Consider the following 144,179-nt stretch of genomic DNA (forward strand, 5'->3'; position numbering starts at 1 on the left):
TTCTATAAAAATATAGCTATACACTAATAAGTAATAAGTATATCATGATTTATGATGTATATACAGCAGTGACGTAACACGTAATTTCTGTTTTTAATGGAAGGGGCAAAAGTTTTGACTAGCACAAATAAGTAGCTTAAAATAAATAACAAGCTGCGCACACAAGCACATGCTAAATATTTTATTCCTAATTTCTTTACCTTCATAAAACATACATACAGGTACCAAATTTCATGAAAATCCATGCATGTGTCTAAACTCTAATTATAAATATATTCCAACTATAAATTTATAATTTATATATTATAAATTGTATTAAATAATAGTTAACAATTTTTAGTTACAGAGTAGCAGATTAGCTAGTATAGAACCATTATGGTTCTATTCCGCGCTAAACAGTATTTGCAATGTTACGCACTTGTAAAATTGTAAGACTGAGAAAACATATGCGGGTATCACATCCTCTTAAGCACTAAACAAATTGCCGCCTTTTAATATAAATATTTTTCTAGTCTAAAAAATGTTATTTTTCAGTTCAACAATTACAGTCTACAGATAGTGATTACATAAACCAATTAAAAATTAAAATAACATAGAGGCAATAGAAATTGGTGATGATTAAACAACACGTATGCAAAAAGGTATGTGCAAAATAATGATTATGGTTTTGGATTCGAATAAGATATAATTAAGGAGAGGCGGTATTCTTAGATAGTTACGAGAGTGTAGATAAAAGTGAAATTAATGGAGTAATGAGGGAATTTAATTGTGTAACAAATTGAGATAAAATATTTGATATAGATTCATTATTAGAATTGTTTGAGTTGCTTGAAGTTGCTTCTGCATATGTCTTGGCCCTGGATTTTTCTTTGTATCGATTGTACGTGGACTGGAGCTCCACTGTGACTGGCAAGACCACCTTTGAGAGCACTAATGGTGGTACAGGTGGCATGGTGTTGAAGTGACCATTCTTATGATTCTTATGATAGGTGTTCAAACATTTCTTTAATGAAGGACAACCTTCATAGTCCGCGGTATATGTGCGCCAGAATATAGGTAATAACACACACTTCGCCGGCAGTTCCGAAGATTTGACACAGTCTATGATGTTATGGTTGTTGCCGTATTTGACACAACTTGGTGATTCACTACAGTAAGAGTGAGTGTGACCGTATCGCTGATATTGTCTGCATTGAGGAGGGTACCGGGATTAATGTAGTTTTTCGAAAACTATTTTGGAGTTAAGGAGGGAGGATAATTGAAAGATGCTTCGTTTAAAATCCATTGCTTATTCTTGGACAACGGTGAATAGTGGTAGAGCCTGTTTGTTAATTCGATGGCGGACGTTTAGCACACTTACGATTAAGAAGCCCAAATCCCAGAGGGCCTTCTCTATATCTTCAACAGGAATAGTATGGTGCAGATTGCGGATAAACACTTTGAAAGGGCGGATATGACGGGGTGCCCACGCGTATGGCGTTCTAAATCTGAGTCGTTGCAGTAATCGACAAGTTTATTGACTTATTGTAACCATCAAAATTACGATGTTTGATAATTAGAGAGGAACCCTTGACGGTAGCCACCAGAGATATAAAATCTGCTTTCAACGAGGAGTATAGTTAGTAACATTACTTATAACAATTGGCGGTGCTGGCATGCTCGTACCTCAACTTTTCCATCATCTGGATGTTTTGATGGTGACGTACTAGGTTCATGTTGAGCCGAAGGTGAGATTGTGACAGGAGGGGGACTAAAATCCTCGAGGAGATTGTCAACCACGGAGAGGGGAGCGAACTGATTTGACGTTACTACGTTACATAAGACTTGCTTTTCTTTAGACTTGTACCGATAGTTGTATCAAGATTTGACGAAGAGGAGGACGACAAAATTTGTTTGGTCGACTTCAGTGTAGTGGAGCAGCACATGACAGGCTGGTTTGCGTATTATCGTGCTAAACACATGAACAGGGGGGGGGGGGTTAAAGTGGAGGGGGACGCAGGAGGACTCAGTCCCCTTACCTCTGACGGCGGTTAAAAAGCGTCCCCTTTAACAAATTAGGATTTTATACATTAGACATTATACCTAAAATTATATATGGAACGCTTAAAACTTTATGGAGACATCAGTCCCCTCTGGAACTTTTCCCCACTTTAACCTCTGCGACATGAACATAATTAAATAATAAAACTGATACTTATTGCATACGCGACTTTTTATAGCAATTAATATGGAAATTGATTACACAAAAATACAATAATATAAAATAGTTTGGTAAAAAAAATTTATTTTTTAAAACAAAATGCATGATAAATTTATTATAAACAAAAAAAAAAAACGAATTGTACAATGATATAGTAATAGTATTATTAGTTTGTTACAAATAAACAATAATATTACGTTCTCTTTAAAATAATAACAACATGATTGATGGAAAATTAAAAATATAAATTAAATGTTTATTGATATTTGGCACCAATGCACCATCAATAATTTTCAACAGTAAAAAAATCATATTATGAAGAGTAAATTTTAAGAATATTTAAAATATTATTCATATAAAGAAATTATAAATAATAAGAATACATAAGTTATCAGCAAAAATGTAAATTAAGGACTACAACAATAATTTCAGGAAATGGTGCGTTTAAAATTATTTTATAGTTAATGATAATAATTGCCAGACACTTTCAGACACAATATATAAAAATGTAAAAATCAACTAAAACAGATGAATTGAAAATGTACTTGCACTGTGAAAACAATTTATTTTTCTATGTATATTGTATAATCAGAAATAACAACTATGTACCTACATTCTAAATCTAACAAGTCGAAGGTCATACAGTAAATACATAAAAATTAAAAGATTTTTGGATAAATTCGACATCAATATAGTACCCACTATATACAATATAATACACAAAACACAATAAATATAGGTAAATTTGTTATAATAATTGATAAAATGATGGTGGCCAAACATTTTATAATTGGTAGGCCAATTTCATATATTCTAAATTCTAATGTAGAATAAGCATAATGAGGCAGTTCAAACAAGGTAATATAAACTTCCATAGGATTGAAATACAATGTACTAAAACAAAAATAATTTGATATCGATTATATTTTTTTACACTTGGGTTTTACAAATTCACGCAGTGACACTTGTTGAAGGCCAATTCAATTCAAATTTTTCATGTTTTGCAATTTTCAGGTAGACATATTTAAGAATGGACTTCAAAATTATTTTAGATTGTTTAAGCCAATGTTAAGCTACATTTTTGAAGGAAAAAAACTGCTATAATGTTTGATTTAACTACTTAATTTAGGGGAAACAGTTTTTAAGTTATGAAAACTGTTTGATGTATTCTGTCATTCTGATGTAGAATAAGCATATTGAAGGCGTTCAAAAATGGTTTTACTTTTTATCTGATCGACGTACAATGTAGTAAAAAAAAATTTTAAATCAATAATATTTTTTTACACCAATATGTTACAACATCACACAGTGGCATTGTTGATGGCCATTTCAATTCTAATTTTTCACGTCTTGCAGTTTTTAGGTAGAATTATTTCCGAACGATCTTTAATACTATTTAATTTAGTATAAACTCCGGTTTAAACCAATGTTAAGCTACATTTTTGAACGAAAAATAGTTATTCCAACATCTTATTTATCAATTTTTATACTGGAATTATTATGATGGAATATGATGATTGATGTTTGTGTCTGTCGGGTTTTTAGAATATCACCATGATGTGACAGTGACCGTCAACTCTAGTGGACTTGACAAATAATTCTGTTGCCACTTCGCTTTTGCCGAACACTCAACCATTCGTCTTTTGCTAGATTTATATAAGTGGATAATGTGAACGCCTTATAACGTATATATGTCATACACGGACATTGACAAAACTGTAACGCAAAACTAAGAATAGAAATGTCAAACGGGCTATAGTGTTCAATCACAAGATCACCAGTAACGGCGACACACAACGACACAACACAGACATATTGTCATAATAAAATCTGATGATTATCTGATGACGGGTGTCCTCAATGTTGCACACACGAAATCAACGATAATATTATAGTAGGTACCCAGTCAAATGTCATGTAACATTTGCGCAAACTGAAGTGATCAATTATTATAGATGTACAAAAATAAAATGTAACTATAAAAATGTTTCATCAGGCTAGCGTACCGGTAATAATCAATAATCAAAAGAAAAAAAAATAACAAACACTGTGTATGCTACCGGTAAACACAAACAACGATCAGTATCTCCTGCTAGTACTGTAATGACAATATAATATTGTCTGCGGGGCATATTCCTGCGGTGATGTTGATAATCTCGGAGACGGCGCGATGGTCGTCAGATAGCGACGAAATGTTGCATCACTTACTATATAATATATATTATGTACCACTGTACCAGATAACAATGCTACATGGTACAGCAGGATTAGGTACACGGCGACCGACGATCATCACACCGGCGAACAGCGCGATTAGTATTTATATAAGTAGATACATCACGCGTATTCTTTGATGGACAGACGTGCACAAAATTCGCACTGAAATGTCGATGGCTAGAAGCTAGAACAGACGACAATACCTGCAGATGTACCTGCAGACACTATTCTTGATGACGTTAGCAACGAGCGTTTAAATCCGGTACTCGTCGCGTTACCGAAGTCACGATATCGACTTAAAAAAACTTAAAATTATACTGTAAATATTTTAAGACGTAAACTTTCGATATCATAAAATGATTTATCGTTCGTTTTTACCTATTTTTTTTTTTACATTATACATATATCGCTTATCGAAATTCTAAAACATTTAAAAATTGGAGAAACAAAATAAATTTGTTAAAAAAAAAATTAGGAGAATGAAAAAGGTTCATTTTGAATTGAAACAGTTAATTTCTTTTTAAAACAGATACCTAACAATGACAAGAATTTTTAACTGAACCTGTCAAATACAATTATACACTATCGGTATTTTTATTTAAATTTAAAAAGTGCTGAGGTATTTAAAACATTTTGATTTTAACTTTTGAATTGAAATTATATCAAGTACTAATTTTTTGTAATGTTTATGCGTAGTCACCGTATAGTACCTTATCATTAAGCAAACATTGAACTTTGACTATATAACATAAACAATTACTGAAAACTCATCATTACATAATTCATAAATACATTTATGGAGTACTTATATTTTATTATAATTTGTAATTATTAACTAAAAAATAATCATAAACACCTAACAATGGCCAAAATGAGAACCTTTTATCGTCAGATTTTTTTTTCAATTGTACACAATTATTATAATCCATAAAATGTTGCAAAAGTCTTACAGGGTGTGAAATTTCCTATATTTGACACTGCCGGTACTAGACCGTATGAACTGACCGTCATGAGTCGTGATGACAGTCACCGAGTCTCATAATGATTCAACTTATTAGATACAAAAAGCGCCGTAATATACGCATTCAGATATTACTCACGGGTTGCTCGTAAATAAAAAGAAACTAAGAAACAAAACGCACCGTGACTTATCGGAATACCTGGAGTACCTTTAGTGAGTACATGTTTGGATGAAAATAGGCTGACGACAGGGACAGCTATAACTGGCTCCAAAAGGCCTAATGTGCAATTTAATTAAGAAGACCCTCAAAGTTATATTGAATTTACCTATGCTTGCATTATTACTCAATAATATTTAGTCATTGACCATTACATACACATTTAATACCTGCAGTGTATTTAGCCATGAGTTTATAGTACATAATTATGTAGCGTCCCAGCATACAGGAGGACGAACGACTTGTGTTGAGGTAGATGGATTGAGTGAAATAAGTAGGTACAACAACTTGATTGGTGATTAATTATTAGATATTTATTTGATTACGATGTGAATAAAACACTATTATTGAACAAGAATGATTTAATTGAAAAATATTCTAAGTCCGAATAATTAATTTGGACTGGTGTCTGGCGTGAAGGTGCTTGCACTGGACTCTGGTGGCTCATCACATCTGAATTGGGTCTAATCGGGGCTATCCTATATAGTCCTACTCTCTGCGTTTCCTCTCATATCGATAAGATAAGTATGTGTCCATGGCCGAGTCGCGCAAAAGCGTATACGCGTGTAATTTTATGATATCGCTGCTTCCCACGCTCGCGCGACCGGTTGGTCCACATCCTGGTTATTCGCGATACGCAATCTCCATAACCAGATGACATATTAATCCTCTCTTTAGGTGTGCCCGTCTATAATACTACGATTTCATATATTACACAATTCATAATATTATGTGCAGTATAAGTATGAACGGTAGCGTCGATAATAGTAGTTGAGCGATGGCGACTAATCAGGAAACAATTACAAATTCTGTGGGAGGGGCGTGTGGTTTCGCCTCTGAATTAATGATGAACGACGCGGTACATTCTCATTTTAAAAAGAGTAAACTGTATAATATATACAAATATATTTACACATAAACGTCATAAACAGTTTGACATGTTGTTGCATAGTCGTCATACATATATATATATATTATATAGATATCAATATCCGTGGATTTGCCACCGCCGATATATGATCAAAATATTTAGCAATTGGTGACGACGCAGACAGGCACCCGCAGGATACATTGGCCATTGGCCATTGTTTGTGTTTAACCACGCATTCGAGCGTGTGGTCACATCACATTGTATTTGTAATATTTTGCATCAATGATTAATATTTATTAGCATTACTGTCACTCTGTCGGAAGCTGTCCGTCTTCGCCAACGACATTATACTTTTGTAGAGTTGCTCGTTGTTCGCGCAATCGTCAATAAAATACCATTTGAATATTTTGAACGTCGGATCGGGTAGTGCTATATTGTACACCGACTATATCACTCATTATTTGTGCGGGACTTCAAGATCCAGTTGACCAGATACCTATCGCGGACACCGGGACAACAAGACATTTTGATTTTGATGTTCTTGTGTTATGTGGCTGTATGTTTTTCGTTTTCCACTGATCTTCACAGGCTGTTCGGCCTGTTCGCCGTGCACTCGTGCGTTACCGAAATTCGACTCGTCTACTGTTGTCTCCGTTACCTTTGTACGTATATAATAGTTCGTTTGCGGTCTCATCTCTCATGCTCATGTAATTCAGTGTTGTGTGCCGTTGTGATGACATTATGCCGTTATTAACTTTATACACTGTCATAGTAAGAATACAAAATAAAATAAATAGAATATTGTGTAAATACATTAGAAAGGTAATAATAATACTATATTAATATTAAAACTATTATTAATATCATAATATTATTATACATTATTAATTATTATTACTATTTATTATTATAATATTATTATATAATAATAATACATAAAAATAAATACAATATACAAAAAAATATGTATCTTTATTTTGTTTATTATATATATATATATATATATATATAATATACATCATTATATATATATATATATATAATGATGATTTGATAAGACAAGAAAGCAAAAAGCAAAAAAAAAAAACAGAAATTATTAGTTTAATTAGGAAGTTGAAACCGTCAAACGATTTAATATGATTTAGTCTTTATATCAGTGTCAGAGCGTCATAGGAGACAATGAGACGACGGCGACGTTTCCCCATCTTAGAAATTAGAACACGTGATATAATTTTGTTCTGTAAAAAATTTATAAATTTGAACGTCATTTATATGATAAATTAATAATCGGGGTTTCGTCGTAGGTTAAATATTTTTCAAAAATAAGTGGGTGATGGCCTTAGACAATGAAAAGAACATAATATAGTGAAGGTATAGCAACGACAATTTCGTCCAAAACCAAAATTTTAAAATAACAACAACATTCTCATAATCCTGATTTTACCAAAGCTGAAGCATGTCGTGCCCTAAATGCGATGAAAAAATAATATTACGCCGTGTCCTACGTGAATCCGGCGAGTGCGAACGAATTCTATTCTGACTATGTTGTTCCGCCGCAGTGCGGTGCGTCCGATGTGGCGAAATACAAGCTGTTTTGTTTTTCGCCGCACTCGCCGGACTCGGGACACGGCGTTATAAACAATTTCGATATTCCTTCTATAAGTATAATATTATGTAAGTTGATATTATTATACTGAATATACTGTATTACATGTCATGTATTATGCATATTGCATTTACATTTGGTGTCAATTGTCCTAGATTTCACTAATACACATGAAATATTATTATCATAATAAAAAAATTCAAATATAATCATAATATTTTGATAACCACCAAAAACATTGTGGGTAGCTACAGGATATAATGATAGTTATTTTTGTTACGCTAACCGTACATTTATGGCGCGCTATTGTATTTCACTATTTAAGACATAATAATATATCAACGCTTAACGCTACGTCAAAGGTTGCTATAATTACTAATTAGCACGCTATTCCTGAGTCCTGACCATCAATGAGCAGTCCAAGAGTTACCAGATTCTCAAACCGGCATTCTCGACATTCTCGCAGTACGAGAGACTCGTACTGTGATTATCGAATTCTTGCATTTTCAATGAAATTCTCGTATCACTAAAAAAAGATTATCTGTGTGCATACTGTTTTCTATTCATCAATCTGATAATATCGTACCGATGTGGTTCAACTCGTATAACTATGACCTCGGTTTTATTGTTAGCATTCGTGTCAGTACTCAGTACCGTACCGTTTATCGCCGCAGTGCAGTGTGCAGACTTTAAAAACATAGTGCGCTCGTGTACCGTCTATGATATTATCATTATTATCTAACACTCAAACACTGAATTATGTATTATGTATTCTATTCGATAGACGATAGTTGTACGACTATAATAATTAATAATATTAGTGTTGTCAATAATTATTATGATTATCGATAACATAATTGATTATAAGATGGCACTATAGAGTATAGATAGCTCACTGCTATAGAAAATATGCTGATCCGTATAATAATTACTCCCGATGATGGAGAGCGCTAAGGAATGTTGCCTATAATAAAATAAAGTTATTATTTTTAATCGTCGGGTCGTAATTTTATTAATATTCGACAATCGTCCTTGAGGACAAACGCGTTGTCGGGCGTCGTCGTCAAACGTCATTGCGATTGTACAGTGATTGCATTCACAGACCAATCATAGACCCTGACGACGCTGACGATGACGGCCAGAGCCCAGAATACGAACGGACTAGCTCAGCACGCTCAAATTTGATCACATATACAATTTTACATTTTAGGCACTTAGGTGTTACGCAGTCACGTACCGAAACGTGTTGATGGCCATTTCAACTCAAATATTTTATGTTTTTCAATTTGTTGGTAGAAATGGTAGAATTATTCCCGAACGAATTTCAAAACTATTTTAGATAACTTAAAGAAGCGTAAAGCTACATTTTTGCGCAAAAGGAATTGCTAAAATGTTTGATTCAGCTACTTCATTTAGGAAGAACAGATTTTAATCCATAAAATATGTTTCATATATTATAATGTAGAATGAGCATATTTAGACCGTTCGAATAAGGTTTTACCTTTCATGATGAGGCTGACGTACAATGTACTAAAACAAAAAAAGTTTAGAGGCTGATGGAAAAATATGTGGTGAAAAATTTAGTCGATATGGAATAAGTGAATGACAAGTTCACTCTTCAATAAATTGTAAGCTCTCAAAGTTATTTTTTAACTACAATATAATAATAAGCATAAGCGTGCGTAGGTATTCTTGGCAGGGGAGGCAATACTTTAGCTAAGGAGGTCCAGACTCCAATCCCCCCACCCGATTTTCACCAATTGGTAGATATAATATAATATTTTGGTGTAGAGGAAAATCTCGCAGGGGAGGCAACCGCCTCCCCTGCCTCCCCCGTGCGCACGCTTATGATAATAAGCATCATATTACATGTGTCACTATATCAATTTTTTTATTAAATTATAATTATAATATAAGTTATAAACAATAAATATATTATATAATTATTGTATTATTTCATAAATCACTATTTAATAATATACTAGCAATGTCGGGTTTTTAAGTAAAAAATAAAAATAAGATTGTAAAATAATTATGTATATAAATTAATTAATCAACAAAAAAATATAAGATTTTTATTTTTTAAATAGAACATAAAAAAAGAATTATTAGGTATTGAAGTAGTGTCATTGGATGCCCTCTTCTTTCACGCCCTCAACCCCTGCTGTAAACATTTTTCTAAAATTTACTTATTATATTAATTGTATACAGGTTGTAAATATTTTCTAATAAAATAAAATAAAAAATAAATATTTGGCTTGCTTGGGTTGGGGTGGCGTGGTCGTACGCTGAACTCAGGAAACACTTTGAGTGTACGTACCTGCTGGTGTTTCTAGCACTCGGATGAGGGACATCCGGATTTTTAGCAACACATCCTTGCCACACATACATTTCGTGTTCCAAACCAACCGTTTCCCCTTACATTCCTTACAAACAGCCAATAGCCAATAGCCATAGCTGCTGGACTTATGATCAATAAAAAAAACAATACATAAATATAATGTAGTGATTTTAGTTATTATTATTATGCATGTATGTTTTTTTATATTTATGTTATCGCCGTACATCGTGAACAAAAAATTATTCAAACTTAAATTATGAAGAAAAAAAAGGGAAAGGGGGGTTTGGCGCCCGCAGGCAAATGTTTTTTGAGAAGCAAAATAAAAATTTAAATTAATGAAAGAAAAAGGTGTACACACTAAAGACTTCAGCATGTATTATAAATATAATTTTATGCATAAAATTATATAGAATATTTAATGTATTATAGTACGATTATGTGGAGAGTAAATGATTATTCAGATTAAAATTTGTGAACAAAAAAATTATTCATACTTAAATTATGAAAAAAAAAAATGGGAAAGGGGGGTTTGGCGCCCGCAGGCAAATGTTTTTTGAGAAGCAAAATAAAATTTTAAATGAATGAATGAAAAGGGTGCACACACTAAAGACTGCAGTATGTAATATAAATATAACTTCATGCATGCTATTATGAATAATAAATAAATAACGATGGAATGATTATTTATAAGGAACATAATTAATTAAGTTTAACATTTGTGAACACAAAAATTATTTGAAATTAAATTATGAAAAAAAAAGGGAAAGGGGGGGTTTTGCGCCCGCAGGCAAATGTTTTTTGAGAAGCAAAATAAAAATTTAAATGAATGAATGAAAAGGGTGCACACACTAAAGACTTCAGCATGTATTATAAATATAATTGTATGCATAAAATTATATAGAATATTTAAACTACTTGTATTATAGTACGATTATGTGGAGAGTAAATGATTATTCAGATTAAAATTTGTGAACAAAAAAATTATGCATACTTAAATATTATGAAAAAAAAAAAAATGGGAAAGGAGGGTTTGGCGCCCACAAGCAAATGTTTTTTGAGAAGCAAAATAAAAATTTAAATTAATGAATGAAAAAGGTGCACACACTAATGAACTGCAATATGTATTATAAATATAACTTCATGCATAAAATTATCCAGAATATTGAAAGTATTATAGTAAGATTATGTGGAGAGTAAATGATTATTCAGATTAAAATTTGTGAACAAAAAAATTATTCATACTTAAATTATGAAAAATAAATGGGAAAGGGGGTTTGGCGCCCGCAGGCAAATGATTTTCGAGAAGCAATATAAAAATTTAAATTGATGGAAGAAAAGAGTGCACACACTAAAGACTGCAGTATGTAATATAGATATAACTTCATGCATAAAATTATACAGAATATTGAAATTATTATAGTACGATTATTTAGAGAGTAAATGGTTAATAAGTTTAAAAATTGTGAACACAAAAACTATTTGAATTTAAATTATGAAAAGAAAATGGGAAAGGGGGGTTTGGCGCCCGCAGGCAATGTGTTTTTTGAGAAGCAAAATAAAAATTTAAATTAATTAATGAAAAGGGTGCACACACTAAAGACTTCAGCATGTATTATAAATATAATTTTATGCATAAAATTATATAGAATATTTAAACTACCTGTAGTATAGTACGATTATGTGGAGAGTAAATGATTATTCAGATTAAAATTTGTGAACAAAAAAATTATTCATACTTAAATTATGGAAAAAAAAATGGGAAAGGGGGGTTTGGCGCCCACAGGCAAATGTTTTTTGAGAAGCAAAATAAAAATTTAAATTAATGAATGAAAAGGGTGCACACACTAAAGACTGCAGTATGTAATATAAATATAATTTTATGCATAAAATTATATAGAATATTTAAACTACTTGTATTATACTACGATTATGTGGAGAGTAAATGATTATTCAGATTAAAATTTGTGAACAAAAAAATTATTCATACTTAAATTATGGAAAAAAAAATGGAAAAGGGGGGTTTGGCGCCCACAGGCAAATGTTTTTTGAGAAGCAAAATAAAAATTTACATTAATGAAAGAAAAAGGTGTACACACTAAAGACTTCAGCATGTATTATAAATATAATTGTATGCATAAAATTATATAGAATATTTAAACTACTTGTATTATAGTACGATTATGTGGAGAGTAAATGATTATTCAGATTAAAATTTGTGAACAAAAAAATTATTCAGATTTAAATTATGAAGAAAAAAAAGGGAAATGGGGGTTTGGCGCCCGCAGGCAAATGATTTTCGAGAAGCAAAATAAAAATTTAAATTAATGGAAGAAAAGAGTGCACACACTAAAGACTGCAGTATGTAATATGCATATAACTTCTTGCATGCTATTATGAATACCTAATAAATAAATAACGATGGAATGATTATTTATAAGGAACATAATTAATTAAGTTTAACATTTGTGAACAAAAAAATTATTTAGACTTAAATTTTGAAGAAAAAAAGGGAAAGGGGGGTTTGGCGCCCGCAGGCAATGTGTTTTTTGAGAAGCAAAATAAAAATTTAAATTAATGGAAGAAAAAAGTGTATACACTAAAGACTTCAGCATGTATTATAAATATAATTTTATGCATAAAATTATATAGAATATTTAATGTATTATAGTACGATTATGTGGAGAGTAAATGATTATTCAGATTAAAATTTGTGAACACAAAAGTTATTTGAAATTAAATTATGAAAAAAAGGTAAAGGGGGGTTTGGCGCCCGCAGGGCGCAGGCTAATGTTTTTTGAGAAGCAAAATAAAAATTTAAATTAAAGAATGAAAAGGGTGCACACACTAAAGACTGCAGTATGTAATATAAATTTAATTTTATGCATGAAATTATCCAGAATATTTAAATTATTATAGTTCGATTATGTGGAGATGTGGAGGGTAAATGGTTAATAAGTTTAAAAATTGTGAACACAAAAATTATTTGAACTTAAATTATGAAAAGAAATGGGAAAGGGGGGTTTGGCGCCCGCAGGCAATTTGTTTTTTGAGAAGCAAAATAAAAATTTAAATTAATGAATGAAAAGGGTGCACACACTAAAGACTGCAGTATGTAATATAAATATAACTTCATGCATAAAATTATACAGAATATTGAAATTATTATAGTACGATTATTTAGAGAGTAAATGGTGATTGATATTAAAATTTGTCAAAACAAAAATTATTTAGACTTAAATTATGAAAAAAAAAATGGGAAATGGGGGTTTGGCGCCCGCAGGCAAATTGTTTCTAGAAGCAAAATGTAATTAATTGATTAATAATGAATAAATGTTTTCACCAAATAGGTACTTCAGTTTGTAATCTAAAGAACCTAACTTTTCATGAAAATTAGCTATTAATTACACACTGAAGTCTGCAGTCTTTATTGTATGCATTAAAATTAAAGAACAAAACATAATCAGAGGATCCATTTTTTATTACGTTTGACAGTACATGGTTAGGTTTTCTTACTTACCGGTGTAATACTAAGATGGCTTAAACCGTGCTAAAAATTACGGTAATAGTTATTAATTTGGTTTTAATAATTAATTGTTTTAAATATTCAGTATTTAAGTATAAATATTTCCTCTCTAATTTTTAAATATTTTCATCGATGTTATGTTTACAATGTCGAGTACCTTGATAGTTAGTAGGAAAATATCATTGCAAATTTCACGACCAGTGATGATAGTCTCATATCATCACCGTAGCTTTAACTCACCATAGTCTATAGGTACCTAACCTAACCTTCTTATGACTTATTTAACCATCTGCTCGCCACGCGGGGAAAGCAGTGCCGTAGCCAGGGTTAGGATTTGGGGAGGAGAAAAGTGTATACAGTACTATACACCCAACATTCTTCCGAACAGGCTGACTACGCCACTGGGTTTTATAAGTATCAATCAAATCATCGTAGAAAAATAAATAGTATTTGGGTAACGCGTAGCAAACGGATGGTTAACTTGGACACTTTGAATAAAAAAATCCTTAGTTGGTTTCCGATTTAAGTGTTTTTTTATCAAATTGATCTCTAGACTGTTGACCTCTTAGGAGTACCTCTTATTATTAAGATATTGGGCCGCTTGGAATATTTTCGCCCATTTAGATTTTAAGGACTTCGATGCTACTTCTTCTAAGGTAATATATTATGTATAGAGCCCCATCTTTTTGGTGTATATAATATTAAGTATATATTTAAGCGATGAGTGTCTGACCGATATCTAAGATGAGGATACGATGAGGGAACTTTCTGTTTATGGGTACATACAAAAATTATGATTTTATATAGACAGATGTTGACCATACATTTTTTATGTTTTGCACATGTAAGAATAACTGAATACTTGGACAGGTAAGTGGCCTCTCCATTGAATCAAAACAACTTTTAAATATAAGTGGTATATAAATTGGCTATTATTTAAATTCTGCCCCATTTCAACACTAAAGTTATAGTTCGGACCCAAAAACTTCATGTGACATTTTGTTAATTTTATTTTATTTTTCCCTAAAAGAACGGCCCCTGACACCAGAAGTTGAATTTTTACATAATTTTTTTTTTAAGTGAAATATTCTAAAAAAATGTTGTACTGTTGTACACAATTTATTCTACGATAAAATATAATTATTTATCATCTCGACATAAGCTTTTGTTATGTGATAGGTAATCTTTACTTAGCTGCTCATTTTTTTATGTGATAAAGATTAAGTGTTCATAAGAAAATGTAATTATCTAAAAATATCTCAATTTACATACTCATCGTTAATTATTATAATTGAAAAGTTGTACTTTGAACTATTTTATCTTAAATGGGTAGACTTAAACAATGTACAATTGGATTTGTGTTATTTTTATAATTACAAAATACACTTTTTTTAACATTAGCATCGGCAACTTTGGCCGATTGCATTTTATAGGTAGTTTCGTGTTGTTTAGAAACACGTATGTATGCCGGGAAAGGATTCACCACTAAGAACCCAGGTGGTCACCCATCCGGGAGCTAGTGATGCCAAGCGATGATTGACAACGTGAACGACTACGGCCAACCACTGCGTCAAACCAGTCTCAAATTACAGTTTTTGTTAGGTGTTCTCTATTGTGTGCATACCAGGCTAGAGGCAATTTTTTTTCAATGCATCAACTGCATAGCCTGATTTTGCTGTTAGGTTTGAAACACATGTAAATATGACGAGGATTCGTCACTAAGAACCCAGGTGGTCACCCATCCGGGAGCTAGCGACGCCGGTCGATGCGTTGACCTCAGAACAAGTGACTTCGGCCAACCACCGTACCACACCGGGTTCCAAATTTACTTTTTGAACATATAGAAACCATAACATAATCTATGATATTACATAAATTGTACATGTACGTCTATTTTTCATTAAGTTCAATTAAATGGTTTTTAATTATTCAGATAATAATTACAATATGTATGTCTTTTAAAATATTTAATAGGTAATGAATACCTACACGACAAATATAATTTTTTTTTAATGTCTAAAATCTTAAAATTAAAAAGTGAATTAGACTAGTCAAAAAATAAAACGACTAAAACTCATATAGTTTCCAATATTCGACTAATATTAGATGTTTAAAAATTACAGCATTTCTCGAAAAAATCACCTATCACCAGAACTTATTTATTTCCAGTATTAGATATTTTGATTAATTTTATAGAATTAGTAGGTTATAGAAGTTGTTTTCAATTTTGTAATTAAAGTATTCAAATACATTTTAATTCGAAGTCCTCAAATGAATATTTTGAGAATGAGAATTTATATAATATATATTTTTTGTTTTGAATTATAATCAATGATTAGCCACTTGATATTGATTAGATAGATAGAATATTTTTATGAAAAGTATCTTTTACTAGACTGCAATAATATAAACAATCAACAGTCAAGAGCTATTTCAATTTGATAACACTTAAGAGTATATCAGTACTTCAAGCACTAACATCTTCTTATCCGGCCTAACCAACATTCTCTTTTTATTCTATCCAATAATAGTCGAAGGTTCCAAACCTATTAACTTGGTAGTTTAAGCTAAAGGGTCGAGTGACCTTTGCATTTCAAGATTCTTTCCTACGTATTCGAGATTGTTAACATAACTATTCTACCTAACTATACCCCCTTCTCCCAACCTACCTAACCCTCTCCCACACCCACTCACCCCTATTACTCTCTCTCCTCTTTCTATCACTCTCCCTCTTTCTCACCATGAACTCACCCTATCTATCTATCTCTCTCCCTATCCCTCTCACACCACTCTCCCGATCACTCTCACCCATATCTTTTTCACTCTATCACTCTCTCTCTCTCTCTCTCTCTCTCTCTCTCTCTCTCTCTCTCTCTCTCTCACTTCCTCTCCCTCTACCTATCCCTCCCCATCTCACACACTCCCAGTGTCAATCGTCCCTACAGGTCATCGTACCTGACAATCGGTGAAAATATTTAAATATCATTAAAGAAATTATTTTTAAAAATAAAATGAAAAAAATAATATACCTGATCAAATTCGTAATTTTTATCATGAATTTATTGATAACCAAAATAGTGTTAAACCATTGGCTACAAAAAAATTGATTGAAAAACAGCAGGCAATGTATCCCCTAATCAATTAACAATGTAAAAAGAAACCTATTGACAAATAGAAAATTACTTACCCATATAGGACTGCATCAATATTTGTTATAAAACTTCATCTTCGAATCATTGTTAACACTTATCACACAGGATATACGCTATATACAGCTTGGCAGTTGGCAAATTTCCATTGACGAATACCATCTCTGAAATTTCAATAAAATGTACAACAATATTTATGGCCTATACACTATTAGTCATTACAGACGATATAATATATAGCTAAAATAACTCGTTTAACGTTTAATTCTCATCTTGCCCAACTAGATATTATGCGTTAATTTATGTTTTAAATATTTTATTCAAGACTTTATTATTTTTATACGAATATAATATTTTTTCACTAGCCACGACAAATTAATTATCTACTAGAACACGAATACCTACTGGTTCATTTTTATTTTCATAATTGAAGGATTTATTATAATTGTTTATTAGTTGGTGAATTTATTTTATTTCACTATTAATTTATAAATATTATTTTAAATTATTATTTAATAATAATAAATAATTCCAATTTTTTTTTAGTTGTACAAATAGTTATACCATATAATTATTATATACCTTATTTAACAATAAAATAAATGTTGTAGGTACTAAATTAATAGTTTCCCATAACTTTTAATGTTGGTTTGGAAAAAATTACCAGTTTTAAAATTAAATTGTATTATATATGAAGAGTTATGACTTATCAGTTATGAAATGTATTAATTTTATTAATTGAACTGAAATGTCTATCCTAGCCTCTAGGTAATTAATTTATAATTAAACTATTTATATTGTAGGTGCGTGGGTGTGCTTGGCGTCTGGGAAAAAGACGGCGCGCGGCGTTTGAATTTCATACATTTCAAGAATAAAACATCCATCTACAACACTTGGGTAGCATATTTTTCATGGCATTAAATATTTATTTATGTTGTATTACATCAGCATGATAAATTTAAAGATATATATTATAATACAACTTTTATATCCAAGACATCTGTTTTTTCGTTGAAATAATGAAATCTGAATTTAATAATAACCAAATTAATTTATAACTTTCATTTTAAATTACATATAATATTATAAAGTTGGTATTCTTTTAATAATTATTTTAAATTTATTTATTTGATTTTTGATATTATGTGGTGTTTCAATATTAGAGTCACACGCATATCTTTTATAATTATCAAATAAACTTGTTAATTTAAGTAAATGTGTTTTCTGATCTTTAGAGTTAACACAAAGGTTTAATATACTACATAATAAATACATACAATTTACTGTAACGACTAGGTATACCAGGCGCCAACTAGTTTGTAAAATTCAAGATTATTGACATTTTAAATTTGATTAGCTTTTTACCGATAGATATTAATAAAAACAAATCTTGTAACTGTGTAATACAAGCTAGCTCAGTAGCTCATAATAATATTTCTTCATTATTAATTTCAATGCATAATACAATTTTCGAAATATTTCAACCATTTTTTAAATTTTATTGAACAGTGCTTTTGTTGCATCTTACTTTTCATTTAGAATACTTTTTTTTTAATGGCTTATATAAAAGAAGAAAAATAAATAAATATTGATTATAAAATTAAATTAAAATAGGAAAATTAAACGATGATCATAAATTATTTACCAATGCAAAAATCACTATTGTATAAATATACTTCTATTTTTTTTTATAAATTTAAGCCGAAAAAGGTAAAAGAATAGGTATGAAAACCAGTAAACCAACTTACCTTAAATATCGATTTTTTTTGGACTTCGGTGGAATCCGTTACATGCAGTATGCACTCCGACGCGATGATGACGTGAAAACGAATCAGATTATACTACTGAATTAAAGTGTGAAAATAAAATGATTTATGAAAAAAAAAATATATAGGAAAAGCAGTACTTTTTACATGTCTGCTTTGATAGCTAATTGAAATAAGCGAATCTTTAATCGACTGCGTCTTCTGCAACGACTTTGGCAATCACCATAGATTATGTTATATTAAATCAATATGATAAATCCATAGATATATGATTCAACTTTTATATTAAAGAGGTGCGTGTATTCAATTTGTTCTATGAAATAATGAAATGTGATAAAACAATTATATCGAAATAATTTATAATTAAAAATTATGAATATCCATATAATATCTATTTATAATGTAGTACCTAACCTAGGTATTGTTTTAAGTTTTGTTTTTTTACATTTATTTTTACTTGATTATTGATTAAAGTGGTGTTATATTAGAACTTAGAAATAGGCACATGCATATTTTTATTAAAATACATTTTTTATGAACTATTAAATAAGGATGTTGATTTAAATAAATGTGATTAAGTAGCTACTGCTTTTTAAAATAAAAAACATTCATCGTTCAATCATTGTAAATTCAATGCATTCATCGCTCCGCTCAGAATCTAAAAATAAATAAATGAATTAGATTATACTCGTATTACGTGAGACAGTAGTTTTAAAATGTGTTTATTTATTTATTCGTTTTTAGTTTTTACTATTACTACTAAAAAGCATTGCTGAGAAACCTATATCGGACCAAATGTCCAAATACTTATTACTTATTTTGAAATTATAAAGCATGTTTAAACCTTCGTCAAATATTTTTATGACCTCTTTATAACATTTTTAGAATTATTAAATGTGCACCAATATTCCACACGGACGAAACGAACATAATGGTTAAAATTTCATAATATAAATAACGTAACGACATAGATAATGTACTCAATTTAATTATATAATTTATTCTAATATTAAAAGTAACATTATAAGATTGGGTCTGCTGATAGTATATTTAGTTCCATAGGCGTGGTTCGAGGTTAGGTAATTTAAGCCTCAATTTAAGACGAAAACAAACTTACGTGTAAACACTAAATAATAAATATTGACTGTTCTGGTGAAACCTTTAATTTTATAGTTCGGACATTCAGTAGATACCTAGTACCTACTAAGAATATTGAACATAGCAGTTAATATGTACCTGTTTTGCCTATACAATACGCCGAGCATCATATTGATTTTCGGCGAAATATCTAAAACAATTTACAACATACTACATTATTATTACTAGCTGTATTTGTATTTTATTACCCAGGGTTGCCAAAAGAAATGTTAGATCTTGGTAAGCAACCCCCGTGTATCAAGTTATATGAATTGACTACCTAAACACTTCTTAAATTGTCCAAATCAGTTGAAAATTTTTAGTAAGTAAACCTCAGCCATAAATTAGATATGTAATATAATAGTTTAAATAGTTATTAGTTTGTTAGGTACTCAATTTTATATTTATTTTGAAAAGTATTTTTAGCCTTACTGACAAAATAAGTATATTACAAAAAAATTATATACAATAATAATAACTATTTTACAGACTGTAAGACTGTAAGCAATGACAATAATTTAAATATACATTATTAGCTAGTTAATATTAATGAACCGTTAATGAAGATTATAATGATTTACGTTTTAGATATAGACCATGTTACCTGTAACCGATGTTATTGTCAATCGATGGTTAATGGTTTATCTCATTCAGTCTTTTGTGGGCCACTATCTACTGTTGAATTTAAGTGTTCTTATATAAACAAGAAAGAGATTTTAGGTTAAGTTGAACAATTCCAAAATACTATAATATTGTGAAAAAAATAATATAATAATAGTATGAATTAGTATAATGTTAGTCTGTCTGTCCTTTATGCATTACTATACCTACGGCTGAGCTGATCATGGCGAAATCTGGTACAGAGATATTAGATATATTACACTTATGGACAGAAGATAGGGCTTAAATGCGCTTTACCACCCCCCTCAAAATTTTCGATTTTTTTTTTTTGGAACATACTTATATTAACTATTTAAGAACGATGGTGCAATCAGAATTTGTCGGTCGGACTTAGTTTCGAAGTTATGGGCTTTGGAAGTTAGCAATTTTATGTTTTTTATGCATGAGCGCAATGTTGCGTTTATCACGTCTTTTACGATTTTTTTGTTTTTTTTTTTCTTGAAACTTACGTATATTAATGAGTGAAAAACGATGTTGTAGTCGGTAGGGGAAGGGATTTACTAAAATATACTTATGTTTATGTTACTAAAGTCCCGGGGGGTTTGGGGGCCGAGCCCCCATCATCGAGATTTCCGGAGGACCTCGAGTTTGGCGACCGGAGCCGGTAGGCGAAGGGAGCCACTCATACTTATTTTACTTTATCTGGCCATCGAGTCCGGCGACCGGAGCCGGGGGTCCCTTGAGTTTAAAGACATGAGTCATTTGTGTTAAATCAGTTTCAAATTACTTGTTAGGTCACTCACCTCTTGAGGGTGCTCTTCCCCCCTCCCCCCAGGTTTGCTATTTTGGCCCCGGGGGGTTTGGGGGCCGGGCCCCCATCCAACGAGAGGCCCGTAGTAGGACCTCGAGTTTGGCGACCGGAGCCGGCAGGCGAAGGGAGCGACTATCTACTTGTAACAATTGTTAGACCCAAATACTTGATCCCTATACTTTAATTATAGCGTTATGAGTAAGCGTAAAAAACACAAAATCAAAATCTAGATAGTTGGAAAATTTATTTTGTTATTTCCGCCAACAGCATGGAAACAAATTAAATCCTACATTAATTGAGTTTTCTAGGTCATTAGCAAAATTTTTTGTGCTAATTATTTCAAACATTCCCCAGGTGCAAATTGCATTGAAGATTTAAATGAAATTTTAGGTTCAGATCTACCACAATCTGAAAATATTCTTATTTTGAAGGATCAGATAAAAATATTTTTAAAATTTAATATATTAGTATTGATACAGTTGTTTATAATTTATAGACAACATGACATTCCAGAACAGAATGCATTAACTTATATTTGTGGTTATTTAATGAAGAAATGTTTAGAAAAACTTACTTTCAGGCTTGTAGAGGTTACCTATGCATATTATCAAAAAAAGTTAAACCAGTCATTTCTTTTGAGTTTCACAAAGCATATCCTACTAGGGACCACTCAACTTTTGGAAATTAAATGATATTAATTAATTTATACGCTTTAGAATTTGTTAGCACTAAAATTTAACAGAGATTTAGTTTCAGCAAAAAAACCAAAAGACTGAAAATTGACCATTCTGACACATTTGTAATCGCACATACTATTTTAAATAAACACTTATTATTTCAAAAAGTTAAAACTTAAAAAAAATAATCTTACATAATTTGATAAAATTTTAAAATATTTTAAAATAAAAAAATAATTTTTTAAATATCTATTACTTTATTGTTATAATTTTTTTTAATGGGACCATATTTTAAATTCATATTCCTTGAGTATCTCGTTTAAATTAAATATCTGTCAAGTACCTAGTTAGTTATAACTTACAAGTATTGTTATGATGAGGGAAATAGTGAACTGATATTTTGAGGGGTACCCTTATTGCACTATCATTTCCCTAATCGAAACTGTAAAAACTTATCACTACTTAAAAGAAATTTGATTTAAAAAAAAAAAATGGAATAATCAGAGAATATAGATTTAAAAAGGTATAGTCTCATTCAAAAAGTAAAAGAAAAATCTTTAGGAACTTTTAAAGAATTTTCAGAAATAATGAGTATGAAAGTAGTATAATAATTGTTTCATTCTATTTTTATAGTAGTTTTTTCCAACAAAAAATTTATGATATTTTAGATGTGAAGAAGACAAACAATTGTATTTTTAAATTATATTATTTTCTTTATTGTATCCAATTTTGAAAAAAAAAAACTATCATTATTAAATTATTTAGTTACTCTTTATTGTATTACTTAGTTGTAAAATAAAATAACTTAATGATAAATTATGTTTCATTTGTATCCCAGAAGTGTTACTTATATTCTTTAATTCTATAAAAAAAAAATGATGATGAGGAAAATATATTTTTTTAATTCATTAAAATATATTATTGATTTATAATTGTTAAATTTTGGTTGGTTTATTCTATTATTATATGATAATTAAATTAAATATTTAAATATGATTAAGAAAAAAACAGTATTTTGCCAAATAAACTATTGAATATATTTGTATTATTATGTATTCACGAGTGACTGGTATATTTTAACATCTTATTGGATATTTATGTGTTAATCTAAATTTCAATAAAGTTACCAAATATGGTATATAAATAGTTATAGGTGTAACATGTAACTTTTTTTGGATATATTGTGAAAAATTAATTTTTAATTGTACCTACCTAAATAATTGAATTGCATTATTTTTTGAAATAAAATAAGAAATTTATTTTTACTATTTAAGTTGAAAGAAATGATTGATTGTTCTATTGATTTAAATGACTTTGCTAACAAAAAACTGCACTCATAAGAAGAATATTAAATAATCTGATATAAATAAATACTTATTAATTTATTATTATTTTTAGGATTAAAACCTTAAATTTACCTATATTCAAGTTGAAGTACCTCCAATGGGAGGCTTCTTCACTCGGTATTTTGAATCTTCTATAGAATTTATACTACATATAATGTCTATGGTATCTACTGTCTGTTATATTTATCTTTTATTACTTTAGCTTATTGTTTAATAATTGTAACAGATATCATAATATAAAATTTTGTTACAACAAAAAAATAAAATAAATAAATACAGATATGTTGAAATTAGAATCAAACATTATCAAAAGACCACGATTTGATGAATTTTTTTGATTCAACTATTTAAAACAAAACCTATATTAGTATATTGTAACTGTAATGTTTTATTCTGTGATACTGTTTAGTGCTAATTTTAAACAGTTATTTGTAATTTTGAAATAACTTTTTCTAAATACAAATATAAATATAAATAAATAAAATGTTAGCTGAGTAATTGCATTGTAAGAGGTAAATTTAAGATTTTATTTTAGAGCAACACTGATGCTTGCATTCAATAGGGACTGGTCTGGTCTACAAGGTATGCTATAGTCTGTGGTGCAACCATTCTATCTTAAGCCGTGGATGGAACTGCCGTAAGTACAATCTCCTTGGTTTTAATAACAGCTGCCTTGATTGATAAAAAAAAAAATGGCTGATTGGAGGGAAAAACTATTTTGCTTTTTGTTAACAGAATGTACTCTGTCTACAATAAAATGCACTAGCCACTAATGTCTAATACTGTAATGGCGTAATCGCGTAATATCTTATATTCTGATGAACATAAAGACATACACTGTTAGTTGTTACCTATTGGTGTAAAATCACTAATCGCTTTGTCGGTTATTACTTTTTGACTTAAGTGTGCTAGAGTAGCGTTTGACGCTTGTGTTTTCCGTTGAAACTTTAACATACGAGTTATGTGTTTTTCCATTATATAAATTTAAACGTTTTTTTATTAGTGTTGTGTATTATAATTTAATAGGTATTATATTAAAAACCTTGGTAGTTTTTTTTTTGAAAATCATTATTACCTTATTTTATTTGTACATTGTGTCGACGTTTACAGAAAAACTGCATTTGAGTGCCTGTTATTTTTAGTGTTTTAAGGGTAAGCAGAATATTATTTCAAATTTACTTTCCGTGAGTATATTAACCTAAACTACTAATTTGGTAAATGAATTAGTTTATTATTAGGTATTTATTTTATACTCAACATGTTATTAGTGGGTATTAATTGTCCATTTAGGTATAATCATTTTTGTATAATAAGTTACCACTTATAAACACTATTTTAAGCTTAGAGATTTGTTAATAATTTCAATGTTAACTCTTATTTTTTTTTTGTTGGTTATGTTCATACTTTTTTTGTTAATCTAATTATAAACAACTTCAAAACCCTCTTATGTATAATATTTTTAGTATTAATTCTTCTATTGTTGATTTTCATTTATTACTATATAAGTACTCTTCTTGAATATAATTTATTATTGAGTTTTTGTTACTTTACATTATATAAATATATCTACTTGTCTGTGGCGCAACTGGGGCTAAAATGTTAGGTAAGGGGTTGTAGCCCCTCCCTGATATTACCTGAAAAGTAACTCGCTAAGACGTGCTTGCACCCCTTATCTTATATATTCATTTGAAAATATACAAAATAAAAAACGATAGTTTTTTACTCAAGTTTCATTTTTATTTTTATTTATGATATTTTTAATATTTATCAACTTGGATCCCAATATATTTTTTTGCATGAGGTATTGACAAGTTTCTAAACTAATTTTATACAATTTTAGAGCATAAGTATGCGATTATCTTCATAGCTATAAACGTTCTGATGTTGCAAATATGATCAGCAAAGTAATAGCTATTTTTACTATTACATCTGTATAAATTTGGAAATATGTGACAATTTAAGTTCTTTTTATTATTATTTATTACCAATATTTTAGTTTTCAAGACATTTTCATTAATGCTTATACAAAAATACAAACACATTAAATGATATTTATCCTTGTATTTATCATACGCAATATAATATAAATATGAACTTGTAATCAAAATTAAATAATTTATTTGTGGGAAAGGTGACTTACATTCAAGATGTGATTATGCTACATGTATTTAGAATTTAGATATTTGTATAATTGGATATTGTCACATAATATGGTATATGCATAATATACATAATATTGCACATGTATTAATATAATATAGGTACTAAATTAAAATCTTACCTATGCATTTCAAACACTAAAAATAATCATACAAACATTAATAATATGTTTCTCTTGCATAATTTTTAAATTAAATTATTTGCACATTTTAATAATGGGGGAATCAAAAAAATCAAACCTTCCACAACATTGTATTAAGAGGGTAGACCCATATCCCATATTTGTTATCTCAGTCTTACTAACGCATAACGTAGAAAATTTAAATTCAGCAGTTCACGTTTTACCCCGCTTAAAAATTAGAGTGAATAGACCTATTATAAAACTTGATGGTAAGAACATTATCTGTGTTTTGTTGGAAGTATTTTTACGATAATTCAGTTTTTAAGTAAGTAATGTGCGCATAATGAATTGTAAAATAATAATGCTCATTTTAGTTCTCACTTAAAAACTATATTATCTTAAAAATACTCCCAACCAAACACAGATGATGTTCATACCATCATGTTTAATAATAGGTCTATTCACTCTAATTTTTAGCTAACAGAGTAAAAAATGAACTGTTGAGTATAAATTTGCTATGTTACGCGTTTGTAAGTCTGAGACAACTAGATTTTTATTTTTTCTATGTATGTATGTAACAATAAGTAATGAACTAAACTAATTTTAAATTCATTTATAAGTACCTAGGTATTTATAGTTTCAATAAGCAGTTATTATTTGGTGTAAGAAATAGTCCAAAATAAATTAATCTGCTCTGGCACTTATCTTTGCTTATTAACAATTAATTTATTGGATTAGTATTAGTTTTATTGAATGTGAATTGAATCTTGTACATCACAATATTCAGAATTTTATATTTGTTTTCTATTAAGCAGATATCAATATCATCATGGCTAAAGTACAGCTGTCAAATGTGGTTGTATTGGATAATCCATCCCCATTTTTAAATCCTTTTCAATTTGAACTTACGTTTGAGTGTATTGAAGATTTAAACGAAGGTACTTGCAAAGAATAAATACATCTATTTATTTCAAATAATTTTTTCATAAATTATGCTTTTTAGATTTGGAATGGAAAATGATTTATGTTGGATCTGCTGAAAGTGAAGAACACGATCAAATACTAGATACTATTTATGTTGGCCCTGTTCCCGAAGGAAGACATATGTTTGTTTTTGAAGTAATAATCACATATTAATATATTAAATACTTTATCATTAAACTTAAACTTATATTTTTTAGGCAAATCCTCCAGATGTTTCTAAAATTCCTGTAGAAGACGCTGTTGGTGTAACTGTTGTACTATTAACTTGTTGCTATCGTAATCAGGAATTTGTTAGAGTTGGATACTTCATTAACAATGAATATACAGATCCAGAGCTGCAAGAAAATCCTCCAGCCACTCCTCAATTTGATAAGGTATTATATTAACATATATATTAAACTGCCATTTAACAATACACGTGGAAAAAATAAATTAATCATTACAACATAAAAAAAACAATCATGCCTTGTAGATAAGTTGGATTAGTTTCAAATCCAATTATATCAAAAAAAAATTAAAAATTAATTATTTAGATGTTTTTACAATTTTTGAAAAAAGTCCAATACTACCTGTATAATATCATATTTAAAATTTAAAAAAAAAAATTTATTTAACTGTTTCGAAAAGTCTCTCTTCATTTTTTCTCCCATGAATCTAGTTTTAGTAGTGAAAACAATCAGAAACATTTAAATGTAATAATTGTTCTTTCAGTTAAACTACATTAGGTATATCTGTCACCTTTTAACTTTGTATTAATCTATTATATAATATCTTCCTCACTAAAGACTTATGTTATTTTTAATGCAGGGTAATTTATTTTGTATGCCCACTCCAATTTTTCCTTAAATTATTTATTTATTCTGAATTTTTAAGTATACATAAAACATAATGTTTTCAAGTACTTCAATTTTTACCATTTAAAATGAAACTAGTCTTTTATTGTTATCATCAAGCAAATAATTTTTTAGAATAATGTTTGCATCTGAATCAAAATTTGTAATTTTAAAGTCATTAAAATGAGATTTTTATGACTAGGGCTCGGAACTTAAAGCAATTGCTTATTTTTATGGATTGACTTAAAATGTAGTATAGTACTATGGAAGTGTATATCATGTTATAAAACGTTTAATTATGAAGTTTGAAAGTGCTTTTTTTCGCTTGTTTCAGCAATTTTTCAAAAAAATGCTTATTTCCAGTTTTTTAAATTGTTTTTGCTTATTTGATCAGTATTTCTATGTTTTTATAATTTTTCAAATATTATAAATATCGTTTACATTTCATTTTTCAGAAAACCTATCGATAATCTATAAAATCCTTAAAGCCTCGAAAGTGAAGTTCAATTTATTAAAGATATAGATTTATTTTAATTTTTTAGTTTTTAGTTTTTTGATAAATATTTTTGCAAAACTTTAAGTTTTTGAAATGCTTATTTGAGCGCTTATAATGTTTTTAAGAGCTTATTTTAACGATTTTAAGTGCTATAAGTCCCGAGCTCTGTTTATGACTATTACTATAGATGAAAGTCCTTTTAAATGATTTTACAAACAAAAACAGTATTAATATGAATAATATCTATAAGATCTATATACATTATCAGTATTAAACCTTACAAAATGCTGACAAAATCTATGAATTGAAAAATTTACCGAGTGAGAGAAATTTAGGATAGTCTACAAGGCCTGTTCAATTGGATATTGAAGGAGTTGCATTCTTTCAGAGACTGATCTATAATATTTGTTGTACTTGAAACAATTTTTTTAAATTTTTAAATATTACAGAAAAACGAAATTCTCATTTTATAAATCAACTATTGGTAAAATGAAAAACTAAGGATGTAATGCTTGATATTTTCATCAAAATAAAAGGTTGACAACCTCTGGTCCATTTATTACTGTTATCTGTTATTAGTATTATTAAAAAATATTTTTTTATATTTGCTAAATTAAGTGTTATGTACTGTGATGTATGTCATAAAATATATGTATTTTATAAAATCTTAATAAGTGATTTTATGTGTTTTAGATGACAAGAAATATATTGGGTACTGAACCTAGGGTAACAAGGTTTAAGATTAATTGGGATGACTCCGAACAACCTAGTACTAGTAATGGAATACAAACTACCTGTCACGAAAATGAAGATTCAAACCTACAAGAAATGGATGAAGAAGTGTCATCTTTGTTATCTTCTCATGCAGACAACAGCCTTAGTCAAAGTCCAATGGAAGTATTGTAAATCGACTGATCGGATATCTCATCTATTTTAATATCAATATTTTTTTTTAAGTAATACATTTTATAAGAAAATTAAAGTAAAAGAAGTGTTAATCATGTAATAAATTTAAAAATAATAAATTTAAAATTTAAATAAAATTAAGACGTTTTTTATTAAAGATTGTTTGGTTTTGTTAAATAACTTCAGCCCTTTATTTTATATCTTAAATAAATTATGGAACACAACACAAAACAAATATTGTATTAAAAAAGTTAGCAAATTTATACAATGCATGGAATAATAATTTGTATTATTTATAACTCTTCCTTGACGTAAGAGGGTTTTAATTCTTCAATTCTCTTGATATAATCTGTTTTTTCTAAACAACCATCACATATTTCTCCCCAGTTATCCAATATTTTCTTCAAATCTTTTACTTTCATCTTCTTTAAGTTGACTGTTTTCCAATCGATTTCTTTGTCTAAAATAAAATAAAGTTTGTATTTAAAGCAAATTGACTGAATATTTATGTGAACTTTTATAGTTGTTTTTTTTTTCATTTATGAATGTAAAAATAAAATTTTTCTAACTTACCAAATTTAATATCGCATATTTGAGCATCCATTTTCTTTAGGCGTTCGCAGATTTTAAGTGCTGGCATAGACCATGATAATGGTTTAGATACTTCATTTAATATACCAGTTGCAGAATCTTCTAATCCACCCAAATAGTAACACTAGAATTTTAAATAATGTAATGAAATATTACGTAAATGTAAATTAAGTATTATGAACAGTAAATAAAACAACACTTATTTTTCTATAATATAGGGGAATAAATTATAGAAAAAGAATATTTTTGAAAAGTTGAACATTTTTTAATTATTGGGTGGAGGAGACATTTATTAGATCACCTAGTATATTAATAATTGTAAAAATTATAAAAGCATTACATAGTATTATAATGGAGACAATAAGCTCATTGGAACTAGACTAGTGAAGTGATGTGTTATGATGATATTAAACACAAATGCCATCATCACAATTTAAAAAAAAAATCAATCCTAGAACTCAATAAAATGTCCACTTCCTATTTGTTTTATTTTTTGTTGTAGTTATGAGAAAAGGAGTCACTTATTACTGACGCTTAAATTTGAGAAATTTTACTATGATAAGTTACTCTATTACTATTTCCTTTTGAGGCTACTTTCTATCTTTTACCATTAGCATTTGAAGATTGGAAATAATAATATCACTTATGATTGAACAAATGTTTTGAAATTGTTAGAGTAATAAAAGATGTTTTAAATTTCTAATGATTGTTGGTAGATTGTCTTTTTAAGCACTGCTTATACCAGACATGTTCTCCCAGAAAACAAAAATAATTTTGTAGAGATAAATTTTGGAAAATACAATTTCCATAATTGAGAGAACCACACATCTAAAAATGTTGACTCATTCTATAAGATGAAATTATATTTTATTTAAATACTTACTAATCTTTTTTCCTTGTCAATCTTTGTAGATAAACAATAATTCTTGAATTTTTCTTCAATATTTTTTGGTTTCAATTCGCCTTCAAGTGATTTTGAAAACTTATCAATTGTTAGCACACAAACTATTAATAATAAACACAGTTTATTAAAAATTAGGTATTACTTCATATAAACATAATCGAAATAATATTGAGTTACTTACCAGGACAATCTTCTTCAGTAAATGTACGGGATTGTGCTTGAAATACATTAACAATGAAAAATACACATACGAACAATATGTGTTTATCCATTGTCATACAAAATTTTACAGAACAATGTTCAGAATTATGTCAAGTTACTAATTTTTAAAAATAAAAATATACTAGAGACAAAAATAGTGATTAAATTTCAAACTAGTTGCTAATTAAGTTTATTTTGATATTTTTAAAAATCCGCGAACGACGATTAATATCTTTTAATTTCATTGAAGCGGTAACATAATATTTTAAAGACACATCACGAATTTTGAACTTATCAAATACCTATATAACAATAATAGGATCCTACTGTTTTAGCATTATAATCCAAACACGACTTGGCGAAATCTCATTGGTCTGAACACTCCGGTCTGATTGAAGTATGGAACGTACCCCATATCATACATGATCATACCAACATCCATAGACATAATAATATGCCATCATGAATATCATACCCGTTGGTATATTATAATCACAAAGATAGTATATTTAGTGGTATCACAGAACGACAGAATTATATTTATTTATATGACTATGATAGTATTGTTAGGAAATGAAGACCGAGGTCGTGGCTTTCGATGTGAGTATGTGACGATGAAGGCCGTTTAAGGTTAGGACTTAGGGGTTTAGTGTATTAAGATTTTGTACATTTTTTTTCTAATTTTATTATTCTTTAAACTTAACAGTTTTTCCAGACATTCAATAATTGATTCCTTGATAAATCGATCCCTTTCATACCTGTTTTCGATTAAAGGTAATCTTAAAAAATAGATTCTTACTAAAGATCAAAGAATTTTTAAATAAAACTATCAAAGTGGAAATTTGAAATCCTAATACTTAATAGTTTTAAGTTTATCTATCATTTATTTTATAAAAATGTAATTTTATTACATTTTTCATTTATTTTTATTGACTAAAATATAAACTATGAAAAAGTAGAAGATTAATTAAAGAATTATATCTATAATTTTCATGAAAACTTAACGAGGTGTTAAACATGTCAAATCCGTAAGTATTCTGTACATCTATAGTAAATAAGATAAAAATTGTGAAAGTCATATGTTCGTCATGATATTTATGATACATATTATGACAAATATTAGGGTTTATACAATAATTTTGTTTATGCCTGTCCACATTTATTAATTAAATTGTGTGATGAACTTATTTTTAATATTTTATGGTTATCTTAATTTTATAGTTCTACCTAGAGCCTTAATATAATTATATATATTAAATAACTACTAACTAAGTAGTTAAGTTAGATCCTATTTATACTAATCTATGGTTAATTGGTCTGTAGCTCGTATTGTTTATACATTTATTGTTTGACATTATAAAAAAAACCCCATTTAGATCGGATACCTAAAACTACCCAAACCCCTTCACCTTATGTATGCATCACTAAATTTAAAATCATACATCTTGTCTGAAATATTTGAATAAATTAAATAATGTATTTTAGGATTGACAAAAAAGGAAAAAAAAATACTCGCAAGCAAGTAAATATCAAGCACATACAACATGCAGAATTTATTAAAAATTGTCATCTAAAATTAAGATTAAGCTCTATGAAAATAGGCGCTGATGAAGCATGGCGAAATCACTGCTCAGACGATTCACTTTTAAAAGTAAAACAATTGTTTTGCATACTTACAATTAATACTTAATTGATATTTACTTTTTTATGCACTAGATTTTTTGTTTTTCAATCAAAAAAAAGCTTTAAATACTTAAAATCTGTCTTTATTTAATACTGTGTATTTATTTTTTATATGTTTTAGAATTATTCAAATACTATGCACAAGCTTGCATCACAGTTTTGGGATACAAATAACAAAAATGAACCTTCTATTTGTAGAATCTCATGGATATCAACCAATATATTAAAATATTTTCAAGAAGATTATATTCATGAAATAATCCGAGAAAAATCTTTAGCTCAAAGATTTAATGTATTTTGGAGTATTGATGATATTACTTGTATGCCTAAAAATCCCTTTTATCTACTTGATGTAGGAAGTTGTTATAATCCTTTTCAAAAATATTTATCATATAAAGTATTGCCAATAGATATTGCACCAGCTATTAACAATGTTGTTAAATGTGATTTTCTTACAGTACCTCTGAGTACAAAGTTAAATATTATTGATAATGTTTGTCAAACATTACCATTGTCCAATTTTGATATAGTCGTATTTTCTTTATTTCTTGAATATTTTCCATTGCCACAACAAAGATATAAATGTTGTGAAAAAGCTTATAGGGTTCTTAAACCAGGTGGTTTATTAGTTATTGTGACCCCTGATTCTAGTCATGCATCATATAATTCCAAAATAATGAAAAATTGGAAAATATCATTAAGTAATTTAGGGTTTTGGCGTATCAAATATGAAAAACTTACTCATTTACATTGTATGGTGTTTAGAAAATGTTTATTTGAACAAATTCCCAGAAATTGGTTGCATTCTTTGAATATTATAAGTAACATTGAAGATTTAATAACTATCCCACAAGATTCTCGGAATTATGAAAAAATTATTGAAACATCAGAAACTATAATAAAACGTGAAGATGATGATGTGGTTGCTAACTTATTTTCTGAATTAGTTAATGTATAAATAAAGTTTAAATACAATACAATTTAAAATTTTTAAATTATAGTTTTATGCTTAATACTATTAACATGCAATAATCTGTTATTATTATATATTTGTTTTTTAAATTTTTTTTTCTATTTTATTAGAAATAAATTAGTAAATTACATATTTACTTTCTGAACTAATGAAAAACCATCTATTCTATCTTTAGGGGATGATAAACTTAAAGTAATAAAATCTAAAGTGAAATATATATTAGTATACAATAATAAAACACTTCAAAGATGGTGTTGCGCAATTGTACCTATATACAACAATAAATTATTGACAACAATATTACCATTCACCATCACAGTGTGTAATGTATATAATATATAATTAAACACCAGTTTATTAGTTGTATTATTAAAAGTTAAAAATCTCTGATCTGATATCTGAAACTTGAGATAAAGAACTGAGGGTTACTAAAGCACTTACTGGCCACTGTTATATAACCAAAAATAATATGATAAATCAGAAAAGAATGAATTCTTTATCTCAACTAGGAATTTTACTGAAAACCCCATTTAAAAATAAACTTTTCTTAACTTAATCGACATCTCAAATTGCAGTTACAATTCCAATAAGTTCTGTAGCATGAGGATGCAGTTCTTTAGTATATAACAGATAAAAAAATTGGTTGAAAACAAGTATGTTACTATAAGCAATGGTTTGAACTGATATGTCCATTTTAAATATTAAGTGGGATGTTGAGGTTACATAAAATCAGAAACTATGTTAGATAAGTACAGCACAATAACAAGAAAAATAGTTTTGTAATAAAACATTATATTTTTACTAAAAAATATCAAACATATGTTATTTACTTATTTGTGTAATAATATAATATAATAAGACAACTTTTTACTACATAAGTATAATATTATGATGTCCAGTTTTACACGGTTAAGTTTCAAATGTCAATCTTGATTTTCCAACATAAGCTCTTAAGACATTCACTGTCCATTATATTGTAAAATCCAACAAGAGAACACAAATAATATTGTAACATTAACTTTGATAATAGGTCAATTCACTCTAATATTGATTAAGCAAACAATACAAAATTGAACCCGCTTGTGTGTATGGTAATGGGTTAACTAGATATGGGGGCTTACATGAATTGAAAATAATAGTGATTACTAGGGAACGGATTTAAATGCTCTAAAAAACTAGAAAAATGCCTTAAAAAAATACTTCAACATCAAAAAATGCACTAAAAAATTTTAAAAATGGGTTTATATTCAATAAAAACAAAATTTTGTATTTAAAACTTTTAAAAAAAACACATTATTATGAAAAATCTAATAAAAAATATTTAAATACAATACAACCTTAATTAATTAACTTCAGATAAATAGTTTATCGTATCTAATCTCTTATCTTTACCTTAATGTGGGTAATAATCTGTTGTAACTTGTATGTATATATTTTGTGTCTACACGTGTCAACAATAATTTCGTAATTTCGTGACATAAGACATATGTATTTTATTTTTTTTTTTAGAATGAATGTTGAAAGAATGACTTAAAAACCACAAAATTCACTAAAAATTTTTAAAAAATGCATTTAAGTCTTAAAAATGCAAAATAAAAGTTACATTTTTTAATTCTTTGATGTATGAAATTAACTTTTTGCTTGTAAACCAATGTTTTCGGACATTCAGGAAAAAATGCAATTTGCATTCAAATCCGTTCCCTACTTCCCTAGTGATAACTAATCACTACTGATCTATCAATATAAATTTTTTAAATGATTCAAATATAAAAATACTAAATCTAATATTATATTTTAAGTTGATATTTTTGTAAATAATTTTTAAGGATTATTGCCCATTAATAAATTATATAAACGTTTTAAGACGACTGGGTACCGGCCGTAATTAAGGAGTGCAGGTAGGCAATTTCTAGTTATTTTCTCTATTACACGTTGTAAACGAACATTAATGTAAATGTGGTATTGTTTTTATTTTACATCCTTTCATCATCGTAATATCGTATCCGTATAATTCATTGATGTGAGTGACACTTGTACGCACAATTCGATTAAAACAATTACTATTCAAGATTTGTACAATTTTACTTCAATCATGTCCGATAGTTATATATTAATGCGACAACACTTCAGAAATTTAATTTGAGTTCAGCGTGAGTCTACTAGGTGCTTATGATTGGTCAGTTAGCCATTTTTTCAGTTTTTTTAATGATATTTTTTAAACACTACTACAAGGTTTATTATTTTTCAAAACATTTAGATCAAATTTGTGGAATATTGAGATCAAAACTAAAAATGTTATGTGGCCGATCTCAAGTAGACTTCAAGTTGAATTATAAATTTTCAAAAGTCTTAACGCTTCAATAATAATATACAATAATCGGACCAACTACAATTAAATGGGTAGATTTGACAGAAAAATTAGCTGGTATCTAAAAGCAATAAGCATTAATACCTAACTCAGGAACTATATATTGTAATTTTTATTTCAAAACATCAATATTTTCAAGAAAAATTAAACGCTGAATAATTCGTAGTAAAAAAGGGGGTCTTGAAAAACTGAAGTTTGTATCGCTGAAAAAACACATCTTAAGCAGTACCAACAATTGAAAAATATCACGCATTTCAAAATATGGCCTTTAAATACGTATATATCTACTAAAAAATTCTAAAAAATCAGAATTTAAATAAAATATGTAATATTAAAGGAAAAATGGGGGTGAGTATGCTTAAAAATTCATTATATATGTATATATTATATAAATGCATATTAATATTATTATATTTTTTACTATCATAATCAAAATTACTCGGATCATCTAATGTACTTTTAAAATAGCCAGCAATCAAATGTATTTAAAATTTAAATTTAAAAGCTCATAAGCAACTTAAGTCATCTATCACCACTATTTAGAGAAGAAAGGCATTTATTTAATAATTTATCAATGGAGTAGAATGATTAATACTACTATTAAGTTATAGAGGCACCGCATAATGCCGTCGCACAACCTTTTTCTCCAAATGACGTACCTATTTTAAAATATTAATATTTTAAATACACATATTACTCAAAATTCACTTAAAGTTTAAAACATCATAAGAAACCAACATGAGAACGCAGATAATGTTCTTACCTAAAGGCTAAAAATTTGATGACAAGTCAATTCACTGACTTCGCTCTAATTACTAAACTAACAGAGTAACAGTACACTATTTAAACTGGTGATGGACGAAAATGTCATACGTGTAGGTCGAAGACAATACATACCTATAGGTGTGGCATCCTCTTGTAAGTTGTAAGTATAGTCATAATGGATTATATTAAATAAATCTTTATTGACTTTAACTTTGTTTATTTCAGTATGTTGTAATATAATAGGTATTATTATGTAGGTATAATACAAAAGAAAAAATTTGATAATACATAATTTGATCATACAAAGAACAATCATCCATTTCTACAGGAACGTACATGTATTTTCTTGTTTGGTGCAAACTATACAATTAAAGATAATACATTTTAAATTCTTACTAATAGATGGTATTATTATACTTATCATATTAAATGTAAGGCTCGGGAGTTGAAACGTCGAGAGTTTAATTCTATCAATAGGTACAGCTGACATAGGTACCTACCGTTGTTGCGGGTTACAGGTTTATCTGCAATGTAGGTTATACATAATTATTATTGTGAAGCTATTTCTATAAATTATTATAATATATATATAGGTAGGTATATACTTTATGTTTTTATGATAGGTATTGTAAAAGTATACTGTGTATTATAACGTTTTTAGGTATTAATAACTAATAAGTTATAGTATATTACATTATAATTTAAAACTAAACTTGTTATAACTTAATTATAAAATAAACATAATACATTAGGTATCGATTTTAAAGCAATTTGTACAAATAATACTATATTTTGTAAATTTAGTTCTTTGTTATCACGACCACATGGCTATGCCCTGATAGTTAAATACTTTTTTTTTATGTTAAATCATTACATGGAGGCCGTACTGTTTTCACATTGCTTAGCCCCCATGCAGCATCGTTTATTTACAGAAAGATAAATATATTATACACATAGGAGTAGTAATAACAGTTTGGAGATATCCCTTCCCCAGCTCTCTGGTGTGTATGCGAATATCCCTATCCTGTTATGACTTTACAGATCTGGGCCAACCCCGCTTATACCTATCCAAAGATAGTTAAATACTTGGCTGAACAGAAATGCACTGCGATTGTTTGTGCGGTTGTTAGTTGTTAAATGTTAGTCGAAAAGTTGCTTGATGGCAATATTGAATGGTCTGCACTCATCTCGCTACCTATATAGGTACTTACTCTGTGTTAAGGAAGGTTCCACAATGTTCAACTTCAACCACTGCTCCTTTTTACGTCCTTCTGTGACACCATTAATTATTCAGTTTATGAGCCGCTAGTTTGTTTGACAATAATTAATATCTCACACCAATGTGGACCTAAATTTAAAATTTTTTAGTTATAGATACATCCACAATTCCAAAAGTCATTTTAATTTCAAAAAAATAGGACAAATCTATTAATTATGATGACTTATGAATAAAGTTATAGAATTGAATAATTAGGTTATTAATATAAGGAATACAATTATGTTCTTATACAGTCATATAAATATACGCAATAGGTACATTAAATACCTAGGACACCTAGGTGATTGATAAATTTAAATTAAGGTTTATTACTTTTTTATTTATATGTATACAAGTAGGGTGATAAATATTTCAAACTTGGCGATTAGCTGGTAATTGAAAATTTATAATTTGAATTACTATTTTTCATATAAATTGACATAAGATAAATAATAAAGGGTTTTGGGTGGAATAAAATATTGTATTAGTATTATACAAATCACATTTTATGTTACCCCATTTAATAATGGCTGTTTGGAAAAAACATTTCCCACATCCCATCATAACAACTGTCTCCTTAGAAAATCCCAACCATTATTGTTATTCGTTATTATTGAATAAATAATACAAATTTTAATTAAACTCAGGTATGTTTATTAATAGGTATAATATTATGATAGTAACTATATGTTATATTTTTAATATACAAATAAATAATTTTCTACGTATACATGAATTTAGAAAAAAAACTATAGAAAAATTTGTTTATAACTAATTGGTGAGCTGGGGTCGTGTATTATTTAATTTTTAGAAATAAGTATAATATTATAAAGACAAATGACAATGGCTAAATAACTATTTAGTCATGATATAGACTGTATTAGTAGGGTCTATTTATTTTTTTCATTAATGACGATGACAATGCTGCTAACTCATTAAAATCTTCTTTTAACATATTAATTGATAATTATTAATTACTGCAACTTGCAAGCACAGTTTTTGAAAAATATATATAAATTGAAAATGATCGTTGTGTGATATGAATAATTGATCCTAATAAACATTTGAATACTATAACTTTAGGTTTTGAAAACTTTTTAAAAATTCAAATTTTGTTTCATAATAATATTGGTACTATATTGTCTATTACAATTTACAACCCATAAACTACACTAAATGGACATTGGAACATTGAATTTATCATTTTATACAATTAATTGAATTAATTGGTATTAATTTATCCGGGGTTGTAAAAATAAGGTCTTTCCGACGTAGCATGGAGTACAGATCAATACATCGCATGGTGTCTACGTTAATTTAGAATTCTGGGCTACACGCTCTATAGGTACCTATGATGATTATTATTTAGTGAAAGGGTAAAGTCCGCTTACTTTAATCTTTGACATTCGATTCTATTAAATAACCGAGTACTAGTTTTTACTTTATTTTTCAAAAGTCTATTGTTGATAATTTATTTTACTTTGATAGGTAATACTTATTGCAATTTTTTTTATACTGTTCCTATGATAGCGTTAGTAGTTAATCCCGCCGTGTATACATATATATATATATATATATATGTATATATACAGGGTGTCCCGCAAGGATTTACCCATTGCGATATTTCACGAAATAATGGAGATATCAAAATTCTGGTTTTATAATAAGATTCACAGGGTTAAGAACTACAATTATTTCATTTTTAAATTTATTTTTATGTTTTTGTAAAAATTTAAAAAATATAATTTTTTATTTAATTATTTCCAACTAAAAAATATTAAAAATCAGGAAATTAATGAAAATAAAATTTTGAAACTTCAATATTTTCAGAAAAATAAACTCTACAAAATGTCTATCTATAATTTTTTTGGAAATAGTTAAATAAAAAATATATTTTTAAACTTTTTTACCAAAACATTAAAAAATGAAACAATAAAATTGTAGTTATTATCCCTGTGAGTTTTATTACAAAACCAAAATTTCGATATCACCATTATTTCGGGAGATATCACAATGGGTAAATCCTCGCGGGACACACTGTATTATTGCTATACAGCCGTCCAGGTTATAATTTTGAAAATAAGGATACAGCTATACAAAATACGAACGTATTCATAAAGTTTTCTTATTCTTTAATAATTCATGAATCATTTAATGGTTGATTGATATTATTTAAACATAATTGGTAACATTACTTTTAAATACAAAACATTTGCTTTAATAATTGTTAAAATGATTTATCCAGAAGTTTAAACTGCAACGAAAGACTCTTAATATCAAGCTGTGCTTCAACTATTGGGACTAAATTGTAGACTTATAGAATTAGAAATAATATATTAACTGTACCCATGTGGCATGTCGCATGTATGACAAACAATTAATAGCATGATATGTAGATAATTATTTAACAAGAAACAAGACACGTGTCAGTGGCACTGAATTTTTTTGTAGATATCTACTTTTGAATATTTAAATATAGGGACTAAAAAACAAAAATAAACGACGCATCTATACCTTCGCAATACAATAACTATTTTAAACGCCATATTTGGGACCTATTCGCTGAAGGAAGGTATTTAAGACGTGTGGGCATGAGGATAGATATCTGATATAAATATTTAAGATTCTACATTATTGTGACGAGTCACAAGTGATGACTGTAATAAATGATGAAGTGGTGGCTCAAAAAAAAAAATAATAATTAAATAAATAATTAATTTCCTATTAAAGATTTTTAGTAAAGCAACAAATACATTTGGTTTTGGTTTTACACTTTATATGATGTAGTGTAATTTTTAAGTTTCATCTGATATCATTTTTTCTAGTAGAAAGAGTGCTCCAATAGTTTCAATTGATTATATGACCCTATATTATATCAATTGGAAATGTTATCTAAAGACTAATTGTTACTTTAGGAAGGTCACATTGATTTTTGTTATATTATTTAAGAAGGCTCGAGTAACCTGTATTTTTCATGTATTTAAATTTTAGACAAGAAAAATTAATTAACTTCTATACGTTCGATTTGAATTTTAAAAACTAGTTTTAATTTTTATATTATGACTCTTATAGTTTTTCCAGGAAATTAATTTTAATTTTTTACTTTGTGACTTTTTTTAAAATATAAGCCAAGTTATAAATATTTTTAGAAAATTAGTAAGCTTTCTATACTATAGATACCTGCTATGTTAACTAAAAAAAAATTGAAAATCTATTTCCAAGCAATCATAAAAAACAAACTCAAATATATATTTCTAAATTAATTCATTGTATTAGTTAATTTAATCAAGGCAATGTTTACTTTCTTTTTTGGTACTTACTATTTTACTGTTGTGCGGAAGCAAATATAATATTTGTGTACACGTATTTCGATTTGCGCGTTCCCGTTGTGTGAAGGCAGACAATGGTGCATAGAGATACACACTAATATTGTTCATTTACTACTTTACTAGCAATAACAAATTATAACTGCTCTGCTAAAATTGAGAAACGGAAACTCCAAATTAACTACGAAATTACAAAAATAAAATGTCTTAAATTCGATTTAGAAGGTACTTTCGGGAATGGGTTGAAATAATTTTCATAAATATTCGTAAAAGACATATAGTTAGGTATCTAACCATTTAATAGACATAATTTACTTTTCAAAATATTTTAACTTTTATTTATTATTTTTTTCGATTTATTATGTATGCTAAAATTGTTGATTCTGAGTTAAAGAACTTTGAAAATAAAAAAATTTTAAATTTTAATACAAGATTAATTGTTCTTTCCGTAATTAAAAATACTGCAAAATATTATATAAATAACATTTTTTTACAATCGAGTAAAGTTCAAATTTTAATTAAATTCATCAAAATTATGAAAATGTGTAAATTATTTTGAAGTAAAAAATGCTTAACATTTTAAATAGCTTATTAGCAAATAGTTTTGTAAATATAGTTCAAGATTTCTCATACGTTCCCTCCATATTAGTTTATTTTTATGAGCAATTGAAACAGTAGCTATAGCCGAAAGGCTCAATTTTGACGCAGCTGTGTTAACTTTTCAAAGCGGATGGAGAATAATAAACCTGCGGATTTTTGAGGTTAGACGTTAGGAAGTGGTGGTGGTGTTAAATACTTAAATATGAAAATGTGTCATTTAAAATTTAAATTCAATCCACCACTGAATTGAAGTATTGAATATTTACAACATTGATAAAATTCAAATGAATATATTTTATCGAAGAAATTTGGAACATTCCACATTTACTTAAGTTATCATTTTTTATACGAAATTATATTTAAAAAGCGGGTAAGTCGTGGATGTCGCTCTGCTGTACAGTAGGTTACTGTAATGGATGGGATTAAATTTGAATGAAATGATAGGTATCATTATTCATTGTATACGAAAAACGATTCTGAACGGAGATGATTTGTCAGTCTAGGATATATTATATTTAAATATTGTCATATATTCTATTTTGAAACAAATATTTTATTTTTCAATTAAGACGCATTTTGCATAAAGCATGATTAATCAATTAGTGTAGTTATCATGTAGTTATCATAATTCATAATACCTTATATTATCAAAGATATACATATACCTGGTTTGAGGATAAATCGTTATCATTACGTGATTTCATAAAAATTTAAAACTCAAACGCTCAAAACATTTTTCCTATAAAATTCTCTCTATAGCTATTTGAAGCAAAACTCATGGAAAACTTATTGTTGAATTTTATAACCTTAGATAAAAATACAAACAATATTATGAATTTTGAACTACAAAATAATTCGCAAATATTCATGGTTTTGACGAATTTTTGTCAATATTTGAAATTCAAATGCTAATAAAAATTTAATTTTAATTTCCGGTGGACACTTTTTTTGTGATAAAGATTGAAAAACTTGTAAGGAATCTTATATTAAATTTTTAAATCTTAGTTTAAAAAAGAAATTTTTTTATTAATTTCTAGCTTAAAATAATTTGTGAATTTTTGTGATTTTTACGTATTTTGTCAAAATTCAAACTTTGAATGTTTATAAAAAAAAATTATAACTATGAATTTATTTATGGTGGGTAGAACATAGGTACTTATATAAACATTCGGTGAAAATTTCATGTATCAATGGTCCATCGTTTTAAAGTTACATAAAAAATCAAAATTGATTTTGTCAAAAACTGATTGTACGTAAAATTTCCTGTTTTTCCGTTAATTTTTAGTTTGTTTATCCCGATTATTTAGAAAAATATTAAGAATTTTTTACTTTTGATCCCCCAAAGTATCAACTAGATTCACTTTCTGATTTAACAAGGTACTGAAGTTAAAGTCAAAGCATTTTTACTGCCCCAAAACGTAATGACAAACACAAAAAAAAAAATATTCATGGTTTTGAAGAATTTTTGTCAATATTTGAACTTCAAATGCTAATAAAAAAAAATTGTGCCTATGTATTTTTCAACTTCAAAATTACTTGCAAATTTTCGCATTTTCGACAGATTTCGTAAAAATTTGAAATATAAACGCTTATAAAAAAAAATTGTGCCTATGTATTCTTATAATTTTTTAATCACTATAAGAATAACTTATAAGGAACTTTGTATTAAATTTTCAAGTATTTTGATAGGGCCAAAAAAATTTTATCGACACTTCAAAAAAAAATTTTCACTGGTGAAAACTCAACACCAAACTCAACAAAATAAAAAATAATATAAACCCATGGAAAACTCCTGAACTCAATAGAAAAGATGAAACCATAATAAACCGCCTCCGAATTGGTCACACACTCACACATCACACTTAACACAAAGCTACTTGATGAGTAAAGACGATCCTCCACTATGTGAGTCATGCAGCGTACTTTTAACCGTCAACCACATCATCATTGAATGTCAAAAATACAACCAGTATCGAAATCAATTTCACATCTCCGAACAAATCTGTCAAGCACTTGTACCAAACCCACAGGATGTAAAAAATTTAATATTTTATTCTTAAAATAAAAAAATTTCTTTTACTAATGGGCTAGTTGTCGATGTATTTTGATCAATAATAAAAAAAAAAATGTGAAATAAGTGTGTGTTTATTGCTTTGTTTTAAATCTTTAAGAGTTAAGACTCGTAATTTATTATACTTCTAAATCCTAACTACAAAGACTACATAAGATACAAATATATTACATGATTTACCATTTTAATTTCAATAATAACTTTTAAGTTTTAAAATCTTAAATCTTTGTTATTTATCTTTATTGGGTGCTGCTTTAAGAATTAAGATATAAGTTATATGTATAATTATTCTAATTCTAATTTATATATTTTTTTTTTGCTTTAGTGGCATATTCCTGTCATAATTTATAAATTATCATCCGTGAACATTTTTATTTCTTTTATTTAGTGTAATTAAAATTCTAAAATCTATGTCGTTAAAAATATATGTTCTCTCCAGTGAACTATTTCACAGTTTTTTTTTCTTTATGAATTTTTCGAATTATTTAAAATCTATACTAAAAACTTTGTAGTCAGACTTCTGTAAATTTATGTTTCTCTAATGATATTATATAATTTTGACTTACAATTCGACATTTGTTATTTGTAAGTACTTATAGTCTATAGAGTTTTTTACCACCTACGTTTGTACGGTAAAATAGAAAAATAATTGTTTACTTAGTCCTTACGAGTCACAGACTCTTATTACCTACCTTAGTTTATATATATATATATATATATAGTATTCTTTATACCCCATTGTTAATTTTGTATTATTTTTTCCCTATACTTTTAAAAATCATTATTGTATCCTAAGTATACTGATTTATAGTCTATACATTTTAAGCAACTAAATAATTCATTTACAGTCCAATATTGTATCCTTAATTATAATATTATATAGGTTTTCTACATGATTATACCAGGTATATTATAAAAATGGTATTTATAGTAACCCGTGTCCGTCTCGTGTTTGTTAAATATATTTATTTCAAAAATTATTATCTAATACAACATATATTATAGTTCTCGAAAATTACCGAGAAATACGAATGTCATATTAAATTGACAATATGTTTGACTTCCAATAACTGGGTGTTACGTAATGTTTTTTAACCCTCGAGTCGTAACCCAGTCAGGTGTTAAATTGTTAACTTCTTAAAAAATGAACTAACAATAATGAAAAATTAATAATTATTTTAAAAGTGGTAAATAATAAATAATATTTAATAATAAATAAATAATAATTAATTTGATCCGATTTTTTTGAAATAAAGAATTGACCAACACTTAATTATTGAAAAATAAATTAATCATTTGTAATCACTAATCAATAATAATTCAATAATACAATAACTTATTAATTAAGGCTTATATTATTATCATACTATAGGTAATTATAATTAAAAATATAAAAATAATGTAAACTAATGTTGTATTATATTACACGCTGTAAAACAATTAAAAAAAAAACAACTAATAACCTATTATTAGATACTGAAGTTATAGAGCAATAAAAAAATGATACAATAGTTATTTTAAATCCAAAATAAAATATATATTATTCTTTTGATTTCACATCAGACAATAGTTTGCCATTTTGGGCATCATATTAAAAACTAATCATATGCCATAACCCATAATACAGTATAGCTTTGTAGCTTTGTTGCTCGATCTGGCAACATAATATATTCGAAGTATCTATTGTTTAACTTGTACAGTTGTACCTAAATTATAACCATCAATATTTGTACTATACAGTAGTCGCTCGATAATTCGAAAAACTCCATAATTCGAACTAAACGCAAAGTCCCCTGAGAAAACCTCTATAATTAAAAGAAAATACATGTATTCCGGTCCCCTCGATAATTCGAAATGTCCTGTCGGTGGAACACACTCTACAATTCGAATTTTTATTTCACGAACCTCTATAATTCGAATCAAAATCTTGCGACCAGTAAGTTAGGCAACGCTATGGATCAGATTGTGTCCAGCAATTTATCACAAAAAAAAAAAAAAAAAACAGATTTCTTAAATATGTAAAATATAATAATAAATAAAACTAAATAAATGTCAATTAATAATTGTAAAATATAATAATATGTATTTATAATAAATAAATGTAATATGTATACATACATACAATTTTCACCTCTTTTTGATTTGAATTAATTTTTATCCTTCGATTATTCGAACACTTGTTAAATCAAAAACCTCTATAAGTCAAATTTTTAACTCAGTCCCTTGAATTTCGAATTATCGAATAACTTTAAGTACTGTAGTTTATTAGGAAAACACTTGTATAAAAGTAATAAAAGGCCAAAACGAATCAATATGACGTATCAGTGGCGTATAACCAGGGGTGGCAATGAAGGCTGTAGCGCCTCTGAAATTTTAAGAAAAATGTCCATGGTCTTTGGTATATTTTTGAAGTTATATAAATATACAATAATTGCTAATATCTGTAATATGTATAATGTGCTTAAATAATTAAACAGTTCAATGTTCATATTTATATTGTACATATTTAATCTTAATTCTATTTACCTAGTATTTTTTATTATCATTTTACTTATTTAATGAATTGTTTCATTTTAATTGGTAATAGGTAGGTATACTAGTAGTAATTAGTAGGTAAGTAAGCATCTCGTCATGGGTGATTCCTCTTTATATTAGTATGAATGACGATTGAATAACTTCCAAAATACCTATTTAAAAACGCTAATAATTATATTATTTGTTAACTACATTGATAATTTACTCTACAAGTCAGCAATGTTGACGGGTAAAATAAATATTAACTTTTTATGCTGTAACAATATTATTGTAATAAATTTAAAAATTAAAGGAGAATATTCTTGAAAACGTTTAAATACAGGAGCTATAAATAAACGTTTTATAAGTACCTACTACCAATTTACAATGATTGAATCATGATAGCATACAGTATCCAAATAGACGAACAGTAATTTTAATTTATGCATTATGTAGTTTATCATATTATTACAGTATTATATACTATTGGCTACTAGGTATAATAGGTATCAGATATTATTATTGTAATAAGTAATAAACTAATAACTGACAATTATATTATTCTAGAATTCTAGATAAAGTAATCTATATTTTAACTCATATATTAGAAGGATATAATACAGTATATGTTCAATAATACATTACAAAAAATACATCCATTTTTGTAACTTTCGAAGTATTATACATAGAGAACGCTCCACTATAGTGATATGCTAAAATAATTTTATAATGGACAAATGGTCTTTAACTCAGCCTCTGTTTTTACGTACCTATTAATTTTAACTGTATAATATTGATGTTTTACTTCGAATTTTTCATAAATCATAATTAATTAATGAAATGTTCAATGGATGAGAATTATTGGAAATATAGTATATAACTACTTATTACTTCTCAACAATAGTGTTATATTAGGGGCGGGCTAGTCTATGGATAAATTGAGAATCTTCCAGATGGGACAGTCCATGTGTGGGCTGCTTTATTATATTGGTAAAAAAAAAGAAAGTTTTTGTAAAATATTTATAGAAATATAATTAGAACAACAAATTTAAAGGTATTACTCGTGTAATCTTTTAAACGTACTTGATAACGATTTACGGTGTGTACGAAATTTAATATTATATGACTATGAATACAGCCAAATTTCTATAAAAATATAAACTCATTTTCTCATTGTATTGTTTGTGTATACAGATTTAATTTTTCTCTTTTCTTATATTTTTAATATTGAAAAAAAATATAATAAATAAATTAATAATAGTTAATAAAAATGGACACCCCATGCTATAAAAATATAGTTTAGATCAAATATGTTCCATAAAGTCAAATATAAACGCTATATAGTAAAAAATACTACGATCAATATTATGAAAACATTATAAATAGGTAATAGGTAACTTAATGACTAATGTAACCAAATGGCAAATACTATAATATTATTTTATAGGTAAATTTCATTTATATGCTAAATGGTACTAAGAAGTTCTTAACTCTTCAATTTCGAATGATCAAAGGAAACTACAGTCAATAGATACTTTTGGTCTTTAATTTTAAATGGCTGTTTGTAAAATATTATTATTTTTTAATTAAAATGAAGTATTGAACTAAGTTTAAACTTTAAAAAGAGTTAATGGATAACCTATTGATAAAATTTAATATTAAATATATCACACAGATACCACTATTAAATGATTTATGTCAAAATAAAATAATATTATATTATCAATAGTAATGAGTTATTAATTATTAGAGATCAACCAAGGTCAATTATAATTATAAAAATATAGACAAAGATAATACAGCATCAAACAAACATTTAATGAATTATAAATAATTATGTACATTTTTAATTTGTATAGTATTATTTTATATTTATATGAATCATGTTTAGTCATAGTTTTAACTGAATAATTGCAATACTATAATTGTTTAATAAATGATATAATATGTAACGTAATTAGACGCAAAATCATAAATCTATATGACTATATTTTAGATTATTAATTACTTAATTAATTAATTAATGAGATTTGATAAATTGTACTTGGTACAATATATCAATGAATCCATACACATGTATCAACAGGTAATATAAATAATAAATATGTTTCCATTTACATAATGAGTTTTAAAAAATAATTTTTTTTATTCCAGACCTAGTCGATTTGGCACACTAAATGAATGTAAGCATTTTTTTCTTCTTTTTTTGTTTAAGCACCAAACTTAATACATACAAATGCCTTGGAAATCAATCAAAATATTATCTATTTATAATGAAATAATCAATCAATTTGAAATCTATTTTTTTATATATATATAATTAATTAAAATAGTGCCATGCACCTGTTTATATTTATCTTATTCACATAAATATACTAAAAAGGTTTCTCTTACAAAAACTTATATATCACAGATGAAAATAAAATAAGGTTAAGTGCATAATGTTGATACAAAGAATAAAACAATCATATTATACTTCTCGAAAAATTCTTTAATTCTTTATATAACGAGTATTTTTTGAATTGACCTAAAGCATATTTTGCTATTATATCAATTAGATCTTGAATGTCAATAACTACATATTTTTCTATATGCATTTATTTCATTAATGATTTTAGGCAGTCTAATAATTTATAAAAGTAAGGATAAAGATATTTTAAAAGTTTTAATATATTACTTATCATATAACTTATATCACATATTTATTTACCTAAAAAATAAACTAAACCTATTTTTAGCATTTTCATAGTAATAGAATCGAAAAAAAAATAAACTAAAAATAAAACAATCTTGAATATTAGAAATTAATTTTAAATATGCATACTATTATGGATACAATTAGGAAGTGTTTAAAATTCTTTACCCGAGTATTTTATTCAAATGTATTTAAAATACGTATTTGATTAGGCACACTTAAAAAGTATTTGAATGCTCAAGTACTGTACGTCCTTACAAAACTAGTTTTAGATGACATTGTTGCTGTGTTGAACAAAATAGGGTAAATATTTGTTAGCATGTGGTTTGTGTTGATGAAAATAATAAATAATAATACAAACTTATAAAAAACAAATACATTTGATTGCTATAAATTAAAAATATACATACTTCAATTTTTATTTTAAATTTACGTGCTCACATAAGTAACTAATGTTCACAATATTATATTTTATTATTGTATTACAGTGTACAATATTCAACTAAACAGTAGTAAAATACTACCTATTTATGTTTAATCGATGACATAGGTAATAAGAAATACCTAAGAAGCACATAAGCCTTTTTAATATATTATGTTATAGTATAAATTAATTTAAGCCTGATCAATTTGATGATAATAATGTCAATCCTGTCTGATTTGTTGATACTTGTGTAAGATAAACATAAACTTATCAAATACCTACGTGCTTTATTGAAGAGGTTTTACTAGTATGACTATTGTTTACTATTGTCTATTACAATTTATTATACGTTTTGAGTACCTACCTGCAGCCTAATTACTGATACAGTTTATACAAATGTGATTATTTCAACTTTAATTGGTAGGTATATTATAAGAACCAGGTCATAGATTTAGCAAGAACATTTAAATTAATATTTTATTGACTTGAAGTTATGGTAGAATAAAATAAAACAAATATAATGATTATATATAAGTAAGTTGAATCGAAATATTATGGTATTGTTTGAATTATTTAATGATTTTAATTTAATGTAATATTTTATCTTTTATTCGTTCAATTAAATGCATACTATATACATATCCATCGCTATATTTTTGTGCACACAGTTTATCTGATCAAATATTACAACTTATTAATTGTCTTCTTTCTTTAAATTGGTCATATTTTATTGTTATAAAATAATACAATTTTCAAATACATTAACGGAACAAGTATAGGATATAGTATTATGTACCGCCCGTGAAGTACATATAATAGCTAATAATGTCGATTTAATATCCTGTTAAGGGTCCACGGGGGTTACTATCAGTTTACTAATTGAAATGTATACACTAAGATAATTAATATTGAATTTGTGTTTCCTGATCCGACGCTTGCGTCACGTAACAGCTGCGACTATCGTTTATAAAGCCTAGAGGGACCAATAGTCAGATCATTACGACTTGTTGCATCAAATCCAGTACACGGCGCACCGACTTTCGTAAAGACTACGTGAGTACCAGCACGTTATTGTAAGAACATTGATAGTTAAAATCGAGGTTTAATTTTAATTTAAACTAGCATGTGTAGATATTCTGTTTATATTTTAACCATTATTATAAAATATATACTATAGACAATCCGAGTTGAATCATAAAAACATAAATTAGTAACAAAAATAATTTATATTTCATTACCTATTTAATATAATTGAATGATGTCTTCGTAATATTATTAGCGTCAATTCTATTTTTAAATTTAAAAATGAGCCGTGATATTTCTATAATATTCATACATATTTTAGTGATTTATATTATTTTGATTATATTTTGTTTTTATTCTTAATATTAGTGAGTTTTTATAATTTTTAAAGTATTTATTAAATACATTTTTTGTAAATATATTATATGGCTGTAACATACTGGAAACTATCATTACTACGTTTATTAATTATTTTAATTTAAATTATTTAAGTATTCTTTATTTAAATTCAAATGAATCAATATAATAAAATATAATTCATACTAATTTAATTTTGATTGAAAATATAATGACAAAGATGATTATTTAAACTAGATTATAAATTTAAATGATTAAAACCCTTCAATTAAATAAGACCTTTTAATATATTTACTATTTAGCACAAATAAATGTCAATTTATGCATTGAAAATCGAATTATCTACTCAAATTTAAATTCAGTTAAAATCAAAAATTTTTAATTGCCTACCCCTTAAAGTTAAAAACGTATTCATTAAAAAAATTTAAATTTTGAAAAATATAAGAATTACAAACAGTTGTTCCTAAATAATAAGCATTGTTAAATTATATATAAGTACATTTTAATTTATTATAATATATCATATATGATCAATTATTATCAATAACCATGAGTATATTTTTATGTAAAAATAATATAGATAAAATGCTTAAAAAATGTTTTAAAACATTTCGTTTAAACATTAAATCGATATTAACGTAAAATATAAACATTTTAAAAAGGTGTGTTCCATGCGACGAAAAACATGTTTACAAATGATAAGAGTTTTATATTTTATAATATAATACCTATGTCTAGATATAATATGAAAAGTTTTAAAATGCTTAAATAAGTTGTAGCTATTATTTTTTTATAAACCCACCTTATTAATGATAAATTAAATCATGGTTTTTCATAACACATTTTTTTTAAATAATACAATATTTCCAATTTTAAATATTTGAGTATTATAGCATCATTTTTAGATAAAACACAAAAGTACTTCCAATAATTGCACATTTAGACATTTAGCCAGATTTTACAATAATATTGTGAGGTTATATTAATTAAAATGTTGAAAGTCATTTTGAAAATTAAAAAAAACCTATATATATTATATTACCTATATGGCTATATATATATTCTAAATCATGCATTCATAGTTTTATTTAATATAGGAAGGTACATATAATTATTATTATTTTCTTTGTAAATCATAAATTATTTTAGTACACTTAATTATTTTGTATTATGTATTTGAGAGATAGTAATTTTAATTGTTAAAAAAATATGAATTATATACTGTGTCCATGTTTCTGACTGGTGGAACGAAAATAGTACACGAAGATTTCTATTTAGGTATGTCTATGCAAATATATATTATTAAACTTCTAACTTGCCAACTAAAATTGATAGAGAGGGTATCAGCTATATAGTAACCACATTCTCTAAACATCGTCTCTCCGGCCTCTTTGTGTAAACGATTTTGCTTTATAACTTAATTGTTCAAGTCGACAATATTGTATTATAGGATTGTTTCCAAAGAAGTAAAACAGTATTAACATTGTTGAATATATTGTTCCCAATTTGTAATGCATTTAAGTATGAAATATGTTGCCATGTTGGTTAGAATTAATTAGGAAACACATGAATTTATCATCAGTAATTGTTTAATTCAATTATCATTAAAGCAATCGTGATTTAATACGCACCGACAATAAAATTCTTAGTAATCTATCATTTTATCTATGTAATGGTATTCCATAACTTAAGATTACTTACTTATAGTTGTAATAATTTAATTGCGTGTTCCCTTCTTTTTACGTGTATCTTATGTATATATTATGCATGATTGTATTATATGTATAAGATATGTTTATAGCAAACTAAATTATATTAGTCATAACTCATGTTATACTAATAAAATATAAACAAAGATAACTATTTAATGAGTAAACTCTATACATTTTATTCTTTAGTAGTATGAATTATGTGAGTGTATTAAATTTTAATCAAGATCAACACATTTATTTGAAAAATTGTACGCAAAAACTGTTAATTCGTTAAATATTTTAAATATCTAATATTATATCAGTTGATATTTATTTTTGACAATTGATCTATTTGAGGAGAAATCGTTTTTATACGTTTGAATACCTAATGTAGTCAACATTTAAACTGAAAAAACACCAATCTTTTAAGATTCTACCTTCATCTCTTTCCGCCAAAATCGATCTATTTGTTTATCGAATTTTAGTTTTTAGATTTTAATTAGTCCCTTATTGTAAGAATCGATAAATTAAATTATGAACCAATGGAATAATATTCTCACAAACTGCGCCTTTTTCCCATTACTTGGAATTAAAAAATTACGTAAGCAAAATATATGACACTATGACAGTTAATATAAAGTGTTGTTATGATTATATTATTTTGTGAAATTTTCGCTTGCATAAACGATTAAAATAAATTATTTATTTATATAGGTATACAATATTAATTATTCTTGTAATAATTGACCCATATCAAAGAATAACATTATAAAATACAATATATTTATTTAATTTGTAATTATTTTTGAATGTGTTCTTTTTAATAATTTTTATTAATAAATGTTTATCTTTAATTTTAGTTAGATTTAAAATTATTTTTTTTAACCTCAACATTGTCAATTATTATTTTTATAATAAGGCCAATAAGGGCCTATTCAAAGTATAAAAACTGAAATGTGATATGGTGGAAAATAGATATATACATATAAAATTATACAGGTGGGTAAACAGAAAAGCCAATTTTTGCATAAAACTAGAGCACCCCTAAAACATCTAAATATTGTACAATGTATACTGTCTATAAACAATAAACTATGCAATTTTAAATAAATATGTGAATCACAAATCAGAATAGTATTTAATTACCTGAAATAACAAAATATTGTAATATATGCATCGTACATAATATCACTTATATAAGAATAAGTTAATAATTCTCGCGAATGAGTATAATAAGTACCTATGTAGTCTATACTGAATACTGATAAATGGTAAAGGTCTTCAATTAACATTTAGGTTTTGCAATGTTGTACAACCTATCAGTAATCGATGTTACAGCATAATAGCCATAATATATTATTATTAATATATGATCTATAGATTATTATTATATAATATGATGTCATAGTTTTTATACTGAACCATAATAAATAGGATCACTAAACTCTAAAACTATATGATATATTGATATATAATTGAAATAAGAAAATTAAATATTTTATGTTCATTTTTATAGATGTATTACGAATATCTATATAAATTACCTGAGTGGCTAGTTAAAAAAAAATGTGCATTCAATATTTTTTACAGATTTATAAATCAAAAGTACCTATACTTTATTTAATATTATTCAATATAGTTATTATTATTTTAGTCTTTAAATATTCCTTGTTGATCATAAAACAATTTAAGTTAAAGGAATTTAAAGTCAGTCGTTATACCGTGTACCGATAATTGTATTATGCCATCGGTAATTTGGTAAAAATCATGAATAATAAATACTATTAAGTATTAATTCATGATTTTTACCAGCTATATATAGTATGATTCACCAAGCATGCTTACCACTTTTTTCTTCTTCAATAACATATTATTCAAAATTTGATTTTTGGAATATTTAAATGTATTTTAAGACAATATTTTCAAATAATTGGGATTTTTGTACTACTTAACTTAATGTTCTGTAGAAACACAAACTTCTGGTTTTTAAATGAGAACACCCCTTTCCAACTGTAAATTATACAGAGGACAATTTTTTTTTAAATATTAATGTATCAGAATCAACATTTGTACAAGTAGTTTTTGTGTTGTTTAACTTTGTGTTCTAAAGTATTAATAAGAGTCCATAGTAATAATGGGCTTATAAGCTGTGGGATCTATGATGATTTGAATATTTCAGTCATTAATATTAATAATTGTAAAAATGGCTCGAATATAATAATTGCTAGATATAATTTTACGTTTATTTTAAATTTTTATAAGCCCATTTTAAGGACTACTATCCTAACTAGTGCAAATATTTTAATAACTGCAGAGAAACTACTCATTCGAGTTTTAAATTAGATATTTCAGTTTTCAAAACAAAAATAACCACTAAATAATAATTGATAGTAAAGGAGGGGGTTCATTTGAAAAACAGAGTTTGTATCACTACAGTATATGCTCCTTATCCTTAAGTAATACAAAAAAAAAATATATCAAGAATTTAAAAATATGGGTTTTAAGTATATTTAAAAATTTCAAAAAATCAGAATTTGAATAAATTTATTATTAAAGTAAAAAGGGGGATGAGCATGCTTGGTGAATCACACTGTATATCAATTCTCTCTAGCTTCTTCCTTTGGTAAATTTAATCTATTTTTTTTTGTTACATAAGGTTTTTATTTAATCTGTTTTATAATAGAACAATAAGAACAATTAATGGAATAATTATTTTTGTGTAGTAATCATATTAATCATACTAAAAGTATCAACTCCAAACTCGTCTATTTTTCGGTACCTGCTGACGTCTGGAATACATTTTATACTTAGATCTTCCTAGTACATTAAATCATGAAATCTATTAAATATTGATATTCATATATTTTTAGAATTTTAACACTAGTCGCTTAGGCACAGTTATTAATAAATAGGTATCTAGATTTTTGATTCATTTAATTTCTAAAAACTTGGATTTATTTTAATTAATTTATCAAATTTTGGGTTAAATACATATTTACAACCTAAGTTATGTAAGTGTTAATGAAAGCGGTAGAATATATTATATTATGAGTATATGTTATAGAAAAACTTTAGGATTAGGAATGTTTGTATTACGACGAGACTATATAACACTACTATTAACTATACCTTCTATATTATACAGTGAAGACATATTTATTTTACAATTTGAAGGAGAAGATATAATATATTATACAGAATATTCAGAATTGGGTATATGCCAGTTATGATTTTAAATTACGGCTGACAGTTTTACAACATTAAATTAATTTAACTACCGAGTTAAATATATTTAAAATTCATAATCACTTCCTGTCCATGTCATGGTGCCATTGTATCACGCTAATCGCCATATTTCAGATAAAATACATTAATAGACTAATAAGGCCACCTTTAATAGTATTAACGTTGCACGTGAAATATTATCGATTTAAGTGTTTGGTACTTGGTAGGCACTATATAATATCTACCTAATCAATTAATTTACTGAATACAATACGTTGGATGTTGATAGTATATTATTTAGTTCAATGGTTTTATAGATTAGACTTAACATTTGTAGTAAAATCTCTACAGTGGCAGACATCATATTTTTACATGATGACACACCTACATATTACACGTTAAATCAAAGATTTTTTTTGTAAATGTATATAACCTATATGGCTTAATGAGTCAAATTATTATTTATTTTATTAAGTACGTTCTTATAATTTATTACTTTATTAGTAAGTAATATAAATTAGTATAATATTACATTGACGTACAACGTTTCATTGATAATAATGAAAAATAATATTAAACACAAACAAAAAAAAAGTTAAAAATGTAATAATTAAATGCATTGCTGTTTTGTACTGAATGGTTATCACTGCAACACGCAATTTTTATTGTGAAAAAAATACTTTAAGATTTAACTTTAAGTGTTTCTATTATCGTATTGGATCTAGTTAGTACTGACTAATGATAAAAATGGGATGTTTGAATGAAAATTAAATTTCTACTTTTTAGTTAATTTTTGATACGTATGATATATTTTTATCTGCGATTTAAAAAGCTTAAGTATTATATAAGGAATTCGTTGACCTTTTCAAAATATTTAGATTAATTTAAAACTGATTATACCAAGAACCTACTAGTATACTTTTACGGTAAATACGTCGGTATAGGTATTGAATTATAAGTCAATTATATTAAAATATATGTGATTTGTGTTAGGCAAAAATTTGTTCAATCTACCGTAATACTGATAGAAAATTAATATACTAATTGAAATATAGAATATATACAAATTATAAAATATCATCCGCTCAGAATCCTTTTCAATCGTGTAGGTACAATGTGATTTATCATTCAATTCAATTTGTAATATATCGATTACAGAGTTCTGTATACGGCAAAACGGCTTATCTGGTTTTTTTTCATTATATTTTAATTAATTAATACCTTTCAAATATATTTTAATTATATATTTAAAAAAAATGTAAAACACAATATATGGTATATATATTCAAAATACCAAAATTGTGTTAATATTTAATGTTCTGTTTTATTTAAATATAAAATATTAACTGATGCGATGACCGGTGATTCTTTGCAGAATTCATATATCTGCATCAACAATCAATTATATTGTCTATATATGACTAAATTACCTATACGGCTATACAAATATGCATATCATATCAATAAATATTAAAAACGGTCTTTCTTAGATAACTATTTGTATTATGTTTATATTAACATAATAATAATTTTTGTAACGTTACATCATATTATGCTATAATTTATGATAGTAAAGTGAGTAAACATGTAATAATGTTTGAGTGTACAAGTAGTACTACATACCAACTAAAATATAAAATAGTCGTTACTATTTAATATTTATGTACTTAGATAAGATTGAGGTCTGGTTGATTGTGAGTAAAATAGCTTACTAATTTAGTACACAAGATTTATTATAAGTTTTTTCCTGGAATTCAAATAAAAACTTTAGCATAAATTCACATACATTTTTTACTAAGTTCAAATGTTCATTACGTTGGATTTAATCACAAGAGTAAAATAACGATTTATATTCAAATGATTTAGTTTTATTCTTGTGTTGCAATTTAAAAACGTTTAAGGTAAAAATTTGACACATTATACTTTTATATTTTAAATCATCATTTTAAAAATACTTTAAATTATATTTTAAGCTATTTGTTGGTATTTAAAATTATGTACCATTATTAGATTTTGTTTATATAAATGTTGTTCATATTGTTTCACTCGATCAAAATGCTTGAAAATTTAAAGTGGATTCCTCATATTTGGTTTAACTCTAATCAAATTAAATAATTTATAAAATATAGAGGCAAACATTTTTTTATAAGCGTTTGAAATTCAAATATTGACGAAACACATCGAAAATGCAAAAATAAGCATAATATTATAATTTCTTAGTTATTTATTATTTTGTACAATTTGAAAATTTAATATATAAGACTTAAAATGAAATGTAAAATTCCTCCATATATAAGTTTTCAATTTTTTACACACATTTCAAGCTTAAATTTCGTAGAAATTGAATATTTACGTGAAATATTATGTGATTTAAGAAGTATTAATCATAGGGATTTGAAACCTACTTATTTTAATACGTAGAATTGTTTTTTTAATTTAATTTTTTACATTAATATACCTATAGCTTATTATTCATATTTTTTAAAAAACCATAATACTTGAAAATCAGTTAGATAATAATAATGGACATCTTAGTGGACTTTTATAATAAAATAGTGATACTATAATAGCTATTTATTATTATGAAGCATATTCTGTATCGATATTTAAATAATTTTAAAATTGTACAAAATACTACATTAAGTCAAGTAAAATATTGCTTTTTTTCAATTCGATAAACGTACATTAAAATTTTCGTTTATCTAAATTGGATTTAAGAAACTTGACCTTTGTTATAAATAAAAATTTCATCTGGTTACATTGGATGATGCAATATTTTAGAGTTCTTAGATAATATTCAGAGTATATAAAGCATGACTGGACGCCGCAGTATTCATTCCTTTCTAAGACACCATACTAAATATACACAACGATTTCCGCTTAACCAGCACAAACCAAATTCTTGAAACATGACGTCTTCAACTACATCGCAAATCCAATTCTCAAAACCATCCCAATACAAAGAATCCAAACCAAGGATCTATTCTTTTGTCCTTCTAATAACTTAAAAAAAATTACTTTTTTATTTAGTAATTTAATTAGTGTTCATTTATTTTTAAAAACATTTAATAGTTGTATATTGTAATAATTTCGTTTTACATTTAAACATTAAATTGTAACTTACAGTAAATTTCAAAAGTGCACAAACAGACGCCAATATGGGATATTCAGCAATGCTACTAGGATTTTCCTGGTTAGTCATGATCAATAGTATTGGATTCGCTGCAGTCTTACCGATGAACCATATTATAGAGGTAAATATTTTATTAATAGTTTTATATATCATATTTTATACATGTATTTAATACGCATAGTATTATTTAAAAAAGGGTATGAATTATAATTATTGTCGAACAAAATTATATACCAAAGTGCATGTTTGTTATTAAACAAATATTTATGTTTTTGTAGATGCCTACCTATTGTTAATTTGAAGTGGTGTTTCTGTTTATACGTTATTATATGTTTTTAAATCACATTTTTGTTATTATATTTATAGTATAATAGGTAGCTAGTCTATTAAACAGACGTATTAAATTAGTTAATTGGTATATTTAACAATGTTTATGGGTACCTATGTAAATAAAAAAACCTTGTTGAGCTTAATAGTATATTAATCCTAGTTGTATTTTACCTACTCGAGAATATTATACGTAAGAGTTATTTTTCGATTTTAAAATTTAAACTAAGCATATAATTTATATAGGTACAAATATATAAGTTATATACTATATAATATACGGCAGTATACTATTCTTTATTGCACTATTAATAACAACTAATAACTAATGTTTGATTAGGTGTCTTGGTAATAGATACAGAAGGGAGAAGGTAGTAGGTATAGATACATATATCGTAATTAAAAATGACAACACAATAACTAATTAATGCTCTTATACCTTATAATGTGCTGCTTTCTACTTTATCATAAAATTCTTACTTATTTAATATTTATCAAATGTAGATTAATATTATACGTGTATAATATAAATTACTTGATATTTGATTATAATACATTTTATTAGTTGATTTAAATTATTGTAAAACAGGTAAATATATAAAATAAAGTTGCAGTTAATAAATAATAATTACTTTTTAGTTGTTGATTGTCTGCATCATTCATAAGTAGATCAAAAATGTATAGAATGTAACATGTGCTATAAATATAGGTATATGGTTACTTATGTTTATTAATAAGACTTCTTGTTCTATACGTAAATACGCAATAGATCTTGATGAGAAAAATTAAATTAAATATTATAAAATAAAGCATTTTTATTGTATAGATTCATTAAAATAAATTGAACCATAAATTATTAGAAAATTTTCATTTTTAATTAAACATTAAATTAGGCCATACAAATATAATAATAATATGTATTAAATTGGTTATTTTAAATTTTGTTTTTCCAGAACTCACTTTCAGATGAATCGACATTTAGAGGTTAGTTGATACATTTTCTTAATATATTTTAGTACTTATATTAATTTTGACGCAATAATGCTATTTTACATATTAAGTAATACAATGGTTTCGTTTTTATTTTTACTTATTACATTTGTTTAATCAACAGGTAATGAAAAAAATGCAGCAAAATTTGAACTTAAAGATTGGGTAATGGTAAAAGCAACGCCCTCAGACCCTATTCGAGTTCCTCCTGGTGGCAGGGTTGAACTTGAATGTACGGTTTTCGGTAGCCCTGTGCCTCAAGCACAATGGAATCGTGGAATACAACTCAATCAGGTAAATAAGTTGTTAAAAATGTGTAAATCTATTATGAGTATTTGTATGCTATAAATACTTTTCAGATAATAATTAATTATACGTTATTATAATGAATGCGTAATATACGAATATATCCATGTTTATAGATTACATTAGGTCCAAATGAATTCGAAGATTCTGGTGAATTTCAAAGTGTCGGTAAAGTTACAGTAAGACATGTAATTGACTGTGTCCAACCACATCACCAAGGAGTTTATACGTGTAGTGGTCAAGCAAGGGATCAGACAATGGCCAGTGATCCAGTCGCAATCTCAATTGAAGGTAAATAATATTATGTTTTCAAAAAATAGAACAAAATAAGGTTACCTAATATATTAAATTATTATGTCATTCTACTGATTATACTTTTAGTATACTCACATTTTCTAACAACTGATTTATACAATTAAACATTTCACCAATTATTTACCTACTTAATATCTACGACCTACCTACATATTTTTTCAATTATTTACCTATTATTAATATTCAGGCAGGGCAGTTCAGTGTTCCAGTGGTAAAACTAGAATAGTCAAGTGGAGTCCAATCATAACGCAGATGATTGGTTCAACTGTAGTTATACCATGCGTGGTAACAGACACTGCACCATACAGGCAATATTGGAAAGACAACTTTGGTAACATAATAGACACTGACATCGATTCCAGACGCAAAGTAAATAATTCCCTTACATTGTTTATAGCACAGTAGATTAATTACGATATTTAAAAAAATATTTTACAGTTGGGTCCCGAAGGAGAGCTAATTTTAAACAACTTAAGCTGGTCAGACATGGGTGAATATACTTGTGTTGCGGAAAATTCTATAAGTCGAGACAACACATCTACGTTCCTGTATCCAATGTTACCTAATGTTTAAAATATCTTACACGTAGATACACACCATAGGAAATTATCTATAATCTCTTAACAAAATTTGCTCTTAATGTTCAAATATTAAAGCATTGTAATCTGAAATAATTTATTCAATTATATAACTTTATATAGTCGCTTATACGCTCATTAATAGCTGCAGTCCAATATTAAAATGACATTAAATTATATTGATTAGTTCTAGAATTTTACTGCTTTAATAGTCGAATGCTTATACTATATGTATCGTAATCGTAAACCATTGAGTATTTATCTTTTATTTTGTTATTTCTTAAGTAAAATATTGCTTGCCATCAAGTCTCGTATTGTTTTATTGGTTGTGCAATAAATTTAGAGTGTTAAAAACTCAAACTTAAGTATTTTATTATTATTATTATTTTTTTTTTTTTAATTTATTATTATTTATCTATGCGTATGAATACATTATATATTTATATATATCTAAGTTCAATAAAGCTCGAAAATATTAACTATAACTTAGTTTTCTGAAACGTATTTTATACCTATATATTATTTGTTATTTTTGGCTATGTTTGATATATAATATATATTTATATTAAAAGATCACTCATCAGTCATAACTTTTAAGTTGTTTTAGTTAATGCAACTTAAAAACATCGGTATTGGCAAATATTTGTTTATAGATATTTAAAGTTAGTTAAGAAGTAATATTATATTTATAATTATATAATCCACGTTATTTGCCAAAAATAGTTTTCAGTCCTACAGTTTTCCTGGAAAAATAAGAATTATTAATTTTAATATAGATAAATAAAATAGTATTGATAAAAATTATAAACTAAAACGGTGTGTCTGCGCGCTCAGTTTCGTTTTCGCGTGCAATCTGATTTATCATTGAAATAATTTAATAATTATCATGTATTTTTTCTAAAGGTAACGATTATTATCATTAAAAGTTTATACTTATCGGTGGATAAAGTGATATTGATCAAATCAATGAATACCTACAATATTTTAAAATCATTTATTTTACCAATGAATAGCTATGTATCATGTATGTACTATGTACAATTTAGATATAGGTAAACTGAAGGTGAAGGTGACAAGGCCATCATAGTATTAATGAATAAATTATTGTAGATAAAACAATTTTAGGGTGTGTAGGTGCACACCCTGACACCCTGCACCCTGCATCCTGTGCCTGATTGGCACAACTGGTTTAACTTATACACTAATATACGTATTTACGATTATATGACTATATACATCAATACAGTCAGTGGCGGCGCGAAATTGTGGAAGCTTTCAAGTATATTGTATATTTTAAATATTTTTTACCACCAACCCTAAAAAGCAGCAGTGGTCAAAGGGATTTCAGACATAAAGCATTAAGCAATTGCTTCAAATAACCTCATATCCCGCCGCCATTGAATACAGTTATAGGTACGATGTACCTATATCGGGTATTGATAATCGCTATACACTTAAATGTAGGTATGCGCTGAAATGGGTAAAATGGACAAATGGTATTCGTCAAAAATTGTAATCATAATAGGTATGTTTTAGTTGTATTTTTATAAAATGTGAGATTCATATTTTAAATTTGTGTATACATCCGGAAAATGTTAAAATTAAGTTCCTTTATTGACTCGTTTGTTTGATTAGGTATCGTTTGATTTGTAATGAACCTCGTATTGTAATTCATTTATTGTACAATCGATTTGATTTTGATCTATACGTATAACTCGTCCAAAGGACTGTTAAAAATACGCTACTACCTAGTCTTTTTTTTTTAATTTCTAGAACTTTTAATTTTTGGGTTTAACAGGTAAACTTTAAAGTAAATAACAAATTCAATTTCCATCTTCCGCATAGTACGATTATACCTAAAGGTCAGAATACAGAAGACGGAAAAAAAGGAAATATAAGTTGTAGTTTTGTTCAGTGTTTTAGGATCCCGATGAATTAAATATTTTTTTTTAAATAATATTTTTATTGGTTAACGTCACGATGTAGTGAAGATCATACATTTCCTTACCTAAAAATAATGTAAATAATACATACACCCTGTTATCGTAATTCGTATTATTTCTCCCATGTTTTATTGTGGTTCTATAATAGCGGTAAACGCAATTTGAAATTTGAAATAATTAAGTTTGAATCATAAGTGTTATACTTATAGAAGGAATATTCATATGACCATATTCTTCCCTGCGTTACTGTGCGATCAAGAAAAGTTGTGATAACCATTCAGAACAAAAATTTTTTTTTTAATTTCTACACAATAAAAATTGTGATAATATTGGAGCGCAAAAAATAGCTATTGCCGAAAATTAAACGACAAAAAATACTCAGTGCAAAAAATGAAATAACAACCGTCAGAACAATCAACACGTGTGTAAAGAATAATGATAACAGCAATCGTACAATACTTGTACAGTAGTTGTACAATATTATTGATATGGATTTTTATCGTGCGTTGCTATTTTTTTTTATAGTGCGGTGTGCTTCGGTGCTTTGTGGCACCGTGGTACGCAGCATATCGTCAACATGGGTGTCTACTTACGTCATGTTCCGTCTATTTTGTTGGTCTATGTTTGGATCGCAGAATAATATTCCATGGGTACACTGGTACACTGGTACACTGGTACACACCACGATTAAAGATATATATATATATATATCTTTAACCGTGGTACACACTTTCCACCGATTTCTGAATGTCTTGATAGCAGCTGTGATAACTGATAACAGTGACAACATACTGTAAACTGTTTGCGCTTAATCAGTACTTCAGTTATTTTATTTTACTTGATTTATGTAACACATTTACTGTTCAGCACGTGACTCAGTGTACGCCGTTTGGAAATTACACTTGCTATAACAAATATCTTTGATATACGATATTTTCAAGTTGTATTTACATAATAAGCCTTGGGTATTGGCGGTATTGCATACATACCTTCTGGTTTTGTTAAGACGTCTGTGCCCAGCTGAAACAGCTGCTCTGGTAGTCTGGTGCAGTCATAACTCAAAAATAAATATAATGGCATGAATGCCATGAATGCATGATACGACGTCCCGTATAGCTCGTAGTTGTATGGCTGCATTGATAATCGATTTTTGAACGATTGTATTTGTTAAACGTTCTCGTTATTAGTTATTCGTTAATTTTATTAATTTTGTTTTTAAATTCTGATCGATCGAAGACGTACCTATGAACATTGAACATTTGAACGTATCTGAAATATAAACTGAAACTGAAAACTACCCTTCTAAAGTTCCGAAATTCCTAAAATTCCTATGTCACGTGTTCTAGTCTAGAAATTTTAATCTAATTCAATGTTGTAAATTTTGTCACTTAATTGAACAAAGTATGTTTTTATGTACTATAAACTTTGTTCGATGATAATATAATTAGGTTGTATATTAAATTGTCATACATCTTATAATGGATTTGGCATCTCCGGTTGTCAACTCTGATAATGAGGTAAATGTACAGTGTGCAAGTGTGTGTAGATTTTTTGTCACAATTAACATAAACCACAGAACATATTATTCATTTTTATAGTTAAATATTCAAAATATTTCCTATTGTTTTAGTATTAAATAATTTTATTTTTTGTTTAGTCCATTTCAGATACATTGGAACTGGATACAGACTATGATTTCGACAATGTTGAAGAAGAGCCAACTACTGTTGTTAATCGAAAAGGGGGATCGGTGTGGAGAGATATTGTTGTTGGAGAACAAATGGAGGGATGTCTAACACGTCTTGAAGTAACCTCTAAAACGGCTGCTTATACTGATATGGATGATCCAAACTATGAGCCCAAGTATGATTATGTTCAGTTGTTTGATAATATTATTAAGTTATACTTGAGACAATTTCAAAATTTCGAAAGGGAATATAAATTGTATTTTATGGATTACCTATACAGAACTATTCATTTTATAGGTACTATTTTTAATTTAAGTTATGAATCCTACATTCACTGTAATGTTATACCATGTGTATGACATGCCTAAGTACTAATAACCAACACAGTTATTAATATAAAAATATAATACCTAAATGCAGTTTTTATTTTAATTTTTTCAACTTTTCAACTTTTCTACTAAAAAAAATTCAACATGAATTATAAATTTTTAGTATATAAAAAACATTTGTTAAATTTTTCTCTAATTAGATACTAATGTACATCATATTAGTTTCAATTTTCTCATTTCACTATTTGAGATATTATATAAATTAGAAATTAAAAATTACAAACTTGATTATTTTACCTACAAAATTACAAGTGAGTTAGAAATTTATTATACATTTTACCTTAATAAATAATAGTCTCAGATACTACAGTATTTATCTTACCTTTTATTTTAATAATAATTAATATTTTGTTATGATAAAAATTAATTCAATTCAGGGATCATATGTCAAAACGGAAACGTGTTTTTCCATCAACTAAGTCAAATAAAAAGAGAGAAAAGTAAGTAATTATTACTTATGAAATTATCATAAACAATTAAACAAATCATATAAAATTATTATTAATATATTGTTTTATTTCTCTAGAGAATGTGATCTGGAGTCTGATCATGTTGTAAAGAAAAGATATTCACATGGAAATGGAGATTTTAAGAAATTTAGTTACAAATATGGAAATACTAAAGGATTTGAGGAAAAAAGAGCTAATAATGACAATACATCAAAGAGTAGAATATTGCTTGATATTAGTGACTCTGAAGAAAAAACTATTGATCAGTTTTTGGATGAGTTGTGCACAAATCTTTATGAACATAATAAGATGTTAATGTGTAAGTTAAGTCAAAGGTTAAATATTTTTAGGTTTATTTTCTATCAAATTTGCTAAGTTTAGTTAAAACAAACGCACAGTATTTTTTACTAATTATTTTATCATGCGTTATATGGTTCTAAAACAATTTTAAAATTTACATACTTTGTGGTTAATTTAGAATTTTTACATTTTTAATCTTTTCTTTTAGGCTGACGGTTGCTAAATTTGCATTTTCCATCATAAACACCTATGCCCGTAATTAAATCCTATAGGGACCCATTAATATGTCTCAGTTCTGAGCTCAATCAATCAATTAATATAGTACTGTTTTATTTGAATATTTTCTATACAAGTGTACACTTAACTTCATAATATTAGTAACTGTTAAAAAATCACTATTGATTAATTAGCTAGTTAAATAGCTGTAGCTGAAGTCAAACATTAATATTGTGTTGAAAACCATATATGATAACACAAACTATATTTTATGATACTTTGGGTTTAATAATACAAAAAATAGTTATGATAATATAGTATTTTGTAATCAATACTAATGATTTAACAATATTTTATACTAAATGTATACTTTTAATATATATATGTATTACCATATGAAAAGTTTAAAATTGTTTTTTTGTTTTGTAGTATCTGTGATATCCAAGATAGATAGGAAAATCATTCTTGAAAAGTATAAGAAAACTTGTTTAATAGAAGCGAATGGTGGCCAAATGATTAAGGTTAGACAATTATTGAATTAATAGAATATTATTAAATTTGATGTTAAGAATTTTAGTTCAAATATTATAATTTTATTTTAGAATGGTAACCGTAGACGAACATCTGGAGGAATATTTTTTAATTTAATTAAAGAAGATAAATCAATTCCAAATTCAGCAAAAAAAGATTTATTTAGCTGCCCTCAAAATGAAGAGATAAAAAAGAAAAAGAAGCGTGAAAAAATGAAACGTAGAAAAGAAAAATTAAGAAAAATGATTGCTCAGGATAATAAAGAAGGTAATTGCTTTAAAATAATTAATCAATAATTTTTACTAAACATATTATATGTGGAGATAACACCTAAATATTCTTCCTCCTTAATATAAATGATATGCTTAATTATTTTGTTAAAGGAAAATTTTATCAAAAAGTAAAACATTTGTCAATGTATTTTTTTTTTATGTTTCTGTCAACTTAATTTTAGTGTATTTCTTAATTAATTATCATTGTGTATAAGTAATATTCAGAATTGTATACTACATTTTTTCTTTAAGTTATTTTAATTTAACTAACTTTATGAAACATTGCCATTTTTTGTTTGACTCACTGCTATTTGAACAATACCATACATGTACAATCCTGTACCACAGGATACATTAAATTTAAATTTAATCTTTTAGTGCCTGTACCATCTCATTAGTTATAGAAGAGTGAACATTGTAAATTACTCTTAAGCTAACATGGTTGTTTTTCAATATAACCTTGTTGACAATATTTTTTACATATTATATTAGCTATCGGGTTTCGGGTATGTATTTTTTTATTTTGTATACTATTTTAATTTTAATTTTCTATAACAATACTTATTACACAATGTAACAAAAATAGCGTTATTATCAGAGCTCACATGTTAGTGCGCCTGAACAGAAAAATATGTATTTGTTCATTACCATTTAAAAATATATTAGGATAAGAGATTTAGTTTTGTTTATAAATTAAAAAATAAACTGGTATAATTTTGTTTTCATTATGTTTTCAAGGGTTTTTAATACATGAACTTATAAGCACTGATAATAACTTTATTATTATTTATAATATGTATTGATATATAAAATAAAAATGAAAACGGTAGAACACTTAATACAAAATAGATTTATATACCTAATAGCTAATATAGTATGTAAAAATCATTGTCTGCAAATGATTTAAATTGAAAAAATACTAACAGTTTTAAGTACAATGTTCACTCTTATTAAATAATTATTTTCCTGTATAATGTATATTAAGGAGAAATAATACAGTAGTTTTATTAACTCATATCAATGACTTAACTTAAACTATTAAAAATTAAAAACATTTTAGTTATTAAATGCACAGTAAAAACAAAAAAAAAATCATGATAACTCATTACCAAATAGGACAAATATCTTGAAATATTCATTTATTTACAAAATTCTGTAACTATGATATTAGTTTCCATGTCGCCTAATATAACATTTTATGCACATAATTACTATTTACGAGAGCCATGATTATAAATATATAATGTATACAAAAGTTAAATGAATTTATAACGATCATAATACTTTGTTGATGACATTTGTACAGTTGTGCAACCGGTGGAGGGGTGGGGGTTGTGATTCTCCCAAAATGTTTTTCAAAGTCAAATATTTCAAAGTCTAGACCTTTTTTATATATAAATAACCTCTCATGAAAATAGATCCTAGTTGCGCCACTGCATTTTTTTATTACCTAATTTAACTAATATATAGTTTCTCATAAAAACTTAATTATTTTTTCAGTGGATATTTTGAAAACATTGAATGAAGAATTAGAAGTATCATCAAATTATACAATTGAAAATGAAGAGTTATCTGATTAATTAATTCCAATTAATTTTTAATAGTTTCATATGCTTACAAAAAAAATTGTTTTTTATAAACATAATAATAAAATGTGTACTGAACATTTCTTTAAAAATTAAATTAAAATTTGAAAAAAAATCTTTTTCTTGTACTAAATTGAATTTGTTTAATAAATAACATTTTATTATATTTATTAACTGTAATAGAATTGGTATGATTGATTACATTAGTACAAAATATAAATTTTTGTGGATTTCACATAGTGTGACCTAAAATATAAGTTTGATAATTTATTTCATTATAATTATTAAGATGGATAAGGTTATAAGAACACAGGAGCATGTACCGCTCCCTTTATCCGAAATGTTAAAAAAACATTAGTAATGTAGACCAACTGCAATAAAATATTCTACTTTTATGTTTATAATTTTATAAACCAATCTTTTTTTTCTATATTATTATATACATAATCTAAAAGCACTTATAAATTGAGGTTATACATTAATTTATATATATAAATATATGAATTTGTTTTTTTGTTTTTTATTTATATTATAATATTAAGTTAGCATTATAAACCAATCTAAAAAAGTAATCAAGGTCTTGCAGGTAAAACATTCAGTTTTATTTTCTATAAGTAATTTTTGAGAAATTCTAGAAATCTAATGGAATGGTTTTTTTTTTTTAATACTAATCTTATTTTTTATTTCTAATACAATATAATGTAATAGCTTATTTTTTGATCATCATATTTTATTTTGGTTATAAGTTTATAAGTAAATTATCATATAAAATGTAAATACATTTTATCGTACGTGATCTAAAAAAATAGAATATATAAACAATTTATACTATTACATTTTTATTGTTTTTGATATTTATAAAAAACACTCATATTAAACTATAAAAACTTAAATTTTATAAAAATACAATTCTTATTACAACAACCAGGAGGTAAGTATTTACTCAAATATAATAAATTATTCACCTTTATAAACAACAATATTTTTATCAGTTTCAAATAATTTAACTTTATACAACAAATTAGGATTATGCATAACATCTTTTAAACTTTGCCATATAAAAATTGCTACATTCTCAGTCGTACTAACACGATGTTTAAAGTAAGGTACATCCATATCCAGATTTTTATGATCCAATGGCTCCATTACAGCAATGTCAATATATTTTTTTAGGTCAGATACGTTCATAACCATGCCGGTGTTTTCATCGATTAGACCCTTAACTGTAACTTCGACTGAAAATTTAACCATGGGTAATAATTAATAATTTCATTACCAAAACTTATTATTTAATAATTAAATACAAAAAGGTTATATTTAATAAAATATATAGATTGGTATATATTATGATGGTAGGCACATAAACTACACTGCTAATGTACCTATACAAAATGTTATAATTTTTAAAATTTGTATTTTAATAGTCTCCTGTTTTAAAAATTCAGAAGATAATTTATATAGTAAAAATAACATTTTAAATACCTTTATAATTATGTCCGTGTCCATTTTTATTGTTACATTTCCCAAAAGTTTTTACATTTTCTTCATCACTTAAATTGTTGCTGTAATATATATTATAATAATTTGTTTATAATTTATTACTTCATAATATTTACTATTAGATATATTCACCAAAACAAAAAAATATATTTTTCTACATTATTTTGTTAAATAAAGAATTAGCTAGGTGCTTGATCCTAAAATATATGATACATCCCTATTGCCTATTTTAATTTAATTAAAAAAAAAGAAAGATCAAACATTTAAAATACGAATAATTTATTTTTAAATCTATTTTCAAGATTCATGAATTGTATATTATTGGATAACGAATAATACGAGTATGAGTACCTGTGGAGCCGATGACAAGAACTAAACTTTTCAACGCGAGTTATGTTGGCCAAAGGCATTGTCTTAAAATGTTCTGTTGACTGGGTACTACCTACTGCAGAGTGCAGGCTAATGAATAAGTCCGAGAAGTGATTACTGAGCGTCTGAGCAGCTACTGTGAGTATTGACTAATAACAACTAACAACTGAACAGTGGTTAGTGGGCTACGTCCAGACGTCCAGTTTACAGTTATCGCCACGCCTGACTTGACGAAATCGGTAATTTAATATTTGTCAAGAATCGATATAGAAAGAAAGCAACACTGCCATCTAGTTGACCAGCCCATGTCACAATGTACACGAATGGATGTAAAAGGGGATCTTACATCATAGTCCATAGACGTCTTAATTTTAGTTAAAATTTAGTTTATATTATCGTTTACACTTGCTTATAACAAGATTTTTTAAGAGGTCGTCATACCCACACGTATTGTCTCCGTCTTACAAGTGCGTAACATCGCAAATTTAACGCTCAGCAGATCACGTTTAGCTGCGCGAGTTTAAAATTTAGAGTGAATTGACCTCTTATAAAAATTAAAGTTAACATTATAAAGTTTGCTATGTTACGTAGTTGTAAGACGGAGACAATAACACATGCGGGCATAGCGTACTCTTAAAGGTAAATACAATAAATAAAAAAAAAATTAAAAAAATAGTTTAAGTAAAAAACCCTTTAGTTACCTATATAATAATATTATGATAATTAAACTAAAATAAATACATTATTTTTACAAGAATATACAAAATCTATATTCTATACAATTATGCACAAAATATATAAGTGAGATACTGAGATGTGAATTACAAAAACATTATGAGGTTACGTGACTAAGAAGCCACTAATCATTAGCAACAACTAACAGTTAGTATGGAATTTGCGTTATTATAGGATTAACTTAGATGATCTCTACACTATTTTTTTTTTAAAGTATGTGACAGATATTTCCAAGAAGTGACCGGGATATGTAAGCCTTTTATTAGAGCATTCTCATGGTTAAAATAAGTACTAGAGTTTAAATGTGTTATAAATACCATCTGTCCTATGTATACCTATACTAATTACTATAATACGAGTATGTCTGTACCATGACTACCACCAGCTACACTTTTTTTTCCTGTTCAAAAACCAGGAACGGGTGGTTACTGTTCATCACAATACTGCCACCCGTGACCCGTCCCTGTATCGTTTATTCGCCAACATAACAATTTATACAACATTGGGGGCCTCTAACCACCCAAAAAAGCTGGGCTTCGGTCCACAGAAAACAACATTTTTTATGCTACCCGCCCCCCTCTCGCCTGCCTGACGCGCTCTCCAGCCTCTTTCTGCCCAAGTATCGTCTCCACCATCCTGCCAAATGCAAACCTCTGCTTCTCCACCCCGACACCACAATCCACCGTCTCATTTATATACCATCTGGGACTTGGGAGGAGCTCTTGCTCCGGCCCTAGAATGATATCAGGAACGTCCTCGGGCCGTAGATGCCGACCGATGCACTGCTCCAATTCACGCAGCTGGAAGCATTCATGTCCCGACAGTGCTTGTGAAATGACACATTTACCATCCTTGACTGGTTCACCCAGTACCGGATCTACAAATTATGCAACCCGGGGCACAACATAATATTAGCGCCCCTAAAAGTCACTAAATCGTAAAAATTTGCGCCCCTCTATGATAAGCGCCCGGGGCATGGGCCCCGGATCGTCCCCCCTAGATCCGGTACTGGGTTCACCCATCTCCGAGATCAACTTCCGCATCAACGCTGCCTTTGACAGTTTGACGTGTGGTTCCAGAACTCCTGTCACTCGCGCAATGTAACCTCCCGTTCATGGCTGTGGATGAGTGCTACCGTCGTATTACTTCGTTCCTGCGCTCCTCGATTCTAAATCGCTCTTTGGCAAGAAGGTGAGCAGGGGGTATATTTTAGTCAGGACTAGAGCAGTGATATCGGACATATAGTCTTATATAACACCTCGCAACCAGAATAGCAGCACCTCTTTGGGTCTGGCTGAGGAACGTTTTATTCCGAGTCGTCTTTGTTACCGTCATCGCCCAGACCGGGGATGCGTACAGCAGTTTGTTGTGAGCTAGTCCCATGCGCAATAAGGGAGGTTGGTTTTGGCGGTTTGACCCCTCCCCCCACCATGGCAAAACAATTCGTGTTATTTACTTTCGATCTATTGCCTATACCTATGTAATATTATATAATCTTATTTGTAATAATGCATAGCTTTTAATATAAGTACCTACTTACAAAATTAATAATAAATATAAATATGTTAGGTATACTACTATTTGCCAATTATTGATGTATCTATTTTATACATTTTTTTCTTTCAAAACATCCCCCCCCCCATTATTCAATTTTGCGCACGGCCTGCTGTGAGCTTCCGACATAAACATACGCCTCCTATAAGCTGAGGGCCTCTGGACGTTGGACGTCAATATATTAAATTTATTACACCATTAATACCCTACTATCCAATAAATGATAAAAATAAGCGTTACAATAGTTATAAGTTGATGAAAAAGAGAAAGTGAGGATTTCCCTGCAAGGGTGTACATATGGTGATATACAATAATTATCAACATTTACCAAATTTTTAGAATTTACGGTAAATTTACGTAAATTGTACACTTCTAGTAACTAGTAAGTAGTATATCCATTGATTTTTTACTAGTAAATATCTACATTTTGTGTCTGATATCGTTATGTACTTAGTCAACATGACTATATGACACATGACATTAGTATTTTATATAGTATAGTATTTTGTATTTATTTATATATCACTACTTGTATATTAGATATGAGTATAATATGGCATATAATAAAATATTGAAATTCATTAGGGTTTTAAAATTGAAGAAACATTGAAAGTCTGTTTGGATTATTTTTAAATTACATAATAGCAGCCGAATAATGGTAATGTATACGCTAGTCATGTTCTAGAATATCACATTTTTATGGTTTCCAGAAAAATATGATATAGGCATGTATAAGAATTAAGAATGTAGAACGTTACATATAATACTGTATTATATATTAGTATTTTGCAGATAATACATATTATGTTTAAGTGAAAATAAAACGCTAACATTAGTGTTAAAGGACAAAATATGAAAGATTATTTTGTTATTGCGCCCTATTAGTCGATAGTTTGATTTTTAACAAGCAATGTATTTTTAAAAATTTTTATTAGTTATCCTAGAGTTATCTTACATTATTTGAATAGTTTATTTTTAAGTTTTGTAGGTAGCTAAATTCTAATCTGCAAATAGCTTATTATTTGCAACAACTCAATATCTTTTAAGTAAAAGTTTACTTATAGGTAGGAATACTAGGAATCCTTTATAATATCAGTGAGTCCGGGCCAATGGTGGATAGTATTTCTATATAATAACAACGTTATGTAACCTAACAAATGATTTGTGTATATATATATATATATATATTTAACTTTATTTAAAACAAACAATTTGTAATTTTAATTTACAATAAGCATGTGTGCTGATATACTGATATGCATAATATATCCTCAAAGTATTGGTGGTTTTTACTATTTTTCCAATAATTGTAAATACTAGAAGCTAGTGATAAATTAAATATCACTGAATCCAGTGGTACTATAGGTAATAAAATAAATAACAATTAATTAAAGATTATATACTATAGTACTTTTAAGCCTAATCATTTATTAACTTATCAACTAATTGGAATTATTTTGTTACCTTGGATCCAGTGATATCGAATTTATCACTAGCTTCTGGTCTTTACAATTATTGGAAAAATAGTAAAAACCACCAATACTTTGAGGAGTTCAGTTATATCTCACAAACTGATCAACGAAAAATAAAAATGTTAATACATAAATTCATGGGAAAAGTGGTTTTATTGACTTATGATATTTTAATTATATACTCGTAATCGGTACCATTTGAAAATTAAAAGTTGATAGTGGTTTCACCAATAAATGTAAGGGCGAAAAAAATTTAAATATTATACGGTTTTTAGAAAAAACATAAACTTAAAAGATAAAAAAAAAAAATTCAAAACAAGTTAATATTTTTCGAGATAATTAGTGTACTCAATTAAATAGATCACTTTGTATGTATTAATTTTGACATGAGACGCGTGAAAAAAAGCCACACAATAGCGTCATAGCGACACATCATAATAAAAATTTGTTTAATTTATAGAATTCAAATTATGTTTAAAATATTATTACTTGAAAAAATATCACAAGTTCTCAAGAGCGAAGACCATTAAGTATTAACCATATAAAATATAAATTAGCTTATAGTGGTATTTTTTTTAGTGCAAAACTCATTATTTTGAACTATTCATTATTTAATTGACTAAATATCCTTGAAGAATTATGTCATAAAATTGTATACTATTAGAATCGTAAGAAATATAAGTAAGTTTATTACAATTTGTAATACTGTACGACGTAATACTGCATGTACGTATATTATATTTATTATTGGTCATTAATGATGATCCGTCCATCATCTATACTCTATAGGTAGTTAGCGTAGATTCTATATTAATTTACCCTTCAGATCTCTCGTGGATGAGTAGTAGTGAATGTAGTATTAATACATAGTAATATGAATAATTGGCGAGTAGTGTTGATTTAAATTATATTTCAATAATGTCCACTTTTATAAGTAATTCGAAATTGCCCAGCATTTGACACACACCTATAATAAATTAAATTATAATCATCGTGTGTCTCTTTATTTTTAACTTCAAAATAGTTCTAGCTGCTTTTCGTCTTTTCGATCTCACCACTGTCTTCATAAAAATATATATCGAAATCGAAATTATTATTTGTATACCTATTGATTTAAATATAAAGTACCTGCAAACTACTTTTACTGAGACACTGAATTAGTATATAAATGCATTATAAATTTAAAATAAATTCTTAAAATATCTCTGCAATGTGCAGTACCTACCTCTTATTAGTACCTATTCATAAACCACCACCATATAGGCGCAAATAGTGTTTGAGATTAGGAGGAGGACTAAAACCTAATTTTAATATTTTAAAAATGAATAAGCTTTAAACAACATTAGTAAATTTTTGGGGGCTTAGCCTCTAAAGCTTCGCCCATTTGGACCTATGACCACCACTCCTATTCAATAGCTGTAAGGTAATTATTGTTTAATTGTCTCACAGTATTAGAATAATCTTATTGTGGTGCTTTAACTTTAATATACAATAATTATCTAGAGAAAAAAAAGTCGTACATAATCCGGCTATACATAGACACAATATATAGTTCGAATGAAGAATTATTTAATCGTACCTAATTGTTAATTTGTAAATTGTGTCACACTGACACTGCGACACTTAGCTATCAAAATGATAAAATAAATAAACCTCGACATACAATGCAATTACATTTTTATTTTAATATATTATACATAATTATAATATTTATTTAAATACGGTATGCACAGTACCATTTAATAAAACAACAACGAAAACAAAATATAAATAAATAATTTAAATAGAATGAATAGCAATAATAGTAACAAAAATTCGTGTTAGGATATTGTGTACAAACATAATATATCTTATCGTTATGTACCAAGGTTATTCAACATCAAAACTGAATAATTGTATTGGTTTTGGACTAGACTTATAATTAATTTTTTACATTTATGTCCATTTGCGGGTATTTACATTTATAAAAATATTCTTTATGTACATCATTATTTACACATTATTGGTATAAAAATATTTTATATGTGCGAGTTTATACTGCTGTAATATACATATTTATTTATATGAATGTCGACCGAACTATAACTAGACAAAATAGGTTTTATTTCATACATTAGCACTAAACGCATGCATACACTGCAAATATTTATAGGTATGTTATGTATATAACATAATATGTAGTTCGACTATTTCCAAGGTAAATATTTGTATAAGTACAGATGTACACTCTCAGGCGTTACAATAGATCTGGGTAATGCAAGTGTTGTATGACGTCGAATCGAAATGACGTATAACAACTGCCGTGCAGCCACCGCCCTCATCTACATCCGCATTCATCCACGGTCATTTCCGGGTAGTTCTTCACCACCAGCTTCCCGTCATCGTCCACGTAGAGAAGCGTCTGCGAACTGAGCTTGGTCGGTACGCAGCACGCCCGGGGAACTGACGCCGGGTTGTACGAGTTCATCAGCGTCTGCATGACCGCGTGGTTGGACGCGTTAATATGATTGGCCAACGGGAACGTGCACTCCCCGTGGCAGTAGAACGCGTCGTAACCTGGCGGCGCCTGAATCCAATCGCTGAACCCGACATCCTTGAAGTCCACGTACATCGAATACCGCTGGCAGATCTTCTTCTTTTTCGCTTTCTTCTGCGGCGCTCCCGACTCGTTGGCCGACCGTTTGCTCCGACGCATCATCCCTTCTAACGTACTCTTTTCACCTGCAGAACAACAATTTAACGCAATATTATTATTAGATGATTAAAATTCATAATAATTTACTGCCGTAAAACCATAAAATCGAAATTGTACAACGTAACAACTTTGTTATGTTTCGTGTTAATGTCTAAAATATTCTATTTGTTTCAGTCGGAATGATTCAGTATTATTATTATTATCATACAGGGACGTATTTAGAATTAATGTTTCTTTAATATCTATTAGTGGAGCGGTGAGACTTTCAAAAAATATCAATTACGTCGTCACAATTATTTAACGGCAAAATAGTTATCATTGTAAAATAAACAAAAATATAATTATTTTAACTGGGGCCTGGTATGGCTCGGTGGTTGGCTTCAGTAATTAACGTGTTATGAGGTCAAGCATGATCCGGCGTCACAATTTCACAAGTTCCTAGATGGATAACCACCTGGGCTTTTAGTAACGAATCCTTGCAACACGTACACGTGTTCCTCAACCAACCGTATTATCCCTACACAAAATCATAAATGGCCATAGTTGCAGATGCTTAAGATCATTTAAATAAAAAATTAAATAATGAATAAATTATAGATAAAATGGTCTCTAATATATATATCAACGATTTCCGAGAAACTATGAATATAAGGTAGTTACAAGTCATTTTGAATTTTGAATTGTTTTTAAATGCATTGAGTATTATGCCCTCACATTTCACCAGGTTAAACTATTGCTTATTTTACTTTTTTACTTATCGATGCATCAAATATCAGTATTAAATTAACCATATAGATAGAATGACTTTATTCTTACTTGTTCCGTCATCGGTGTAGACCAGTAGCAATGTCTTTTCAGGTGATAAAAAATCAAACACGCTGAGTAAATGTGTGTGACTACCAGACTCTGTGACGCATTGTACTAGCATACCATGGTTTTCTTTGAAATTGTTTGTCGACAGTCTTTCTATAGCTGGTGTAACGTCAAAACTGATAACTTCTGATTTTGAAACTTTTGACATATTAATTGATTTTGAATCGATAATTCTATTAATAAAAATATATAAATTTAATGATAATTAAAAATATAGTGGAAGGATTTGTATGATTATATATGTATATATACGCATATAGAAATAATAATCGTTTGCTTATAATCATACCTGAGAATAGGTTTTGATATACCCTTCACGCCAGGTTGGACTATATCATGTATAATCACATGTATAAATTCTTCATTTCGTAGTGTTGTATTGTTTATCATTGTAAAGCGAACTTCAGCAGCTTTAACCTGGTCCCGTTCAGGAATAGAATCTATATCGAATTGTAGCCTATATTTTTTAGATTTAGCATTCATTGGGGCTGATCCTATAAAAACAAAATTATCACAATTATTTTCACTACTCGTCAAATCTATTCTGATAAAATAAATTAGCTCAGGATAGACAGGATAATATTATATTCAATCTAATTATTAATTAGTATCAATCTATTTTATTTTAATTAAACGTTTCAAGGCATAAAACATTAGTTTTAAGTTTATAACTTGTTTGTAATAATATAAATAACAATCATTTATGTAGATGAAATAATATAATATGTACCTACTACCTATACATAAAAACACATTAATTACCTTTGTTGAAAAAGGTCCTAGCAGTATTAGCAGACGATGTGTGCAAGCCAGGAAGAGGAAAATGAGTTGTAATTACATTGTTTTCTTCTAACATTGATTTATACAGCTCCATTGTGGCAGATGGTATTTTCATATTTTTATCTACCACAGGTCTTCGGGTTAAGCCTTAATAATGAAACGATAATTAAATACATTTATTTTCATACAAGCATGCTTGAATTAGTTATCGCAATAATAAATTAATCGTATAAATTTTACCTAGTTTTGTAATTAAATGTTTTTCCAATTCTTCATATCCTGCGATGGCTGCCCAGCCGGTGTTTAGCGTAGCCAACAATATTAGTAAAATAATCATTGTACCTAAATTCAAAACAATCGATAGTAATTTTATTAATATTAACGCTTCACTATTAATACGCGTGTAACATATTATTTAAAATTTAAATATAACCACCATTAACCACTGTTTTTAAAATATAATATTTTATAAATTATATTTATTTACAATAGGATATTGTGTACATTTTCCACTAGTTGTAAGTTAATAATATTTTGATTAATTTAAAATTTTACATCAAATAAGAGATATTGGATGGATCAGTACTCAATTTTATATGTATAGTTCCGCTATTATTATTATTATTTATTAATTTTTTTTTTTAGATATCCAGGTATTCTTCATTCTATCGTTATATTTAAAATCTACTAAAATGGCTAAATATATATATATATATATATATATACATAAAAATGAAATGGGACATAAATTCATTATTTCTAAGATAAATTGTATGGCCCACTATACTAATATAATATAAAAGACGTAACAGATAGAACTGTCTTTTGGAATAAATTCTGTACAAATTAATATTATTTTTTTGTTCATTAAGTGACGCTATAACTATATATATATTTTATTTTATGTTTATTGTTAGTACAGAAAATAAAATTTTTTTGGATAAATTCAAAATGACCTATTTGTGAATCTAATCATAAAAACAATTTTGATGGTAAAAAGATTTATCTAAGTCAAGTAGTTTATTTTTTAGAATTTTCTGACATGCGTATATTTCTTAAATTATTTACTTATCATATAATATTATCAATTTTTGTCATACGTTAAATAAGCATATTTTTTTTTTTTTCAGGGGATTCTGTTATATACACTCTGGATACAAAAAAGGTCATGGCGATCCATGTCCCATATGGCAATATGGATCCATTGGATCCCTATATACGATCATTATCATTAATCACTGTCATCGATAGTAAGTTGTTATTTGAATTTTATTCTTTAATAGAAGTCTAAAAAAATAACCGAAGTTAAGAATACACATTATGTAAAAAATCAAAAATAATGAAATAGGAACACCTTATAACATTAACGTTATTTTTGTTAAACACTGAAAAACACATTTTGTATATGATATTGTCTACTGTGAGTCTGTGAATACTTTTTTTACCCTGTAAATATGTATATCTAATTTTTTATTGACATTATGCCACGGTAATACGGTTATAATCAGGAAGAATGTAAATAAACAATTTTTTTAATAATTATTATTTTAATATGACCTTAAAAATACAATAAAACAATTATTTAATATTATTTTTTTAAATATAATTAATATTGTAAAATCATTTTTAGTACATTTTTTCTAGGATATTTTTACATTGTTTCATATATATATGATGTAGACTATGTAGAATTAATCCACGTGAATTAATGTTATATAATATTCAGAAATTGTAATATTGTATCAATTTTTAATAAATTATATTACCTAATATGATTGACTGCTAAACACACATTATGTATCTATATCTACTGATAACGCTTATCTACCTATTATCCATTTCTATCATTTATCTATGTATATATATATTGAATAGGTCATAAAAATAACGTTTTTTATATAAGCAAGTTAACTGAAAAAAATATTCTTAAACCTAGTGAAAATAAAAAAAAGTTTGTGGTGTTTCAGACTTATATTTAATATGTAGGTACTTCTTATAGTTATAATACCATACATTATACGTTAAAATATCTAACAAATTTCGTAAATTGTTTCCATGCGCTAGGTAGGTACTCGTTGTCTATGCCACATGCCTATGTCGTTTTTAAACTAGTAAACTTAATACTATTTAGTATTAAGTGTACAGCTGGATGCTTATTTTCAAAGACATAAAACATTATTTTGGTCAAGCTATTTTGTTCTAACCATTATTCTACTAGGTACCAATTTATTAAATAATATAATGTCTGTACATACTGATGTGTTGTGTGTCACACCACATAACTATGCAATATCTTTTGTAGGTATAAACTATATACTATAAAAATAAGCCTACTATACAGCATAGCAGTGGCGGCTATAGGGTTTGGTATTAGGTGGGGAAAGGGTGCAAATGTGTCGAAAAAGCACGTACGTACTGGCGTATTACAAGAAAATATAAAATAATGATAATTTACAATTAAACGATATCAAGTACACTATTAACGTTATATTATATACCTATTGTAATATTAAAAGCGTATATTATATTCAAATTAATTGTATTATATAGTCGACTGAATATATATTTTTTTAAATTTTGTAAGATCATAGTTTCCTTGTCTCTCCTCTCCTAAAGCCACCCCATTAGCATATTGCAATTTGGTGTTGTATCATGCTATATAGGTATTATTATGATAAATAGATAAATAAATAACAATCGTGACTTACCTGATATAGCTGAGGATTATGTTATTTGGCCTGATGATGTCGTTTCAGAAACACCATGTGCGTGGATGCGAACGAATCGATTCGACAATAATATGTGTATTATGATAACCGAGTTAAAACATAATATTATTGTGAACGGATGTTGATTGACGCGCACATTGCCGTTCAGCGCACCAACTAGCTGTATATTATAATGTAAAGAGTGCAGACGTTTAACTAGTCCTGCACGCGTACAATGTTATTATAATATTATATTTTTAAACAGAAAAATCGCGATACGGAATAATTGTAATAATATGAAATGTACGTACTGTCTTGTACAGACGCGCGCAATGTTGCTGCAGTACAAATACACGACCGAATCGAACAGGAGATGATACTGAAATGATGACCGCAGGGTCTTCGGAGGGTATTGCCGGTCTATTGTGTACGTATATAAAATATAAACATAATAAAATATACCTATATATCTAAGGCATCACACGTGTGACCGACCGACCGACCGGCCGGCCGCCGCTGGAAATCGGCAGACAAACGGGCGTCCTCTATGGCATGACGTGACGAGCGGGGGGTCGTACGCGTGGTGTGTGAGTGCGTGTGTGTGTGTTAGTATGGTATGGGGGTGGGGGAGTCGGTGGACAATAGGGCGTGGTTTTCGTATTTCTGGAAACCAGGTTTCTCGGCGGCTGCAGTATAATATATAGGTACCTACCTAATAGTAATATATCTATACACATATGTACCTACGCGGCTACGCACATATACATACATACACAACAAAGACACACACACACACACACACACACACACACACACACACACACACACACACACACACATTATTACTTACATGCGGCGTGCCTATAACATGCGTCGTATATTTATCCACGAGTTTAAAAACATCCCTACGGTTTTGCTGCTGTTTCTACGCGATTGTTTTTAAATACGTAAATTTACTATATTATGCTATGTGTAACACAAATCCATATATCCACGATTGCACGATTGTGAGAAACTGGAATACGATTGTATATCTGTCGTATGATATTATTTGAGATTGAAAAAGAAAAGCGGTAAAGATGGACGTGAAAATGTGACCAACATTGCATTATACCTTTAGGTATTAGGTACCTATGTAATGTTATTTACTATTTAGATCTGTACGCATTCCCGTAGACTCGAAGACCAAAATGTCACTCCGTCTTTCAATTATTTCGTTGTAATATTTAACCCTTTCAGCAACATTGTCACATTAAGGGTAATTCGCCATAGATATTATAATAAAAATGTGAAACGAGATTGAAATGATCATATTATTGTATTATATTAACAAAAGTATCTATCAACTATCAATAACAATAAAATATATATACTGTACGTATACATTAATATACTAACTAACGAAATAGGTGTCTAATTACGACTTAAGAGTTTTAATTTATCTTAGTAATATCGTTTTGAATTTTTATATTGACTATTTATTCAATAGGTTCTAATTTTAATAGGACTGCTGGTCGGCATAAGTCTTAGAAAGTATATAATATTATATGATGGAAAGGTACTACGATGAATTGGAATTGGAAATATAATATAATCACTAGACAATTATCTAGATGAGTTTTAACTGACAATAATAATAATAATAATACTTAGACGAAATACTGGGTATTTTTATTAGAATATTTATACAGAACGTTATCGTGTAAATGTGTAATACACTATAAACACCGTTCCGTTCGGTTGTTTAGACACGAGACGGCTTGACGCCAATGTCCAGCTGCTTATTCTAATAGTAGGTAAAAGCAGATGTGTAAAGGACAGCGGGCGGTCATGGTTGTATTTTTTTTTGTTCCTTTTTAACATGAAGTACTACAAATGGCGGTAAAAGTCGATTGTGAGGCCGCTGATAACTGTTGGTGCCACGCAGTCTGTGGCTATATCCTATAGTTGCCGGCAAACATTTGACAACTCCGAACCTGACCCTAAAATAATATATACATATATATATATATATATATATATATATATATATATTATGTACATGTATGTATACTGTATAATTTATACCTATAATATCGTATTGTAAATATATATTATAATTTTAGATTATTATGCAGTATATATATATATAAACATAACCCTATAAAACACATTGTTTAATGAGTGATAAATGTCGGTAAAAAGATTAAAAAAAATACTATGATTTGGTAAATAACTATTAGTATTAATTGTAATTCCAAAAATATTATCAAGAAACCACGAAGTGGTTCAGCGTTATGTACATAATCGTTATGCTTTATGATGATTAAATACCTACCTCATACACGACTCGACGATTCGTGTACCTACTTGTTGAGCATAACGATTGACGAATATTCGTTGAGTATTCATTATATTAGTCGAGTGGGACCGGCTTTAGAAATAGATGCACTGCGTCTGTATTCCATAGCCATTCTTCATATTTTCAGTTTTGCAATCGTACAATATCGTATGTTTATTTATATTTTTTTCCTATAGGTATAAACTCCAAAATATACTATAATATGTACCTACTTGGTTAAATGGACATTCTGGTTTTCAAAAGAAGGGCTATTATTATATACATTTAATTCAAATTTACTCAAAATTGAGTTTTATCGAAATCCATTCAAGAGTTCTTATAAATTAATTAAACGTGTCAATGAGACTAGTTATGTGATTAGGTGTTCTGTTCGGGTCTCCTTTAAAGGAATTAAAGTGTCTATTTTACACCGTTTCATTTAATGTATAAGTCGGTTCATAGAAATGTTTTCCAATACGTGTCTGATATAATGCTTGTATGCCGGCAGTCGGTACCATACTGTCTGGCGGTACAGTTTTCTCTTATGGTACATGCATTTATATACGGAAGTATTATTTTTATCTTGTTGAAAGTAAATAGATTTCTGGCAGCAAATAAAAATGTCGGTTTTTTATTTTCACAATCGTTTTGGCCAAACAAATGATCCGCAGAAACCGCAAAATATTACAAATGATGAACAGCAGTGCAATTGAATAAATGGGCACATTGATATGTTTATTCATTAAAGATATTTTACTAGCAATTTTTCGAGTTGAAATATTTATTAAAAACCTGTTTATACTTAATTAATTTTATCAGACACGTGAGGTGTGCGTATTACGATATAATATGAATTAAACATTATTGAGCATAATATATAAAATATATACTGATATTCTATGCGTTGTAAAATTATAGTTTTTTATTTTTTATCATTTTGAAGATTTTATTGGAAATCGGTTTCAATAATTCTAAAGTTATGCATTTAAGCTACATTATCATTCAAGTCAAGGTAATCATAAACATCTACCTACCTTTTTTAGAAGGAATTTAAGAATTTTAGAAATACTAACTTCATCCGTGAGCAGTTTTGTCACGTAAAATATTTTTCCATACATTTTTTCCTGTTCTTGGATAATAGTTGTATATATAACCAGCGGTGTAAAAAATAATTATTTTTGTAATAATAATAAACTGTATAATATTTTTAAATTAAATTTTCTTACATAAGCTGAAGCTCCACACAAAATCGTTTTATTACCTTCCGACCTGGCTGTCGTGCCAGTGTACTCGCGAGTTCGCGACCCATTGTATATAAATAAAAACTACCATAAAAATAAATAGATGAAATGATTACCAGAAAATCAGTGTTGCTATTTCAAAATACGAAGCAGGCTTAAGAGTAACTGTTTCAATATCTTGGCGGCATATGAATATTTTTTCGATTGTTTTCCTTACACAAATTACAATATAATTACATCCACTTAAAAAAATAATAAATATTATCTTTTTAATTAGAATTAACTTTAAAAAATTTAAAAATACCCTTTTTTAAACCTTTTTTCAAAGGTCAATTAAAATAATAAAGTTAATGTCATTAAAATTGTAGTTTGGTTATTTGGTAGATATTTAGCGTAACAAGAGACAAATACTTCTGGAATAACCTCTATATCTATAATTGATTTATGGTCAATGCTAATATGCATAAACTAGCCCACGGAACTCTAAAAATAGCAGCATTATTGCCACTATTTGTTTATCTCTTCTAGAAAGTTCTAGATACTATCGCGGGCGGTTGTGGGAATATCCGAAATACCCCATAAAATTATATGTAAATATGGGAATTTATTAAAAAATTTGAACAAAACATAGCCAAAAACACTTTTGGAGTCATGAGGAATATTTTAAAAAAATTTATCAAAATCGTATATAGATAGATTTTGAGTTAAATCTGAACAAACATTGAACAAAGAATTTTTATATAATAATATAGATATAGAAATATAGAAATATAGATTAAGCTGTACTCACTTATCATACGTAAACGTAGTACCATCTAGTAATAATGTTTGGATAGTTATTACTGATTAATAAGTACCTACTGATTAGATACGTATATGGTATATATCATTTGTTGATCTTTATCCTGTGTCGATGAAGTATTGGTGAACGTAAATCATTATAATGTGGTAAATTGTAAATGTGCTTTTTAATTATTACGTTTTCCATTTCTTTATTCAAAATAATATTAAATACGCATTTCAATAACCTCCGTATATGTAGTATTTATGCGTACTTATACACGACGTATTGCACGCCCGCTTTTTCAGTTGTATGATGGTTGAATTCATACGCACTACCTACTCCGACAACAGTGCAGTATTTCTCTCGTCGGTATGGTGTGTAAATTGCGTAAATTGCAATAATTTTTATAATATGTATTCTTTTAAATCTAGATCATTATTCACTGTCTATAATAATTCAATATGGACTATTATTATGATGTAAGGACTAAGGGCATAAATCCTATATCACTAACTGCTCAATTTGATAAAATCGATCCCTTAATAATTGATTGATTAATACAAGTAAAACTTTTGGTTACAAACTTATACATACCTGTATCGCGTTCGATCATAGTTTTATAATTACTATTTTTCTTTCTTTTTTTTAAACCGTTAAACAGTACTTTAGCATATAACATAATAATATTATAATCAGATCTAGTTCAGGTTTACCTATAACTGAACTTTTTTATAAAAATATTTCTATACTTTCAAATCGAAGTAATATAAAGACGGTTGAAGAAAGAAGTTCTTTCGGCCAGTGGCGACAAATTCTAAAATTTTACTTATGACATAAGACACTTCCACATATAATTTTCACACCCACATATTTCTTATAATTATTTTACTATACACCAAGTATAGTTTTTATGTAATATTATTGACTTTTAGTTCACAATTATTATCTGTAATATCTAATACAATTATCATAATATATTTAGAATGACAAAGGTAATCCTCCTACCTACTAATATCACCTATGACAATTGTCATAAAATATATATTTTGGCATCACTGCTTTCGGTGATGGGGTGGGTACTGCACGTCTGCATATCTGTAATTTAGGCATGGCACAGCTAGGTTCCACCGGTAAAGTCAACAATAGTGTGTAAGTGTTGAACTAGCCATAGGTTTTTTTTGTTTAGTACCTTGACTGCTCGATTCTTAATATGATAATGAAATGTTAAATGTTCAGACTCTGAAAGAACTGAGTGTCTGAGTGAAAATCTTTCAAGCGTTGATATCCAAATCTGTTTCATTCCGAAGACAAGATTTAAGGCTTCTAATAAGTAATAACACATATACCATAAAAATGAAATTGACATAAGCATAGGCGGAGATTGGGGGGGGGGCTTAGTCACCCAAAATTATTAAACATTTTTCATTGTATAAAATATAGGTACTTATTTTACAACGATTGACAAAATCTTAGAACTCAACAAAATATTTTTTTTTCTTGAAATGCCAAAATAAATGTCAATATAATAATTATTATACCTAATCGTCATTGGTGCGCACCGGCTGACCGTCGCGACGGATTGTTATCACATTATCGATGCAATGACAAAAATTAGGATCAATATTATACATTGAAAAAGATATCAGTATCAGTATTGAGAACGTTATTGATATATTTGCTAATAAAAATAGGTTTATTGTACTAAAATAATAAAATATTTATTGCATTATAAATTAATGATTTTTAAAGTGCATAATATTATATAGTTAATAATTTGTATTTAGTAGTTTTGTAATTTAGTACTTTAGTAGTTTATGCGTACTGAAGAGTGAAGATATTATTGATATTAGAGTAGGGGTGTTCTTTTGCAAAGAACATTTAAGCCCCCCTAAAATTTGATCAAATCTCCGCCTATGGACATAAGTATATATTATGTAGTCCTAAAACAGAAACCATTAAAGACCAATTCAATTCAAAATGTAAAAAAACATTTATGAAACGATAGCCAACTATTTATTCATAGCGGGTTTAAATTCACATATAACGTTGATAGATTAAACCATCAACTTTATTATTCGAACGAACCATTTTAACTTTTATTAAGATGAAAAAACACCAAAACGTGCAAATCACCAAACTCGCGTGGAAACAATTTTGCAGTCTGATAGCATTTGACTTTGTGAAAATAATACTGGAATCACGAACTGCGATATATAAACATAGATATTAACATGTAAGACAGCTAGGCTGCACGGCTGTACGTTAACATATCTCACGGCATTATCAAAATTTACTTAGTCACGTGGATTTGTCAGTGTTTATATTATTATTAATTATTATTCAAGGCACATAAAATTGACTAACAGCTATTATTTTACATCATAACAACAACGTTTAAAGTTGAGGTTTAATTCCATCTAATCTACTACTGGCAGTTTCATTCATCTCGGGCAATGCCGGGTAACAATACTAGAAAAAAGTTATTTATAATTGTTTTAGTTTGTTTGAACCAACATATTATGTGTTGCCCGGCGAATTGAATAGGCAAAATAGGTACATTACAGAAGTGTTCTATATTTTCCATTGCAAGTACACACTATTCCACCACAGAAAGTGGTTGACAACAATCCGAAACGTATTGTACCTCGCTGCAACTGCTTGAATTCACACTTATCTGCTCCATTTGTATACGCACAATACGCACGTAATTACATTAATTCTTTCAATGAACAATATGATACCTAGTATGTGTGTATAGGTTTATTTATTCGATACTGTATACACAGACAAGTAAGAGAATACCTAAACGCAACGAACAACCGATAGCACAACGAAGGTTAAGTGTATAAAAAAAAATTAAATAAAACAAAACATTCAACAAAACAAACAAATTATCACATTCATTTCAAAATACAGCGGAATCTCAGTAACTCAAATCGGTTGGGGGGGGGGGGATTTGAGTTGTCGAAAATTCGACTTACGGAAGTTCAATCTATCGAGGTTTCGCATGACTGTAAATTATATGCTGTCCAATGTAGAGGAAAACTATGTAGGAATACAATAGTAAGAAAAGGGCTTAAAACCCGTCACAAAAAACTCGGTAAACAGCTTCAGAAGGAAATAAAAATTGTTGAAAACAGGTTAACATATAAATTTGAAATAATAGTATCTTTTTTTTCAATCCTTAGATTGGTTGAATGATGAAATATTCTTCCATTCATCTCTATTCAATGCAAATCTTGTTAGTTCTATATATGACTCTCTTCTTATATACAGCATAATTTATTTCCTATATGACTGTCTATTTTTTCCTCCTCCTAGTATTCCCTCAATTGGTCCTACAATAATAATCGTTATCAGTGTATTATTCCTTATGAGATGTCCTAACCACTTAAATAATGGTACCGGTAAACATTTAATTAAAGATATCTCAAACATTATGATAACCATTAACGTTAAAAAACCATTGATAAGTATATTTGGTAATTGAATACCAAAAAAATTGGAATATGGAAATAAAAGATTAAATATATTTGAATTATGAAAAAAAAAAATGAGAAACTGGGGTTTGGCACCTGCAGGCAAAAGATTTTCGAGAAGCAAAATAAAATATTTAAATAAATGGAAGAGAAGAAGTTTTCACTAGATAAGAATTAGAATTAATCATAAAACAAGAGTACACACTATATAGACAGTAGTAAGTAATCTAAAGATAATTAAATGCATATAATTATACTGAATTTTGAAATTATAACAGTATGATTATGTGGAGAGTAAATGGTTATTCAACATTAAAATTTGTGAACACAAAAATTAACTTGACTTATATTGTGAGAAAAAAAAATGGGAAACGTGGGTTTGGCGCCCGAAGGCAAATGTTTTTCGAGAAGCAAAATAAAAAATTTAAATTAATGGAAGCGAAGTAGTTTTCGCTACAAACTGTACTATGTAATCTAAATATAATTAATAGAAAACCTTCCCTGGATAACTAATATCGTAACAAGGTTCTCCGACCACGTTGCATATTTGGTGGAGGCGCCGAAGCTTTGGACAAAGTTATCAATAATCTTAGATTCGGTTTGGTTTATATATCAGTGTGTTATTAACGTAGTTATTAAATTAATCATTTTATATGTAAAAGAATAATACGGTTTTGTGGCCATAGAAAGCCGTGCATTTTATTTTTAAAAATAAAAATTTTCTTTTATACTTAATTTGCTTATATATAAAAAAAGAAAAAATAACTCGTTTATTAACATTTTATTATATAAGATAATTCATTAAAATATTAATAATGTTAGAGTTAAGAAGTGTAAAAATATCTATTAAATAAAAATTTAATGGTATTATATTTATGGAGAGAAAATTTTACATAAAGAGAAAAATAAACAATCAAATTGCAAAGGTTAATAAGGATAATATTTTATTTTTGGATCCAGAATTTAGGGATGGATTTGATGAAATTAATTTAAGTTCTGTTTTAAGGCGAGTTGAGGAAAAAGATTTCTTTCAAAACTCTAGATTCTCGAAATTGCCTATTTCAGCTACCTTAATTAAAACATTTACTCTTGCTACTTTATATGAGGTTCAAGATATCGCCGTTGTAGAGTTCTCAAAACTACCGTTAAACAAAAAATTTGAATTTATTATTTCACAAAAATTATTGATTTGGCTAAATTATTTAAATAAACAAGAATTATTTGATTTTTTAAATTATTGTAAAGTTAATGTTAATAATACAGCTTCGTTTATTGAGCACAAAAACTTGCGATAGCGCATATTAAACAGTTACAAAGATATAAAATTGATGAACTTTACGAATTAGAAGAAAATAATCGTGATCAAACATTAATTGAAACTGATACAAAAAACGTGTTAGAGCTTAAAGATAATAATACTTCAAAATCTAGCGACGAATTTACGCGTTTAAACAATATTTTAACGGACCTCAATACATCTACTCAATTAATTAATAATAAAATTGAAGTCATAGATAACAAATTTACAACAGAGCAAATTAATCTATTTGATCAAACAGAAATTAGTCCTCAACCGAAATTAAATATTTGTAAAACAAATAATAAATATAATATGGCAGGTAATCATCATTTTTCTCCCGGTATATTTAACGGCATACAGGACGAATGTGTACTTGAATTTTTTGAATTTTTTGAAAATTTTGAGTTGATGGCAAAGGCAAATGGATGGGAAGATGAAACTAAATTAGTATACTACTTACCAATTTATTTAAAAGGATCGGCATATAAACTACTTAAAATTATGGATTCTGAAACTAAATTCTTTTGAAAAAATAATTCTTAAATTTAAGGAAAACTTTGCCTCATACGGAATATCAAAAATTCAAAAATGCTAAAAAATAAATTAAAAAACGGAAAATTAAAATCTAGTGAACCTGTTAGAGAGTTTTGGATAGACATATACTTTTTAATAAATGAAACAAACAAAGCGATGCCCGAATCCGGAAAAACTGATTTGATTTTAGACGCATTATCACCTGCAGATTACTATAACGTGATTGGTATGTTAAAAAATAATAGCCTGACAGAGCTAGAAAATAATTTAAAGAAGTTAGAGTATACGAAATCAAGAGCCAATGAGTTAGAAGAAAAAACAGAATTAGAAAGTAATACTTATAATAATAATATTAATAATAATGATAACAATAATTATAATAGATTTAATAATTTTCATAACTTTGATAATCATAATGGTTACGCTGAAATAAATAATAGAGACCACAGATACGACAATAATAATTTCAATAATAATGTGCGTATGCAAAAATATGATGACCGAAAAATAGAACATAATACACAAAATAAAAATAAAAACTTTAATGAAAACCCTCCGAAGGTAGATATAGTTTGCTATGACTGCGGATTACCAGGTCACACGCGTTTTTCACGTACCATGTCAAAAAACTTCAAAAGAAACACTTAACTAGGTGTGTTTCTAAAATTGAAAAAAACCTAGGATACCAGTAGATTTAGTTGATATCAATGATAACAATTCAATTGGTTTAACAAAAGCAAACATTTTAAACAATAAAATTGAAATACCAGGAAAAATAAATAATCATGAAATTAATTTTTTAATTGACACAGGAGCAAGTATAACTATTATCAATCATAATAATATTTATTTAAATGAAATTGTACCATTAGAAACTGACATTAGTCTCGAGGCTGCAAATAATACTAGTTTGAATATAGTTGGAAAGTCATTGGTAGAAATCAAAATTGGAACAATAGAAATAAAACACGAATGTGTAGTTGTAGAAGGTATTTGCCCACCAATATTGTTAGGGATGGATGTATTAACAAAATTAAAAGTTATAGTTAATCTTGATAATATTAACATTGTTTTTAAATTAAAAAAACAAAGCGAAACATTTAAGTGGGACGTCAATAATAGTTTTAAAGTAACTCAATTATTAAATAATCAAAAATACAAAAATAATGAAAATAATCATAAATTAGAGGACTTAGATTTAATTCCACCAGACAGTTTTTCGAATTGTAAAAATTAAAATAATAATGAACGGTATATTCATGAGATTGTAAAACGGTTTACAAAAGGACCACAGGTACCAGGATATGACGATTGTGGGGCACACGCGTTAAGAATATGTTTAAAAGACTTAGGATTTTCTTTATTCAATCTAAATATTTTGAAATTAATAGGTATTGAAAAATGTAAAACAGGATATTATTTAACAGACGAAGATCTTGCTTTTATTTGTGACATATTAAATAAGAACTTAATAATAATCAATGAAAATTTCACTACTAACAATGAAATAATAAATTCAGCATTAGTATATTGGAAACCAAACAGACAAACAATTTGCATTTTTCATGATAAAAATCACTGGCGCCCAGGAATTTTAACCACTAATTGTAATTTGAGCGTCCACAATATCTGTATATGTTATGAATTTCCGAAAATTCCAAGCATAAAAAATAATATTACAAACGTAATGCTTAAGGAAATATGTAAATATTTTTGTTCAGATTGTAATGAATTTTTAGTTGATTTGGAAAGCCTAAAATTGCACAACTTGCAAAATCATAAATACGATACAAATTTTCCGGTAATTAATTTTAAAGATTGTAATATTGTCATGTTAGGATATACCTAATGCCAATATGGATTTGCATTGTAAAGGTGAAATTCATTTAAAAAATATCAAAGCAAAAAATACAGATATCAATAAAAATAATAAACCTAACATAATGGATAATACAACATTGCACATTAATAGCCAAATAATACAATCTCAAATAACATGGTTTCCTCACTTTTGTGACGAATGTGAGCACCTTTCAGTTACTTAGTCAGCACTAAAAAACCACGAACTGCAGCACCATCCGTTTTGGAGTAAAGGCGGTGACGTAATATTTTGTCAAATTTGTAAGTCATACATTAAAGAATATAAAAACACGTTTCAATCAAAAAGTAATTGTAATAATAATAATAGTTTAAAAGAGAGGCATTTATAATATCAAAATTCCATATTACAAATTTAAAATTAAAAAAAAATAAAGGTAATATTTCGCGACTAATGCACATTAATATTCGTGTAAATAACACAGTCAGCCCTTAGGAAGCAGACCAATTAAATATAAAAAAAGAACCGATAAAGAATTGTAATAAAAAAGCGGGTAAGTCGTGTATGTCGCTCTGCTGTACAGTAGGTTACAAGTGGGTTACTGTAATGGATGGAATTAAATTTGAATCCAATGATATTATATCATTGTATACGAAAAACGATTCTGAGCGAAGACGGTTTATCTGTCTAGGATATATTATAGATTATTAAAAATTTTCAAATCTTAGTTTTAAAAAGAAAAATTTTTATGAATTTCTAGTTTGAAATAATTTGTGAATTTTCGTGATTTTTACGTATTTAGTCAAAATTTGAACTTTAAATGCTTATAAAAAAAAATTGTGACTATATATTTCTTTTATTTTTCAATTGCTATTGTAAAAATTTATAATGAGCCTTGTATTAAATTTTCAAATCTTAGATATAAAAGGAAAATTTTTTATGAATTTCTAGCATAAAATAATTTACGAACTTTCGTGATTTTTACATAATATGTTGTAAAAATTCAAACTTTGAATGCTTATAAAAAAAAATTGTGACTATGTATTTCTTTTATTTTTCAACTTCTATTGTAAAAATATGTTAGAAGCCTTGTATTAAATTTTCAAATCTTAGAATTAAAAAGAAAAACTTTTATGAATTTCTATCTAAGATAATTTGAACATTGCCGTAATTTTTACGTATTTAGTCAAAATTTGAACTTTAAATGCTTATAAAAAAAAATTGTGACTATATATTTCTTTTATTTTTCAATTGCTATTGTAAAAATATATAATGAGCCTTGTATTAAATTTTTAAATCTTAGATATAAAAGGAAAATTTTTTATGAATTTCTAGCATAAAATAATTTACGAATTTTCGTGATTTTTACATAATATGTTGTAAAAATTCAAACTTTGAATGCTTATAAAAAAAAATTGTGACTATGTATTTCTTTTATTTTTCAACTTCTATTGTAATAATATGTTAGGAGCCTTGTATTAAATTTTCAAATCTTAGAATTAAAAAGAAAAACTTTTATGAATTTCTATCTAAGATAATTTGAACATTGCCGTAATTTTTACGTATTTATTCAAAATTTGAACTTTAAATGCTTATAAAAAAAAATTGTGCCAACGAATTTTTAATATTTTTTAACTTCCATTGTTACAATGTGTTAGAAGCCTTGTAATAAATTTTCAAGCTTTTCTACCGAACAAATAAATTTTTATCGATATTTATAGGAAAAAAAACTAATAAAGTTGAAAAATTAAAATGTCCATTAACAGCTCAAAACAAATCTAAATATTTTGAAAATTTTATCAAATACATAACACGCCTATATAAACATTCAGTCAAAATTTCAAGTATCTGTGGTAATTTGTTTTAGAGTTACACCAAAATAAGGAAATCGCTAAAAGTGAAAATCCAATGTTGTAAAAATTTAAATTTCAAATGCTCCTAAAAATTTAATTTGAATTTCAGGTGGAATTTTTATTTGTGATAAAGATTGAAAAACTTGTAAGGAATCTTGTATTAAATTTTTAAACCTTAGATTTAAAAAGAAAATTTTTTATGAATTTCTAGCTTAAAATAATTTGTGAATTTTTGTGATTTTTACGTATTTTGTCAAAATTCAAACTTTGAATGCTTATAACAAAAAATTGTGACTATGAATTTCTTTTATTTTTCATCTGCTATTGTAACAATATGTTAAGAGCCTTGTATTAAATTTTCAAGCTTTTCTACCCAACAAATACATTTTTATCGATATTAATTTAAAAAAACTAATAATGATCGAAAATTTGAAATACTTATGAATAGTTCAACTTAAGTCGAAATTTTTTGAAAATTGCATGGTGGATAGAATATACTTATCTAAACATTAGGTGAAAATTTCATGTATCTATGGTCATTTGTTTTAAAGTTACATCAAAAACCAAAATCGATTTTGTCGAAAAATGAGTGTGCGTAAAATTTCCCGTTTTTCCCTTAATTTTTAGTTTGTTTTTCTCAATTATTTAGAAAAGTATTAAGAATTTTTTACTTTTGACCCCCCAAAGTACCAACTAGATTCACTTTCTGATCGAACGAGGTACTGAAGTCAAAAATCCAAGCATTTTTACTGCCCCAAAACGTGATGACAGACACAAAAAAAAAAAAAAATAAAAAATAAAAACACACACATCATGGTAAAATCAATACATTCATCGCTCCGCTCTGAATCTAAAATTAAGACTGAAAACAGATACTAAGCAAAATAGTGATCCATTGACTAGTATTTCTCACGTGTTTGAAAATATAGTAACTAATAACGTGAACGACCCTGTGTTAAACAAATGTAACGAATGACGATAAAGCAAATTTTTTCACGGTGAACGAAAATGATGTAGACTCGTTTAAATAAAATAAAATAATTAGTAGACATATTCTTCATAATAAATCCACTGAGAAAAGAATTGCGCTGCATTTTGATATAAATAGTGAATTACCCGAAAATCAACAATTTCAGTTAAAAAATTTACTAGAAAGTTTTGATTGTTTTGCGCAAAGTCCTATGGACCTTGGTTCTATAGATATTGGAGATTCCAATTCCGACAATGTCCGATGATCCTATTAGCCTACCACCTTATAGATTGTCATTAAATGAACGAATTGAACTCCAGAGACAGGTAGATGAGTTATTACAAGTGGGGTTAATCATACCATCTAATTCTTCATATGCTAGCCCAGCCTTTTTAGTGAATAAGGCCGATGGAACAAAAAGATTGGTCATTGATTATAGACAGTTAAATAAAGTAGTACCTCATCACAATTTTCCTATTACTCATATGCAAACAATATTTGATTGCTTAGAAGGGGCAACATTTTTTAACATCACGGATATGCAATTGGGCTTTTTAAACATTTTATTAGGGAAAACAGATAAACACAAACTAGCATTTATTACACCGTGCGGTTTGTACGAATGGACACGTTTTCCTTTTGGCTATAAAAATTCACCGCGTCAATTTTCTAAAGCCGTTGCATAAGCGCTTTCAGGACTTCTATATTTGGGTACTATAAACTACGCTGATGATATAATTAATTATGCAGCCAATTTTAATGACCTATTAAGAGTATAAGAAAAATTATTAATAAGAATTAGAGAAACCGGATTTAAATTAAAAGCCTCGAAAAGCAAGTTTGGTTATTTTGAGCTTAAAATATTTGGACAAATAGTTAATAAAGAAGGTATTAAACCAAATCCATCGGGATTAGACGCAATTCGAAAATTTCCAATACCCAAAACCATAAAACAGGTTAGGAGCTTTCTGGGGTTAAGCAAATTTTTTAGAAAGTTTATTCCCCGTTTCGCAGAATTAAGTACACCATTAACAAATTTCACACGAGGTGATTATCCCAAAAAAAGTTCACCGGTAAAATGGTTAGAGGAACATCAAAAGGCATTTGAAGAAATAAAACATAAACTCACTAACCCTCCGTTACTGAAACATTTTAAACCTAGTTTAAAAATTGTAATTTGGACAGATGCTAGTAAAATAGGAATTGCCGGAACTCTTTTACAAAAAAGTTCAGATGATGAACATTTACATCCTGTTTCATACATTTCCCGACGACTTAATCAATGTGAGGAAAAATACAGTGCCATAGAACTTGAGCTGTTGGCAATAGTTTATGTTATGGAACAATTTCGTACTTATACATATGGAAAGTCAGTTGAAATTTGGACTGATCACGCGCCCCTTAAATATTTAGATAATATAAAAACTTTCTCAGTTAGAATACAAAGGCTAAAGAGTAAATTAGTCGACTTTGATTATGTAATAAAATATCGGAGAGGCCTATTAAACCAAGTTTGCGACGCCATGTCTCAAAACCCCGTATTCGACCCCCCCCCCCAATTCTAGAACAAGAGGTACAAAAAGATAACGATTTAGCAATTTCCCATGTTAAAAACAATTAATATGTAAGTTGAACAAAATAATAACCCGATGTTAAACAAAATTATACAAGCAATAGAAAATCCAGAAATTTCTGATCATATTTGGGTTAGGAAATCAAAAAAATATTTTTTAAGCCAAGATAAAATTGTAATGTATAAACACGAATCCAGTGAACAAATAAAAAATTTAATAGCGATCCCTGAAAAACGTATTAATGAAATATTATATAATTTCCATGACCGCCCCTTTGCAGGCCATTTAGGTATAGATAAAATGTATAAAAAAATAATGGAAAGATATTTTTGGCCTATAATTTATAAAGACGTTCGAAAATATGTTTCATCCTGTTTAAGTTGTCAAAAAAGAAAAGCAGACAAAACACCCACATATGGACTTATGCAAACGTCACCTAAAATTTCCGGACGACCATTTGAACGATTTACTATTGACTTCGTAGGACCAATTAGACCTAGTAGTAATGGTTGTTCATATTATTCTAGTAGGGGCATGCGCAATTGCAAAACCTTATAAGAAAGCTGATGGTAAAACAACGGTTAATTTGTTAATTGACGTTATTTCACAATATGGTGCGATCTCGGAAGTTCATTCGGACAGAGGCTTACATTTAACAAATAATTTAGACAAAGATTTACTAACTGCACTAAATATAAAAAATACATTTTCAATAGCAAATAGACCACAAAGTCAAGGACAAACAGAAAAGTTTAATGGAACATTAATAGATATGATCAGTCACTTTGTTCAAGAAAAACCTCAAACATGGTCCAAAATTATTAAGTATGTTTTATTTGGATATAAATCCTCAAAAAATGAAACAACAGGTTATTCACCATTTTTCTTACTTCATGCATATGATCCAAAATCTATTTTTGATTTCAATATTGTGGAAACTAATGTACAACCTGATATTTTGATAGAAATTGATAAAATCAATGACGTAAGAAATAAATTACCAACCATTTTAGAAAAACAGTTTTTAAAAAATAAAAAATATTTTGACAAAAATAAAAATGAAATACAATTTCAACCAAATGAAAAAGTACTAGTCAAAACATTTCAAAAAAATAATAAATTTTCTTTCCGATATGATGGACCCTATAAAATTTAAAAAAAAAATCTCCAATAATACATATTTAGTCGAAATTATAAGAAACGGACATTTGGAAAATGTTTATGAGCACGTGAGCCAAATTAAGAAGTTGAGAGAACGTATTACTTAACAAATCTATTCATTTTTTTTTTCTCTCATTTATAATATATAGTAATTATTAATGAGGTTTATCTATAGATACTAGTATAGCTATATAAACTATTGGATATTTGATTATGAATAGGTACATAACTAAAACTAAATAATTTAAAATAAACTAATTAATAATTTGTTGTTGTATGGAAAAGTATAGATAAAAACATCCATTATTAGGTCCAGGAATATAATATAAGACTGAGTGAGCACCTTCCGACTTTAAAACTTCAATCCTTTTCCTCACTTCTGAAATGTTTTTAATTATTATACCTATCTTTTTTACGATTATATATAATTTTATATCATCTGAAAATATGTGAGTATAATAATATATTTATCAAAATAAGTAGGTACCTAGTTAGGTATGTAATGTAATTATTATTGAAATCTATGTATATTGTACACGTGAGAAAATTAGATCTTTGAATTACCAAAGATGTTAGGAACCACTCCGCATTTGATAGTCATGTGGTTTTTTTTTTAATAGATAGAGTACCTTAGACAGCCTATATAGAGTAGGTACCTATATCGAGTTTAAAGATTTTATTTACTTTAGCTTATCGACTTTATTTTGATACCAAAATATATAACCGGTGAGGCCTCATGCGTATCTTATCATACCGACTATATCTTTATTTAGCCAATACCATAATTAGAAAACATAGACTTATAATTTATATTTTAAGTCTATGGTAGAAAAAGATGTTTTAGTATAAAAAAGTGCTACTGCCTACTGCTCTGACGAGTATAGTGGTGGCGAATCATATTATAAATTTATATCACATCAGTAAATCATCCAAGGATCATTAAAGATTTACCTAATTGACTGAACAGAGTATAATAGACAAATTTGATAAATGAAATAACTTTTGTGCTAATTAACATTTTTTTTTCTATAATTTGTTGATGCTGCACCTGCACTTATCATAGAACTTTTTTTAAATTTATAATTCTGAAAATATGTTATTAAACTATACCTATACTTGTAAAAAATTTAAAAATATTGATCAGAACATAAGTTATTTTGTTTGTCAGATCTTTCTGTTGCATTGTATGACGTATTGACGTTTATGCTGTTGAGACTATACAATCAGAACTTGTGGCGGTTACGCTCTTATAGTATAGTGAACCGATTTTTTTTATCATGGGCCCATGTGAATTATAAATACATGACAATTCAATTCACATAGTGTATTAAACCACGTGTGGTTATTTTAATAGTAATAATTCAGTAGTATAATTCATATACCATCAAATACATTACTATTTATATGTTTATACTTTATTACTTTATATTACACCTATATTTTTAAATAGGACCAGTGAACTCAATTAGAAATCACTTCGTTCAGAATCTAAAACAGTGACCAAATATTATTAGGTATATACCTATACAAAATAATACATTATAATATCAATTTCTATGATATTATAGATTGTTAAAAACAATAATTAAATAAGATGGATTTGTATTATAATAGTTTATAATATTATATTTTCTGATATAATGCAATGCATGTTACATTATTTCTAATTAAATACCTACATGGTAATAGTTGTGTAACTGTTGATATTAAAATTAAAATTGTGAACAATATATTAACATCATTAAAAACAGGTACCGAACAGATATAGTAGTAATTTAATACCTTTTATAGATTTTGGTATTAATCATTCATAATGTAATATGCAATACATATGTAAGTAAGTAGTTATATAGGTATATAATAGGTATGTTAAATATTCAAAATTACATTTATGTTACCTATACAATTTGTAAAACTCAAATCACAATTAGTAACACCCTGCCTACTTTTTTTACCTTTATTGTAGTATTACCTAATAAGTTTAATCTGACCTCCTTCAAAATATGTGATTTAAGGCTTTTTATAAATTTATAAACAGGTTAACAGAAGTACTTATTTATTATATTTTGTGGCATTTATTTCCATGGTTTTATGTCATTGTTTGAGTAGGTACCCACACTTATTTTTATATAAATTGCATATAATTTACTGTTATAACTTTGAATCATGTTTGCTGAAACATTAGAACATTGAAACATTTAGGGGTTGGTGAGTTCACTGGATGTCAAATTTGAGAGCAAAGAAAAATTAAAATGCTCCCAAGTGATTAAAATCTATTTATTATCAGTGATGGTTACTAGTTAAGTATTTTTTTGGTGTTGATAGCATATTAAACAATTATTTAAAAAATTATGTCAGCAACATGGACATACAATTTATAATATTTAGGTATATATACATTGTACATATATGATTTGCACTTTGCAGTTAGGCATAAAAGTTACAGCCAATAGAAATACTAACAGTATAGCTTTGCATTAATTATACATATTTAACCTTTTTATTCTTTATTATTATTGAAAATAATAATTTTGGGTGGCATATTTTATTCAACTGGCAGTTACATTTAAAATCTCCATTTGCATATATATATATATAGGTATAAATGCTCAAGTTAACAAAAACAAAAATTAAATTGCTGTTTCTTACCAGCTTATATTTGTGTTAATTTTTTTAAGAAAAAAACAATTTTTTTTAAATTAATTATCAATACAAATTATTTATACAATGTTTATGAGTATAAAAGCTCTTTTAAGCAAACTTGTGATAGAGATAGAGAGTAAAACAATATTGATTATTCTAAAATAAACGAATAAGAAAAACTATAGATAGATACATTCAAATAAAATACAAGGACAGATATTATTGATTAAAAATTGAAAACAATATATTTTTGTAAAAGTGAATTGTTGGATCCCTGCTTCATTAGCTATATATTATTGGCAGAGATTGATATAGCATATTACTATACTTATATAACTTACAGTTTAAATAAATGTAAGCCTAGAGGACCATGCACGCTCTGTAGCATTGTTAGTCTTAACTCTTAAGCTTTTAGAGCTGTCTAGTTTTAGCAACAATTATATATACCTACAAAATAAATCTTTTTTTGCTTTGTAATTTGTATTATAACTTATAAGTATTCCTTAATTTGTTCTTGATAGTTGATAAAAAAAATGTCAGTTTTCTGTGTGGTCATTATAATTGTTAGTACTTCCATCAAGTAGGTATAATTAATAACGCCAGTGCACCGTTTTTATTTTCAAAAAGGTTGTTGAAGTGTTGAACATAATATATTTATATCTTATTATTATATTATTATATAACTACTAATTAATATATTAATATATTATGTTTATTTTGTTCTAGGGTATAATGTATGTAAAATAATATACAATATCAACTATCGCAGTATCACTACCTATGTAATGAATTAAAAATAAATTATTATGATAACGCTTATCGGTATAAATTTGGCTTTAATAAGTTTCGGCTGAAATACTGTCGTCTGTAATATTGATTAATGTAACACAAAAAATAAAAATAAAAACACACATCATTGTAAAATCAATACATTCATCACTCCGTTCAGAATCTAAAAGAATTCACTACCATATTATATTTGGCAAGATTTCAGTAGTGAAACTGACTATTGCAACAGACATGTCTGACATAAAATTTTTATACATATAAAAAACCATGCAATAACTCATTTAGTCCACAATGCGTATTCCGGATTTTCTTATCACTTAAATTAAAATTTTTTTATTACTATAATAAACATAATATACAAATTCAACATCTAAATTAATAACTGAAAGAAACAAAAAAAAAAGCAAAAATAAATTGGTTTATTTGGAATAAGAATGGCGTGAGTCAAATTTATATATATAAAAATTAAATTTCTATCTCCTACCAGTCCTACCTATATGAAAAAAGAAGTATTTGCTTTAAATCTCTAGCCCTACTTATTATAATTGTCATGACCTTATGATTAACAATATTATTATGCTACGAAGATGTGTTTAATGAGATTGTGGTGGCACATGATTGGCATATTGGTGGCTTTTGCCGTAGATAATTAATTAATAACAAATAACAAATTTGTAATTAATTATTAGTTTCGTATTCGGAGAAACCATTTGACTTGGAAAATTACAAACTAGCTGTCGCCCGACATGGTCGGTACGGAAAATTAATGTGTACACTGTTTAACTTAATTTTAACTTTAAAAAGCAGTAATCACATTTATTTAATAGTTCATAAAGAAATATATTTAAGTAAAAATATGCATGTGCTTCTAACATTTAAACGCCATCTTAAATATTCTTAATCGATAATCAAATAAATAAATTTAAAAAAAATAATTAAAATAATACCAAGGTACTTTATTTTGTTATACATAATTTTAATTTAAAGTTATGCATTATTTCGGTATAGTTATCTCATTTAATTATTGCCCGATGCCCTGCAATGAACAGATTGTATACAAGGGCATCGTTGATACAAAAGTAGTATTATAATATATCTAGGTATCTATGGATTTCTCTTATTGATTTAGTACAATATAATCCATGGCGATTGTCAAAGTCGTTGCGGAGGACGCAGTCTATTAAAGATTTTAACATTTCAATTAGATAGCAAAGTAGACATGAACGAAAAACATCCTGTTTTCCGTTTAATCTTTTTTTTTTATAAATCACATTATTTTTAGACTTCAATTCAGCAGTATCTGATGCGTTTCCATTTCAGCGTCGGAGTGCATACACGTCGCGGACTCTAACAAAGCCCAAAATAATTGATATTTAAGGTAAGTTTGTTTTAATAACAATTCTTTTGCGACTCAATATTATAAAAGAATTGAGGTACACGTTCGTACACTTTTACAATGGTGATGTTTGCAAAGAGTTCTTCACCTATGCATTTGAAACCAAAAACTACAATGGGCACTTTAAACATACTTTATATTGTGACTTTTTCAAATATACTAAAATATTCGCTTGAACCCAAAAAGTCAGACTTATTATGGCATTTTACAATTTTTTAAGTAAATTCAAGACTGTCATATTTTGATATGTGGCTGTATTGCATATAGAAATTGATTTTCAGACATACCAAAATATGGTAGTATTGAATTTAAGCTATGTTTATTTTTGTGACATATATCCAATTATGGCAGTATTGAACTTTAAATTATTAATGAATAATAAAATATTATTAACTGTTAGTTTTTTTGAAATTTGATTAAAATTGTTGTGTTATAATTTATAATTGTACAGGTAATATAATATAAGGATGCAAATTAATCATTTAATAGTTTTAGGTATGAAATCAATATCTTTAAAAATAATTTACTATAAAACACTAAATAAAAAATAAAATACTACTTGTCTTTAAGTCAATAAGCTTATTTTTATGTATCAAAGTAACAAATAATAAGACAAATTAAAAAAAAAAATATTCTAAACTGATAATGACTATAAAATTATCAAATGCTTTTGAACAACAAGATCAAAAGACTATAACATTATGCACGAAATTGAATAATTTATTATTATTTTAATAATATAGGTAATACGTACTTGTTTGAAAAAAATTTAAAAATAGTTATTCATTATAATTATCATGGCCTTATTTTTAATAATATTATGCTACCTATGGCTTCGAAAATAAATAAATAATAAGTGTAATTTTATTATATAAATTAACCACCATCTTCATATAGTTTTTTATTATTATTATTTTATTAGTATTTGTTATAAGTATTATCAATTTCAGATATTTTTAAGTTTTTATAAAAATGATAATAAGTACCTATCTGGAATAACTTTTTCTTTGCGCAATAAAATTAAATATTTTTTATTTGTAAGATTCCAGGCTTTTCAATAAATGCAAATTTCATATGTAATATATGTTTGATAATTTTATTTTTGAATTTCTATTTTTCTTTAAAACTATAATTTCTTGATAATTTGCTTGCCCATAAGTTGTTTAAATTGTTGTAAAAACAATTTATCAGGGAATTCTTTTTTAACTTTAATTAATTTAATGTCTCTCTATAAAACCATTTGACCGATATTATTTTTATTAATGTTGTTACAAAAATCTTTACTATGACACCTTGTTCTAGTTAAAATGTCATCAAATTCTGATTTTAGACCTTTCTTATGATGTTCCTGAGCTTTTATTTTCCTTCCAGTCCTTGTCTTTAATACTATCATCAAAATCTTCATTATCTAAATCTGTAAACAGAATACAAACTGTATTGTAACATAAAGTTCATATAAACACGAGATCATTGAGATCAACATAAAATTATTATTTATTATTAGAGTCAGTTATTTAATCACACTAAGTTTCCATTGGCACCTACTAGCTCAATGCAATTTTGTGAACTTTCATTTGAATTGTTTGAATGTGTCATGTGTAGTTTTCAATAGTAAATCGTCTAAAAAAATATTATAATAATATAGCTTTTAAAAATTTGCAACTGTGTAGCTGCTAAGTACCTACTTACTGTTCTCGTATTCATTTACTTATCACTGAAGATATAGTATTTAACCATCCAATATTACTTTATTTGTAATATTAAATTCTGCATTTTTAATAGCTGTTAATATTTTCATAGAACAATAACACAATTAAATTAAAATTTATGGTTGATAAGGTTTTGTACATTAAAAATTATCAGAAAATGATTAATAGAATGAATTACATTCGATATTTATTAGGGTATATAATATTATACAAAATATATACAATAAGCCAACAACTGACATAGATTAATATATTATTACTTATTTATACATTATATTTATAATTCATATTGCTTGAAAGTTAAACCATTTAAAATTAAATTAAACTTTTACAGATTTATAGGTAAACAATTTTATATATATATACCTATATATATATTTTTTTTATTGAGCATAATATTCACATCGACAACAAAGGCCATTAGTTACACTTATTTACAATAATGATATATTATAATATGTAGGTACTGATACAATGGTAAGTTATTTAATTAGGATAAAAAATTTTTTTTTATATAAGATTGAACAATTTTATTTTTCTTAAAAAATTAATTATGTCTAGGTTTTTTCATGAATAGATTATTTTATATTTTACGTAGGTACCTAATTCAATAATTTATTAAAACTGCATTTATTATTTATTTTCTAAAAAACCACAATATATCAAAAATTAATAAATAATAAATTAGAATAACATTTTTAAAAATTATCGAAGTAAAATAAATAAACATTAATACAAGTAGGTAATTATAATTAATCTTTACGTTATTAAAATAAAAACGAACCGGTAGGTATCCGAGTTTTAGTGGATAGCTTGTTGTGGTTAGTGAACTAGTGAAGAAATAATAAGATCTTGAATGAAATATTCAAAAAAAATAAATTAACACATTATAACTAGGTAGGGAAGATAAAAATTAAACATTAATCGGATTATTTTAGATAATATATAATACCTGTAATGCATAAAAGAAGCATGATCGTAATCAATAATCAAACAAAAATTGGCTAAGAAAAATAATATATTATATTATAATTTAAATTTAAAATTACAAATATTTTTTAGTTATTGTTGTATCACATTTAATTATTTAAATGAACATTATTCATAAACGTGAACCTCCTTGGTAATATAAGTTTAATTGAGATATTACACATCTTTGGATTTATCCTATTAGCGTAACATAATAATATATAATCTGTGGCAATTGTCTTTTCAGAATCAGAAGTGGAAGTCGATTAAAGATTCTAAAATTATAATTTCAATGAGCACTAGAGCAAACATGAACTAAAAATATTCTGTATTCCGTATAATTTTAATTTCATAATTAATAATATTTTCAGACTTCAATTAAGTATCTGATTCGTTCTTACGTCGGTATCGGAGTGTACCCATACACGTTTCGGATTTAACCAAAACCCCGAATAAGAGTCGATGTTTGAGGTAAGTTTATTTTCATATTCTATTGCGGTTTGAATCTTATGTTAGGCTTTAAATAAATATTTAACGTCACGAAAAATATTTCCAAGTTCCAAGTATCGTTGACGCATATTTTATTTCTAAACGCGAAATTAAGAAATACGCGAGATCGAATAATATAAACGCGCTGCGTCGTTTTTCAGGCTGTCGAACGTATAATAATTATAATTTCATAATTATAACCTGGGTATGTGTTTGTAATCGACATTTTTCAATTTTTGTTTAGTTAGTTAATTGTAATTCCGTTTTAACTGATAACTTCAGTATCCAAAACTCATAGGGATCAATTTTAATTCGTAAATGGTAATTTGTTCGAAATCCAACGTTAGAAGTCAGGAATTTAGAATAAAATACATTTTATTTCGATAAATTATGTATATTATTGATATTTATAGTTATTTATAACCTTTATTCTTTATACGTATATGATACACTATATATCTACCTAATACATACACACAGGAGTTATTATTTTCTTCAAAATTGTACAGTCATTATTTATTATGAAGTTACGTAAGGTTAGGTAAATAACCAAACTCTAATTTATTGCAATCGAATTTTTATTCATTTAATAAAACTCAATCTTTCAAAAATTATTATAGAATAATAATTATAATATTCATGAATTCTTGAAATAAAATAAATAAACAAACTAAAATAAGCAATAATAATTAAAGTTTTTATAAAAAATTATTAAAATAAAAATGAATCGGTACTAGAGTTTTAGTAGCCATACAGTAGGTATAATGTTTTTATAGCCATATAAAATTAATAAGTTCTTGAATAAAATAATAAAAACACATAATAAAATTAAACGGTCTGTTTAGCTATATATTATCTGTAATGATTAAAAAAAAGTGCGTAAGTGGATGTCGCTCTGCTGTACAGGTTAGGAGGCTGGGTGGACCTCTGACAAGGGTAGGTTAAATTTGAATGCAATGATAGGTATCATTGTATACGAAAAACGATTCTGAATGGAGATGATTTGTCAGTTTAGAATATATTATATTTAAATATTATCATATATTCTATTTTGAAACAAATATTTTATTTTTCAATTAAGACGCATTTTGCATAATGCATGGTTAATCAATTTTTCCAAAAACATTGCATGTAGTTATAATAATTCATAATACCTTGTATTATCATAGACATACATATACTTGGTTTGAGGATAAATCGTTATCATTACGTGATTTCATAAAAATTTAAAACTCAAACGCTCAAAACATTTTTCATATAATGACGCATCAAATTTTCCCTATAGCTATTTGAAACAAAACTTATGCAAAACTTAGTATTAAATTTTATAACCTTAGATATAAATACAAACAATATTATGAATTTTGAACTACAAAATAATTTGCAAATATTCACGGTTTTGACAAATTTTTGTCAATATTTGAAATTCATATGCTAATTAAAATTTAATTTGAATTTCCGGAAGATATTTTTTTTGTGATAAAGATTAACAAATTTGTAAGGAATCTTGTATAAAATTTTCAAATCTTAGATTTAAATTTTTATGAATTTCTAGCTTAAAACAATTTGCGAATTTTTGTGATTATTACGTATTTTGTCAAAATTCAAAATTTGAATACTTTTAAAAAAAATTGTGACTATGAATTTATTTTATTTTTCAACTGTTATTGTAACAATATGTTAATAGCCTTGTATTAAATTTTCAAGATTTTCTACCCAAAAAATAAATTTTTATCGATATTAATTTAAAAAAAAACTAATAATGATCGAAAATTGCATATACCTATGAATAGTTCAACTTAAGTCAAATTTTTTTGAAAATTTCATGGTGGATAGAATATACTTATATAAACATTCGGCGAAGATTTCATGTATCAATGGTCATTTGTTTTAAAGTTACATCAAAAATCAAAATCGATTTTTTCGAAAACTGATTGTGCGTAAAATTTTCCGTTTTCCCCTTAATTTTTAGTTTGTTTATCCCGATTATTTACAAAAATATTATGAATACTTTTGACCACCAATGTACCAACTAGATTCACTTTCTGATCGAATAACGTACTGAAGTAAAAAATCGAAGCACTTTTTCTGCCCCAAAACGTGATGACAGACACACAAAAAAAAATATATTCATGGTTTTGACGAATTTTTGTCAATATTTGAACTTCAAATGCTAATAAAATAAAAAAATATGCCTAGGGATTCTTATAATTTTTTAATCACTATAAGAATAACCTATAAGAAACTTTGTATTCAATTTTCAAGTTTTTTTATAGGGCCAAAAAAATTTTATCGACACTTCCAAAATAAATTTCCAGAAAAATCTAAAATTTCAGTGGTCTATAAATAACTCTAAAATTAAACTGTATATAGATTACACTAACATAAACAACATTTGTTGAAAATTTCAAGTATTTACAGTGATTAGTTTTTGAATTACAATCATATAAAAAATCGATTTTTTTGAAAACTGTTGGGAAATGTTTACTTTTGACCTCTATAATAGGGCATAGCCGTTTTCAACCAAAAACGTACCCTTCCCTTTTCGGCCGATTAACTTTTCAACCAAATTTAAAAAATACTGATTCCCTTTACGACCAAAAACAAAATTTTTGTAAAATTATGGCAATTCTATTAATTTATATAATTATGTAATTTTGATAAATTATTAAAAAAATAAGTTGGTACTGAATAGTACCAAGACATTTGAATTCGATTTGAAAAACCTTCAAAATTTAAATAAATGAAATAATAAGGATAATTTTTAGTGTGTGTGTAAAATTAGTATCGTTTTGTAAATAATGTTGTCGTGAATTGTTTTTTTACGAGTATTGTTATTTTATGCAACTTATAAAAAACTATATTATGTAGCAGCAATATTATTTTATTTTTTTAACATATATTATATTATACATTTTAGTTTTGGCCGAAAAGGGAATCAGTTTTTTATAAATTTGGTCGAAAAGTGAATCGGCCGAAAAGGGAAGGGTACGATTTTGGTCGAAAAGGGAATCGACCTTTTTTAAATTTGGTCGAAAACGGTCTCTCCCCTATAATGCACCAAGGATATTCACTTCTACATCGGAAAATTATTTCGACTAGTTATGCTGTACAGACCCACAAAAAAAAAAAAAAACACACACATCATTCTAAAATCAATACATTCATCACATCGTTCAGAATCTAAAATGAATAGGTCAGAAAATATTGTTGAATATTTTATTGAAATTTCAGAGATGGTATTCGTCAGTGAAGATTTGCCAACTAAATATCATATTCGTTGCGAAGCCTGTGTGAAATGAATTAACAATGTTTCGAAGATGAAGTTTTATAGTAGATTCAGATATTGGGTAAGTGATTTTCTATATTTCAGTAGGTTTTTTTTTTACTTTATTAATTTATTAATTGATCAGGGGATAGATTACTAGCAATTTTTAAATTATTCGTTTTGTAACCACTGGTATAACACTATTCAAGTTATCAATAAAATCATGATAAAAATTAGGAAATTGATCAGGTATATAATATTTAAAAATTTTTTTTTTAATAATTTCCTCAATGATATTTAAATATTTTCACCAATTATCAGGTACGATGACCTGTAGGTACTATAGGGACTGGGAGTTTGAGAGTGGGGGGCAGAGAAGGATAAAGATATAGGGGGGAGTGAGAGAGAGAGAGAGAGAGAGAGAGAGAGAGAGAGAGAGAGAGAGAGTGAGAAGTAGTGTAGAGAGGTGGTAGAGAAGCAGAAGAAAAATCGAGAGAAAAAGGGTGAGAAAGAAAAGGAGGGATAGTAAGAGAGATAGATAGTGTGAGGTAAGGTTAGATTAGGTTAGGTTAGGTAAGGTAGGTACTATAGTGACTTGTAAAGAGAGGGCGAGAGAAGGATAGTGTGAGAGGGAGTGAGAGAGGTAGATAGGATGAAGGATAAGGAGATAAAGTGAATGAGAGGGTGCTAGTGTGTGGAAAACGGGTAGAGGGGGAATGTCAGACGAGTGAGTGTGAGAGAGATAGGTGAGGGGGTTGGTGTGAAAGTGATAGGGTGAGAGAGAGGTAGTGTCAAAGGGAGATGATAAGGTTAGTAGGGGAACAGAACAAAAAGCGAGAGAGAATTGTGAGAGGTTGTGAGAGACCGTGAGACAGGTGAAGGGGAGGGCGTGATAGGGATAGGAAGAAAGAGGGGTAGTGGCAGAGAGAGAGGATTATGTTAGGTGGGGGAAGGGGAATAGTTAGGTAGAATAGTTATGTTAACAATTCTGAATATGTAGGAAAGGATCATAAATTGCAAAGGTCACTCGACCCTTTGAGTGATACTACCAGGTTAGGTAAGGTTTACAACCTTCGACTTATGGGATAGAATAAAAAGAGAAGGTTGGTTAGGTCGATTAAGAGGATGTCAGTGGAATTTTTTTTCTCCGATTCATGCGCAATATACCAAATTATTTGTTCACAATAATCTTAATAATTTCAAAAATTAGAGAAAAATGAATGGTTAGATTTTTATCTAGGCATATCATAGGCTTATTATATTTTAATTATTAAGTGAGTTATGAGTATTTTAAAGTATTCATAACTCGCTTCAAATATAGCCTATAAGATGCTCTAGGTACTAATCATAAGTATCTTAAAATTTTAAAAGAAGCCATTTCACTCTAATTTTAGAAATTATTATGATTATAGTGAACGTAATATTTGCTATGTTGTGCCTGGGTCAGAGTGAAAAAAGAAATGCACTGACATCCTCTAAGTGTTATCAAGTCAAAAATCTCTTGATTGTTGATTGTTTACATTATTATAAGTCTTGTAAAAAGTATGACTTTGTCATTATCATTACATATTTTGTTAACATATCACATCAATCAAATGAATATTATCTTTAAAATAACAAATTTTATTTTTATATACAAATTTACAATTTCATTAAACATATTATAGTTAATAGTCTTATTATGAAAAGTATTGTAATGCTCAATAAAAAAAGGTATCAGAGTTGTGGCTTGATAAGTAAAAAAAATTTTAATATTATAAATTCTCATTCAAAAAATATTCATCTTAGGACTTCAATTTCAAAATATAATATTTGAATACTTTTGTTTAATATTAATTTACAAGATTGCACTATGATTGTGATTAAAAAAATAAAATTGAAAGTAGGCATGATTGGAAGTAAAAGTTATAATTAATAACTGTAGAGCTAGGACTTTTATGTACTTACTAATAATTCATCAAATATATGTAGTTAGATATGCCTTAAAAAAAATTACATTCTTTTATTACACTAAAAAAATTACTTAATTAAATATTTTATGCATTTTATCATATGTTTATATATATATATATATATATACCGTGAGTCCCACAAAACAGGGTAGATACACTTTGTCACTCATTAGTTTTTAATTTTGGTTTTATCAAGGCATTTTGTTGTTGCGGTTGAATGTTGAAATGTTACGTCTTCTTTAAATTTATTATCTTTAGGGTTTTTTTTTTTTTTAAATTCATTTTCATGCTGTATATGCGAGATAAATTGAGTAAGATTCGTGAAGATGCCTTTTAATATTTGTATATTATGTTATTATTGTTGTCTATATTTATGATGAAGTTAGCATTTAGCGTTTCCTGGCATAATTATTTATCGTAGAAATGTCTTCTCTCGATAACTTGTAGGTATGTAGGTAGTAGAATATCGAAATCGAACGTCTTTTTATGACGTACCTACGTAATATGTATGAGATTGGATATTAGAATCTCTAATGTGTTATTCTTATTTGATGTTTTGTTGTCTTTTTCTTTAGACTTTTGGAATATTTGCTTGATTGTGGCAATAGTGTTCAATGACAATATTCATTTGGTAAATTATTGAAAATTAGAATTTTGATTATTAGTATTATTTTTATAGGTACCTATAGTCTTGTAGAAATCTGTAAATAATGACATTTTAATTGGTTATTATGTTAAATTTGTATTTTTGTTGTATGGTTAACTTGTAATAATATGATTTTATTCTTCTAACATGAATGATGTTTTCAGTTAGTTTTTTTATCGAAGATTAATTTTACTTTATAATTTAATTCTGATATCTATTTATTATTTTTAAATTATTTTAAATTGGCCTCTGTATGTTTGTGCTAATTTAGGCGTTTTGCCTATTTGTGAAAATGGAAATTTTATTAATTCTTGGTCACCTGGATTAAAGATTGCTATTCCGTGACTTTTGTCTAAATAATTTTTTAGTTTGATTTGTGCCATTTTTTTTTACTATTTGTGGAATTTCATTCCTTATTTCATTTAGTTCCTTTAATAATTTTTATATGTTGTAAGGCATGCTTTTTCTGGTATTAGTATAATATCTACTGGAAAATAAGGTTCAAAATCATGCATTAGGAAAAAAAAAATGCTATAATTGGTATAATATGGTGTGCATCGTTGATAATATAATATGTTATTTACTATGACAAATTGTCGCGATTTCCTTAATATGTTTTTATTTATATTTTCTTTGGGTTCATTAATCGCTTTTGTTGTAAATGCAGAATTGATTTTTGGAATTCGATGGATTTATGTCGTACATTCGAAATCTAATTAAGTGATTTGTCGATTCCAATGTTTTTATCGTTTGTATTTATGTTATTGTATTATCAGACGGGCTAGATACTCTGTTTTATTTACCATTTTTATGTGATGTATCAAAGATGAAATCTTATAGTTCGATATTATTTTTGAAAAAGAAACATTTGTTTGATATTATTGAAAAATTAATTTTGTTCATAATTATGAACACTTATGTTAAGTAAACTTTGTTAATTATTAGTCGTCGTTTGGACTATAATTTTCATTTTATTTGATATTATATTAATATATTTATATTTTATTTGAATCTAAACATATCTGTGTTTAATTCATTTATAAAAATTTTTTTAATTTTCTTTGGATTATATTTTATTTATTATTTGTCATCATTTGGACTATAATATAGTTATGAAATATTTTTATTTTATTTGAATCTAAACATCTATGTGTGATTATTTATATTTTATTTATACTTCTTAGTTTTTTGGTTTTGTCTCCAGTAAATTTGGTTTTTTTTATAGTGTACAATGGCATTATTTATTTTGTAAATTATTGAAAATTACATTTTTTTTTTTGTGGTCCGACATACTAGATTGGTATGATCAGATGAGCCCTTCCTTGTATGATAATTTCATGATATCCAAAAATGATATTTAAAATAGGAATTTTCATTTAAAAAGAATGAAGAAATACATGACTTATAAGAATTTTAAGTCATATAGGAATTTATGATTGATTTGTCTTTTTTAACGTGCAACAAACAGAATTAAAGATATTTACAGGTTAATGAGCAATAAAGTGTACTCTGTTATTTGAGACACATTATATATTGTATATATTAAAAAAAAAAAAAAATTAAAGTGCTAGTAAAAATTTCATATTTAATATAATTATATTTTGATCCATAAAAACATTTAGGTACCTAAGTGCTTGATTTTCGATAAACTATCAAAAGATGCACTTAAAACATTTAGAATTTTATCACATAAGTTTTTAAATAATATGCTGTGTACTACTACTAACCTAGAAATAAGCATACAATAAAGCTTACAAAAAATAAAAAATATATAAAATGCATAAAAAGTCTTTGCTCTAGAAAACATAAAATGTTTTAAAATAAAAATTTGTAATAGTAATTTGTCCAGATAAAAGAAAAACAACTTTTGAAGGTGATTAAGAGTTAAAAGAATTTCATTATGAAATAGAAAGCAACTTATATTACTAGTTTTTTTAAAATTAATCCCAATCTCTAATGCTGGAAAGAAGAAATAAGATCTGGTGATAGGTAATTTTTCTGAGAAATACAATCATTTTTAAAGTATTATTTTAGTTGAGTATTGGAATCTATACTAGTGTTAATCGTATACTTTTTCGACTAGTCTAATGGAATTTTTAAATTTAATATTTTAGAAAAAAAAAAAAAAAAATGTTGTTGTTCACGTATGTATTTATTACCTAGGTATTCAATATTTTAAGTGACATACGTGTTGTTGTTATTATTAGCTATAAAAATAAAAAAGCATTCTTGAACTTGATGAATAATAGACGTACAAGTACTAATTATCTCATATTATAGATATGGTTTCTATATGTTAAAAAAGTAAATTTTGGACCTAAAGGTCAACACATCGACTGTCGTCACTAGCTCCCGGATGGGCAACCACCTGGGTTCTTAGTGACGAATCCTCGTCTTATTTACATGTGTTTAAAACCAAACAGTAAAATCAGGTTATGCAATTGATATCTTGAAAACAAAAAAATTGCCTCTGGCCTGGTATATGCACTGTACACTAGTCGTATACTGTATTTTGGGGTATGGTGTGGCGCGGTGGTTTGCCGTGGTCAAACATCGCCTGGCGTCACTAGCTCCTGGATGGGTGACCACCTGGGTTCTTAGTGACGAATCCTTACCCCACATACTCACGTGTTTTTAAACGAACACACGCAATGTGGATATATAATTGCCGAAGGATTTGTTAAAAAAAAAAAGTATATATTGTACATTGTTTAAGTATATATAGTATATAAGATATTATACTTCATACTATAACTTTTTAATAATAATAATTAACAATAAGTATGTAATTTGAGATATTTTAGATGATAAAATTTTCTTCTGGACACTTGATCTTTGTCACAAAAAATGTACAGACACTGTGATGTAAAGATTACCAATCACACAGCAAAATATTATGTTGAAATAATAAATAATAATATTTTATTGTAGAAAAGATTGTGTAAACATTTTTTTAGATCGTTTCATTTAAAAAATATTCAAAATCGTAATAATTAAATTTTTGGTGTCTAGGGTCGTTTTTATTAGGTACCATATAAAAATAAAAATAAAATTACCATTATGGTACCACCCGACGTTTTTGGGCCCAGATAATCATGATAACTATAATTTTGGTGTGTTGGAAGGGGAAATAATCTAGATATTACACCATTTATGTAATAATATTACAAAAGTTGTTTTGCTTTAATGGGGATGTCGCACTCTCATTCTCTTCAACAGGACTTTTGTAAGACGGAGACAATACAAACACATCAATCTTTAATAATTATTAGTTATTACTTTTACAATTTACATCCAATCATACTTGCGAGTTTAGATGACAATTTTTGATTAGGACTTGATAGAATGTACTATGGATGTATTAACAACAGTTCCCCTCACGTATAGGTACTCATTTATGCACTTATCGCGGACAGACACTCGTCGTCATATAAATATGTGCTTAAAGTTATAAACATCAAAAAAATGGGCATTGCTCTATCCATAATATATTATCTAAGAAGCAGTTGCACCGAAGTCCTAAAAATCTAGTAGGGAGAAATATTATTACAAGAGGCTCAACATCTTAATAACAAGAGCTATTTCCAAGAGGTTAACAATCAATAGAACAACTTGATAAGTAAACACTTATATCGGAAATCAACTAAGGATCTTTTTATTCAAAGTGTCCTAGTTAACCATCCGTTTGTCACGCGTTACCCAAATACCCAAAAAATTTCTACGATCATTTAGATTGGTACTTATTAAACTCAGTGTCGTAGTCAGCCTTCCCGAAGGGTATTGGGTGTATAGTACTGTATACACTTATTCCCTCCTCAAATCCTAACCCTGGCTACGGCACTGCCTTCCCCGCGGACAAGTAGATGGTTACCTACATAAGTCATCAGAAGGTTAGTTTAGGTTAGGTACCTATCGACAATGGTAAGTTGAGCTCAAGTGATGATAGATGACTATCATCACTGGTCGTGACATTTGCAAAGAACCTTTCTTACTAACTAACAAGGTATTCGAAATTGTAAACATAACAACGATGAAAATATTTAAAAATTAACGAGGAAAATATTAATACTACATTTATACTAAAATATAATATTATCGTTATATATTAGTGAATACGTACTTTTTTTAGCTTTTGTAATAAATACTTAAAACTTAAAATACTATATATACCTGATTAATATTGACATAATTTGGATCACGGTTTTAAAGCCATACGAGTATGAGTGTTATACCAGTATTTCATATGAACTAATGTCAATCACAGTAAATAAAGCGTCCTCTGATCATAATTTGTTCAAAAAACTATAAAAAAATCTGGTTTATTTTTGTGTTCACAATATTCAAACTTATTAACCACTTGCTACTAAAAAAACATAATTTTATCATGATTTAATTATCCTTCATTTATTTTGCTTGGGAATACATATTGCAGCCTTCGTAGTGTATTCCAAGGACTATAATTTTTTCCAAATTTATTTTTTGATCCTTAAAAATGATTTGCCTACGGGCACCAATAACCCCTTTTCATTTTTATTTTCAAAATATAGCTATTGTTTATTTTTGTGGTCACAATTTTAAAACTTTTTCAATCATGTTCAACTACATAACATAATTTTATCCTGATTTAGTTATCTTACATTTATTTTTCTTGTGAATATATAGTGCAGTCTTCATAGTGTATTCTAATACCACAATTTTTTTCAAATTTCTTTTTTGATCCTCAAAAATGATTTGCCTTCGGGCACCAATACCCACATTCCATTTTTATATTCAAAATATAGCTCTAGTTCATTTTTGTGGAAAACATTTTTAAATTTTATAAGCCACTTGCCACTAAAAAACATAATTTTATCATGATTTAATTATCCTTCATTTTTTATTTCATTTGATTTTCTTGAGAATTTATAGTGCAGTCTTCTTTGTGTATACTAAGACCATAATTTTTTCCAAATTTCTTTTATTGATCCTTAAAAATCATTTGCCTGCCGGCGCCAATAACCCCTTTTCATTTTTATTTTCAAAATATAGCTATTGTTTATTTTTGTGGTCACGTTTTTAAAACTTTTTCAATCATGTTCAACTACATAACATAATTTTATCCTGATTTAATTATCTTACATTTATTTTTCTTGTAAATATATAGTGCAGTCTTCATAGTGTATTCTAATACCACAATTTTTTTCAAATTTCTTTTTTGATCCTCAAAAATGATTTGCCTTCGAGCACCAACTCCCCCATTCCATTTTTATTTTCAAAATATAGCTCTAGTTTATTTTAAAGGACACAGTTTTCAAATTTTATAAGCCACTTGCCACTAAAAAATATAATTTTATCATGATTCAATTATCCTTCTTTTATTTTTCTTGAGAATACATAGTGCAGTCTTCATAGTGTATTTCAAGGACTATAATTTTTTCCAAATTTATTTTTTGATCCTTAAAAATCATTTGCCTATGGGCGCCTATAACCCCTTTCCATTTTTATTTTCAACATATAGCTATTAATTATTTTTGTGGACACAATTTTTAAACTTTTTCAATCATGTTCAACTACAAAACATAATTTTATCATGATTTAAATATCCTTCTTTTATTTTTCTTGATAATACATAGTGCAGTCTTCATAGTGTATTCCAAGGACTATAAGTTTTTCCAAATTTCTTTTTTGATCCTTAAAAATCATTTGCCTGCGGGCGCCAATACCCCCTTTCCATTTTTATTTTCAAATCATAGATCTTGTATATTATTGTGGATACAATTTTTAAACTTTATTAGCCACTTGCCACTAAAAAATATAATTTTATCATGATAATATCAACCTTCATTTTTGATTTCATAAATTTCTCATGAAAATACATAGCGCAGTCTTCAATAGTGTATTCCAAGGACTATAAACATTTCCAAATTTCTATTTTGATCCTTAAAAATCATTTGCCTGCGGGAGCCAATACCCCTTTCCAATTTTATTTACAAAATATAGCTTAAGTTTATTTTTATGGACACAATGTTTAAACTTTTATAACCTTGTTCAACCAAAAACCATAATTTTATCATGATTTAATTATCTTTCATTTATATTTATTGAGAATACTTACTGAAGTCTTCATAGTATATTCTAAGACCATAATTTTTTCCAAAATTCGTTTTTGATCCTTAAAAATCATTTGCCTGCGGGCGCCAATACCCCCTTTCCATTTTTAATTTCAAATCATAGCTCTAGTTTATTTTTGTGGACACAATTTTTAAACTTTATCATTCATGTTCAACTGCAAAACATAATTTTATCACGATTTAAATATCCTTCTTTTATTTATCTTGAGAATACATACCGCAGTCTTCATAGAGTATTCCAAGGACTATAATTTTTTCTAAATTTCTTTTTTGATCCTTAAAATTCATTTTCCTGCGGGAGCCAATACCCCCTTTCCTTTTTTATTTTCAAAATATAGCTCTAGTTTGTTTTTGTGGAAACAATTTTTAAACTTTATCATTCATGTTCAACTGCAAAACATAATTTTATCACGATTTAATTATCCTTCTTTTATTTATCTTGAGAATACATAGCGCAGTCTTCATAGAGTATTCCAAGGACTATAATTTTTTCCGAATTTCGTTTTTGATCCTTAAAATCATTTGCCTGCGGGCGCCAATACCCCCTTTCCTTTTTTATTTTCAAAATATAGCTCTAGTTTATTTTTGTGGACACAATTTTTAAACTTTATCATTCATGTTCAACTGCAAAACATAATTTTATCACGATTTAAATATCCTTCTTTTATTTATCTTGAGAATACATAGCGCAGTCTTCATAGAGTATTCCAAGGACTATAATTTTTTCTAAATTTCTTTTTTGATCCTTAAAATTCATTTTCCTGCGGGAGCCAATACCCCCTTTCCTTTTTTATTTTCAAAATATAGCTCTAGTTTGTTTTTGTGGAAACAATTTTTAAACTTTATCATTCATGTTCAACTGCAAAACATAATTTTATCATGATTTAATTATCCTTCTTTTATTTATCTTGAGAATACATAGCGCAGTCTTCAAAGAGTATTCAAAGGACTATAATTATTTCAAAATTTCTATTTTGATCCTTAAAAATCATATGCCTGCGGGAGCCAATACCCCTTTCCATTTTTATTTTCAAAATATAGCTCTAGTTTATTTTTGTGGTTAAACATTGTGCCCACAAAAACTTTTATAACCTTGTTCAACAAAAAACCATAATTTTATCATAATTTAATTATATTTCATTTATATTTCTTGAGAATACATATTGAAGTCTTCATAGTGTATTCCAAGGACTATAAGTTTTCCCAAATTTATTTTTTGATCCTTATAAAGCATTTGCCTGCGGGCGCCAATACCCCCATTCCATTTTTATTTTCAAAACATACAAAATATAGATCTTGTTTATTTATGTGGATACAAATTTTAAACTTTATTAGCCACTTGCCACTAAAAAATATAAATTTATCATGATAATATCAACCTTCATTTTTGATTTCATAAATTTCTCATGAAAATACATTGCGCAGTCTTCAATAGTGTATTCTAATACCACAATTTTTTTCAAATTTCTTTTTTGATCCTCAAAAATGATTTGCCTTCGGGCGCCAATACCCCCTTTCCATTTTTATTTACAAATTCCAATACCAATACCAATACCAATACCAATACCAATACCAATACCAATACCAATACCAATACCAATACCAATACCAATACCAATACCAATACCAATACCAATACCAATACCAATACCAATACCAATACCAATACCAATACCAATACCAATACCAATACCAATACCAATACCAATACCAATACCAATACCAATACCAATACCAATACCAATACCAATACCAATACCAATACCAATACCAATACCAATACCAATACCAATACCAATACCAATACCAATACCAATACCAATACCAATACCAATACCAAAACCAATACAAATACTAATACAAATACCGATACCAATACCAATACCAATACCAATACCAATACCAATACCAATACCAATTCCAATACCAAAAACAAAACCAAAACCAAAACCAATACAAATACTAATACAAATACCGATACCCATACCGATAACAAAACCTAAACTCCCTTACCAATTTCTAGTTTATTTATGATTTAATTCTGCTTCATTTATTTTTCTTGAATATACATATTGTAGTCTTGATAGTGTATTCCAAGGACTATAATTATTTCAAAATTTCTATTTTGATCCTTAAAAATCATTTGCCTACGGGCGCCTATAACCCCCTTTCCATTTTTATTTTCAACACATAGCTATTGTTTATTTTTGTGGACACAATTTTTAAACTTTATCAATCATTTTCAACTACAAAACATAATGTTATCATGATTTAATTATCCTTCTTTTATTTATCTTGAGAATACATAGCGCAGTCTTCAATAGTGTATTCTAATACCACAATTTTTTTCAAATTTCTTTTTTGATCCTCAAAATTGATTTGCCTTCGGGCGCCAATACCCACTTTCCATTTTTATATTCAAAATATAGCTCTAGTTTATTTTTGTGGACAACATTTTTAAATTTTATAAGCCACCTGCCACTAAAAAACATAATTTTATCATGATTTAATTATCCTTCATTTTTTATTTCATTTGATTTTCTTGAGAATTTATAGTGCAGTCTTCATAGTGTATTCAAAGGACTATAATTATTTCAAAATTTCTATTTTGATCCTTAAAAATCATTTGCCTGCGGGAGCCAATACCCCTTTCCATTTTTATTTTCAAAATATAGCTCTAGTTTATTTTTGTGGTTAAACATTGTGCCCACAAAAACTTTTATAACCTTGTTAAAAAAAAAACCATAATTTTATCATGATTTAATTATCTTTCATTTATAATTCTTGAGAATACATATTGAAGTCTTCATAGTGTATTCAAAGGACTATAATTATTTCAAAATTTCTATTTTGATCCTTAAAAATCATTTGCCTGCGGGAGCCAATACCCCTTTCCATTTTTATTTTCAAAATATAGCTCTAGTTTATTTTTGTGGTTAAACAATGTGCCCACAAAAACTTTTATAACCTTGTTCAAAAAAAAACCATAATTTTATCATGATTTAATTATCTTTCATTTATAATTCTTGAGAATACATATTGAAGTCTTCATAGTGTATTCAAAGGACTATAATTATTTCAAAATTTCTATTTTGATCCTTAAAAATCATTTGCCTGCGGGAGCCAATACCCCTTTCCATTTTTATTTTCAAAATATAGCTCGAGTTTATTTTTGTGGACACAATGTTTAAACTTTATCATTCATGTTCAACTGCAAAACATAATTTTATCACAATTTAAATATCCTTCTTTTATTTATCTTGAGAATACATAGCGCAGTCTTCATAGTGTATTCCAAGGACTATAATTATTTCCAAATTTCTATTTTGATCCTTAAAAATCATTTGCCTGCGGGAGCCAATACCGCTTTCCATTTTTATTTTCAAAATATAGCTCGAGTTTATTTTTGTGGACACAATGTTTAAACTTTTATAACCTTGTTAAAAAAAAACCATAATTTTATCATGATTTAATTATCTTTCATTTATAATTCTTGAGAATACATATTGAAGTCTTCAATAGTGTATTCTAATACCACAATTTTTTCAAATTTCTTTTTTGATCCTCAAAAATGATTTGCCTTGGGGCGCCAATACCCACTTTCCATTTATATATTCAAAATATAGCTCTAGTTTATTTTTGTGGACAACATTTTTAAATTTTATAAGCCACCTGCCACTAAAAAACATAATTTTATCATGATTTAATTATCCTTCATTTTTCATTTCATTTGATTTTCTTGAGAATTTATACTGCAGTCTTCATAGTGTATTCCAAGGACTATAATTATTTCAAAATTTCTATTTTGATCCTTAAAAATCATTTGCCTGCGGGAGCCAATACCCCTTTCCTTTTTTATTTTCTAAATATAGCTCTAGTTTATTTTTGTGGTTAAACATTGTGCCCACAAAAACTTTTATAACCTTGTTCAAAAAAAAACCATAATTTTATCATGATTTAATTATCTTTCATTTATAATTCTTGAGAATACATATTGAAGTCTTCATATTGTATTCAAAGGACTATAATTATTTCAAAATTTCTATTTTGATCCTTAAAAATCATTTGCCTGCGGGAGCCAATACCCCTTTCCATTTTTATTTTCAAAATATAGCTCTAGTTTATTTTTGTGGACAACATTTTTAAATTTTATAAGCCACCTGCCACTAAAAAACATAATTTTATCATGATTTAATTATCCTTCATTTTTTATTTCATTTGGTTTTCTTGAGAATTTATACTGCAGTCTTCATAGTGTATTCCAAGAACTATAATTATTTCCAAATTTCTATTTTGATCCTTAAAAATCATTTGCCTGCGGGAGCCAATACCGCTTTCCATTTTTATTTTCAAAATATAGCTCGAGTTTATTTTTGTGGACACAATGTTTAAACTTTATCATTCATGTTCAACTGCAAAACATAATTTTATCACGATTTAAATATCCTTCTTTTATTTATCTTGAGAATACATAGCGCAGTCTTCATAGTGTATTCCAAGGACTATAATTATTTCCAAATTTCTATTTTGATCCTTAAAAATCATTTGCCTGCGGGAGCCAATACCGCTTTCCATTTTTATTTTCAAAATATAGCTCGAGTTTATTTTTGTGGACACAATGTTTAAACTTTTATAACCTTGTTAAAAAAAAAACCATAATTTTATCATGATTTAATTATCTTTCATTTATAATTCTTGAGAATACATATTGAAGTCTTCATAGTGTATTCAAAGGACTATAATTATTTCAAAATTTCTATTTTGATCCTTAAAAATCATTTGCCTGCGGGAGCCAATACCCCTTTCCATTTTTATTTTCAAAATATAGCTCTAGTTTATTTTTGTGGACAACATTTTTAAATTTTATAAGCCACCTGCCACTAAAAAACATAAAATTATCATGATTTAATTATCCTTCATTTTTTATTTCAATTGATTTTCTTGAGAATTTATAGTGCAGTCTTCATAGTGTATTCCAAGGACTATAATTTTTTCCGAAGTTCGTTTTTGATCCTTAAAATCATTTGCCTGCGGGCGCCAATACCCCCTTTCCTTTTTTATTTTCAAAATATAGCTCTAGTTTATTTTTGTGGACACAATTTTTAAACTTTATCATTCATGTTCAACTGCAAAACATAATTTTATCACGATTTAAATATCCTTCTTTTATTTATCTTGAGAATACATAGCGCAGACTTCATAGAGTATTCCAAGGACTATAATTTTTTCTAAATTTCTTTTTTGATCCTTAAAATTCATTTTCCTGCGGGAGCCAATACCCCCTTTCCTTTTTTATTTTCAAAATATAGCTCTAGTTTGTTTTTGTGGAAACAATTTTTAAACTTTATCATTCATGTTCAACTGCAAAACATAATTTTATCATGATTTAATTATATTTCATTTATATTTCTTGAGAATACATATTGAAGTCTTCATAGTGTATTCCAAGGACTATAACTTTTTCCAAATTTATTTTTTGATCCTTATAAATCATTTGCCTGCGGGCGCCAATACCCCCATTCCATTTTTATTTTCAAAATATACAAAATATAGATCTTGTTTATTTATGTGGATACAAATTTTAAACTTTATTAGCCACTTGCCACTAAAAAATATAATTTTATCATGATAATATCAACCTTCATTTTTGATTTCAAAATTTCTCATGAAAATACATTGCGCAGTCTTCAATAGTGTATTCTAATACCACAATTTTTTTCAAATTTCTTTTTTGATCCTCAAAAATGATTTGCCTTCGGGCGCCAATACCCCCTTTCCATTTTTATTTACAAATACCAATACCAATACCAATACCAATACCAATACCAATACCAATACCAATACCAATACCAATACCAATACCAATACCAATACCAATACCAATACCAATACCAATACCAATACCAATACCAATACCAATACCAATACCAATACCAATACCAATACCAATACCAATACCAATACCAATACCAATACAAATACAAATACAAATACCGATACCCATACCGATAACAAAACCTAAACTCCCTTACCATTTTCTAGTTTATTTATGATTTAATTCTGCTTCATTTATTTTTCTTGTATATACATATTGCAGTCTTGATAGTGTATTCCAAGGACTATAATTATTTTCAAATTTCTTTTTTGATCCTTAAAGTTGATTTTCCTGCGGGAGCCAATACCCCCTTTCCATTTTTATTTTCAACACAGCTATTGTTTATTTTTGTGGACACAATTTTTAAACTTTATCAATCATTTTCAACTACAAAACATAATGTTATCATGATTTAATTATCCTTCTTTTATTTATCATGAGAATACATAGCGCAGTCTTCAATAGTGTATTCTAATACCACAATTTTTTCAAATTTCTTTTTTGATCCTCAAAAATGATTTGCCTTGGGGCGCCAATACCCACTTTCCATTTATATATTCAAAATATAGCTCTAGTTTATTTTTGTGGACAACATTTTTAAATTTTATAAGCCACCTGCCACTAAAAAACATAATTTTATCATGATTTAATTATCCTTCATTTTTCATTTCATTTGATTTTCTTGAGAATTTATACTGCAGTCTTCATAGTGTATTCCAAGGACTATAATTATTTCAAAATTTCTATTTTGATCCTTAAAAATCATTTGCCTGCGGGAGCCAATACCCCTTTCCTTTTTTATTTTCTAAATATAGCTCTAGTTTATTTTTGTGGTTAAACATTGTGCCCACAAAAACTTTTATAACCTTGTTCAAAAAAAAACCATAATTTTATCATGATTTAATTATCTTTCATTTATAATTCTTGAGAATACATATTGAAGTCTTCATAGTGTATTCAAAGGACTATAATTATTACAAAATTTCTATTTTGATCCTTAAAAATCATTTGCATGCGGGAGCCAATACCCCTTTCCATTTTTATTTTCAAAATATAGCTCGAGTTTATTTTTGTGGACACAATGTTTAAACTTTTATAACCTTGTTCAACAAAAAACCATAATTTTATCATGACTTAATTATCTTTCATTTATATTTCTTGAGAATACTTATTGAAGCCTTCATAGTGTATTCTAAGACCATAATTTTTTCCAAATTTCTATTTTGATCCTTAAAAATCATTTGCCTGCGGGAGCCAATACCGCTTTCCATTTTTATTTTCAAAATATAGCTCGAGTTTATTTTTGTGGACACAATGTTTAAACTTTTATAACCTTGTTAAAAAAAAAACCATAATTTTATCATGATTTAATTATCTTTCATTTATAATTCTTGAGAATACATATTGAAGTCTTCATAGTGTATTCAAAGGACTATAATTATTTCAAAATTTCTATTTTGATCCTTAAAAATCATTTGCCTGCGGGAGCCAATACCCCTTTCCATTTTTATTTTCAAAATATAGCTCTAGTTTATTTTTGTGGACAACATTTTTAAATTTTATAAGCCACCTGCCACTAAAAAACATAAAATTATCATGATTTAATTATCCTTCATTTTTTATTTCAATTGATTTTCTTGAGAATTTATAGTGCAGTCTTCATAGTGTATTCCAAGGACTATAATTTTTTCCGAAGTTCGTTTTTGATCCTTAAAATCATTTGCCTGCGGGCGCCAATACCCCCTTTCCTTTTTTATTTTCAAAATATAGCTCTAGTTTATTTTTGTGGACACAATTTTTAAACTTTATCATTCATGTTCAACTGCAAAACATAATTTTATCACGATTTAAATATCCTTCTTTTATTTATCTTGAGAATACATAGCGCAGTCTTCATAGAGTATTCCAAGGACTATAATTTTTTCTAAATTTCTTTTTTGATCCTTAAAATTCATTTTCCTGCGGGAGCCAATACCCCCTTTCCTTTTTTATTTTCAAAATATAGCTCTAGTTTGTTTTTGTGGAAACAATTTTTAAACTTTATCATTCATGTTCAACTGCAAAACATAATTTTATCATGATTTAATTATATTTCATTTATATTTCTTGAGAATACATATTGAAGTCTTCATAGTGTATTCCAAGGACTATAACTTTTTCCAAATTTATTTTTTGATCCTTATAAATCATTTGCCTGCGGGCGCCAATACCCCCATTCCATTTTTATTTTCAAAATATACAAAATATAGATCTTGTTTATTTATGTGGATACAAATTTTAAACTTTATTAGCCACTTGCCACTAAAAAATATAATTTTATCATGATAATATCAACCTTCATTTTTGATTTCAAAATTTCTCATGAAAATACATTGCGCAGTCTTCAATAGTGTATTCTAATACCACAATTTTTTTCAAATTTCTTTTTTGATCCTCAAAAATGATTTGCCTTCGGGCGCCAATACCCCCTTTCCATTTTTATTTACAAATACCAATACCAATACCAATACCAATACCAATACCAATACCAATACCAATACCAATACCAATACCAATACCAATACCAATACCAATACCAATACCAATACCAATACCAATACCAATACCAATACCAATACCAATACCAATACCAATACCAATACCAATACCAATACCAATACAAATACAAATACAAATACCGATACCCATACCGATAACAAAACCTAAACTCCCTTACCATTTTCTAGTTTATTTATGATTTAATTCTGCTTCATTTATTTTTCTTGTATATACATATTGCAGTCTTGATAGTGTATTCCAAGGACTATAATTATTTTCAAATTTCTTTTTTGATCCTTAAAGTTGATTTTCCTGCGGGAGCCAATACCCCCTTTCCATTTTTATTTTCAACACAGCTATTGTTTATTTTTGTGGACACAATTTTTAAACTTTATCAATCATTTTCAACTACAAAACATAATGTTATCATGATTTAATTATCCTTCTTTTATTTATCATGAGAATACATAGCGCAGTCTTCAATAGTGTATTCTAATACCACAATTTTTTCAAATTTCTTTTTTGATCCTCAAAAATGATTTGCCTTGGGGCGCCAATACCCACTTTCCATTTATATATTCAAAATATAGCTCTAGTTTATTTTTGTGGACAACATTTTTAAATTTTATAAGCCACCTGCCACTAAAAAACATAATTTTATCATGATTTAATTATCCTTCATTTTTCATTTCATTTGATTTTCTTGAGAATTTATACTGCAGTCTTCATAGTGTATTCCAAGGACTATAATTATTTCAAAATTTCTATTTTGATCCTTAAAAATCATTTGCCTGCGGGAGCCAATACCCCTTTCCTTTTTTATTTTCTAAATATAGCTCTAGTTTATTTTTGTGGTTAAACATTGTGCCCACAAAAACTTTTATAACCTTGTTCAAAAAAAAACCATAATTTTATCATGATTTAATTATCTTTCATTTATAATTCTTGAGAATACATATTGAAGTCTTCATAGTGTATTCAAAGGACTATAATTATTTCAAAATTTCTATTTTGATCCTTAAAAATCATTTGCCTGCGGGAGCCAATACCCCTTTCCATTTTTATTTTCAAAATATAGCTCTAGTTTATTTTTGTGGACAACATTTTTAAATTTTATAAGCCACCTGCCACTAAAAAACATAAAATTATCATGATTTAATTATCCTTCATTTTTTATTTCAATTGATTTTCTTGAGAATTTATAGTGCAGTCTTCATAGTGTATTCCAAGGACTATAATTTTTTCCGAAGTTCGTTTTTGATCCTTAAAATCATTTGCCTGCGGGCGCCAATACCCCCTTTCCTTTTTTATTTTCAAAATATAGCTCTAGTTTATTTTTGTGGACACAATTTTTAAACTTTATCATTCATGTTCAACTGCAAAACATAATTTTATCACGATTTAAATATCCTTCTTTTATTTATCTTGAGAATACATAGCGCAGTCTTCATAGAGTATTCCAAGGACTATAATTTTTTCTAAATTTCTTTTTTGATCCTTAAAATTCATTTTCCTGCGGGAGCCAATACCCCCTTTCCTTTTTTATTTTCAAAATATAGCTCTAGTTTGTTTTTGTGGAAACAATTTTTAAACTTTATCATTCATGTTCAACTGCAAAACATAATTTTATCATGATTTAATTATATTTCATTTATATTTCTTGAGAATACATATTGAAGTCTTCATAGTGTATTCCAAGGACTATAACTTTTTCCAAATTTATTTTTTGATCCTTATAAATCATTTGCCTGCGGGCGCCAATACCCCCATTCCATTTTTATTTTCAAAATATACAAAATATAGATCTTGTTTATTTATGTGGATACAAATTTTAAACTTTATTAGCCACTTGCCACTAAAAAATATAATTTTATCATGATAATATCAACCTTCATTTTTGATTTCAAAATTTCTCATGAAAATACATTGCGCAGTCTTCATAGAGTATTCCAAGGACTATAATTTTTTCTAAATTTCTTTTTTGATCCTTAAAATTCATTTTCCTGCGGGAGCCAATACCCCCTTTCCTTTTTTATTTTCAAAATATAGCTCTAGTTTGTTTTTGTGGAAACAATTTTTAAACTTTATCATTCATGTTCAACTGCAAAACATAATTTTATCATGATTTAATTATATTTCATTTATATTTCTTGAGAATACATATTGAAGTCTTCATAGTGTATTCCAAGGACTATAACTTTTTCCAAATTTATTTTTTGATCCTTATAAATCATTTGCCTGCGGGCGCCAATACCCCCATTCCATTTTTATTTTCAAAATATACAAAATATAGATCTTGTTTATTTATGTGGATACAAATTTTAAACTTTATTAGCCACTTGCCACTAAAAAATATAATTTTATCATGATAATATCAACCTTCATTTTTGATTTCAAAATTTATCATGAAAATACATTGCGCAGTCTTCAATAGTGTATTCTAATACCACAATTTTTTTCAAATTTCTTTTTTGATCCTCAAAAATGATTTGCCTTCGGGCGCCAATACCCCCTTTCCATTTTTATTTACAAATACCAATACCAATACCAATACCAATACCAATACCAATACCAATACCAATACCAATACCAATACCAATACCAATACCAATACCAATACCAATACCAATACCAATACCAATACCAATACCAATACCAATACCAATACCAATACCAATACCAATACCAATACCAATACCAATACCAATACCAATACCAATACCAATACCAATACCAATACCAATACCAATACCAATACCAATACCAATACCAATACCAATACAAATACAAATACAAATACCGATACCCATACCGATAACAAAACCTAAACTCCCTTACCATTTTCTAGTTTATTTATGATTTAATTCTGCTTCATTTATTTTTCTTGTATATACATATTGCAGTCTTGATAATGTATTCCAAGGACTATAATTATTTTCAAATTTCTTTTTTGATCCTTAAAGTTGATTTTCTTGCGGGAGCCAATACCCCCTTTCCATTTTTATTTTCAACACAGCTATTGTTTATTTTTGTGGACACAATTTTTAAACTTTATCAATCATTTTCAACTACAAAACATAATGTTATCATGATTTAATTATCCTTCTTTTATTTATCGTGAGAATACATAGCGCAGTCTTCAATAGTGTATTCTAATACCACAATTTTTTCAAATTTCTTTTTTGATCCTCAAAAATGATTTGCCTTGGGGCGCCAATACCCACTTTCCATTTATATATTCAAAATATAGCTCTAGTTTATTTTTGTGGACAACATTTTTAAATTTTATAAGCCACCTGCCACTAAAAAACATAATTTTATCATGATTTAATTATCCTTCATTTTTCATTTCATTTGATTTTCTTGAGAATTTATACTGCAGTCTTCATAGTGTATTCCAAGGACTATAATTATTTCAAAATTTCTATTTTGATCCTTAAAAATCATTTGCCTGCGGGAGCCAATACCGCTTTCCATTTTTATTTTCAAAACATACAAAATATAGATCTTGTTTATTTATGTGGATACAAATTTTAAACTTTATTAGCCACTTGCCACTAAAAAATATAAATTTATCATGATAATATCAACCTTCATTTTTGATTTCATAAATTTCTCATGAAAATACATTGCGCAGTCTTCAATAGTGTATTCTAATACCACAATTTTTTTCAAATTTCTTTTTTGATCCTCAAAAATGATTTGCCTTCGGGCGCCAATACCCCCTTTCCATTTTTATTTACAAATACCAATACCAATACCAATACCAATACCAATACCAATACCAATACCAATACCAATACCAATACCAATACCAATACCAATACCAATACCAATACCAATACCAATACCAATACCAATACCAATACCAATACCAATACCAAAAACAAAACCAAAACCAATACAAATACTAATACAAATACCGATACCAATACCAATACCAATACCAATACCAATACCAATACCAATACCAAAAACAAAACCAAAACCAAAACCAATACAAATACTAATACAAATACCGATACCAATACCGATAACAAAACCTAAACTCCCTTACCAATTTCTAGTTTATTTATGATTTAATTCTGCTTCATTTATTTTTCTTGAATATACATATTGTAGTCTTGATAGTGTATTCCAAGGACTATAATTATTTCCAAATTTCTATTTTGATCCTTAAAAATCATTTGCCTGCGGGAGCCAATACCCACTTTCCATTTTTATATTCAAAATATAGCTCTAGTTTATTTTTGTGGACAACATTTTTAAATTTTATAAGCCACCTGCCACTTAAAAACATAATTTTATCATGATTTAATTATCCTTCATTTTTTATTTCATTTGATTTTCTTGAGAATTTATAGTGCAGTCTTCATAGTGTATTCAAAGGACTATAATTATTTCAAAATTTCTATTTTGATCCTTAAAAATCATTTGCCTGCGGGAGCCAATACCCCTTTCCATTTTTATTTTCAAAATATAGCTCTAGTTTATTTTTGTGGTTAAACATTGTGCCCACAAAAACTTTTATAACCTTGTTAAAAAAAAAACCATAATTTTATCATGATTTAATTATCTTTCATTTATAATTCTTGAGAATACATATTGAAGTCTTCATAGTGTATTCAAAGGACTATAATTATTTCAAAATTTCTATTTTGATCCTTAAAAATCATTTGCCTGCGGGAGCCAATACCCCTTTCCATTTTTATTTTCAAAATATAGCTCTAGTTTATTTTTGTGGTTAAACAATGTGCCCACAAAAACTTTTATAACCTTGTTCAAAAAAAAACCATAATTTTATCATGATTTAATTATCTTTCATTTATAATTCTTGAGAATACATATTGAAGTCTTCATAGTGTATTCAAAGGACTATAATTATTTCAAAATTTCTATTTTGATCCTTAAAAATCATTTGCCTGCGGGAGCCAATACCCCTTTCCATTTTTATTTTCAAAATATAGCTCGAGTTTATTTTTGTGGACACAATGTTTAAACTTTATCATTCATGTTCAACTGCAAAACATAATTTTATCACAATTTAAATATCCTTCTTTTATTTATCTTGAGAATACATAGCGCAGTCTTCATAGTGTATTCCAAGGACTATAATTATTTCCAAATTTCTATTTTGATCCTTAAAAATCATTTGCCTGCGGGAGCCAATACCGCTTTCCATTTTTATTTTCAAAATATAGCTCGAGTTTATTTTTGTGGACACAATGTTTAAACTTTTATAACCTTGTTAAAAAAAAACCATAATTTTATCATGATTTAATTATCTTTCATTTATAATTCTTGAGAATACATATTGAAGTCTTCATAGTGTATTCAAAGGACTATAATTATTACAAAATTTCTATTTTGATCCTTAAAAATCATTTGCCTGCGGGAGCCAATACCCCTTTCCATTTTTATTTTCAAAATATAGCTCTAGTTTATTTTTGTGGACAACATTTTTAAATTTTATAAGCCACCTGCCACTAAAAAACATAAAATTATCATGATTTAATTATCCTTCATTTTTTATTTCAATTGATTTTCTTGAGAATTTATAGTGCAGTCTTCATAGTGTATTCCAAGGACTATAATTTTTTCCGAAGTTCGTTTTTGATCCTTAAAATCATTTGCCTGCGGGCGCCAATACCCCCTTTCCTTTTTTATTTTCAAAATATAGCTCTAGTTTATTTTTGTGGACACAATTTTTAAACTTTATCATTCATGTTCAACTGCAAAACATAATTTTATCACGATTTAAATATCCTTCTTTTATTTATCTTGAGAATACATAGCGCAGTCTTCAATAGTGTATTCTAATACCACAATTTTTTTCAAAATTTCTATTTTGATCCTTAAAAATCATTTGCCTGCGGGAGCCAATACCCCTTTCCATTTTTATTTTCAAAATATAGCTCTAGTTTATTTTTGTGGTTAAACATTGTGCCCACAAAAACTTTTATAACCTTGTTAAAAAAAAAACCATAATTTTATCATGATTTAATTATCTTTCATTTATAATTCTTGAGAATACATATTGAAGTCTTCATAGTGTATTCAAAGGACTATAATTATTTCAAAATTTCTATTTTGATCCTTAAAAATCATTTGCCTGCGGGAGCCAATACCCCTTTCCATTTTTATTTTCAAAATATAGCTCTAGTTTATTTTTGTGGTTAAACAATGTGCCCACAAAAACTTTTATAACCTTGTTCAAAAAAAAACCATAATTTTATCATGATTTAATTATCTTTCATTTATAATTCTTGAGAATACATATTGAAGTCTTCATAGTGTATTCAAAGGACTATAATTATTTCAAAATTTCTATTTTGATCCTTAAAAATCATTTGCCTGCGGGAGCCAATACCCCTTTCCATTTTTATTTTCAAAATATAGCTCGAGTTTATTTTTGTGGACACAATGTTTAAACTTTATCATTCATGTTCAACTGCAAAACATAATTTTATCACAATTTAAATATCCTTCTTTTATTTATCTTGAGAATACATAGCGCAGTCTTCATAGTGTATTCCAAGGACTATAATTATTTCCAAATTTCTATTTTGATCCTTAAAAATCATTTGCCTGCGGGAGCCAATACCGCTTTCCATTTTTATTTTCAAAATATAGCTCGAGTTTATTTTTGTGGACACAATGTTTAAACTTTTATAACCTTGTTAAAAAAAAACCATAATTTTATCATGATTTAATTATCTTTCATTTATAATTCTTGAGAATACATATTGAAGTCTTCATAGTGTATTCAAAGGACTATAATTATTACAAAATTTCTATTTTGATCCTTAAAAATCATTTGCCTGCGGGAGCCAATACCCCTTTCCATTTTTATTTTCAAAATATAGCTCTAGTTTATTTTTGTGGACAACATTTTTAAATTTTATAAGCCACCTGCCACTAAAAAACATAAAATTATCATGATTTAATTATCCTTCATTTTTTATTTCAATTGATTTTCTTGAGAATTTATAGTGCAGTCTTCATAGTGTATTCCAAGGACTATAAGTTTTTCCAAATTTCTTTTTTGATCCTTAAAAATCATTTGCCTGCGGGCGCCAATACCCCCTTTCCATTTTTATTTTCAAATCATAGATCTTGTATATTATTGTGGATACAATTTTTAAACTTTATTAGCCACTTGCCACTAAAAAATATAATTTTATCATGATAATATCAACCTTCATTTTTGATTTCATAAATTTCTCATGAAAATACATAGCGCAGTCTTCAATAGTGTATTCCAAGGACTATAAACATTTCCAAATTTCTATTTTGATCCTTAAAAATCATTTGCCTGCGGGAGCCAATACCCCTTTCCAATTTTATTTACAAAATATAGCTTAAGTTTATTTTTATGGACACAATGTTTAAACTTTTATAACCTTGTTCAACCAAAAACCATAATTTTATCATGATTTAATTATCTTTCATTTATATTTATTGAGAATACTTACTGAAGTCTTCATAGTATATTCTAAGACCATAATTTTTTCCAAAATTCGTTTTTGATCCTTAAAAATCATTTGCCTGCGGGCGCCAATACCCCCTTTCCATTTTTAATTTCAAATCATAGCTCTAGTTTATTTTTGTGGACACAATTTTTAAACTTTATCATTCATGTTCAACTGCAAAACATAATTTTATCACGATTTAAATATCCTTCTTTTATTTATCTTGAGAATACATACCGCAGTCTTCATAGAGTATTCCAAGGACTATAATTTTTTCTAAATTTCTTTTTTGATCCTTAAAATTCATTTTCCTGCGGGAGCCAATACCCCCTTTCCTTTTTTATTTTCAAAATATAGCTCTAGTTTGTTTTTGTGGAAACAATTTTTAAACTTTATCATTCATGTTCAACTGCAAAACATAATTTTATCACGATTTAATTATCCTTCTTTTATTTATCTTGAGAATACATAGCGCAGTCTTCATAGAGTATTCCAAGGACTATAATTTTTTCCGAATTTCGTTTTTGATCCTTAAAATCATTTGCCTGCGGGCGCCAATACCCCCTTTCCTTTTTTATTTTCAAAATATAGCTCTAGTTTATTTTTGTGGACACAATTTTTAAACTTTATCATTCATGTTCAACTGCAAAACATAATTTTATCACGATTTAAATATCCTTCTTTTATTTATCTTGAGAATACATAGCGCAGTCTTCATAGAGTATTCCAAGGACTATAATTTTTTCTAAATTTCTTTTTTGATCCTTAAAATTCATTTTCCTGCGGGAGCCAATACCCCCTTTCCTTTTTTATTTTCAAAATATAGCTCTAGTTTGTTTTTGTGGAAACAATTTTTAAACTTTATCATTCATGTTCAACTGCAAAACATAATTTTATCATGATTTAATTATCCTTCTTTTATTTATCTTGAGAATACATAGCGCAGTCTTCAAAGAGTATTCAAAGGACTATAATTATTTCAAAATTTCTATTTTGATCCTTAAAAATCATATGCCTGCGGGAGCCAATACCCCTTTCCATTTTTATTTTCAAAATATAGCTCTAGTTTATTTTTGTGGTTAAACATTGTGCCCACAAAAACTTTTATAACCTTGTTCAACAAAAAACCATAATTTTATCATAATTTAATTATATTTCATTTATATTTCTTGAGAATACATATTGAAGTCTTCATAGTGTATTCCAAGGACTATAAGTTTTCCCAAATTTATTTTTTGATCCTTATAAAGCATTTGCCTGCGGGCGCCAATACCCCCATTCCATTTTTATTTTCAAAACATACAAAATATAGATCTTGTTTATTTATGTGGATACAAATTTTAAACTTTATTAGCCACTTGCCACTAAAAAATATAAATTTATCATGATAATATCAACCTTCATTTTTGATTTCATAAATTTCTCATGAAAATACATTGCGCAGTCTTCAATAGTGTATTCTAATACCACAATTTTTTTCAAATTTCTTTTTTGATCCTCAAAAATGATTTGCCTTCGGGCGCCAATACCCCCTTTCCATTTTTATTTACAAATTCCAATACCAATACCAATACCAATACCAATACCAATACCAATACCAATACCAATACCAATACCAATACCAATACCAATACCAATACCAATACCAATACCAATACCAATACCAATACCAATACCAATACCAATACCAATACCAATACCAATACCAATACCAATACCAATACCAATACCAATACCAATACCAATACCAATACCAATACCAATACCAATACCAATACCAATACCAATACCAATACCAATACCAATACCAATACCAATACCAATACCAATACCAATACCAATACCAATACCAATACCAATACCAATACCAATACCAATACCAATACCAAAACCAATACAAATACTAATACAAATACCGATACCAATACCAATACCAATACCAATACCAATACCAATACCAATTCCAATACCAAAAACAAAACCAAAACCAAAACCAATACAAATACTAATACAAATACCGATACCCATACCGATAACAAAACCTAAACTCCCTTACCAATTTCTAGTTTATTTATGATTTAATTCTGCTTCATTTATTTTTCTTGAATATACATATTGTAGTCTTGATAGTGTATTCCAAGGACTATAATTATTTCAAAATTTCTATTTTGATCCTTAAAAATCATTTGCCTACGGGCGCCTATAACCCCCTTTCCATTTTTATTTTCAACACATAGCTATTGTTTATTTTTGTGGACACAATTTTTAAACTTTATCAATCATTTTCAACTACAAAACATAATGTTATCATGATTTAATTATCCTTCTTTTATTTATCTTGAGAATACATAGCGCAGTCTTCAATAGTGTATTCTAATACCACAATTTTTTTCAAATTTCTTTTTTGATCCTCAAAATTGATTTGCCTTCGGGCGCCAATACCCACTTTCCATTTTTATATTCAAAATATAGCTCTAGTTTATTTTTGTGGACAACATTTTTAAATTTTATAAGCCACCTGCCACTAAAAAACATAATTTTATCATGATTTAATTATCCTTCATTTTTTATTTCATTTGATTTTCTTGAGAATTTATAGTGCAGTCTTCATAGTGTATTCAAAGGACTATAATTATTTCAAAATTTCTATTTTGATCCTTAAAAATCATTTGCCTGCGGGAGCCAATACCCCTTTCCATTTTTATTTTCAAAATATAGCTCTAGTTTATTTTTGTGGTTAAACATTGTGCCCACAAAAACTTTTATAACCTTGTTAAAAAAAAAACCATAATTTTATCATGATTTAATTATCTTTCATTTATAATTCTTGAGAATACATATTGAAGTCTTCATAGTGTATTCAAAGGACTATAATTATTTCAAAATTTCTATTTTGATCCTTAAAAATCATTTGCCTGCGGGAGCCAATACCCCTTTCCATTTTTATTTTCAAAATATAGCTCTAGTTTATTTTTGTGGTTAAACAATGTGCCCACAAAAACTTTTTTAACCTTGTTCAAAAAAAAACCATAATTTTATCATGATTTAATTATCTTTCATTTATAATTCTTGAGAATACATATTGAAGTCTTCATAGTGTATTCAAAGGACTATAATTATTTCAAAATTTCTATTTTGATCCTTAAAAATCATTTGCCTGCGGGAGCCAATACCCCTTTCCATTTTTATTTTCAAAATATAGCTCGAGTTTATTTTTGTGGACACAATGTTTAAACTTTATCATTCATGTTCAACTGCAAAACATAATTTTATCACAATTTAAATATCCTTCTTTTATTTATCTTGAGAATACATAGCGCAGTCTTCATAGTGTATTCCAAGGACTATAATTATTTCCAAATTTCTATTTTGATCCTTAAAAATCATTTGCCTGCGGGAGCCAATACCGCTTTCCATTTTTATTTTCAAAATATAGCTCGAGTTTATTTTTGTGGACACAATGTTTAAACTTTTATAACCTTGTTAAAAAAAAACCATAATTTTATCATGATTTAATTATCTTTCATTTATAATTCTTGAGAATACATATTGAAGTCTTCATAGTGTATTCAAAGGACTATAATTATTACAAAATTTCTATTTTGATCCTTAAAAATCATTTGCCTGCGGGAGCCAATACCCCTTTCCATTTTTATTTTCAAAATATAGCTCTAGTTTATTTTTGTGGACAACATTTTTAAATTTTATAAGCCACCTGCCACTAAAAAACATAAAATTATCATGATTTAATTATCCTTCATTTTTTATTTCAATTGATTTTCTTGAGAATTTATAGTGCAGTCTTCATAGTGTATTCCAAGGACTATAATTTTTTCCGAAGTTCGTTTTTGATCCTTAAAATCATTTGCCTGCGGGCGCCAATACCCCCTTTCCTTTTTTATTTTCAAAATATAGCTCTAGTTTATTTTTGTGGACACAATTTTTAAACTTTATCATTCATGTTCAACTGCAAAACATAATTTTATCACGATTTAAATATCCTTCTTTTATTTATCTTGAGAATACATAGCGCAGTCTTCATAGAGTATTCCAAGGACTATAATTTTTTCTAAATTTCTTTTTTGATCCTTAAAATTCATTTTCCTGCGGGAGCCAATACCCCCTTTCCTTTTTTATTTTCAAAATATAGCTCTAGTTTGTTTTTGTGGAAACAATTTTTAAACTTTATCATTCATGTTCAACTGCAAAACATAATTTTATCATGATTTAATTATATTTCATTTATATTTCTTGAGAATACATATTGAAGTCTTCATAGTGTATTCCAAGGACTATAACTTTTTCCAAATTTATTTTTTGATCCTTATAAATCATTTGCCTGCGGGCGCCAATACCCCCATTCCAATTTTATTTTCAAAATATACAAAATATAGATCTTGTTTATTTATGTGGATACAAATTTTAAACTTTAGTAGCCACTTGCCACTAAAAAATATAATTTTATCATGATAATATCAACCTTCATTTTTGATTTCATAAATTTCTCATGAAAATACATTGCGCAGTCTTCAATAGTGTATTCTAATACCACAATTTTTTTCAAATTTCTTTTTTGATCCTCAAAAATGATTTGCCTTCGGGCGCCAATACCCCCTTTCCATTTTTATTTACAAATACCAATACCAATACCAATACCAATACCAATACCAATACCAATACCAATACCAATACCAATACCAATACCAATACCAATACCAATACCAATACCAATACCAATACCAATACCAATACCAATACCAATACCAATACCAATACCAATACCAATACCAATACCAATACCAATACCAATACCAATACCAATACCAATACCAATACCAATACCAATACCAATACCAATACAAATACAAATACAAATACCGATACCCATACCGATAACAAAACCTAAACTCCCTTACCATTTTCTAGTTTATTTATGATTTAATTCTGCTTCATTTATTTTTCTTGTATATACATATTGCAGTCTTGATAGTGTATTCCAAGGACTATAATTATTTTCAAATTTCTTTTTTGATCCTTAAAGTTGATTTTCCTGCGGGAGCCAATACCCCCTTTCCATTTTTATTTTCAACACAGCTATTGTTTATTTTTGTGGACACAATTTTTAAACTTTATCAATCATTTTCAACTACAAAACATAATGTTATCATGATTTAATTATCCTTCTTTTATTTATCATGAGAATACATAGCGCAGTCTTCAATAGTGTATTCTAATACCACAATTTTTTCAAATTTCTTTTTTGATCCTCAAAAATGATTTGCCTTGGGGCGCCAATACCCACTTTCCATTTATATATTCAAAATATAGCTCTAGTTTATTTTTGTGGACAACATTTTTAAATTTTATAAGCCACCTGCCACTAAAAAACATAATTTTATCATGATTTAATTATCCTTCATTTTTCATTTCATTTGATTTTCTTGAGAATTTATACTGCAGTCTTCATAGTGTATTCCAAGGACTATAATTATTTCAAAATTTCTATTTTGATCCTTAAAAATCATTTGCCTGCGGGAGCCAATACCCCTTTCCTTTTTTATTTTCTAAATATAGCTCTAGTTTATTTTTGTGGTTAAACATTGTGCCCACAAAAACTTTTATAACCTTGTTCAAAAAAAAACCATAATTTTATCATGATTTAATTATCTTTCATTTATAATTCTTGAGAATACATATTGAAGTCTTCATATTGTATTCAAAGGACTATAATTATTTCAAAATTTCTATTTTGATCCTTAAAAATCATTTGCCTGCGGGAGCCAATACCCCTTTCCATTTTTATTTTCAAAATATAGCTCTAGTTTATTTTTGTGGACAACATTTTTAAATTTTATAAGCCACCTGCCACTAAAAAACATAATTTTATCATGATTTAATTATCCTTCATTTTTTATTTCATTTGGTTTTCTTGAGAATTTATACTGCAGTCTTCATAGTGTATTCCAAGAACTATAATTATTTCCAAATTTCTATTTTGATCCTTAAAAATCATTTGCCTGCGGGAGCCAATACCGCTTTCCATTTTTATTTTCAAAATATAGCTCGAGTTTATTTTTGTGGACACAATGTTTAAACTTTATCATTCATGTTCAACTGCAAAACATAATTTTATCACGATTTAAATATCCTTCTTTTATTTATCTTGAGAATACATAGCGCAGTCTTCATAGTGTATTCCAAGGACTATAATTATTTCCAAATTTCTATTTTGATCCTTAAAAATCATTTGCCTGCGGGAGCCAATACCGCTTTCCATTTTTATTTTCAAAATATAGCTCGAGTTTATTTTTGTGGACACAATGTTTAAACTTTTATAACCTTGTTAAAAAAAAAACCATAATTTTATCATGATTTAATTATCTTTCATTTATAATTCTTGAGAATACATATTGAAGTCTTCATAGTGTATTCAAAGGACTATAATTATTTCAAAATTTCTATTTTGATCCTTAAAAATCATTTGCCTGCGGGAGCCAATACCCCTTTCCATTTTTATTTTCAAAATATAGCTCTAGTTTATTTTTGTGGACAACATTTTTAAATTTTATAAGCCACCTGCCACTAAAAAACATAAAATTATCATGATTTAATTATCCTTCATTTTTTATTTCAATTGATTTTCTTGAGAATTTATAGTGCAGTCTTCATAGTGTATTCCAAGGACTATAATTTTTTCCGAAGTTCGTTTTTGATCCTTAAAATCATTTGCCTGCGGGCGCCAATACCCCCTTTCCTTTTTTATTTTCAAAATATAGCTCTAGTTTATTTTTGTGGACACAATTTTTAAACTTTATCATTCATGTTCAACTGCAAAACATAATTTTATCACGATTTAAATATCCTTCTTTTATTTATCTTGAGAATACATAGCGCAGACTTCATAGAGTATTCCAAGGACTATAATTTTTTCTAAATTTCTTTTTTGATCCTTAAAATTCATTTTCCTGCGGGAGCCAATACCCCCTTTCCTTTTTTATTTTCAAAATATAGCTCTAGTTTGTTTTTGTGGAAACAATTTTTAAACTTTATCATTCATGTTCAACTGCAAAACATAATTTTATCATGATTTAATTATATTTCATTTATATTTCTTGAGAATACATATTGAAGTCTTCATAGTGTATTCCAAGGACTATAACTTTTTCCAAATTTATTTTTTGATCCTTATAAATCATTTGCCTGCGGGCGCCAATACCCCCATTCCATTTTTATTTTCAAAATATACAAAATATAGATCTTGTTTATTTATGTGGATACAAATTTTAAACTTTATTAGCCACTTGCCACTAAAAAATATAATTTTATCATGATAATATCAACCTTCATTTTTGATTTCAAAATTTCTCATGAAAATACATTGCGCAGTCTTCAATAGTGTATTCTAATACCACAATTTTTTTCAAATTTCTTTTTTGATCCTCAAAAATGATTTGCCTTCGGGCGCCAATACCCCCTTTCCATTTTTATTTACAAATACCAATACCAATACCAATACCAATACCAATACCAATACCAATACCAATACCAATACCAATACCAATACCAATACCAATACCAATACCAATACCAATACCAATACCAATACCAATACCAATACCAATACCAATACCAATACCAATACCAATACCAATACCAATACCAATACCAATACCAATACAAATACAAATACAAATACCGATACCCATACCGATAACAAAACCTAAACTCCCTTACCATTTTCTAGTTTATTTATGATTTAATTCTGCTTCATTTATTTTTCTTGTATATACATATTGCAGTCTTGATAGTGTATTCCAAGGACTATAATTATTTTCAAATTTCTTTTTTGATCCTTAAAGTTGATTTTCCTGCGGGAGCCAATACCCCCTTTCCATTTTTATTTTCAACACAGCTATTGTTTATTTTTGTGGACACAATTTTTAAACTTTATCAATCATTTTCAACTACAAAACATAATGTTATCATGATTTAATTATCCTTCTTTTATTTATCATGAGAATACATAGCGCAGTCTTCAATAGTGTATTCTAATACCACAATTTTTTCAAATTTCTTTTTTGATCCTCAAAAATGATTTGCCTTGGGGCGCCAATACCCACTTTCCATTTATATATTCAAAATATAGCTCTAGTTTATTTTTGTGGACAACATTTTTAAATTTTATAAGCCACCTGCCACTAAAAAACATAATTTTATCATGATTTAATTATCCTTCATTTTTCATTTCATTTGATTTTCTTGAGAATTTATACTGCAGTCTTCATAGTGTATTCCAAGGACTATAATTATTTCAAAATTTCTATTTTGATCCTTAAAAATCATTTGCCTGCGGGAGCCAATACCCCTTTCCTTTTTTATTTTCTAAATATAGCTCTAGTTTATTTTTGTGGTTAAACATTGTGCCCACAAAAACTTTTATAACCTTGTTCAAAAAAAAACCATAATTTTATCATGATTTAATTATCTTTCATTTATAATTCTTGAGAATACATATTGAAGTCTTCATAGTGTATTCAAAGGACTATAATTATTACAAAATTTCTATTTTGATCCTTAAAAATCATTTGCATGCGGGAGCCAATACCCCTTTCCATTTTTATTTTCAAAATATAGCTCGAGTTTATTTTTGTGGACACAATGTTTAAACTTTTATAACCTTGTTCAACAAAAAACCATAATTTTATCATGACTTAATTATCTTTCATTTATATTTCTTGAGAATACTTATTGAAGCCTTCATAGTGTATTCTAAGACCATAATTTTTTCCAAATTTCTATTTTGATCCTTAAAAATCATTTGCCTGCGGGAGCCAATACCGCTTTCCATTTTTATTTTCAAAATATAGCTCGAGTTTATTTTTGTGGACACAATGTTTAAACTTTTATAACCTTGTTAAAAAAAAAACCATAATTTTATCATGATTTAATTATCTTTCATTTATAATTCTTGAGAATACATATTGAAGTCTTCATAGTGTATTCAAAGGACTATAATTATTTCAAAATTTCTATTTTGATCCTTAAAAATCATTTGCCTGCGGGAGCCAATACCCCTTTCCATTTTTATTTTCAAAATATAGCTCTAGTTTATTTTTGTGGACAACATTTTTAAATTTTATAAGCCACCTGCCACTAAAAAACATAAAATTATCATGATTTAATTATCCTTCATTTTTTATTTCAATTGATTTTCTTGAGAATTTATAGTGCAGTCTTCATAGTGTATTCCAAGGACTATAATTTTTTCCGAAGTTCGTTTTTGATCCTTAAAATCATTTGCCTGCGGGCGCCAATACCCCCTTTCCTTTTTTATTTTCAAAATATAGCTCTAGTTTATTTTTGTGGACACAATTTTTAAACTTTATCATTCATGTTCAACTGCAAAACATAATTTTATCACGATTTAAATATCCTTCTTTTATTTATCTTGAGAATACATAGCGCAGTCTTCATAGAGTATTCCAAGGACTATAATTTTTTCTAAATTTCTTTTTTGATCCTTAAAATTCATTTTCCTGCGGGAGCCAATACCCCCTTTCCTTTTTTATTTTCAAAATATAGCTCTAGTTTGTTTTTGTGGAAACAATTTTTAAACTTTATCATTCATGTTCAACTGCAAAACATAATTTTATCATGATTTAATTATATTTCATTTATATTTCTTGAGAATACATATTGAAGTCTTCATAGTGTATTCCAAGGACTATAACTTTTTCCAAATTTATTTTTTGATCCTTATAAATCATTTGCCTGCGGGCGCCAATACCCCCATTCCATTTTTATTTTCAAAATATACAAAATATAGATCTTGTTTATTTATGTGGATACAAATTTTAAACTTTATTAGCCACTTGCCACTAAAAAATATAATTTTATCATGATAATATCAACCTTCATTTTTGATTTCAAAATTTCTCATGAAAATACATTGCGCAGTCTTCAATAG

At 27.4% G+C, this 144,179-nt stretch overlaps 7 protein-coding genes and 2 long non-coding RNA genes across 13 annotated transcripts; 4 read left to right on the forward strand and 5 right to left on the reverse strand.

Annotated features, from left to right (window-relative positions):
* Positions 1 to 10,072: 10,072 nt before the first annotated feature.
* Positions 10,073 to 18,945, reverse strand: LOC149056113 (uncharacterized). The gene is made up of 3 exons (XR_016191585.1): positions 18,834 to 18,945; positions 17,124 to 17,249; positions 10,073 to 10,537 (listed from the first exon to the last, which is right to left on the reverse strand). It is a non-coding gene; the product is annotated as an uncharacterized LOC149056113 (long non-coding RNA).
* A 5,233-nt stretch (positions 18,946 to 24,178) lies between these two features.
* Positions 24,179 to 29,100, forward strand: asf1 (histone chaperone asf1). Of its 2 annotated transcripts, none has more exons than XM_089226177.1 (5): positions 24,179 to 24,627; positions 26,540 to 26,662; positions 26,728 to 26,843; positions 26,906 to 27,082; positions 28,731 to 29,100. In XM_089226177.1, exons 2-5 carry the CDS (start codon positions 26,554 to 26,556, stop codon positions 28,941 to 28,943), a joined length of 615 nt encoding a protein of 204 aa, XP_089082303.1. In that variant the 5' UTR covers positions 24,179 to 24,627; positions 26,540 to 26,553; the 3' UTR covers positions 28,944 to 29,100. The 2 variants fall into 2 exon arrangements, with proteins under 2 accessions (XP_089082303.1, XP_089082302.1); XM_089226176.1 differs by having other exon boundaries at positions 24,179 to 24,595.
* On the reverse strand, positions 29,076 to 30,938 carry Manf (mesencephalic astrocyte-derived neurotrophic factor). The gene is made up of 4 exons (XM_015510404.2): positions 30,620 to 30,938; positions 30,418 to 30,539; positions 29,517 to 29,658; positions 29,076 to 29,403 (listed from the first exon to the last, which is right to left on the reverse strand). The coding sequence occupies exons 1-4, from the start codon at positions 30,714 to 30,716 to the stop codon at positions 29,237 to 29,239; spliced, it is 528 nt and encodes a 175-aa protein (XP_015365890.1). The 5' UTR covers positions 30,717 to 30,938; the 3' UTR covers positions 29,076 to 29,236.
* Positions 30,939 to 31,103: 165 nt separating this feature from the next.
* Positions 31,104 to 33,431, forward strand: Samtor (S-adenosylmethionine sensor upstream of TORC1). Of its 4 annotated transcripts, XM_089226174.1 has the most exons (4): positions 31,183 to 31,269; positions 31,346 to 31,413; positions 32,125 to 32,290; positions 32,444 to 33,431. In XM_089226174.1, exons 3-4 carry the CDS (start codon positions 32,231 to 32,233, stop codon positions 33,278 to 33,280), a joined length of 897 nt encoding a protein of 298 aa, XP_089082300.1. In that variant the 5' UTR covers positions 31,183 to 31,269; positions 31,346 to 31,413; positions 32,125 to 32,230; the 3' UTR covers positions 33,281 to 33,431. The 4 variants fall into 4 exon arrangements, with proteins under 4 accessions (XP_015365893.2, XP_089082301.1, XP_089082300.1 ...); XM_015510407.2 differs by lacking the exon at positions 31,346 to 31,413 and having other exon boundaries at positions 31,104 to 31,239; XM_089226175.1 differs by lacking the exon at positions 31,346 to 31,413 and having other exon boundaries at positions 31,136 to 31,269.
* Positions 33,432 to 36,759: 3,328 nt separating this feature from the next.
* Positions 36,760 to 64,003, reverse strand: LOC149056114 (uncharacterized). The gene is made up of 3 exons (XR_016191581.1): positions 63,798 to 64,003; positions 37,640 to 37,776; positions 36,760 to 36,952 (listed from the first exon to the last, which is right to left on the reverse strand). It is a non-coding gene; the product is annotated as an uncharacterized LOC149056114 (long non-coding RNA).
* Positions 50,277 to 61,626, forward strand: ImpL2 (Ecdysone-inducible gene L2). Its single transcript, XM_015510399.2, has 7 exons — positions 50,277 to 50,369; positions 58,739 to 58,866; positions 60,026 to 60,056; positions 60,187 to 60,356; positions 60,485 to 60,659; positions 60,871 to 61,052; positions 61,122 to 61,626. Exons 2-7 carry the CDS (start codon positions 58,771 to 58,773, stop codon positions 61,254 to 61,256), a joined length of 789 nt encoding a protein of 262 aa, XP_015365885.1. The 5' UTR covers positions 50,277 to 50,369; positions 58,739 to 58,770; the 3' UTR covers positions 61,257 to 61,626.
* Positions 64,004 to 64,058: 55 nt separating the features above from the next.
* Phax (phosphorylated adaptor for RNA export) lies at positions 64,059 to 69,039 on the forward strand. Its single transcript, XM_089226861.1, has 7 exons — positions 64,059 to 64,721; positions 64,862 to 65,067; positions 65,659 to 65,721; positions 65,808 to 66,049; positions 66,676 to 66,767; positions 66,849 to 67,044; positions 68,550 to 69,039. The coding sequence occupies exons 1-7, from the start codon at positions 64,683 to 64,685 to the stop codon at positions 68,627 to 68,629; spliced, it is 918 nt and encodes a 305-aa protein (XP_089082987.1). The 5' UTR covers positions 64,059 to 64,682; the 3' UTR covers positions 68,630 to 69,039.
* A 418-nt stretch (positions 69,040 to 69,457) lies between these two features.
* On the reverse strand, positions 69,458 to 70,735 carry pr (6-pyruvoyl tetrahydrobiopterin synthase purple). The gene is made up of 3 exons (XM_015510409.2): positions 70,487 to 70,735; positions 70,118 to 70,197; positions 69,458 to 69,870 (listed from the first exon to the last, which is right to left on the reverse strand). Exons 1-3 carry the CDS (start codon positions 70,543 to 70,545, stop codon positions 69,593 to 69,595), a joined length of 417 nt encoding a protein of 138 aa, XP_015365895.1. The 5' UTR covers positions 70,546 to 70,735; the 3' UTR covers positions 69,458 to 69,592.
* Positions 70,736 to 75,925: 5,190 nt separating this feature from the next.
* Positions 75,926 to 81,853, reverse strand: LOC107163146 (protein decapentaplegic-like). The gene is made up of 7 exons (XM_015510402.2): positions 81,633 to 81,853; positions 81,322 to 81,543; positions 78,854 to 78,955; positions 78,596 to 78,760; positions 78,123 to 78,327; positions 77,777 to 78,006; positions 75,926 to 76,986 (listed from the first exon to the last, which is right to left on the reverse strand). Exons 3-7 carry the CDS (start codon positions 78,948 to 78,950, stop codon positions 76,583 to 76,585), a joined length of 1,101 nt encoding a protein of 366 aa, XP_015365888.1. The 5' UTR covers positions 78,951 to 78,955; positions 81,322 to 81,543; positions 81,633 to 81,853; the 3' UTR covers positions 75,926 to 76,582.
* Positions 81,854 to 144,179: the final 62,326 nt, after the last annotated feature.

Source organism: Diuraphis noxia, unplaced genomic scaffold (assembly GCF_037042655.1).
Source record: "Diuraphis noxia isolate RWA-SAM2 unplaced genomic scaffold, SU_Dnox_SAM2 contig0004, whole genome shotgun sequence".
Lineage (NCBI taxonomy): Eukaryota > Metazoa > Arthropoda > Insecta > Hemiptera > Aphididae > Diuraphis > Diuraphis noxia.

Excerpts from the sequence above, each read along its gene's own strand:
- Manf (XM_015510404.2), bottom strand. The coding sequence starts at position 30,716 with ATGACAATGGATAAACACATATTGTTCGTATGTGTATTTTTCATTGTT. Across the intron at positions 29,659-30,417 it reads TTGACAAGGAAAAAAGATTA|TGTTACTATTTGGGTGGATT; the intron begins GTAAGTATTTAA and ends TTAAAATTCTAG. Across the intron at positions 29,404-29,516 it reads AATATGCGATATTAAATTTG|ACAAAGAAATCGATTGGAAA; the intron begins GTAAGTTAGAAA and ends ATTTTATTTTAG.
- Samtor (XM_015510405.2), top strand. Across the intron at positions 32,291-32,443 it reads CAGACGATTCACTTTTAAAA|AATTATTCAAATACTATGCA; the intron begins GTAAAACAATTG and ends TATATGTTTTAG.
- pr (XM_015510409.2), bottom strand. The coding sequence starts at position 70,545 with ATGCCTTTGGCCAACATAACTCGCGTTGAAAAGTTTAGTTCTTGTCAT. Across the intron at positions 70,198-70,486 it reads TCTTGTCATCGGCTCCACAG|CAACAATTTAAGTGATGAAG; the intron begins GTACTCATACTC and ends TATATATTACAG. Across the intron at positions 69,871-70,117 it reads ACACGGACATAATTATAAAG|TCGAAGTTACAGTTAAGGGT; the intron begins GTATTTAAAATG and ends TTAAATTTTCAG.
- LOC107163146 (XM_015510402.2), bottom strand. The coding sequence starts at position 78,950 with ATGATTATTTTACTAATATTGTTGGCTACGCTAAACACCGGCTGGGCA. Across the intron at positions 78,328-78,595 it reads TAGGACCTTTTTCAACAAAG|GATCAGCCCCAATGAATGCT; the intron begins GTAATTAATGTG and ends TTGTTTTTATAG. Across the intron at positions 76,987-77,776 it reads CTACACCGATGACGGAACAA|GTGAAAAGAGTACGTTAGAA; the intron begins GTAAGAATAAAG and ends GTTGTTCTGCAG.
- ImpL2 (XM_015510399.2), top strand. The coding sequence starts at position 58,771 with ATGGGATATTCAGCAATGCTACTAGGATTTTCCTGGTTAGTCATGATC. Across the intron at positions 58,867-60,025 it reads CGATGAACCATATTATAGAG|AACTCACTTTCAGATGAATC; the intron begins GTAAATATTTTA and ends TTGTTTTTCCAG. Across the intron at positions 61,053-61,121 it reads ACATCGATTCCAGACGCAAA|TTGGGTCCCGAAGGAGAGCT; the intron begins GTAAATAATTCC and ends AATATTTTACAG.
- asf1 (XM_089226177.1), top strand. The coding sequence starts at position 26,554 with ATGGCTAAAGTACAGCTGTCAAATGTGGTTGTATTGGATAATCCATCC. Across the intron at positions 26,663-26,727 it reads TATTGAAGATTTAAACGAAG|ATTTGGAATGGAAAATGATT; the intron begins GTACTTGCAAAG and ends TATGCTTTTTAG. Across the intron at positions 27,083-28,730 it reads CCACTCCTCAATTTGATAAG|ATGACAAGAAATATATTGGG; the intron begins GTATTATATTAA and ends TATGTGTTTTAG.
- Phax (XM_089226861.1), top strand. The coding sequence starts at position 64,683 with ATGGATTTGGCATCTCCGGTTGTCAACTCTGATAATGAG. Across the intron at positions 65,068-65,658 it reads GATCCAAACTATGAGCCCAA|GGATCATATGTCAAAACGGA; the intron begins GTATGATTATGT and ends AATTCAATTCAG. Across the intron at positions 65,722-65,807 it reads TCAAATAAAAAGAGAGAAAA|AGAATGTGATCTGGAGTCTG; the intron begins GTAAGTAATTAT and ends TTATTTCTCTAG.